Here is a 133721-nt window from a genome sequence, read left to right as displayed (position 1 = left end):
CTGTAATCCCAGCATTTTGGGAGGCCAAGGCAGGTGGATCATTTGAGGTCAGGAGCTTAAGAACAGCCTGGCCAACATGGTGAAACCTCCTCTCTACTAAAAATACAAAAATTAGCCAGGCATGGTGGTGCACATCTGTCATTCCAGCTACTCAGGAGGCTGAGGCATGAGAATTGCTTGAACCTGGGAGGCAGAGGTTGCCATCAGCTGAGATCATGCCACTGCACTTCAGCCTGGGCAACAGAGTGAGACTCCACCTCAAAAAAAAAAAAAAAAAAAAAAAAAAAAGAAAAAGAAAAGAAAAGAGAAAAAAAAAACATCAGATCTTGTGAGAGTTATTCGCTATCATGAGAATAGCATGGGAAAAACCTGCTCTCATGATTCAATTACCTCCCATTGGGTCCCTCCCATGACACGTGGGAACCGTATCACTGGCCAAAGCATTCAATTGCCAGTTCAGGATTTGCTATACTCCCTTATCCTGCCATAGCAACTAATGATGTTGCAGATGGTACCACCTCTGTTAGCCACAATATCTGAAGGGACTTTGTGGAGTAGAGCTCTCCCCAGCCAACTTTAGACACTTCACATGAAAAAAAATTTTATTAAGCCACTAAGATTTTAGAATCCTTTGTTACACAGCATAACTTAACCTATCCTGACTAACACATCCCCTAGGATGGATGTAAGCTCCAAGAGGTCAGGGACTCAGCCTAGATCCTTGGTGCCTGGTGCAAGGTGGATAAGTGATATGGTTTGGTTTTGTGTCCCCGCCCAAATCTCATCTCGAATTGTAATCCCCCCCGGGTCAAGGGAGGGACGCAGTGGAAGGTAATTGGATTATGGGGGTGGTTTCTCCCATGCAGTGAGGGAGTTCTCATGAGATCTGATGCTTTAAAAGTAGCTGGCAGTTCCCCCATCGCTGTCTCTCTGCTGCCACCTTGTGAAGGTGCCTGCTTCCCTTTCGCCTTGCACCATGACTGGAAGTTTCCTGAGGCCTCCCCAGCCATGCAGAACTGTGAGTCAATTAATCCTCTTTTCCTTATAAATTAACCAGTCTCCAGTAGTTCTGGCTGGGTGCTGTGGCTCACATCTGTATTCCCAGCACTTTGGGAGGCCGAGGTGGGCAGATCATTTGAGGTCAGGAGTTCAAGACCAGCCTGTCCAACATGGTGAAACCCCATCTCTACTAAAAATACAAAAATTAGCTGGGCGTGGTGACTCATGCCTGTAATCCCACCTACTTGGGAGGCTGAGGCAAGAGAATTGCTTGAATCTGGGAGGCAAAGGCTGTAGTGAACCAAGATTGCATCAGGACACTCCAGCCTGGGGGCTAGAGAGTGAGACTCTGTCTCAAAAAAAAAAAGGAAAGTCTCAGCAACTTGCCTGGGGTCATGTGGCTCACACAGTGCCTAGCACAATTCTGGTACAACTAATATTTTCCCATCGGTCAATGCTGTGGAAGACATGGTTGGCTACACCAGGTCAGCATTCTTTTCTACAGCTCTCCTGCATACAAAACCCTGACTTTGTTTGGGTCTTCAGCAGCTTTTCTGCTAAGAAAAAGCTGACCTTACCCAATCCTAGGGAACAAATTCTAAGTGGTTTAAGCCAACAATGTAAACTTCATTTATTTTCAGGAATTGGTTTAGACCTGGGCATGGGCCCCAATCCTGGCCAATAGAACTTTAGGGCAGAGCTGATGTGAGGATTTTGGAAATGGTTTTAACTCTGTGATATAAAGGATAATACCAGAGGAAAAATTCCTTGTAATAGACATTAGCCATGGAAATCATTACTGCCATTTGCCAAAAGATTCCTGGAAAGAGTAGAGTTCCATTTCTTTTTCTTTTTTTCTTTTTTTCTTTTTTTTTTTTTTGAGACGGAGTCTCTCTCTGTCCCCCAGGCTGCTGGAGTGCAGTGGTGCGATCTCGGCTCACTGCAAGCTCCGCCCCGCGGGTTCGCGCCATTCTGCTGCCTCAGCCTCCTGAGTAGCTGGGACTACAGGCGCACGCGGCCACGCCCGGCTAATTTTTTTGTATCTTTAGTAGAGATGGGGTTTCACTGTGTTAGCCAGGATGGTTTCGATATCCTGACCTCGTGATCCGCGCACCTCGGCCTCCCAAAGTGCTGGGATTGCAGGTGTGAGCCACCGCGCCTGGCTAGAGTTCCATTTCTTTTGGTGGATTGGTGGTGCCATGTAGCTGTTTCTGGCCAATGGTTTGTGAGCAAGTGACATGACACGTGTTACTTAAGGGCAAAGCATTTAATGTAGACCCGAAATCTTACAGAGCGCTCTTTCTTCCTCCTTGGAAGAAACTGAAAATGTTTGAGATGGCAGTTGCTCCATCACCCTGGATTTCTGAGTGATTCCAATACTGATGCACAATGAGTAAGAAGTAAACCTTTCTTGTTTTATGTCATTGAGATTTGGGGCGAGTTTTTGTTTGTTTGTTTGTTTGTTTGTTTGGTTTGAGATGGAGTCTCGCTCTGTCACCCAGGCTGGAGTGCAGTGGCACCATTTCAGCTCACTGCAACCTCTGCCTCCCGGGTTCAAGCGATCTTCCTGCCTCAGCCTCCCAAGCAGCTGGGACTTCAGGTGTGTGCCACCACACCTGGCTAATTTTTGTATTTTTAGTAGAGACAGGGTTTTGTCATTTTTTGTATTTTTAGTAGAGATAGGGTTGGCCACGTTGGTCTCAAACTCCTGACCTCAGGTGATCTGCCCTCCTCAGCCTCCCAAAGTGCTGGGATTACAGGCGTGAGCCACCACACCTGACCAGAAGTTTATTACAGTAGCAAATAACTTATCTAGATTGATACCAAAGTAGTATCAGGAGTAAGGTGCTGAGGTAATTAAAAAGAAAAAGACAGCATTGGCTTAGATACATTTGAGACAAAGACACTTATTTGAAACCTGAAGGATGGAAACTGTCGCCTGAGATACTCTGGAAGGCAGATAATGTATTTAATGGACTTGTAGCTTTCAAGGAAGCAGCTGGAATATAAGATATTAGCAGTAGATGTTGGCCAAAGTTAGCTAAAAATTGAGAAGGCCTTTGAGAGACAAAGTCCAATTAGAACTCAGCTTTTGACAGGGATAAAATCAAGAGTATATGCCTAGGTAAATAATTATTACCCATTGTTTAAAGAATCTCTGAGTGAATTAAGATACTACCAGAAAACACTTTTGGTGGACAAATTCCTCAGTGAAAGAGAGATAAGGGATATAGCTCTCCAAGGATGCTTGATAGAGTTTCAGATCCCTGAAAAGAGAGAGAGAGGATAAGAACATCTTTTTTTTTTTTAGACAGAGTCTTGCCCCGTCGCCCAGGCTGGAGTGCAGTGGTGTGATCTTGGCTCACTGCAACCTCCATCTCCTGGGTTCAAGCAATTCTCCTGCTTCAGCCTGCTATGTAGCTGGGATTACAGGAGCCTACCACCACGCCTGGATAATTTTGGTATTTTTTAGGAGAGACAGGCGTTCACAATGTTTCCCAGGCTGGTCTCGAACTCCTGGCTTCAAGCAATCCTCCCACCTTGGCCTCCCAAAGTGCTGAGATTACAGGCGTGAGCCACCGTGCCCAGCTCGAGAACATCTTGAACAGAACTACGACTGTGTGTGTGTTTGTTTGTTTACATATTTACTTGACTGGAGGCTTATAAGAACTGTAGGTCCCAAACTTTGGGAGATAGAAAGCAGGCTGAGTAAACTGCTGATGTCTCGAGGAGGGCACATCTTCAGATGTAGCCAAGGAGAATATGAGAAAAGGAGATATTTCCCTGGAGAGTGAGACATGAGCCACAGAGAACAATCATTTGGGAATCCCCCTACCCTCCCCACACACACCAAGGAGCTGCTTCGGTGCTAGTTAAGGAATCTTTCCCATCTATAAGATAGGGGGTTCTTGTAATGTTTTCCCACTGGATTTCAGAAGTGGTACAGAGCAGTGATTTTTGTGTGTCTTCCCTTTCTCTCTCTCTCTCTCTCTCTCTTTCTTCTTTCTCTCTCTCTTTTTTTTTTTTTTGAGACAGAGTCTTGCCCCGTCGCCCAGGCTGGAGTGCAATGGTGTGATCTTAGCTCACTGCAACCTCTGCCTCCTGGGTTCAAGAGATTCCCCTGCCTCAGCCTCTCAGGCATCTGGGACTGTAGGCATGCACCACCACACCTGGCTAATTTTTGTATTTTTAATAGAGAAAGGGTTAGACGGGGTTTCACCAGGTTGGTCAGGCTGGTCTTGAACTCCTGGCCTCAGGTGATCCACCCGCCTCGGCCTCCCAAAGTGCTGGGATTGCAGGTGTGAACCACTGGGCCCTGCCTCTTCTTCCACTTTCTAATGGTCATAAAGTCATTTTGTCCCATTCCGTCATTATATATTGGGTATGTGGAGGGCCAATAATTTGCCTTTGTAGTTTGTTTGTTTTGATTTAAACTCACACATTTTGTTTCCTGCCTTGCTCATGTGGACATTTGACCTTCGACCCTACAACCTATGACAAGCCATTTGATGACACAAACTGAACTGTACTCCTGGAAGCACAGTGGATCAAGGTTCATTCCGTTGCCTAGGCTGATCCTCGAGTTTTGTGAGTGACTTCACAATGGCCAGGAAGTTCCTAGCCTCCTTCTACAGCCTTGGTTCACCATGCTGGACACCCTCTGGCTGTTTAGCCTTTCTTGCCCTGCTCTGTGGGCCTAGATGTTAATCAGCTGTGCCTACAAGAACCTCTGCCAGCGAGCCCTACTCTCAGGCAGTGATGCTGTCCCGAAATGTGACCATCCCATGGCACTCTGGTACTTCTCTTCCATTCTTGGGGAAGATCCTTCTCTGCTTAATTCAATGCCTGACATAAGGAAATTGCCTGGGGGTAGCCTTCAGCTGACCAACCCTCAGCCCTCCCAGCCCGGCCTCTATCGCTGCCGGGGCAGTGATGATACCCTCATAGTACAATATGAGATCGACTTCCAGGATGTCACCAACCTTCATGTTACGCACAGGAGCCTGGACCAAAATTCCCTGCAGAATGAGACCCTGATCCTGGATGGCAAGGTACTCATCTTTACCAACTGGGACTGTAACTGCTGCGGGGAACTGGGTAAGCGCAAAAGACTGGGGTACTGCTACATTGAGGAGCCCCTGGAAAAACCCATACCCTGCCGGCTGTATCTGAGAGACGAGAAGGTGCAATTCAGCCACATGCAGCCTGAACTGCAGGTGGAAGCCTGCCACGTACCCTGCAACCCAGTCGAGGAAATTCATCTTTGACATTTACCAGCCCGGCAAGTGGACGAACAACAGGTGACTCACCTTGTCCCTTGGCCTCCATCTACAGGTGACAGGACCAGAGCCGTAGCCCTGCCCTTGACCCTCACCCAGGCTTTGTTTTCTGTGCTCACCTGGGCTTGGGGGTTACCTTCCAACGGAAAACCAAACTTTCTCCCAGCCCATAAGCCTTCATGGTGGTTCTGCTCAGGAAAAGGTCTCTTCACTGGCTTGCTGAGATGTGCATTCAGGAAGAATTCCCTGGTGTTTCCTCTGAGTGTGCCCTGGGCAGATGTGCTGTGTTGGGGACACAGCAATGACCTAGTTCTTGTCTGCACAGGCTTCTGATATTCAGGGGGAGGCCAAATGTAGAATCTAGAGACCAAACTACTCAGGCCCATGGGCTCATACCAATGTAGACATTGATGTTTCTGTCTCCTGATCAGACCCCGGTGGATACAGTTTGTCTATCCATCCTTGCCCCAATGCCACAGTGTCTTTGGTTTTCTTTTTTTTTTCTTTTATTTATTTGTTTATTTATTTTTGAGAAGGAGTCTCCCTCTGTTGCCCAGGCTGAAGTGCAATGGCGCAATCTCAGCTTACTGCAACCTCCATCTCCCAAATTCAAGCGGTTCTCCTGCCTTAGCCTCCCAAGTAGCTGGGATTGCAGGCACCTGCCACCACATCTGGCTAATTTTTATATTTTTAGTAGAGAAGGGGTCTCACTATGTTGGCCAGGCTGGTTTCAAACCCCCGACGTCAAGTGATCTGCCCTCCTTGGCCTCCCAAAGTGCTGAGATTACAAGCACAAGCCACTGCACCCGGCGCATAGTGTCTTTTTATACCTTTCAATAAGTCATGATATGTAGTAGTGCTTCCCAACTTTGTTCTTCAAGATTATCTTGGTTATTCTTGGCCCATTATATACAAATTTTGGAATCAGTTTGTAGTTTCCACCCCAAAACTTATTTTTTTTTTTAAATTGGGACTTTGTTGAATCTAAAGATAAATTTGGGGAAATCAATATATATTCAATATTTAGTCTTCTAATCCATGAAATGTGGCTCTGTCGCCCGGGCTGGAGTGCAGTGGCCGGATCTCAGCTCACTGCAAGCTCCGCCTCCTGAGTTTACGCCATTCTCCTGCCTCAGCCTCCCAAGTAGCTGGGACTCCAGGCGCCCGCCACCTCGCCCGGCTAGTTTTTTGTATTTTTTAGTAGAGGTGGGGTTTCACCGTGTTAGCCAGGATGGTCTCGATCTCCTGACCTCGTGATCTGCCTGTCTCGGCCTCCCAATATTTAGTCTTTCTTTAATTTCTCCCAATAATGTCAAGTTATTAATGTAGAGGACTCATGTATCTTTTATTATATTTATTCCTAGGTATTTAATTTTTTCATACTATCATATACTGATCTTTTAAATTTCATCTTTTAATTCTTTGTTGCTGGTAAATAAATCATATTTAATGTATGACCTCGTATCTAATTTTTCGCTTGTATCTTACCTCCAGTAAAATGCTGAATGGAAAATTTGATAGCAGAAATACTTGTGTCATTCTCAGTATTTTACTATGAAGTATAATTTAGCCTGAGGTGTTTTTGTTTGTTGGTTTGCTTTTTGTTTTTTTCAGACAGGGTCTCACTCTGTTGCCCAGGCTGGAGTGCAATGGCATAATCTCAGCTCACTGCAACCTTCGCCTCCTGGGTTCAAATGATTCTCCTGCCTCAGCCTCCCAAGTAACTGGGACTACAGGCACCAGCCATCACACCCGGCTAATTTTTGTATTTTTAGCAGAGATGTGGTTTCACCATGTTACCCTAACTGGTCTCAAACTCCTGACCTCAGGTGATCCACCCGCCTCGGCCTCCCAAAGTGCTGGGATGACAGGTGTGAGCTACCGCGCCCAGCCTGCCCTAGGTTTTTAGTAGAAACATTTTATCCTCTTAGAAAATTTCTTTTCCTAGTTTGCCAAAAGTTTTGAGCCATAAATGAATGTTGAGTTTTATCAGATGCTTTTTCTGTATCTACTGAGATAATAACATGGTTTTTCTCCCTTATTCTGTTAATGTGGTGAATTACATTCATTGATGTTCAAATATAAACCCAAATTTGCCTTCCTGAAATAACCCAGTTTGGTCTTTATATTTATCCTTATGTAAAGAAAATCACTGGAATCAATTTGCTAATATTTTCTTTGGGATATTGTGTCTATGTTTACAAAAGAGATCGACCTGAGATTTTTCTTTGTTGTAATGTCCTTATAAAGTTTTGGTACATGGTGATGCAAGTCTTATAGAAGTGTTCCATCTTTTTCTATTTTGGGAAAAGTTTGGAAGACAATTTAATTTATTTATTTTATTTATTTATTTATTTATTTTTTTGAGGCAGGGTCTCTGTCACCCAGGCTGGAGTGCAATCTGCACTCACTGCAACCTCTGCCTCCTGGGTTCAAGCTGTTCTCCTGCCTCGGCCACCCGAGTAGCTGGGATTACAGGTGCCCACCACCATGCCCGGCTAATTTTTTTGTATTTTTAGTAGAGATGGGGCTTCACCATGTTGGCCAGGCTGGTCTTGAATTCCTGACCTCAAGTGATCCTCTTATCTTGGCCACCAAAGTGCTGGCAAGTGCTGGCATTACAGGTGTGAGCCACTGCCTGAGAAGGGGTTTAGAAAATGGAATGCAAGGAAAGGGAGCAACTGAGAAAAATATTTGTTGAAGATGTATTGAGTCATGCAGATGGCTGAGGGAAGAGATGGGGACCAGCATGTGCAGCGGTTCTGGGGCAAGAGCCCCTCTCCCTGCCTGACAGATTCAGGGAACAGTGAGAGGCCAGCATGGTTGGAGGGTAGGGAGTAGGGGGAGAGGTGCAGGAGGTCAGAACAGTAACCAGAGAGAATTTTTTTTAATTTTTAAAAAATTTTTTTGAGACGGAGTTTCACTCTTGACACTCAGGCCGGAGTGACTTGTCACTCAGGTGCAATCTTGGCTCGCTGCACCTCTGTCTCCCAGGTTCAAGCGACTCTCCTGCCTCAGCCTCCCGAGTAACTGGGATTACAGGTGCCTGTCACCATGCCCAGCTATTTAGTAAAGACGGGGTTTCACCATGTTGTCCAGGCTGGTCTTGAACTCCTGACCTCAGATGATCCGCCTACCTCAGCCTCCCAAAGTGCTGGGATTACAGGCGTGAGCCACCGCGCCCAGCCCCAGAGAGGATTTGTTTACTGCTTTATCCCCAGTGCTAAGAAGTGTGCCCAGAACATAGTAAGAGTTCAGGAAATATGTGTTGAGTGTTTACATGTGACACGTTCATGCTCTTGTTCCATCCCTGGGCATGTAGTCTCACCCCTGGGAAAGGAAGGGGGGCAGGTAGTAGAGAAAATTCTGAATAGACAAATTAAGTTTGCTCCTTTCCCAGCAAAACGGAGGGCTTGGAATAGAAATTAAATATGGTTGGCGGGGCACAGTGGCTCACGCCTGTAATCCCAGCACTTTGGGGGGCCAAGGTGGGAGGATGGCTTGAGGCCAGGAGTTCGAGACCAGCCTGGGCAACATAACAAGACCCTGTCTCTACAGAAAAAATTTTAAACTAGCCGGGCATGGTTAGCATGCACCTGTAGTCTCAGCTACTCAGGAGGCTGAGGTGAGAGGATTGCTTGATTATAGGAGTGTAAGGCTGTAGTGAGCTGTGATTGCAGCACTGCCTTCCAGCCTGGGTAAAAGAGCGAGTCCTTGTCTAAAAAAAAAAAATAGTGTTGTCAGCTTGTCACAAAACAAAAGGGGATGGTGACCTCACACACCCATGTGGTGGCCGCAAACGCAGTTCATCCCACTGCCCAGGGCTGAGGCCAGAGTTCATGGGTGACCTCACAATGTTCAGGGTGGCACCAGCCCACTGCCCCAGCCCCAGTCCACCATGCCACCCATGCTGTGGCTGCTGCTCAACTTTGCTGCCCCGGGGCTAGGGTTCTACTTTTCCATCAGCTGCCCCAGTGGTAAGCAGTGCCAACAGGCCCTACTCTCCGGCAATGACATTCTCCTGTATTGCAACTCCTCGGGGGCACACTGGTACTACTTATTCACACAAGGCAAGAAGGGCAGGCTCGCCAGCCTCACCAATATTTCCAATATGGAAATAATGCCCGAGGGCAGCCTTCTCATTAAAGACCCATCGCCCTCCCAGACGGGCCTCTACCACTGCTGGAATAAGAATGGCCGCCAAGTGGTGCAGTATGAAATTGACTTCCAGGACGTCTCCACTCTGCATGTAACACACAAGGACCTGGGTCAGAGGCCCCTGCAGAACGAGACCCTGCATCTGGGCAGCAAAGAGCTCATTTTTACCCGGTGGGAGCCCTGGCAGGACTGCAACCGCTGTAAGGAGCCGGGCGAGCGTAAACGCCTGGGGTACTGCTACATTCAGGAGCCTCTGGAGGAAGCCATGCCCTGCTGGCTCTATCTGGGAGAGGTGCTGGTGTGGTCTAGCCGCTTGCGGCCTGAGCTGCAGGTGGAAGCCTGCCACGTCCAGTGCACCAATAACACACAGTTAAGGGTGGATTACGTCATTTTTGACAACTTCAGGCTCGATGAGGAGACGGAATTTGTGTGGCTCGACTGTCCCTTAGGATCCATGTACAGGTGATGGAATCCCTGCCTCTGGCCCCTAGCCAGGTTCTTCTGGTCGGGGGATCCTGGTGGTAATATGTGCAGAGGGACGAGGGGGCGTTCTATGCAGGTCAGCCCCATAGTGGTCATCAGGACAGTGCCAGGCCCTGGTGTTAAACAGTCCAACGGGGACACAGCCCAGGGCGGTGCAAGTTGGAATGGGAAAAGCACAGGCAGACAGATGGGGCTGTGACGGGGGAAGCCCAGGAAGCTTAGGGACTCCAACAGGACCCTGCCTCATCTGGGAAGATCATTGAGACCCTGGAGGAGAGGCTAGTCCCCCCAGAGCTTCCCATCAGGGCCTGCCTCCCAGAATTCACACTCATCTTGCTTCCTGCCAGGAGTCCCTGGAAAATACCCCTTCCCCTCCTCTCCCCCAATCCACCTGCCCCTTAATAAGAAATGCAGGCTGGGCGCAGTGGCTCATGCCTGTAATCCCAGCACTTTGGGAGGCCGAGGTGGGTGGATCACCTGAGATCAGGAGTTCGAGACCAGCCTGTCCAACATGGTGAAACCCCGTCTCTACTAGAAATACAAAAATTAGCCAGGTATGGTGGCACATGCCTGTAATCCCAGCTACTTGGGAGGCTGAGGCAGGAGAATCACTTGAACCCGGAGGTTGCAGTGAGCCGAGATCACTCCACTGCACTCCAGCCTGGGCAACAGTGGGAGACAACTCTGACTCAAAAAACAAATGCAAAAAACAAAAACAACCCAGAAATTCATTGTCTCACCCTTCTGGAGGCTGTAAGTCTGAAACCAAGGTATCAGTAGAACCACACTCCCTCTCAGTCCCTCTGAGCTGGGCAGAATCCTCCCTTTTTCTAGCTTCTGGATGCAGTCAGAGATCCCGGTCTTCTCTGGCTTGTGGCTGCTTCTCTCCAATGCCCTCCTCCATCATCACTTGGCATTCTTCCTGGGTGCCTGTGTCCCTGTTTCTCTTCTCCTTTTCTTAAAAGGACACCACTCAGATTGGATTGAGGGCCCACCCTATTCCAATATGTTCTCATCTCAACTGATTATATCTGCAATGATCCAATTTCTAAATAAGGTTACATTCTGAGGTTCTGGGAAGGACATGCGTTTTGGGGGGCCACTGTCCAACTCAGTGCAGAGGTCTTGCCAGCCCCCGGCCACACGGGGTCATTGTGATGTGTTAAGGGTACTAAAGACTGTAGAGTGCCTGCCACAGCATCCAATAAGAAGTTCCACAATGTACCTAGCTGGGAACGCAAGCTTTTATGATATTGTCTGTGGAGTATCCTCTCTGTTCTTCCACCACGCTGGGTATGTCAGTGCCTGATTCATTCTCCACTAAACACGTGTTCACTGCACATTTATATGCCAAGCTCCATTCTAGGGACCTGTGAAACAGTGAAGAACACAACCAACAGAGATTCCTGCCCTTGTGGCACATAAATACATAGTTTTATTATTGTTGTTGTTTTTATTATTATTAGGGTCTTGCTCTGTCACCCTTGCTGGAGTGCAGTGGCGAGATCACGGCTCACTGCAGCCTCAATTCCCCGGGCTCAGGTGATTCTCCCATCTCAGCCTCCACAGTAGCTGGGACTACAGGCATGCACCACTATACTAGGCTAAGTTTTTAAGTTTTGTAGAGATGAGGTCTCACTCTGTTGCCCAGGCTGGGCCCAAACTCCTGGATTCAAGTGATCCTCCCACCTCAGCCTCCCAAAGGGAGGGATTACAAACCTGAGCCACTGTGCCCAACCTATTGTATTTTGGATGGTGACGGAGCAGGGAAGGATGCTGGGAATAGGGGAAGTTAAAAGTGTAAAGTGGTGGGGTCAGGGAAGTTTCCTCTGAGAAGCTGCCATTTCAGCCCAGACTGAAAGGAGGTGAGGGAACCCTGAGGACAGAGGGAACAACCAGGGCGGAGGCTGTGCCCAGCATGTCAGAGGAACATCTGGGAGAGCAGCATGGCTGAGCAGAGTGAGTGAAGGGGAGGGTGAAGATAAGACCAGACAGGCAAGGGCAGGTGGACAAATCATTAGAGTGCCCTTGCTAACTCCTCCAAATAACCTTATGAGGTGCAATCATTACTCTCCATTTTTTTGGTTTGTTGTTTTCTTTTTTGGGACAGGGTCTTGCTCTGTCACCCAGGCTGGAGTGCAGTGCTGTGACTGGCTCACTGCAACCTCAACCTCCTGGGCTCAAGTGATCCTCCCACCTCAGCCTCCTGAGCAGCTGGGACCACAGGCGCATGCCACCGTGTCCAGCTAATTTTTTAAATTTTTGCAGACATGGGTTCTTGCTTTGTTGTCCAGATTGGTCCTGAACTCCTGGGCTCAAGCCATCCTTCTTGCCTTTGCCTCCGAAGGTGCTGGGATTACAGGTGTGAGCCACCAAGCCCAGTCTAGACTCTTATTTTTAGATGAGGAAATGGAAGTTCAAAGAGCTTTAGGCATTTGCCCAGGTTCCCAGCCAGTAAGGGGTGCGGCCAGTAAAGGGTGGGGCCAGTAAGGGGTGCGGCCAGTAAGGGGTGGAGCCCTGGGAGCCCCCACCCCACTGTCGATGGCTGCACAGTGCTCCGTGGGGAGTGGCAAGGAGGGGGCTTTTTTTGTTGTTCCTCAGGGAGAAGGGGACCGCTGTCTCCACCTCCCTTCAGACGTCGGTCCCTCCTTTCTCCCTGGGCCCTGCACCTGACCTTTTCCTCCTCGCAGGTCCGTCGACTGGCATGCCAACGACACCCCCCTGACGTGGGAGAGCCGGCTCTCCGGCCGGGACTTCACCACCTTCCTGGACCCCTCCACCGGCGGCAGGCAGCTGCGGGTCTTCCAGCCGGCCATCTACAAGTGCTTTGTGCAGCAGGAGCTAGTGGCCCAGTTCAACCCCGCCGCCAGTCCGGAGACGCTGGAGGCTCAGTGGAGAGAGAACGATGCCCAGTGGCAGGAGGCAAGGAATGCCCTGCAGGGCAGAGCGGACTCCGTGCTCAAGGGACTGAAGCTGGTGCTGCTCGTCGGCACCGTCCTCGCCCTGCTGGGGGCGCTGCTCAAGTTCATGCGCCCTTCCCCGGGCAAGAGAAGCAAACAGGTGCTGGTGGTGAAATAAAGCGAACCCCCGATGCACAAGTGGACCTGGCCTCCGGTTCCCTCTTAGCCACAGCCTCCCCTTCGTCGCTCCCACCCGCGTGCCCACCCACACGCTGCTCTGAGATGCATGAACCAGGACAGACCTGCCGCCATAGCCCAGGGTGACTGAGCTCTTCCCTGGGTCAGGTCCTGCTCTGTTAACTCATTAGTAATTTCCATTCCACAGATGAGGAAACTGAGGCTGGGGATTCTAGTTCAAACCAGGTTGCCTGGCCCAAGCCCTGTGTTCTTCAGAAGGAGGGAAAGATGCAACGAGGCCATTCCTTGGGTGTCTCCCCAAGGGTGGTAACTCATAGCCTCCTCACTCACCCCATTCCCCCAACAAGATGGGGAATATGAGCAGGGCATCCCGAGGCTCCCCAGATCTCACTGGGCCCTGCTGTCTTTCCCTGCCCATCCCTTGCCCACCCTCCCTACTGTGCCCAGGCCTTCAGGCCCAGCCACCACTCCCCAGGTCAGAGGCAGTGCCAGATACGCACCACTTTTCCAGGCTCTTGCAGTGGAGCGAAGCCCCTGAGGCCCTTGGAAGGGGAGACAGGCCCTTCTGCTGGTACAAGGCGCCAGGTCTGGCTCAGCTGACCTGCAGGAATCACCAGGCCTGGCTGTTCCCAGAAATCACACACTGTTCAGCAGAGTGCAGGAGTGAACAATAATTCATGCCATTAAAATTCATTGCCCTGATAGTGCAGTGAAGCCATGACTGGACAGAGATGAAACTCTCCCAGAACAGAACCTCTGCCCCCAGGACGGGGCCAGGCTCACCCCTCGTGTACCAGACACTGTTGCCAAAACACTTAAGGCTTCATGTGGTGCCCAGATGTTCAAAGATTCCTGCAGAATGAGGGAGCGTTCCCTGAGAACTAAAGAGGCTTCCCTGGGAACCAGAGGTAGACAATAATAATGATAATCATAGCAAACATTTGGGGACTTCCTGGTGTGGTCAAAACTCAAACCCTTCATAAGTGCTATGTCCCCACAATCACCCAAGAGGCTGGTGTTACTGTTAACCTTGTCTTGCAGCTGAGAACATCAAGACTCAGAAGCTTCAAGCAACCTGCCTGAGGTCACACACTGAGCTTGGGAAGGGGCCAGTGGTTGGAAAGTGAAAGGAGACCTGAAGTGCCCACCGCAGCTCCCAGGGAGCCCCCCAGTGCCTGCACCCATAGAAGCCCCCATTGCGTGGGAGCTGGAGGTGGGACAGAGAGAGCCAAGCACGGTTTCCACACTCAAGGGTTTGTTCTGCACAGCACTGAAGTCTCACAACCCATAGCAGAAGCTGTCAGTGCCCCAGTGCTCCAAGGCTGTCAGGGCAGCCCCTAAGGTGACCCCAGTGACTTCCCACCTCCTGGTGTCCATGCCTTGTATGATCCCCTCCCCTCCAGTGTGGACCAGACCTGTGACCTTGCACCTAACCAATAGCACACAGTAAAGGTGTTGAGCTGTCACTCCCTAGCTTGCCTTATGTTATCTATGACTCTGTGTTAGCAGATCAGAGGGAGGGAGGCTTGTTGGCTTGATGAAGCAAGCAGCCACATTGAGGAAGTCCACATGGTAGGGAGCTGTGGATGGCCTCTAGGAGATGCAAGTGGCCTCTAGGACCTGAGGGAGGTTCCCAGTTGATAGCAAGCAAAAGGCCAGGACTTTCAGTTACACAGCCAGAGGGAAACGAACTCTGCCAATAACCCAGGTGAACTCAGAAGTAGATTCATCCCCAGTCGAGTCTCCAGATGAAAGTGCAGCCCAATCCGTGTCTGACAGCAGCCTTCTGAGACCTCAGATGGAGGGCTCAGCTAAGCTGTGCCTGGACTCCTGATCCATAGAAACTGTGAGATCATAGACATGTGTTGTTTTAAGTCACTGAATTTCTGATGATCTATTTTGCAGCAACAGACAACAAATACACTCACCCATAGCCCTGGACAGTCCTGGAAGTCCCCTGCAGCTTTAGCAGTCATGGGCATGGTTCCAGTGGGTGCCAGGGGCTTCCTAACTCATTCCAGAAGCCTACTGAGCCACTCATGGAGCAGGCTGGAAGCAGGGCAGTTGACACCCCAGGAACAGTCCTTAACATTGAGGGACCGGAATGGGAGCACCCAGCTTCCTCACCCCTCTAAGGCACACTCCCCAGGGGTAACATTCACAGGTGCTGGGGATTAGAGTGACATCTTTGGGAGGCATTATTCAGCCTACCCCAAGCAGTTGCAGGCACAGGCTCTGGGGGTGAGTGTCTACTTGGTGGATGGAGCTGATTAGGACAGGAAGGCAACTGTGGAGAGGAAATCAAGGAGGTCACCAGAGCTCAGAGTGTGTGGGACCTGTAGGCCAGGGTAGTAGCTGTGGGCTTTATTTGAGATGAAATAGGAGCCATGTGAGGGATTTGAGCAGTGAAGAGACGTGACCTGATGTCCACTTAAAATGATGATTCTCCTGAGGTCAGGAGTTCGAGACCAGCCTGGCCAACATGGTGAAAACCCATCTCTATGAAAAATACAAAAATTAGGCAGGCGTGGTGGCGGGGTTGTAATTCCAGCTACTTGGGAGGCTGAGGCATTAGAATTGCTCGAACCCGTAGGCAGAGGTTGCAGTGAGCCAAGATTGCGCCACTGTACTCTAGCCTGGCTGACAAAGAGAGACTTCATCTCAAAATAATAATAATAATAATAAGTGATTCTGACAAGGTGGAGTTCCTTACAGGTAAGGGTGGGTTGCCCCCCAGGTTGGAGCAGGGAGTAGCAGCCACTTTGCATGTGGCCAGCTGTACAATGAGAAACTTTCCTCACCAAGCAGGAGACATGGTCAGGCCCAGCCTTGCCACCCTCCCCTGAACCACAGAGTACAGCGCAAGACAAAACATGCCCCAGATTCCATTTTTAACCATTCTATTCTTCCCTATTCCTTTTCTTACTGTAATTTTTTAACTTCTTAAGCCTATGTTTTTGGGAGGAAAATAATTGCTTATAAATGCAATTCCAGTACTTAGCCTTGCTATATGACTCTTCTACTCTGCCAGAGAAAGAAAAGGAGAAAATATTCCCTTTTTTCTAAAGCTGCAGAAATGTAGACAAAGCTGCCACTAGCCTATATGTCACCTTAGAACAAATTGTATAAAGGCCTGGTGAGTAGAGCATGGAATGGGTTCCCCTCATCCCTTGGCTGGACACGTTGGACGGTGCTTGACCTGTACAACTCCACATGACAACCCTGAATACAGATGTTTTCTGCGTCATAAAATTGTCTTGGCAGGCCAGGCACAGTGGCTCACGTCTGTAATTCCAGCACTTTGAGAGGCCGAGGTGGGCAGATCACGAGGTCAGGAGTTTGAGACCAGCCTGGCCAGCATGGTGAAACCCACCTCTACTAAAAATACAAGAATTATCCAAGTGTGGTGGCATGTGCCTGTAATCCCTGCTACTGGGGAGGCTGAGGCAGGAGAATCGCTTGAACCCAGGAGGCAGAGGTTGCAGTGAGCCAAGATCGTACCACTGCTTTCCAGCCTGGGCAACACAGCAAGTCTCTCTCTCTCAAAAAAAAAGTCCTGGCAAATCCTACTGCTATGGAAGGAGTCTCATTTATTATTCTGTATTAGTCAGTATAGGATAGGCTCTGTTGCAGCAATAAATAGACTCCAGAATAAAACACAGAGGTTTATTTCTTGCTTACACTGATACCAAGCAAAAGGGGCTTGCTGCCAGATACACAACAAGCCAATACTATGGCAGTAGGTTTTTGAGAAAATAAAAGCTTTGTATTGCAGGTTAACTTCCAAGGAGACAGGAGTCCCACTGAAATCTGTCTCCCTATGCTGGCTTTAAGGCAGTAATTTTACCAGGAAAGGTTCAGGGGGTGGATTCTGGGATTAGCTGGTGATTGGTGGAAGCAAAGCGGAGGTCTGGAAAGTCCTCTGGCATGCACAGTTCTCTCTCATGCCTCCTTAGGGGGTCCCATGTGAAAACTTGAGGGGTTAGTATGAAACTTTGGGTTGTGACTTCAGCAAGCTGGTTCTGCACAGACTCCACTTAGCCATATTGTTTCTGATTCATTTCAGCCAGTTCTTTTATCTCATAAGTGGAGGGAGTGGTTCACATTTCCACAAGTTGTTTCTTACCTGCCATCCTGCAAACTCAAGAATTTCTGTTAGTTACTGATTTCTTTAACTCTTTGGGGCATGGCTTCAACATCGTAGTCTCAGCTCAGGTGGCTTTCTTTCATGTGATTCAGATAATTCAGGAATGCAGGCTGCCATCTGAAGTACTGGCTTCCAAGGTCACCACACAATGGACAGAGAGAACATGGAACTGAGTATGAAGGGTAGAGCTGGGCCTAGAAGTGTCATCTGTTTTGTCCACTGGCCAGAAGATTTCATTGGCCAGAATGCAGTCACATGACCCCCTCCTCAACTGCAAAGCAAATTGGGAAACATGGCTGCCTGTGTGTCCAGGAAGAGGAGGTAAATTGTTGGCTATCTGGCCAACTAATGCCCAGACAGGGATTCAGAAAGTGTGGCCATGTCCTGTGAAAGCAATTCTAACCAAAAAACAAAGAACCTGTAATTTTGATCCCTTGTACAAATAATTTGTTGACCTGAGAGTAATATGGACTTCTCTGAATTTCTAAAACTTGTATATACTTATCAGTTTCTTGTTCAGACATAAGATCATTGGCATCTATTAATACCTCTTTACAGGCAGGGCGCAGTGGCTCATGCCTGTAATCTCAGCACTTTGGGAGACTGAGGCGGGTGGATCACCTGAGGTCAGGAGTTGGAGACCAGCCTGGCCAGCACTGTGAAATCCTGTCTCTACTAAAAATACAAAAAATTAGCCAGGCATGGTTGTGGGTGCCTGTAACCCCAGCTACTTGGGAGGCTGAAGCAGGAGAATTGCTTGGACCCGGGAGGTGGAGGTTGCAGTGAGCCGAGATCACGTCATTGCACTCCAGACTGGCCGACAGAGTGAGACTCTGTCTCAAAAAGAAAACCTCTGTACTGCACAATGGACTGCTGCTCGATTTTCCTTTTTCCTTGCACCACACGTGCCCCAATGTCTCCTTCCAGCTCCAATCAAACTGGTTGAATAAGCTGTTTCTACTCATTACTCTCCTCACTACATGCTGCGCCCTCCAACCTAGAAAACTTTTATTTTCCCCTTCTCTTAGTGAACTGCTCTTATACTTCAAGCATCATTGCCTCATGGAAGTCTTCCCATCACACATGTGCTTTCAGAATGGTCATTAGTGCTGTTCCCTGAATCCCCCCGGCTCTCTCCCTTCCAAGCAGGATGCCACTTCTGGTCCATCCAACAGGATGCCACTTCTGGTCCTCCTTATGGTTGTGTGGGGCCTTGCAACTAGCTCTGGCCAATGAAATGTGGGCAGAAGTAATACAGTCACTTCTAGGCCAGAGCAGTTAATTGCCTGGGCAAAGGTACTCTAGGATTCTCTTTCACTCTGCACAGAGCCCACAATTCTTGAAGTGGAGGCCATTCTGCCAGCCTGGATTGAAAAGGAGAAGTGAAACTGACCTACAATAGAAGTGACAGATAAGAAGTAAACTTTTGTTATTATAAGGTGCTAAGACTTTGGGGATGTTTGTTACCACAGCATAATCCAGCCTATTCTGACTGATACATTCTCCTTCCAAAACACTTGTCACTTTTGCAATTTTTCACTTGTTTCTCTCACTCTTAAATTAGTATTTTTCTTTAAGCTACAAATTGAGAGCTCCATGAGGTCAGGAATTTGTGATTGTTGTTATCCATTGTATCCCCAGATTCTGAAAAAGCTAGAACAACGTAAAAGCTCAATAAATGTAAACTGAAGGGCCAGGTGTGGTGGCTCATGCCTGTAATCCCAGCTACTTGGTAGGCTGAGGCACAAGAATTGTTTGAAACTGGGAGGCAGAGGTTGCAGTAAGCTGAGATCGCGCCATTGCACTCCAGCCTGGGTGACAGAATGAGACTCTGTTTAAAAAATAAAAAATAAAAAAATACTAAACTAAAGGAAGAAATGATTGAGCAAGAATCCTGGGAGGTAGATACAATTATCCTTATTTTACAGGGATAAAATGGAAGATCGGAATGGTTGCATTGATTGCTCAATGTCACATCTCAGGTAAGTGGCAGAGATTGGATCATAACTCGGGTCTAACTGAATCCAGAGCTTGTTACAACAATGTGCTGCTACCTATTCTGATTAGGTAGGTCTCAGGTTACCAGGTCTTGGTACTTATTCCCAAGGGTTTTTCGTTCTGCCACCAAGGAATGTCTCTGTGTTGGTGATATTAAGGGCTAAGAGGCTGGGGACCTATGGGCCATTGGGAAGTTACACTAAAATGACCCACAGCTGGTGAGGCGCAGTGGCTCACACCTGTAATCCCAGCACTTTGGGAGGCCAAGGCGGGCAGATCATGAGGTCAGGAGATCGAGACCATCCTGGCTAACATGGTGAAACCCCGTCTCTACTAAAAATACAAAAAATTAGCTGGGTGTGGTGGTGGGCGCCTGTAGTCCCAGCTACTCAGGAGGCTGAGGCAGGAGAATGGCCAGAATCCAGGAGGTGGAGCTTGCAGTGAGCGGAGATTGCACCACTGTACTCCAGCCTGGGCAACAGAGCAAGACTCCATCTCAAAAAAATAATAATAATAAATAAAAAAATAAAATGACCCACAGTTGGCTGGACAAGGCAAAAATATTCATGGTGGGCAGGGTGTTAGTCAACTGTCTCTCTGCCTTTCATTTTACCTCTTTTTAAATTGAGTGCTCACTCTCTGCCAGTATTATGGACTGCATGTCCCCTCAGAAATTTGCATGTTGACATCTTAGCCCCCAATGGCATAGTGTTGTGGGGAGCCCTTGTGACGTCATTAGGTCATGAAGGTGGAGTCCTCATGATAGGATTAGTGTTCCTATAAGAGACACCAAAGAGCTTGCCTTTTCTCTCTCTGCTCTCTGCCATGTGAGGACACAGCAAGAAGATGGCCATCTGCAAACCAGGGAGCAGCCCTCATCAGACATCTCTTCACCTGGCACCTTGATCTTGGACTTCCCAGCCTCCAGAACTGTGAAAAATAAATGTTTATTGTTGAAGCCACCTAGGCTATGGTAATTTATTATAGCAGCCTGGACGGACTAAGACAGCCAGACTCTGTGCCAAGAGTTTTAGGGTCATGAGCTCATGACATCCTCATGACCATCCCAAATGGTTCCTGTTTTTCACAAGAGGAACTCTGGCCCAGAGATGTGAGCTCATTTGCCCACATTTACAAAGTGTATCGGTTAGTGTATCAGTTATGGCTGCAAAACAAAACATCCCCCAAGTCAGAGATTTAAATAATAAGCGCTCATTATTGCTTACAAGTCTACAAATCAGTTGGGCAGTTCTGGTTTCAGCTGTGATCATTCTTGCTTCTCTGATCAGCAGCAGTGAATTGGGGTTGGCTCTACTGATCTTGGCTGACTCGATCATTGGCACTCTGTAGGCTGGACCAGATGTCATCAGCTGGAGCAACTGGGTTCTCCTCCACCTGGTCTCTCATTCTCCAGCAGGCCAACCCAGGTGTGTCCACAAGGTGGTGGCAGGAGTCCAAGAAAGTGAATGGAAGTTGCAAGGCCATTGAAACCCAGCCTCCGAACTAGCACAGTATCACCAGGGACTGGGATGTAGAGGCCTCACCTTGTCATGTGACCCGGAGGTCAGGGTTTTGGAAGCCCCTTGGGCAAGGTTGAGTTAAACCAGACAAAGCAGTTCTCTACTGTTGCCTAAGAAATCATCTAAAATGGCTTAAAACAACATTGATGGATTTATCTGTCCATTCTGCAGGTTGATAACGTAGGCTGGGCTCACTCATGCATCTGTGGCCCGCACTGTATAGCTAAGTGGCTCTGCCTCAGGGGGCTGGATGACAGTTCACTGGGGAGCCTCCAGCCTCTCATCCTCCAGCAGGCTAGCCCCGTCATGTTGACAAGGTCATGGCAAGGTCAACTAAGAGAGTACATGGAAGCGGCAAGGTTTCTTGAAGTCTAAGCTTGAAACTAGCACAGCATTATTTTCACCATGTTTGATTGACCTAAACAAATTACAAGGTCAGCCCAGATTCAAGGGGTGGAGACATAGACTCTATCCCTTGATGGGAAGAGTGGCAAAGTCACCTTGTAAGAATGTACACAACGAGGCGTGAAGAAGTGTGTCCATTCTACAACATCCTACCACAAGCTGTGAGTAACACAGCTTGGATTATAACCCACGATATACGTGGCCTCCACATGGCCTACTCTCTTTAGCTGTATCACTTCTTTTTTTTTTTTGAGATGGAGTCTTGCTCTGTCACCCAGACTAAAGTACAATGGCATGATCTTGGCTCACTGCAACTTCTGCCTCCCGCGTTCAAGTGATTCTCCTGACTAAGCCTCCTGAGTAGCTGGGATTACGCATGCATGCCATCACGTCTGGCTAATTTTTATATTTTTTAAGTAGAGTTAGGGTTTCACCATGTTGGCCAGGCTGGTCTCGAACTCCTGACCTCAAGTGATCCACCCATCTCAGCCTCTCAAAGAGCTGGTATTACAGTCGTGAGCCACCACACCCACCTTCTGTTCCTCTCCTTAGCTTCCCTCAGCTTCTCACATAGCTTCCCTTTCTGTTATTTGAGCCCCCAAGAGCTTTCTGTATTAAAACACATTTGGCTGGAAGTAACAGACATCCGAGCAAAGCATTCTAAGCTGAGAAGGAATTTATTGGGTCTTGGAATTGACAGCCAATATACTGAGAGTCCAGGGTTTGAGTTTTGCTTCAGGCATGGTTAGATCCAGGTGCTCACACAATGTCCTCTAAAGTCATCTTCCTCCATCTCTCTACTTCACTTTTTTTCTGCATCACCTTAATCCTCAAGCAGATGCTTCCCATGAAGAGATGAGGTGTCCTTCAGCAGCTCTGGGATTCCATCATGGCAGCTTAGCAAACTTGATAGGCAGTGAGCACATCCCCTTGTAATAAGAACATCAATGGTAGCAACAACATTGGAGTATTTACTGTGTGCCAGGCTCTTGACTGAGGACTTGGCAGGTGTTTGCTTATTTTATCCTTATTACACCCTATAAGGTACAAATAATCCTCACTCTCATTTTACGGATGAAGGAACTGAGGCACAGACATTACAGGAAAGGGATCCAGATCCAGACACCAAGAGAGGGTTCTTAGATCTAGCACAAGAAAGAATTTCAGGGCAATTCCATAGAGTAAAGTGAAAGCAACTTTATGAAGAAAGTAAAGGGATAAAGAATGGCTACTTGGCCGGGCGCAGTGGCTCAAGCCTGTAATCCCAGCACTCTGGGAGGCCGAGACGGGTGGATCACGAGGTCAGGAGATCGAGACCATCCTGGCTAACACGGTGAAACCCCGTCTCTACTAAAAAAATACAAAAAAATTAGCCGGGCGAGATGGCGGGCGCCTGTAGTCCCAGCTACTCGGGAGGCTGAGGCAGGAGAATGGCGTAAACCCGGGAGGCGGAGCTTGCAGTGAGCCGAGATCGCGCCACTGCACTCCAGCCTGGGTGACAGAGCGAGACTCCATCTCAAAAAAAAAAAAAAAAAAAAGAATGGCTACTCAATAGACAAAGTGGCCCCGAGGGCTACTGGTTGCCTATTTTTATGGTTATTTCTTGATGTTACGCTAAAGAAGGGGTGGATTATTCATGTCTCTCCTTTTTAGACCATATCCGGTAACTTCCTGATGTTGCCATGGTATTTGTAAACTGTCTTGGCGCTGATGGGAGTGTAGCAGTGAGGACAAACAGAGGTCACTCTGGTTTTGGTGGGATTTGGCCAGCTTCTTTGCTGCAACCCGTTTTTTCAGCAAGGTCTTTATGACCTGTATCTTGTGCTGACCTCCTATGTCATCCTATGAGTTAGAATGCCTAACTGTCTGGGAATGCAGCCTCATTTTACCCAATCCCATTCAAGATGGAGTTATTCTGGTTCACATGCCTCTGACACAGAGAGATGATATCCAGGTTTAAGGTTACATTGGTTGCAAGTGGTGGAACTGGGTGTTGAACCCAACTGGGCTGGCTTTACAGTCCTTACTCTTAACTATCACTAGCAGAAAAATAATAATAGCAAACCGTTATTCAGAGCAGATAGTCTTTGCCTGGCGTTATTCTGAGTATCAGGAAATCATGATCATGATCAACATCCATTGAATCCTTCCAGCAGCTCTATGATGTAGGCCCTAGGAGGCATTATCTTCATTTCACAGAGGGGGAAATTGAGGTACTGAGAGCATAGACAAGCCTGAGGTCCCCTACGGAGCAGCTGGGACTTGAACCCAGACAGTGGGGGTCCAGAGTCCACATCTGCCTCCCCCAGGACCTCATCCCTGAGTTGGGGGTAAGGTCAGCCTCAGAGAACTTCATGAAGTAAGATGGAGGGGGGTGCCCAGGACAGCCCAGTGAGCTCACGAGCCATGTGTCCACCTTTCCCTCCTCTCCCCTCTTCCCATAGCCTGGTCCAGTCTTCCCAGAATTCACTTGTGAATAGACTGACCTAATGCAAGCTGGACCAGAGGGGTGAGTCCAGGCAAAGTCGGCAAAGAGGCCAGTGGCCCAGCCTGAGCCACAAGGCAGGGCTTGCCAGGGCCCAGAGTGGTTGGTGTGAACCTATGCCAAGAAGGGCATGGGGGTGGAAGGGAAGACCCCCTCATTCCCCAGAGCAGCTGGGGCTCGCTTCGAGTCCTGCCTCACGCACCTGCACGTGACCGTAACCTTGACACTCATCAGACCTCTGCAAAACAATCCTCATCCACTGCCCTGACAGGAAGCCTGGGCAAGATGCCAAGTTGTATTTAATGCGTTTATGAGAAACCAAGACGTGGCTATTTATAGCCCTTTGATTCATCTGCCAAGTGAGAACTGGGTACATGCAATGACATCTTACGAGTGGAAAGTAGGCAATGCTGTGCCCCTTACCACAGACAACAGGCACACCCTGCTGCGTGGGCTCAACAGGTTCTCACGTCAACCTGTGGGAAAGCCGCGGACAACGGTCCCCACTCTGAAGTGCAGAAGCTGAGGCTTGGGAAGGGACAGTCACTTGCTTCATGGACAGTGTGTGGTGGGGCTGGGGATGGAATCCAGGCAGACTCTTAACTCACCCCGCAAGCTGTCTCGGCTGCATGGTCCACACCCCACCATCAACTCCTTTAAAGACAAAACTCTTGGCTGGGAGTGGCGGCTCACACCTGTAATCCCAGCACTTTGGGAGGCCACGGCGAGTGGATCACGAGGTCAAGAGTTCATGACCAGCCTGAACAATATGTTGAAACCCCATCTCTACTAAAAATACAAAAATTAGCTGGGAGTGGTGGTGTGTGCCTGTATTCCCAGCTACTCAGGAGGCTGAGGCAGAAGAATCGTTTGAACCCAGGAGGCGGGGTTGCAGTGAGCCAAGATCGTGCCACTGCACTCCAGCCTGGGCAACAGAGCGAGACTCCGTCTCAAAAAATAAGTAAATAAATAAATAAAACAAAAAGCAAAAACAAAAACAAACACCAACTTTTCTGAATAGTTTGCGGAACTCTTTGGAAACATTCTGCCTGTTTCCTGCCTTCTTTTTTCAGCCCTATCTCTTCTTTCTGGCTCTCTTCCTTCCTCTTTGATATTAAAATACTTTTCTGTTTTTTTTTTTGAGATGAAGTCTTGCTCTGTTGCCCAGGTTGGAGTGCAGTGGTGCGACCTTGGCTTACTGCAACCTCCACCTCCCAGGTTCAAGTGATTTTCCTGCCTTAGCCTCCCCAGTAGCTGGGATTATAGGTGTGCATTACCACACCCAGCTAGTTTTTACTTTTTTGTTTTTTGAGACGGAGTCTCTCTCTGTCGCCCAGGCTGGAGTATGCTGCTGCGATCTCGGCTAGTGAGCTCCGCCTCCTGGGTTCACGCCATTCTCCTGCCTCAGCCTCCTGAGTAGCTGGGACTACAGGCGCCTGCCACCTTGCCCGGCTAATTTTTTTGTATTTTTTTTTTAGTAGAGACGGGGTTTCACCGTGTTAGCCAGGATAGTCTCAATCTCCTGACCTCGTGATCCGCCCGCCTCGGCCTCCCAAAGTGCTGGGATTACAGGCATGAGCCACCATGCCCGGCCTAGTTTTTATATTTTTAGTAGAGATGGAGATTTGCCATGCTAGCCAGGCTGGTCTTGAACTCCTGACCTCAAGTGATACACCACCTCAGCCTTCCAAAGTGTTGAGATTACAAGCGTGAGCCCCCATGCCCGGCCGACAATGCTTTATTTCTTGTCTCTCTTTTCTTCATTCTTTTCCCCCTTTCTTTCCTCTTTTTCCTTTATTTCTTTATCTCTTTTTTTCAAGGCAATAAACATATTAGCAATTGCTGATGTTAGAATGGGCTCACGAGTATCCCAAGTCTTCCTCGCCCAGCCTCTGTTGATTCTCCAGTACGTACCACGATTCCCCCCATTTCACAGACATGGTGGGAATGCCAGGGCGGCTCCTCCCAGCTGACTCCCCCATGCATGTGTGATTCGGTTTGCTCCTGTTGCTGACACCCGTGGTGTTGTGGCCACTGCAGCTAAAATCCAAAAGAGGGCACCAGAAATGCAGCAAGAAAGTGCCCACCCTTGAGGAAATCTGATGTTCAATTTGTCCTTACTCTGTGGTGATCTTTTGTGGTGGGAGGTTCCCAGAGGTGTCCCCATTGCCTTTCATGAGGTCTCCTCTCTGTGCCTAAGTTTCCGCATATGTAAAATGGGGTTAGCACTGGTACTCACCTCATTCTTACCGTTGGGAGGAATACACTGTAATATGGAGTGCTTAGAACAGGGCTTGGCAGCATGTGCGTCACGAATGTTTCCTGTTGTTGGTGGCGCTGTTGTTATTAGACCCTGGCTTTGGAAGCTGGGTCAGACACTAGCAAAACCCTCTGCCTGGGTGTGCCCACGGGGACTGTTCCGGGCCGCAAGCTTCCAAGCTGAAGCCTGCCCTGCAGGCAGGATGTCCGGCCTCCAACCGCAGTCTCCAAACCTTGATCGGTAACTCTGATTTTATTGCCTCTCTGCCCAGATATCATCAGTGGGGGCTTGGACGCTTACATGAACGCTTGGGGTCTCATAAGGGGCACCCTGTAGATTCCAAGATTCACAGCTTCTGGCCTCAGGTCCTGACTGCCCCCCACCCCCAGCCCCTGGCATGCTGGTGTTGCCACAGTGCCCAGTCACCTATCTCTGCTCCACAACCTCTTCCTTCCTCCAGAGGCAAGCAGTAGTCACATTTCTGCTGTCATGTGTCTCTCACAATTTCCACCTTCCCCCGCCCCTCCCCCCCCCGGAGACAGAGTCTTGTTCTGTTGCCCAGGCTGGAGTGCAGTGGTGCAACCATAGCTCACTGAAGCCTTGAACTCCTGGGCTCAGTCTTCCCACCTCAGCCTCCTGAGTAGCTAGGACTACAGGCATGCACCACCATGCCCTGCTAATTTTTAATTTTATTTATTTATTTATTTATTTATTTGAGACAGAGTTTCACTCTTGTCATCCAGGCTGGAGTGCACTGGCACTGTCTCAGCTCACTGCAGTCTCCACTTCCCATGGTTCAAGTGATTCTTCTGTCTCAGCTTCCTGAGTAGCTGGGATTACAGGCACCTGCCACCATGCCTGGCTAATTTTTGTATTTTTAATAGAGATGGGGTTTCACCATGTTGGCCAGGCTGGTCTCGAACTCCTGACCTCAGGTGATCCACCTGTCTCAGCCTCCCAAAGTTCTGGGATTACAGACATGAGCCATCGTGCCTGCCTAATTTTAAAATTTTTTTTTGTAGAGACAGGGTCTCACTATGTTGCCCAAGCTGGTCTCAAACTCCTAGCCTCAAGTGATCCTCCCACATTGGCCTCCCACATGGTGGGATTACAGGCGTGAACCACCGTGCCCAGCCGCCTCCACATGTCTTAAGGAGATGTTTATGCCACTGATTCGTGATTGTCAGCGTTACCACAGAGCCCTTCTCTGCTGACTTCCTGCCCTGGAAGGGGAGGAGTGGATTCAGACCACGCCCCTTCTGATGTAATGATGCCACACAACCTCCCTGGTCTCAGAGTCCACATCCATGAATGAGAATAACAGTACCTACCTCAGAAGGTTGTGGTGAGGAGTGAACAAATTCATTCACACGAAGCACTGAGAACAGGGCTTTGCCCACACTACAGGTAGTGTTTGCACTCTCACTGTCGTTCATAACTATGATCATCATCACTTTTATTTTATTTTAATTTATTTTTTGACATGGAGTCTCACTCTGTCACAGTGCAGTGGTATGATCTCAGATCACTGCAACCTCTGCCTCCCGGGTTCAAGTGATTCTTCTGAGTAGCTGGGATTACAAGCATGCGCCATCACACCTGGCTGATTTTTGTATTTTTGGTAGAGACGGTGTTTCACCATGTTGGCCAGGCTGGTCTCAAACTCCTGACCTCACGTGATCCACCTGCCTCGGCCTCCCAAAGTGCTGGGATTACAGGCGTGAGCCACCACGCCCGGCCCTATCATCTAGATTCTACAATTGTTAACATTTTTCTGTATTTACTTTATTACATATTTTTCAGTCCATTCCTCTATTTCTCAAGCCATCTGATTTTTTTTAAATGTGTTTTTAAAGAAGGTTAGAGTAAAGTATTTTAAAGCAGACATCAGTACTCTTTACCCTTAAACATTTCAGGATTCATATCACCAACTGGAGTTCAATGTTTGCAGTTATTTTTGAGGTTTTATAAATTTGCATGCAATGAAATGTACACATCTGAAACATCCATTTGCTGAATTTCTTAGTATTATCATTATTATTTAGAGATGCAGTCCCGCTCTGTACCCCAGACCGGAGTGCAGTGGTATGATCATAGCTTACTGCAGCCTCGACCTCCTGGGCTCAAGCAATCCTTCTGCCTCAGCCTCGAAAGTAGCTGGGACTACAGAAACATGCCACCACGCATGGCTCTTTTTTTTTTTTTTTTTTTCTCCACAGGGTGAGTTCTATGCCTGGGGAATTAAAACAATTTTTTAAAAAGAGATAAGGTCTCTCTATGTTGCCCAGACTGGTCTTGACCTCCTGGCCTCAAGTGATCCCCCTGCCTCGTCCTCCTCAGTAGCTGAGATTATAGGCATGAGCCACTGTTCCCACCTCCATTTGCTGAGTTTTGACCAATGAATGCACTTATGTAATAAGTATACACTCCTGCTTTAGACTGCAGCCCCTGTTAAGATGAAGAACATCTCTATGACCCCTGCAAAGTCCCCTTATGCCCCTTCCCAAATGATCCCCACCTCCACTCCACCCCCAAAGGCAATCACGGTTTTGATATTTTTATACCTTTACTTTAAATTTTCAGGGTGGATGACAGGTGTGTGATGGGAGGGACCTTAGTTAAATTTTGTGGTTGGTGGCTAGAATCGAAAAAAGAAAAAACAGGCCGGGCTCGGTGGCTCAAGCCTGTAATCCTAGCACTTTGGGAGGCCGAGACGGGCGGATCACGAGGTCAGGAGTTCGAGAGCATCCTGGCTAACACGGTGAAACCCCGTCTCTACTAAAAAATACAAAAAACTAGCTGGGCGAGGTGGCGGGCACCTGTAGTCCCAGCTACTTGGGAGGCTGAGGCAGGAGAATGGCGTGAACCCGGGAGGCGGAGCTTGCAGTGAGCTGAGATCCGGCCACTGCACTCCAGGCTGGGCGACAGAATGTGAGACTGTCTCAAAAAAAAAAAAAAAAAGAAAAGAAAAGAAAAAAGAAAAAACCTCATTGCAGCCGGGTGCGGTGGCTCATGCCTGTAATCCCAGCACCTTGGGAAGCCAAGCTGGGCAGATAGCTTGAGGTCAGGAGTTTGAGACTAGCCTGGCCAACACAGTGAAATCCCATCTCTACTAAAAATACAAAAGTTTAGCCCAGTGTGATAGTGGGTACCTGTAATCCCAACTACCTGGGAGGCTGAGGCAGGAGAATTGCTGGAACCAGGAGGTTGCAGTGAGCCAAGATGGCACCACTGCACTCCAGCTTGGGCAACAGAGCGAGACTCCAACTTAATAATAAAAAAAAAAAAAAAGAAAGCCTCGTTGCTCCCGCCTACGGAATATGGATACCTAATGAACATGAACACACACAGCAATGACCAGCTTGGAGGGAAGGAGGGACCCTCAGTGCTGAGAGTTGAGACAGTGTCCACTGAGGGCCCTGGTCCTAGCACTGAATGAGCCAGGCTGTTTCAATTCCTGGACAAGCACTGGTTCACCCATTGCATGTGGACCCCTTACCCTGGCTGCCTCATGTAGGATGCTGTTGGCTGCAAGTAAGAGAAGAACAAATTCCAAACATCTTAAAACAATAAGGACATGTATTATTTTACAGAACTGCTAGTCCCCCAAAGGCGGGGAGGTTCTCCAGGGGTCAATGCATCAGTCAAATGACGGCCTTATAGACTCAGGCTCCTCAGCATGTGGGTAACATTATCCCTCATGGTGGTAACGTGGCTGCCACAGCCCCAGCCATCATTTCCTATAGATGCAAAGCATCACAACCATATACTTCCTCTTGCTAAAATCCTACTGTACCCATTTCCTTTCTGTATTTTCAGTGTTTAGCTTCTCTGATTCTGCTCTTACTACTAACTCATGGGATTTCAACGCATGGGGATTATAGGCTCTCCGAAGTGCTAATGAAAGAAATTGCAGAAAGAAAAGAAGAAAAATGATGTCTTTCTCTGTGGCTTCAGAAAATCAGACATTCCTCAGCATCATAAAACTCTGTTTGCAAATATTCTTTGCAGGCCACAGGGACATCAGAGATCATCAGTATGTCTTGTCAAACGAAACTTTAACATTGCAGCATCTGTGATTCTGATTTATCGCCCTGGGACTAATACTTAAATTGCATGTAGATTCTGAAAAGGATAAATATTTGTGAATTTTCTGTTAAACCAGAGGAATATTTTTACCACCCCCTCTTCTTCAACGTGGATGTAGGGAGAACAAAAACATGTGATGCTGTTAGAACTCTGCTATAGACTAAGAGCTTGAGAGCCCAGTTTCAGCCAGCTAATGCCTCCTCACACTGCCACATTCTCTCTGCAAGGCAAAAAAATAGTTTATTTTCTTCGTTTTTTTTTTTTTTTTTGAGATGGAGTCTTGCTCTGTCGCCCAGGCTGGAGTGCAGTGGCCACATCTCAGCTCACTGCAAGCTCTGCCTCCCGGGTTTACACCATTCTCCTGCCTCAGCCTTCCGAGTAGCTGGGACTACAGGCGCCCGCCACCTCGCCCGGCTAGTTTTTTATATATATATTTTTTAATAGAGACGGGGTTTCACTGTGTTAGCCAGGATGGTCTCGATCTCCTGACCTTGTGATCCTCCCGTCTCGGCCTCCCAAAGTGCTGGGATTACAGGCTTGAGCCACCGCGCCTGGCCTATTTTTCTCACATTACTTTTTTTTTTTTCTTTTTTTGAGATAGGATCTCTCTCTGTCACACAGGCTGGAGTGCAGTTGTGTGATTATGACTCACTGCAGCCTTGATCTCCTGGGTTCAGGTGATTCTCCCTCCTCAACTTCCTGAGTAGCTGGGACTACGGGCACACACCACTATGCCTGGCTAATTTTGTGTATCTTTTAAAAAATTTTTTAGAGATGGGGTCTTGCTATGTTGCTCAGGATGGTCTTGAACTCCTGGGCTCAAGTGATCCTCCTTCCTTGGCCTCCCAAAATGCTGGAATTACAGGTGTGAGCCACCACACCCGGACTCCTACAGTACTTTTTTTTTTTCTTTTGAGATGAAGTCTCTGTCGCCCAGGCTGGAGTTTAGTGGTTCTACGTCCGCTCACTGCAACCTCCACCTCCCGGGTTAGAGTGGTTCTCCTGCCTGAGCTTCCTGAGTAGCTGGGACTACGGGTGCACACCACCAGGCCCAGCTAATTTTTGTATTTTTTTAAACAGAAACGGGGCTTCACCATGTTGTCCAGGCTGGTCTCGAACTCCTGACCTCAAGTGATCTGCCCACCTTTGCCTCCCAAAGTGCTGGGATTACAGGCATGAGCCACCATGCCTGGCCTTCTACAGTAGTTTTTAAGATGAAAAACATTTTACCTCAGACATCTTCCACTAGCCAGCCCCCAGCAGACTCCCCCTAAAAGTCAGTCACTGCTGTGACTTCTCCTTGGCCAGGAGTGTGTCCCAGCCTTTCCCAGAACCAATCACCAACAAGGAGACAGGAGAACTATGCCTGGCTTAGATCACTCAGAGGCTGAGGGTACTTTTTCTGAACACATGATCAGAGCTAATAAACAGGCTAATAAAATTAAGGCTCTGCTTACAAAGAAGGAAAGGAAAACGGGCTTGCTTATTAATAATGCAGATTCCCAATTCCTGCTGCTAGTTGCACGGCTGCTTCTGTAGACACTCTGCCTCCTTCTGGCCTGGCACTTTGATCTTGTTTTTATGCCTGAGGATGAACAAACCTCAAACACTCAGGCTTCTTAGAATAGGAGGTCCTAGAGGAGGAGTGGTTTCTGAGAGAAGGAAGCACCTGCCCACACCTCTTAAAACGAAAGTACCTAAGCTTGACTGCCTGCTTATCTTTGAGGTTTTATTATCAATCAGGCCTTCTGTCACAAGTGATTAAAACCCAAACTAGCTTGAGTACAAAGGGAATTTATTGGTTCTCAGAATGGAAAGTCTCAGATTTCAGGTACGGCTGGATCCAGGTGCCCCTACAACACACTTAGGATTATGCCTCTCTCCCTCTCACCTCTGCTGTCCTCAATACTGACTTCATTTTCATTCAGCGAAGATGACCTCCAGCAGTTCCAGGCTTGGAGCACAGCAGATAAGTAACCATGGCAGAAAAAGAAATGCCACTTTCCCAATAATTCCAGCAAAAGTCCTGCAGCTGTCTCTCATTGGCTTTACTTGGATGGCGTGTTCATTTTTGGATCTGGGGAATGTAGTTGGCTGTGTCCAAATTACATAGACTAAGAGCAGGAGAGGTTGGCTCCTAAACAAAATAAGAAGGGTAAACGAATGCCCATCAGGGTAATCTCTCTCTTGTATGTAGAGAGAGCCCCAGAGAGCATCAATCTGTCCTGTTTTACCACGAAAAGCAATTCAAAAGATAACAGGGTGATAGGGGCTCAATAAGCTGGGAGTGGTCAGGGAGAGGTCTTGGAAGAGACAGTGTTGAAAGCAAATCCTTGAAGGATAAGAAGTCAGTGTTTTAGGTGGCAGGACCTGTGAGGGCAAAACACCTGAGAAAAATCAATATTTGATGAATGAGTGGATGAATGAATGAATGAATGAGTGTATGATTAAATGAATGAGTGCATGAATGACTATGGACAGACACTGTATACAAAGAGCCCCATCTTCTTGCTCAGAAGGACCCACGAGCCCCTGTAGTAATGGGAGAACTGGATTTGGGCTGCAGACCTTGCAGGGAAAATGGAGAGGGAGAGAAGGAAGAGGAGAGAGGAGGAAAGGAGAAGGAGGGAAAGGGTCACTCGGACTCCCCAGGAGCCAGGAGGAAGGACCAGATGGACCCTACCTGGGAGACCACATCCGACGTTGCTCTCTTGAGGTTCCTGGGCTGCCTGGAAACCCTCCCCGCTCCACAGCCTCCACTCCCTGCCCCTTCCCTCCCCCGCCTCACTCTCACTTCCTCTTTTCTGTTCCTCATGAGTACCAAGCTAGCTCCCATCTCAGGCCTTTGTGCTTGCTGTTCCCTCTGCCTGGAACATCCTTCTCTAAGAACTTCTCAGCCCTCGGGTCTCAGCCAAGAGTCCCCTCCTCCAAGCAGCCCTCCCTGACCACCCCAACTGAATTACCCATCCCTCTACACCCACAGCCTCTTCCAAATCACATCACCCTGTGTACCTTCCTCTCTGAAAATGTCATATTTGTGAGTCTGTTGTGGTCACAGTTGTCACCCTGTTAGAGGCGTTTGAACTAGAGCAACTCCCTCTTGAATAGGGTCCGGGTGAAATGAGGCTGAGACGTACTGGGCTGATTCCCAGATGGTTAGGGCATTCTAAGTCACAGGATGAGATAGGAGGTCAGCACAAGATACAGGTCATAAAGACCTTGCTGATAAAACAGGCTGCAGTAAAGAAGCCAGCTAAAACCCATCAAAACCAAGATGGCCATGAGCATGACTTCTGGTCTTCCTCACTACTACACTCCCGCCAGTGCCATGACAGTTTACAAATGCCATGGCAACGTCAGGAAGTTACCCTATATGGCCTAAAAAGGGGAGAAATGAATAATCCACCCCTTGTTTAGCGTATCATCAAGAAATAACCATAAAAATGGGCAACCAGCAGTCCTCGGGGCTGCTCTGTCTATGGAGTAACCATTCTTTATTCCTTTACTTTCCTAATAAACTTGCTTTCACTTTATGAACTTGCCCTGAATTCTTTCTTGTGCGAGATCCAAGAACCCTGTCTTGCAGTCTTGATCGGGACTTCTTTCCAGTAATACTATTATTACTGACTTATTAATATTCTAGGGTTGTTGTGAAGTCTGGGTGGGAGTCAGGCACAGTGTTTACCTGTTTGGCCTTGCAGTGTCCAGCCATGATTGTGGCCTCCTGCCTCTGCGACCCTGTTCAAGTGACCTCCCTGCTCTGGGACTATCTGTCTCTCCGTAATATGGAGACCTCTATATTGCTCTTCTACACCTCATGTCTCTCTTTTACACACACACACACACACACACACACACACGTGTGTGTGTGCATGGCTGTGGTGCAGGTTTGATGACCTCATGCAGATGTCTAGAGCATGGTTCTAGGCAGAAAATGGAAAATTATTTATAATATAATTAGTTCAACCAGCTACAATATAGAGAGGGTTTTCCTGGCAGGCCATGTGGCTTCAACGATGGCCTGGGTCTGGCTTCGCCTTTAACCCTCTCCCCAGCCTTCCCTCAACTCTCAAGAGTCAGCTAGGGGCCATCGCTCTGCAGGCAGGGAGGCTGGACACCAGAAAGTGTCAGCCCCATGATGCTCCCTGCCCTGCCCATGCTGTCACCAGGTGGGACAGCTAGACTGAAAGGGCTTCCACAACTCTGGGCTGAGCACCAACAGCCAGGGGAGCTGGAGACTGAAGGGTAACATGTGCAGACTGGAATAGGAAGTTCCCTGGCCTCCAAGCCAGGCCTCACTGGGACTCTCCTGCCCTCAAATCTGGAAGCTCAGTGTCTTCACCCTTTAGGTCTCTGGGGGATAGGAGACAGAGACTTAGGAAAGTCCAGGGGAAAATAATTTCCAAGTAATAACACAGAAAACAAAACAAAGCTACTAAACCAAAGGATATTGCCGTCAACCACAGTGACTTTCACACTTTTTTTTTTTTAACTGTAAGAGAGTCATTTGACATCACAACCTAGAATATATACTTTGAACCAAAAATAAAATCCTAAGCCCCCCAACTAACTAAGTGGACCCCCTTGCGGGCCAAATGGACCCCAGAGACATCTGAAAACCTGAATTCTAGCCATGGTGAAATGGGAGGTGCATATGCCTCATTCTAGCCCCTCCCTTCTGGAGTTTAGGCACAACTGACCAACATTAACATTAAAATACAGATCACAGGACTGACAGAATAAACTCTTTATGGCAATCAGATCCCAAATTCCAAGCTGACCCTGGTCACAAGTTCTCTGAGCGCTGCCACTTAGAAGATTTCATCTGCATAACAAGGGCCTTGGCTTCTACAACCCCTTATGTTAGCTCAGGCATTCTTTTCTAAGGACTTCTTAAGTCTTCAGGCAAAGCTTAACTCTTCCAGCCAAATGGCAATCAGAAAGTCTTTGAATCCACCTATGACCTGTAAGCCCTGCTCCCCACCCTCTGACTCAAGATATCCCACCTCTTCAGGCCGAACTAATGTACACCTTCAATGTATTGATTTATGTCTTTGCCTGTCACTCCGGTCTCCCTAAAATGTATAAAACCAAACAGTAACCTGACTCCCTCGGGCACATGTTCTCAGGACCTCTTGAGACTGTACCCCAGGCCATGGCCACTCATACAGGCTCAGAATAAACCTCTTTAAGTATTTTACAAAGTTTGGCTTTTTTGTCAACAATACACACTCACAATAAGAGTTTACCAAAGTAACACTTACTTAAGGCTGGAGACAAACTCTGATACTCTGAAATTTCTTTTTTTCTTCTACTTAATTCCATTTCCAAAAAAAATTGCTGGTCAGGACCTTCTAAATTGATCTCATGAACCACTAACAAGTCACTACTCACAGCATGCAAAGCTCTAATTACACACTAGAAAGTATGTTTTTATACCAGGGAAAAATGGGAAAGTTTTACTCATAGAATATTCCTTTACATTACACTAAATGTATTTTACTTGATAGACAATGCTATACTTTTGCTTAAAGCTAATTTCTACTGCAGACAGATGGAGAGTATACCATGGATAGGCACAGGCAGAGGAGGTTCTGCTTTGTGGGCCTAACTTCATTCATTCATTCCACAAATCTGTACCAGGTGTTGGAGGGTCAGCAGCAGTGGCGTGCTGTATTAGTCTATTCTCACACTGCTAATAAAGACATACCTGAAGGCTGGGTGTGGTGGCTCATGCCTGTAATCCTTGGGGTGGCCGAGGCAAGTGGATTGTGAGGTCAGGAGATCGAGACCATCCTGGCTAACATGGTGAAACACCGTCTCCACTAAAAATAACAAAAAATTAGCCAGGCGTGGTGGCGGGCACCTGTAGTCCCAGCTACTCGGGAAGCTGAGGCAGGAGAATGGTGTGAACCCGGGAGGCAGAGCTTGCAGTGAGCTGAGATTGCACCACTGCACTCCAGCCTGGGCAACAGAGTAAGACTCTGTCTCAAAAAAAAAAAAGGAAAAAAAGAAAAAAAAAGACATACCTGAGACTGGGTAATTTATAAAGAAAAGAGGTTTAATTGACTCACAGTTCAGCATGGCTAGGAAGGCCTCAGGAAACTTACAATCATGGCGGAAGGGGAAGCAAACATGTTCTTCTTCACATGGTGGCAAGAGAGAGAAGTGCTGAGCCAAAGCGGGGAAAGCCTCTTATAAAACCATCAAATCTCATGAGAACACACTTGCTCTCATGAGAACAGCATGAGGGTAACCTCCTCCATGATTCAGTTAACTCCCACTGGGTTCCTCCCATGACACATGGGGATAATGGGAACTACAATTCAAGATGAGATTTAGGTGAGGACACAGCCAAACCGTATCATGTGCTGAAGCCAGTTTATCCCAACTCACAAGAGCCCTTTGTTAAGTTTTTCAGGAATTTTGGTTGAACTCGCATTGGTAGCTTGAAATTATGCGTGGTGGAAGATTTATACCATGGAATCAGCCACTCTATAAGTCAACATCCCCCCACCCCTGCAACAGTTGTTAAACCTTTATGAGCACACTGCTAGTCAGCAGTGACCAAGACCTGGTCCCTGCCCTGGCAGAGCCTGTTCTAGAAGGACGGGGGCACACTTTACTCAACCACAAAAACACATATAAACATGTGCCTTACATGTGCTATGTGCTATACACCTGCTACAAAGGAGAAGTATAGGAATTCATGAGAGCAGATAACAGAAGGGACTCAAACAAGGCTTCTCCAAGGAAACGAAGTTTCAGCAGAGGATGAGGGGATTTAACTAGACGAAGAATGCAGGGAACAGTATTTCAAGGAGATGGAATAGTGTGTGCAAAAGACCAGTGCTGAGAGAGGATGGTGAGTCTGCGCAGTGTAGCTGGAGTGGAGAGGAAAGAGGAGCAGAGTGAAAGAAGGAGATACCAGGCTGGAGATGGGAGCATCCTGGCCATGTGGGGTCTGAGGCAGCACGAGGCCTCTGGTTTTTATGCAAAGAGCAATTCTCACAAGGCTACTCCCGCGTTGCCATGCCCTCTTTCACACGTCTTCCTATCGGATTCTGCAAACTAAATGTATAGTGCAGATTGCACTCACTGCCCCCTTTACAGAAGCAGAGGAGAGGAGACATCTCCATCTCCTCCTGATATGACTTTTGCTAACCTGCATTTTAAAAGTCAGCCTCTGAAAGGTCAGATGTGAGCATGATAAGCAAAAAAAAAGAAAGAAAGAAAAATCTACAGCACTGAAAAGTTCTTCATTTCACTGGCAGCAAAATAAGAAGCATTTACTTTATGGTTTTTCTTTCAGCCTAAAGTGAGCTTTGAGGTGATGTCAAGAGGTAATTAAGGTGGAAGCTAATCAACCCACACCTGGAAGATACTTTGAGGGCAGCCAGGAAAGTCTCCAAGTAACAATCGAAGAAACCAGGGGTTGATAGTGAAAGGGCACAGCTGCTTCTAGCATCTGTTAGTCTCAGAGTGAGAGAAAAAGAGCTCCACTTACCTGTGACCACAGAGGGCAGAAGGAGACCTGTTAGGTGGCAATTATGTGGGGGCACATCTAGCCCAAAATAAAGAAGGTCTTTCCTGACCAACCAGAGGCAGGACCCCTCCCATTCAGCATTGCAAGAGGTTGTGCTTAGATAACCTGGATGGGTCCAAATTGGGGGATTTGACCTCTCCCGCTCCCATTCCCATGCCCGGGAAGTCATCTCAGCCACTATTGTCAGGAAGCGGTGGACATTACCTTCCTAACAATGCTTCTTGCTTGTTGTATAACCTTGGGGTGGTTGCCTAAGCTCTCTGATCCACATCTAAAACTGAGGGCAGCCGGGCGCGGTGGCTCACACCTGTGATCCCAGCACTTTGGGAGGCCAAGGCGGGTGAATCACTTGAGGTCAGGAGTTTGAGACTAGCCTGGCCAACATGGTGAAACCCCGTCTCTACTAAAAATACAAAATTAGCCAGGCGTGGTGGTGTGCGCCTGTAATCCCAGCTACTCAGGAGGCTGAGGCAGGAGAATCACTTGAACCCAAGAGGCAGAGGTTGCAATGAGCCAAGATCACACCACTGCAGTCCAGCCTGGGCAATAAGAGTGAGACTTCATCTCAAAAAATAAATAAATAAATAAACAAACGGGGGGCAATTTTAGTAGCCACCTCATAGGGTTGTTTTGAGGCTTATAAAGTATAATGCATGTAGTGTTTGAAGAGCAGCTGGTGCATAGTAAGTCCTAGACAAAGTTAGCTACCATCGGTAATAATATTTCCAGTCGCCCTGCTTTTCCCCCAAATCAAACACACCTGAGATGTGAGACGGGAGTTAACAAATTCTTTTACTGAAGGGTCAGTTTATTAGTTTTGACTCTGTTGCCAGTGCGAGAACCCCAATTTCAAATTGACTAATTAGAAAGACAACAATAACAATGACAAAGATGGAACTTAACAGTACACACAACTAAAAAGTCCAGATATATTTAGCTTCAGGTGCAGTTGTATCCAGGTGCTCAAAGGATGACATGAGGAGTGTCTCCCTGTCCCTTCTGCCAGTTCAATGTGCCTCTGTGTTGATCTCATTCTCAAAATGACTCCTCCCTTCTGGGGGAAACAGTGGTCACCAGCAGCTCCAGGTTCACATTCTACCATCTAAGCAACTCAGACAGAGGATGAGCAAAGGTCCTAGAGTTGGGTCTCGATCCAGTGTGACCACGAATCTATCCCAGAACCAAGGACAGTCGCCAGGGTTACATAGACTCCTATTTCTCAGGCCTGGGGCATATGTCCATTTCTAGAGTTTGGAGAGGGGAATCGCATCTTACTTAAATCACAGGGGCTAAACATGGGTAGAAGTGCGCCCTAAAGGAAAACAGGAGTACTGTGACCCAAAGAGGAGAAAATGGTAGTTAAGCAGGGTGCAGCAACATATGTTGCCTATAGTCATGCAGATCTCTTCTTGGAGGGCTCGAGGATGTGACTTTACCCACCTTTCTTGCCTCCCAGGCTTGGAAAAGGAGGTGTCTGAAGTGCAAGCTGCTCTCTCCTGCTCCCTTTTTCTCTTCTCAGTCTCCCTCTAACAGCCTTTTCTTTGCAGCCCTCCTGTCTGGGGTTCCTCTACTTTCCTGTGAAATTCCATCCTTGCATTTCTTTTTTTAATTGAGGCTTCAGTCAGATAATAATAGAAGCTCTCCTCCAGCCAGCTCTCCTATTCTTAATGGGTCACACACATGTTCCAGGCTCTGGTTATGAAGTGGCTGTAACTTGGTGCCTGGATCAGTCAGGATTCAACCACAGGTAGGGGGCTGAAGCATCACTAAGAAATACCTATAGACTGATTAGTTGCTACAAAAGGACTTGTTACCGGATTTGATCTTATGCAATTTAGGGAGCTGGTTAAATGGTCTCTGTCAGGTTGTTATCTTCGAGTCAGATGCTTGAACTGAACCCCATAGGTGCAGGAAGTCAGGAAGGGAAGATGGAGGTAAGGTTGAGGAGAGCAAAGAACAAGATAGAACCCACACGCATAAGCCGGAGTCCACGAGGACAAACCAAACCCCGTGTGAGTTCTTTTGTAAATTTTATTTATTTACTTTTTTATATTTTTGAGACAGGGTCTCAGTCTGTCGCCTACGCTGGAGTGCAGTGGCACGATCATAGCTCACTGTAGCCTTGACCTCCCGAGCTCAAGCAATCTTCCTGCCTCAGCCTCCCAAGCAGCTGGGATGCCAGGTGCGTAAAACCACACCTGGCTTAGTTTTCAAAATTGTTTGTAGAAATGGGGTCTTGCTGTGTTTCCCAGGCTGGTCTCAAATTCCTGGCTTCAAGTGATCCTCCCACCTTGGACTCCCAAAGCGCTGGGATTACAGGCGTGAGCCACTGTGCCCAGCCCCATGTCAGTTCTTGTTGCCTCCAACCTCGGTGGTGAGGGTATACTGCTGGAGCCAGGGTCTTTTATCATGGGGCCAGGTACACATATCTGGCCCCAAGAGTTGTGCTACTGAATGCCAAGCGTCTCACCTAGGTCTGATTACTCACTGCACAAGCCAATTACTGAGACAATATGTATTGTCAGGGAAGAAAGGCTTTTATTGCAGGTGATGTGAGCCAGGAGATGGGAGATAAGTCTCAAATCTACCCCTCTCTCTCAAACTAAATTTAGGGGTTTATATAGCAGGGAAGGAATGTAACTACATGTGAGAAAATAGGAATTAGGGAGGGGTGAGGAAGACAAGCTGATCAATAGGCAGCAGGTGGTCAGATAAGGAGTGTGGTGTCTCATCATTCTAGATGTGTTGATTTGGGAAGTTTTTTTTTTTTTTGAGGCGGAGTCTTGCTCTGTCGCCCAGGCTGGAGTGCAGTGGCCGGAACTAAGCTCACTGCAAGCTCCACCTCCCGGGTTCCCACCATTCTCCTGCCTCAGCCTCCCGAGTAGCTGGGACTACAGGCGTCCGCCACCTCGCCCGGCTAGTTTTTTGTATTTTTTAGTAGAGACGGGGTTTCACTGTGTTAGCCAGGATGGTCTCGATCTCCTGACCTCGTGATCCTCCCGTCTTGGCCTCCCAAAGTGCTGGGATTACAGGCTTGAGCCACCGTGCCTGGCCGATTTGGGAAGTTTTAGTTCCTTGATACTATCTGGGAGAACTGATAGTTGGTTTCCTGAGAAAGGAACTCAGATAAGACACATGTAAGTTTCTCAAGCTTTAAGACTGGGAGGGTCAATTTCTATGTTTATTCAACAACAACAAAAAACCCATAAACATCATTTCTATGGGGAAATTGGGCCAGTTTCAGATGGAGAAGTTGAAGGAGGATCCAAGGGAAGGTGGAGCATTGAAGAGCCAATGAAGTGAACTGGCAGATGAAAATATGCATGAGAGTCTAAATGGCTGCTACATTTCCTGGCCCCTAAATCTCCCACAAAGATTGCTCCTGTGGCTCAACCTAACTGGGAACATACCAAAAGGGGAATTCTGGGAAATGTAGTTCAGCCTAACCAAGTTGTATTGCTGAGTGCCAAGGGTCTGACCTAGGCCTGATTACTCACTGCACAAAAAGCCAGTCACTGAGACAATGAGTATTGCCAGGGAAGAAAGATTTTATTGCAGGTGATGTAAGCCAGGAGATGGGAGACAAGTCTCAAATCTACCTCTTCAACCAACTAAAGTTAGGCACATTGCAAAGCCACCACAATCTACCCTTTGTCACCTTGCAACCATATACATCTCCTTTAACCACACTTCATCTCCAAATAGAGAATAACAAAGTTATGCTGTTACCTAAATGTTTCCAGTTAAAACTTAAAACATGCCAACCTTTTCCCAAAAAGAGGATACAATAACCCTTTTTAGTCTTTGGATGATGTTCCTTCTTCTCCCAGCTGATTTACACCACTCCATTGACACCTTGTAGTTTAAATACCAAAATATAAAGTGAACTACTATTAACACACCTTATGTTAGACAATAAATAGAGAGAGGGGAAGAAGCTAAAAATATGTGGTTAATATATATACAAACATATCCATGTCAAATTAAGGAAGAAAGACTTATAGCAACTGTTATAAGTAGTAAAAAAAAAAAAAAGAAAGAAAGAAAGAAAGAAAAAGAAATCCAACTCTGTAAAATATTTAAAGAGGTTTCTTCTGAGCCAATATGAATGACTATGGCTAGGGTAACAGTCTCAGGAGGTCCTGAGAAAGTGCCTGAGGTGGTTGAGTTACAGTTTGGTTTTCTACATTTTAGGGAGACAGAAGTTACAGGCAAAGATATAAATCAATGCATGTAATATATACGTGTTCAATCTGGAAAGTTGGGAAACTGGATGTGGGGGGTGGGGCTTATAGGTCACAGGTGGATTAAAAATTTTTTGGCTTGACAATTGGTTGAAAGGGCTAAACTAAATACTTGAAGTCAGTAGCGAAAATATACTTGAGTTAAGATAAAGCTGGTTGTAGAAGTCAAGGTTTCTGTTATGTAGATGAAGTCTCATGGGTGGCAGCTCTCAGAGAGCATGTGATGCTGCACCAGGGTGGGTTGGAACTGGTATCTTGTTGCCACAGAGTCTGTTTTGCCAGCCAGTCTCATGATCTCTATTTTAATGTTAATGCTGGTCAACTGTGCCTAACTTCCAAAATGGAGGGTCTGAAATGAGGCACGTCTGACCTCCCTTCCTGTCATGGCCTGGAATTCAGTGTTTCAGGTTTCTCTGTGATCACCTCAGCCAAGAGTGGGTGTGTTCAGTTGTTTGGGGGGTTTAGGATTTTACTTTTGGTTTACACTACTACAGTTTTTTATTTCTGGACACATAATCATGGCTGGCATTTATAATTATGTTTACAGCTACCTTTCCCATTACCTATTCCATATTCACTTTGCCCTCAGCAACTACCTCATCTGGTTGGATCTTTGCCTGGTAGGATGACCTAAACCCTCACTTCTGAAGGACCTGAGCCATTAGCAGCCCTGTTTAAATTGAGTTGCTGTAGTTTTCCATTGACTTCAATCACAAGACTTGAGAGTACTAAGAGACACCCTAGACCATATTCTGTATTCCAGACATACTCTTTATACTCAATTTCCCTTTGATAGTCAGAATTAATTGCCTTGGCCAGTATAGTGACCTCCCCTGTGGCCTGTTGATTCAGTGGCATGAGGAGCCCAAAGTAACCAGGGAGCACTCTCAACTTCCAGTTCACTGGAATCAGTGTTGTGTCTGCTGGAGGAAGCATCACTCCCTTTGGAAACAGGACCTCTAGACCAGAAGAACCTAGAGCTGTGGGAGGTAGCAAAAATTTTGATAGTGGATCACTAGGGGAAATAATAAGAAAATCCAATTCTATTTTCATCCTTTTGTGTTGGAAACCCATGAATCCTGCCTGGGGAAAGACAGCACCATGTATTAGTCATTGATTTAGGGCATATACCACATCCTGGAGGACATTGCTCCAGTCCCACAGGTGTTGCTATATAGATTATGCTATGATCTGAATGTCTGTGTCCTCCCTGCCAAATTCATATGAAATTCTTTTTTTTTTTCTTTTTGAGAGGGAGTCTTGCTCTGTCACCCAGAGTGTGGTGGCATGATCTCAGCTCACTGCAACCTCTGCCTCCCGGGTTCAAGCGATCCTCCCACCTCAGCCTCCAGAGTAGCTGGGACTACAGATGCATACCACCACACCCAGCTAATTTTTGTATTTTAGTAGACACAGGGTTTCACCACGTTGGCCAGGTTGGTCTCGAACTCCTTACCTCAAGTGATCCACCTGCCTCGGCCTCCCAAAGTGCTGGCATTACAGGTGTGGGCCACCACACCCGGCCTCATATGTTGAAATTCTAACCCCTGAGGTGATAGTATTAGGAGGTAGAGCCTTTGGGAGGATGATTGGGTCATGAGGGAAGATCCCTCATGAATGAGATTAGTGTCCTTGTAAAGAAGATCCGAGAGATACTTTGCCCCTTCCACCATGTGAGACACAGTGAGAAGGGACTGTTTATGAACCAGAGAGTAAGCCCTCACCAGACACTGAATCTTCTGGTGCCTTGATCTTGGACTTAACAGTCTCCAGAACTGTAAGCAATAAATTTCCAGTGTTTAAGCCACCCAGTTTATGGTATTTTTGCTAGAGCAGCCTGAATAGACTGAGACAGATGACACTGAAACCAAATCTTCAAAAGTCCCTTTCAAGTTCCACTTCTGGGAAAGAAGTAGTAAACCCAGGCAAGATGGAGTAAACATGTGCTACACTTTCTTTTCCACTGAGCACAACTAGAAAATCCAGACAGAACACATGGCCCAGCTATTTGACAATTTTGGAAAGTCAATTATAACAGTTGCATTAGGAAAGGACACAGAAATTCAAAATACCACCAAATCAATGATGAGTTTACTATTTTATTTTCCTCCTTTATCCCCTGACCTGAATTCAATACAGTCCAAAACTTAGAAGTGAGCACTGTGGTGCAGACAGGGAGAATCCTAGGAGAGGACTGGCCAAAGGAGCAGGAAAGGGTACTCTTAAAGTTCAGAGAGAATTTATTTTCTCCCCCTTTTCTCTATTTTCTTGCAAGCAATCCCACTGCAGTAGGAGAGCAGCTGGCAGAAGCCTAAAATTCAGGAAAGGACTTTTCTCTCCATTCAGTGGACAGGATCAGACTCCATTGCTTTTTTTCTCCCTCTCTGTTCTCCAACCTCTTGATCCTAGACCTGGCACAATTATGAAATTGGGCAGTTTCTGTCTGGACGATCAAAAAGGGGAGCCCAGGGAATCAGAAAGTATCGGAAGATAGCAGACAGGGCTTGAGAAAGTCACCCCATAAAGTTATTTATGAACTCATGGACTCATCTGGCCCTGATTAGCATGTCACAGACTAGAAACTGAGCTAATGATTAGACTTCTGCCCAGGCCCCAGACTGACTACTGGATGACACATGTGGAAGATAGATCAGAATAGCATTGCAAATGCTTCAAAAACTGAACTGACATTGGAACCACAGGGCATAGAAGGCAAGTAGGAACTTAGCAGTCTGAATCTACCCAGGTTAATTGGCCATGAAAACAAAACCATCAATATTCCCAATAGGATTTAAACAAGACTCAGAATGTCATAATATAATGCTCAAAATGTGCAGGATGCAGTCCAAAATTACTTGGCATACAAAGGATACCAAAATTCTTAACTCTCATGGGAAAAGACAATCAATCCATGCTATTGCAATGACATAAACTTTGCAATTACATATACAAAAACTCTTAAACAAATATTAAAGATATCAGCAAGTAAATAAAACACGTGAAGGAGAAACAAATGGAAATTGTGTGACTGAAAAACACTATAACCAAAATAAAAAATTCATCGAATGGGCTCAATAACAAAATGGAGATGGGAGAAGAAAATCAGTCAACTTAAAGATACATCAATAAAAATAACCAAATCTGTATAGCAGAAAGAAAAAAGATGTAAAAAAAAAAAAAAAAAGAACAGAGCCTTAGGAACCTGTGGGACAATCACAAAGGTCTAACATTTGTGTCCCAGAGGCCAAGGGAAAGTGCGGTACTGAAAAATATTTTGAAGAAATAATGATGGAAAACATCTCAAGTTTAGCAAAAGCTATTATGACATAATAAGAAGTCAATTTTTTTTTGTTTTGTTTTTGAGAGAGTCTAACTCTGTTGCCCAGGTTAGAGTGCAGTGGTGCCACTGAAACCTCCGCCTCCCGGGTTCAAGCAATTCTCCTGTCTTAGCCTCCCGAATAGCTGGGATTACAGGCATGTACCACCACGCTCGGCTAATTTTTGTATTTCTAGTAGAGACGGGGTTTCACCATGTTGGCCACGCTGGTCTCCAACTCCTGACCTCAGGTGATCCACCTGCCTTGGTCTCCCAAAGTCTCCCAGGCATGAGCCACCGCACCTGGTCAATAAATAAATTTTGGTCTATGCCTTCCCCCACTTCCTGACACACTGCTCCTAAAACAACTGAAATATTTTTGTATGCTAATGAGATGATTGATTGTTGGGGGCTCCGGGACAGCTTCAGAATGAGGGTTCCTTGTCTAGAGAACCAAACATGTGATGAGTTGGCTGGAACTTCTAGCCACACCCCACCTCCATCTCTGGGGAGCAGGATGGGGAGTGAAGGTAGAGTTCATCACCAAAGGCCAGTGATGCAATCAATCACGCCTATGTAATGAAGCTTTCCACCAAAACCCAAACAGATGGGATTCTGAGAGCTTCTGGATTGCTGAACAAGTGGAAATGCTAGGAGGCAGGTAGAGCTGGACAGGATATGAAGCTCTGCACCCCTTCCCTCATACCTTGCCCTATGCATCTTCCATCTGGCTGTTCCTCATTTGCATTCTTTATAACAAATGAGTAAATATTGATACTGAGCAAGGTTCATTTTTCCTGCACTCAGTAAGCCAATCACTGTGGCGAAAGGTTTTGCAAAAAAGAAAGGGTTTGTTCATGAGACAGCCAAGTGAGGAGGTGGGTGAACGGGTCTCCAATCTGCCTCCCTAAAGATGGGATTTAGGAATATTTATGAGATAAAGAAGCAGAGTGGTCTGAGGTGTGGAGAAAGGTAATGTGGATAAGAAAAAATAAGGTAATTGGCAATCTTCATACACATAGTCAAGCCTCATGGCTCTTCATAGGAAGCACGTTTAGAAAATGGTGGCGTTAGTGTGATCTGTAGGAAGATCTTTATGGCCCTCTAATGTCAAAAGCTCACCTCTTGGACATTCACGCAGGCCCAGTTGAAGTGGTCTCAAGTGGCTTGAACTGGACAGGAGCTGACCCCAAATTCATGAAAAATAACTTTAAGCAACTGTTACCATGGTGACCTATGTGTCAGAGATGTTGTCTATAAGGAAGCTAGTAGATTGCTTAGCTACGTAACTTTTAGCTATATAGGTATTAAGATTAACTAGAAGTAAGGAATTAAAAGTAAGGCAGGTTAAGGTTAGTGGGCTTAATCAAGTTAATTCTTAGTTTCAGTATACGGAGTGGGTTCTGTGAGCCATTCTAGCAAATGGCTGAACCCAAGTAAACGATCTTGGGAACCTGTAATTTGTAGCCAAGTCAGACAAAAGTTGTGGATAACCTGGGAACCCATCACTTACGACTGACATCTGAAGTGGGATGCAGTCTTACGGGACTGAGCCCTTAACTTTTGGGATCTGACACTGTCTCTAGGTAAATAGTGTTAGAACTGAATTGAAATGTAGGACTCCCAACTGCCATAGGAGAATTGCTTGAATAAACAAAACCCACACTTCTGGCGTCAAAAGTGTTAAGTGCTGAGGGTGAGTATAGAAGAGGAAAAACAGTTTGTTTTCCCTATATACAGACTTAAACCTGCAGATTCAGGGAGATAAGTGAACCCCAAATAGGATAAACCCACATAAATCCATGCACAGACAAATCATAATTAAATTGCCAAAAATTAAATATGAAGAAAATATCTTGAAAGAAGCAAAAAAAAAAAAAAAAGAAAGAAAGAAAAAAAACTCAACAAGTCAATATATGTGAATAATTCAAATGATGGCATATTTCTCATCAGAAACCATGGAAACCAGAAGGAAACGGCCTAATGTTTTTAAAGTGCTGAAAGAAAATAAGTGTCAATCTGGAATATTCTATCTCCAGTGAAAATACCTTTCAGGAATAAGGGCGAAATAAAGACATTCTTAGATGAAGTAAAACTAAAAAAATTCATACTCAGCAGAAATGCTGTAAAAAACATTGCTAAAGGAATTGCTTCAGACAGAAGGAAAATGATACCAGAAGGAAACTTGAACCATCATGAATAAAGCAGGAACAACAGAAGTAATAACTACCTGGATAAATATAATAGGCTATCCTCCTCTTGAGTTCCCTAAAATCTATTTTGCACTTGGAAAAAAAAAACTATAACATTGGCCATGGAATTTTCATGAATGTGTACGTAATACACAACAAGTATAACATAAAAGAGGGAGAATTAAGGGACCTACTGGTGCTAAAGTTTTGAGTGATAAAATATTGTTTCTAAATACAGTGTAAAAAGTTCAGTATGCATTTTGTAATCCCTAGAGTTACCACCAAAAACATATACAGATATAGTAAAAATCGTAATTGAAAACTTAAAATGGAATACTAAACTATGTTCAAATAAGCAAAAAAAAAAAAAAAAAAAAAGTCATATGGCCAGGTACCATGGCTCAAGCCTGTAATACCAGCACTTTGGGAGGCCGATGCAGGCAGATCATGAGGTCAGGAGATCGAGACTATCCTGGCTAACACGGTGAAACCCTATCTCTACTAAAAATACAAAAAATTAGCCAGGCGTGGTGGTGGGCGCCTGTAGTCCCAGCTTCTCGGGAGGCTGAGGCAGGAGAATAGTGTGAATCCGGGAGGCGGAGCTTGCAGTTAGCCGAGATCGTGCCACTGCACTCCAGCCTGGGCGACTGAGCAAGACTCCGTCTCAAAAAAAAGAAAAAAAGAAAAAAAAAGGTCAGGAAAGGAAAAAGAGAGGAACAAAAACAAAATACGCTGGGCGCTGTGGCTCATGCCTGTAATCCTAGCACTTTGGGAGGCCAAGACACCTGGATCACGAAGTCAGGAGTTTGAGACCAGCCTGGCTAACAGGGTGAAACCCTGTCTCTACTAAAAATACAAACATTAGCTGGGCGTGGTGGTGGGTGTCTGTAATCCCATCTACTCAAGAGGCTGAGGCAGGAGAATTGCTTAAACCCGGGAGGTGGAGGTTGCAGTGAACTGAGATCATGCCACCGCACTCCAGCCTCAGCAACAGAGCAAGATTCCATCTCAGAAAAAAATAAAATAAATAAATAAATAAATGAAACAAACAGAAAACAAATGATAAAATGGTATACCCTATCCAAACATATCAATTATTACATTAAATGTAAATGGTCTAAATATACCAATTAAGAGAGATTATCAGGATAGATTTAAAAATTCACTTAACTATGTGCTCTCGGCCGGGCGCAGTGGCTCAAGCCTGTAATCCCCGCACTTTGGGAGGCCGAGACGGGCAGATCACGAGGTCAGGAGATCGAGATCATCCTGGCTAACACGGTGAAACCCCGTCTCTACTAAAAAATAAAAAAAAACTAGCCGGGCGTGGTGGCAGGCGCCTATAGTCCCAGCTACTTGGGAGGCTGAGGCAGGAGAATGGCATGAACTCGGGAGGCGGAGCTTGCAATGAGCTGAGACCCGGCCACTGCACTCCAGCCTGGGCGACAGAGCGAAACTCCGTCTCAAAAAAGAAAAAAATAAATAAAAGAAAAAAAACTATGTGCTCTCAACAAGAAACTCCTTAAATTTAAGGAAATTTGTAGGTTAAAAGTAAAAGAGTGAAAAAAGGTACACCTGTAAAATTAATCAAAGGAAAGCTGGAGTTGTTTTATTTATATCAGACAAATTAAAGTTCAGAAAAAAAAATTACCAGGAGTAGAGAGAAGCATTTCATATTAATAAAAGGGTCAATTATGATGTTTTAACCTAACAGAGCTTCAAAATACCCAAAGCCGTGACAAGCAGAGAGAGGGTCAATGAAGTTGTTAGATTAAATGTCGCATGCGTGAAACAGGCTGCAGGTCTTATTGGGCCTTTTTGGGGGCAATTACACCAATATTTAAAAACTAGTTTTCTTGAAGAATCTGATTTCATGCACAGTAATTGCACAGCACCATTCCCAAGAATGAAATATCCATATATGGTATTAAAAACCCATTTTATTTTATTTATTTATTTTGAGACGGAGTCTTGCTCTGCCGCCCAGGCTGGAGTGCAGTGGCCGGATCTCAGCTCACTGCAAGCTCCGCCTCCCGGGTTTACGCCATTCTCCTGCCTCAGCCTCCGGAGTAGCTGGGACTACAGGCGCCCGCCACCTCGCCCGGCTAGTTTTTTGTATTTTTAGTAGAGACGGGGTTTCACCGTGTTAGCCAGGATGGTCTCGATCTCCTGACCTCGTGATCCGGCCGTCTCGGCCTCCCAAAGTGCTGGGATTACAGGCTTGAGCCACCGCGCCTGGGCCAAAAACCCATTTTATTTTAATTTCCCAGAAAAAAAAATACACAAAGTGAAAACTGACAAAACGGGAAAGAGAATAAAGAATTATACAACTGTAGTTAGAGACCAACATTCCCCTCTCAGTAATAAATAGAATTAGTAGAGAGAAAATTAAAGATATAGAAGTTATATATCACAAACGTAGAACTTACCCATCAACCAAATGGTTTTGATCAACATTTATGGAACATCTCCTCCAAAAATAGCAGAATAAGCATTGTTTTTACGTGCACATGGAACACTCACTGTGACAAATGGTATTGTGAGTCATTAAACAGAAGTTAAGAAGTTGAAGAAATTTGAAATCATACAAAGTATATTATTTGACCATTTAGAATTTTTTTTTTTTTTTTTTTTGAGACATAGTCTCACTCTGTCACCCAGGCTGGAGTGCCATAGCACAATCATAGCTCACTGAAACCTCAAACTTCTGGGCTCACGTGAAATTTTTTTGTAGAGATGAGGTCTTTCTATGTTGCCCAGGTTGGTCTCGAACTCCTTGCCTCAAGTGATCCTCTGCTCTGGCATCCCAAAGTGCTGACATAACAGGCATGAGCCACCACACCTGGCCAGCATTAAACTAGAAATCAATAACAGGAAGATAACAGGACAATCTTTAATCATTTGAAAAACAGGACATTCCAAAGGGAATTAGGAAATATTTGTAGCTGAAAGAAAGTAAGAAACATATCAAAATTTGTGGAATTCTGTTAAGAAGTTCTTATATAAAAATGTATAGTCTTAAATGTTGATTATATTAGAAAAGAAGAAAGATCTCAAGTCAATAATCTAAGCTCTCACTCAAGGACACTAGAAAATGAAGAGCAAAATAAATCCAAAAGAAGAGCAAGGAAAAAAATAAGAATAAGTGCAAAAATCAATGAAAACAGAAAAGCAATAGAAGAAATCAATAAAACCAAAAGCTGTTTCTTTGAAAAGATCAGTAAAATTGATAAACCTCTAACAAGACTGAGGAGAGAAGGAGGGAGAGAAAGACATAGAGATAGATATAGAGATAGAGATAGAGAAGAGAGAGAAGGGAAGGATTATCAATATTAGAGTAGAAAGAGGATAGCTATCACCACAGACCCTATAATTATTAAAAAGCTTATAAAGAAATATCGGTAATAACTCTATACACGTAAATACTAAAACTTAGATGAAACGGACCAATTTCTCAAAAACTACCAACTACTACATTCAGCACTGTTGAAACAGACAATATGAATAGTCCAGTAACTATTAAATAAATTGCATGTATAGTTAATGCCAGTTTAAAAAATCTCCTGGCCCAGGTGGTTTCAATGGTTTTAAATAAATAATTTAAAGAAGAAATAGTAACAATTCTCCATAATTTCTTCCAGAAAATATAAAAGGAGAAATACTCTTCAACTCATGTTCTGAAGCCAGCATTACCCTGATGACAAACCAGATAAACAGTACAAAAAATAATAATAAACACAACTAAAATACTCCTCATTTTGCATCATGAATATAGATGCAAAAATACTCAATAGAATGTTAGCAAATTGAACTTGGCAATCTATAAAATGAGTAACAAACTATGACCCGCCAGGCCCGGTGGCTCATGCCTGTAATCCTAACACTTTGGGAGGTAGAGGCGGGTGGATCACCTGAGGTCGGGAGTTCAAGACCAGACTGACCAACATGGAGAAACCTCATCTCTACTAAAAATGCAAAATTAGCCAGGTGTGGTGGTGCACAGCCTGTAATCCCAGCTGCTTGGGAGGATGAGGCAGAAGAATCGCTCGAACCCGGGAGGCAGAGGTTGCAGTGAGCCAAGATTGTGCCATGGCACTCCAGCCCGGGCAACAAGAGTGAAACTCTGTCTCAAAATAATAATAATAATAATAATAATAATAATAAATGAATAAATAAAATAAATTATGACCAAATGGGATTTATACTAAGAATTCAATAATGGTCCAGTTTTTGAAAATCAATCACTGCTACCATATTAACCATCTAAAGAAGAAAAATCATGATTATATCAGTAGGTGCAGACAAAGTATTGAGAAAATAAAATACTCATACATGTTTTGTTTTGTTTTGTTTTGCAAAAAATAATCCTAGCAAACTAGGAATAGAAGAGAACTTCATCAACCTGATACAGTGATACAGTGCACCAAAAAGCCTATAGCTAATATCATACCAAATAGTGAAAAATGAATGCTTTCTTTCTTAAGATTGGGAGCAAGTCAAGCATGTTCACCATTTCTATTCAACATCATATTGGAAGTCCTAGCCAGTGTAATAAGTTAAGAAATGGAAGTAAGAGGCATATAGATTGAGAAGGGAAAAATAAAAGTGTCTCCATCCCCAGTTGAAATGATTGTCTATGTAGAAAATCTTAATAAATATAAAATCAATCAATAAATAAAACAAAAACCTCCTGGCACTAACAAATAAATTTTGTAGGAAACACAGACTAATATGGCAGATGTAAATCCAATTGTATAAATAACGTTAAATGTTGATGAAATAAACAATTCAATTAAAAGTCAAATAAAAGTCAAATATTTCAGACTAGATTGTTTTAAAAACTGAGATATAACTAAAAGCTGTCTATAGGAAAAACACGTAAGATTCAAAAATATAAAGCAAAGTGATGAAAAACAATATATCATGCAGTGACCACAAGAAAGCTGAAGTGGCAATACTAATGTCAGAAAAAATAAGCTTTGTAACCAAAAAGTTATTACAGATAAAGAGAAACATTGTATAATGATAAGGTGGTCAGTCCATCAGAGTACATAACAATATAAACATACATACCTCTAATAATAAAGCACCAAAATACATAAAACAAAAACTAATAAAAATGAATGGAGAAATGAACAAATCCACAATAATAGTTGGAGACTTCAGTATCTCACTTCCAATAATGGATAGAACAACTAGGCATAAAATCAACAAGAAAATGGGAAGATCTAAACCGTATAAATCAACCAGATATAACAGATAACTACAGAACACTTCTCCCAACAAAAGCAGAATATACATTCTTCTAGATTGCACAGAGAATTTTCTATAGAATAGACCCCACACTAGGCAACAAAACAAATCTGCATAAATTTAAAATAATCAAAATCATGTGGCCGGCACAGTGGCTCATGCCTGTAATCTTAGTACTTTGGGAGGCTGAGGTGAGCGGATTACCTGAGGTCAGGAGTTCACGACCAGCCTGGCCAACATGGTGAAACCCCATCTCTACTAAAAATACAAAACTTAGCCAGGTGGCGATCTGCAACCTCTGCCTCCTGGATTCAAGCGATTCTCCTGCCTCAGCCTCCCAAATAGCTGGGACGACAGCGCCCACCACCACTCTCAGCTAATTTTTGTTGTATTTTCATTAGAGATGGGGTTTCACTATGTTGGCCAGGCTGGTCTTGAGGCCAGGCTGGTCTTGAACTCCTGACTTAGTGATCCACCTGCCTTGGCCTAGCAAAGTGCTGGGATTACAGGCGTGAGTCACCACGCCGGCCCTAAATTCTTCTTTTTTTTTTGAGATGGAGTCTTGCTCTGTCGCCCAGGATGGAGTGCAGTGGTGTGATTTTGGCTCACTGCAACCTCTGCCTCCTGGGTTCAAGTGATTATCCTACCTCAGCCTCTAAAGTAGCTGGGATTACAGGTACCCACCACCATGCCCAGCTAATTTTTGTATTTTTTAGCAGAAATGGGGTTTCACCATGTTGGCCAGGCTGGTCTCGAACTCCTGACCTCAAGTGATCCACCTGCCTTGGCCTTTCAAAGTGTTGGGACTGGCGTGAGCCACCGCGCCCAGCTGACATAAATTATTAGAAGACATACACTACTGAAACTGATTCAAGAAAAATCAGACAATTTGAATAGACCTCTAATAAGTAAAGAGATTGAATTAATGACCAAGGAAACACACACACACACACACACACACCAAGAACCACATAGCTTCACTGGCAAATTTTTCTAAAAATTTAAAGAACTAATACCAATTCTTCTCAAACTCTTGCAAAAATTTAAAAAAGGAGACAACGCTTTCCAATGGATTATTTGGGACCAATATTACCCCAATACCAAAACCAGACAAAGACACGAGAAAACTACAGACTAGTATCTCTTATAAATATAAATGCAAAAACCCTTAATACAATACTAGCAAACTAAATCCAGAGACATATAAAAAGTGTCATACACCACGACCAAGTGGGACTTATTCCAGGAATGCAACAGTGGCTTAACAGCTGAAAATTAGTGTAATACACCATATCATTAGAATAAATTACAAAACCACATGATCATTTTAATAGACAAAGAAAAGTCTTAAACCAGATGGCTTCATGAGTTAGTTCAACAAAACTGGTTTTTTTTTCTTTTGAGACAGAGTCTCCCTCTGTTGCCCAGGCTGAAATGCAGCAGTGTGATCTCGGCTCACCACAACCTCTGCCTCCCAGGTTCAAGGGATTTTCTTGCCACAGCTTCTCAAGCAGTTGGGATTAGAGGTGCCTGCCAGCACGCCAGGTTAATTTTTGTATTTTTAGTAGAGATGGGGTTTCGCCATGTTGGCCAGGTCAAACTCCTGGCCTTAGATGATCTGCCCGCCTTGGCCTCCCAAAGTGCTGGGATTACAGGCGTGAGCCACCGTACCTCGTCAGTGCAACCACTATGGAAAACAGTCCAGTAATTCCTCAAACTGTTAAAAATGCAGTCACCATTTGACCCAGCAATTTTATTCCTAAGAGAAATGAAAACTTATGTCCACATAATAACACAGACATAAATGTTCATTTTAATATTATTCATAATAGCCAAAAGGTGAAAAAAACCGAAATATCTACTAAATGACGAATGCATAAACAACATGTGGTAAATCCACACAATGAAATATTATTCAACCATAGGAAGGAATGCAGTACTGATACATGCTACGACGTGGATGAACCTTGAAGACATTATGTTCAGTGAAAGAAGCCAATCAGAAGACACCACATATTATATGAATACATTTATATAAAATGTCCAAAACAGGAAAACATATAGTAACAGAGTAGACTAGCGGTTGCTTAGGGCTGAGACGTTTGGGGACAGGAGGATAACAGCTATGGAGCACTGGGTTTCTTTTTGGGGGTGATAAAAATATTTTTAAATTGATTGTGATGATGGCTGTACATATCTATGGATATACTAAAAACCATTGACTTGTACATGATTTTTTTTTTTTTTTTTTTTTTGAGACGGAGTCTCGCTCTGTCGCCCAGGCTGGAGTGCAGTGGCCGGATCTCAGCTCACTGCAAGCTCCGCCTCCCGGGTTTTACGCCATTCTCCTGCCTCAGCCTCCCGAGTAGCTGGGACTACAGGCGCCCGCCACCTCGCCCGGCTAGTTTTTTGTATTTTTTAGTAGAGACGGGGTTTCACCGTGTTAGCCAGGATGGTCTTGATCTCCTGACCTCGTGATCCGCCCTCCTCGGCCTCCCAAAGTGCTGGGATTACAGGCTTGAGCCACCGCGCCCGGCCTGTACGTGATTTTTAAAAATTTTTAATTGCTGTGGGTACATCATAGGTGTATATATTTGTGGAGAACATGAGATGTTTTGATACAGGCTTGCAATGTGAAATACCCAGATCAACTTGTACCCTTTAAATGTGTGAAATGTATGGCATGTGAATCGTATGGTATGTGAATTCTATTACAATAAAGCTGTTATCAAAAAATAAAAAATTAAAATAAGTAAAAAAAAGGTGCCCTTTCCATGATAGAAACAGTTCAATGTGGCTGGGCTCAGTGGCTCACGCCTGTAATCCCAGCACTTTGGGAGGCTGAGATGGGTGGATCACCTGAGGTCAGGCGTTTGAGACCAGCCTGGCCCACATGGTGAAACCCTGTCTTTACTAAAAATATGAAAATTAGCCGGGTATGGTGATGGATGCCTATAATCCCAGCTACTCGGGAGGCTGAGGCAGGAGAATCTCTCAAACCTGGGAGGTGGAGGTTGCAATGAGCCGAGATTGCGCCATTGCACTCAAGCCTAGGTGACAGGAGCAAGACTCCGTCTCAAAAAAGAAAAGAAAAAAGAGTTTAATGTAATTAATCAGCCATCAGCAGACTGGTTAATTGTCCTGAGGAATGGTGGAATAAATCATTGCTAATTATAGTCATCCTACAGTGCTAAGGAATGCTAGAAGTTATTTTTCCTATCTAGCTGTAATTATGTATCCATTTGCCAACATCTTCCTATCCCCTTCAACCCCATCCAGCCTCTAGTAATCATTATTACACTCTTTACTTCTGTGATATCAACTTTCTTAGCTTCTACATATGAATGAGAATATGTGGTATTTATCTTCCCATGCTTGGCTTAATTCACTTACCATAATGTCCTTCAGGCTTATTAATGCTGCCATGAATGACAAGATTTCATTATTTTTACGGTGGAAGAGTATTCCACTGTGTATCTATACTACATTTTCTTTATCCATTCATCTCTTGAAAAACACTTAGGTTGATTCCATATCTTGGCTATTGAGAATGGTGCTGCAAGTCTGCCAGACTCAGAACTTACCCACCTAGACAGACCAAGCAAGAATATAGTAGGCTCCCCCATCTATTTCATTTCGAGGCATGCCATGATAAACGAGTGAATGCCAAAGGTCTCTTTGAGTCAGATTATTCTTATTAGTATTTTGACTTCACTATCAACTATAGTAACCATGCTTACCTTATCTTCAGCATGTAAGTACAGATATCTCTTTGACATACTCATTTCCTGTCCTCTGAATATATACCCTAGAGTGTATTGCTGGACCATAGATAGAATAGTTCTATTTTTAGGTGTTTTTAAGGAGCCTCCTTACTGTTTTCCATAATGATTGTACTAATTTACATTGCCACCAACAGGGTATAAGAGTTCCTTTTCCTCTACATCCTTGCCAGCTTTTGTTATTTTTTCTCTTTGATAACAGCCATTCTAAGTGAAGTGAGATGATATCTTATTGTAGTATCAGTTTGCATTTGACAGATGATTAATGATGAGTATATTCATATATACTTGTTGGTCATTTGTATGTCTTCTTTTCAGAAATGCCTATTAGATAATTTGCTGATTTAAGACTCTTCCAGGATATCTTGTAAGGCTACTCTAGTGGTGATAAATTCCCTCAGTTTTTGCTTGTCTGGGAAAGACTTTATTACTCCTTCATTTCTAAAGGATACATTTGCTGTTACAATATTCTTGGCTGCTTTTTTTCTTTCATCACTTGGAGTATATCATCCCATTCGTCCTGTAATATAAGGTTTCTGCTGAGAAGTCTTCTATTGGTCGAATGGGAATTCCCTTATATGTGACTTGATACTTTTCTCTTGCTGTTTTTCAAATTCCCTCATGGTCTTTAGCGTTTGACAGTTTGACTAGAATGTGCCACAGAGAGGACCTTTTTGGGCTGAATCTATTTGAGGACTTTTGAGCATTCTGAATTTGAATGTCCATACCTTTCCCAAGACTTGGGCAGTTCTCAGCTATTACTTTATTACATAGGTTTTCTGTGTCTTTTCCCGCCTCTTTTTCCTTTTGGAACCCCCAAAATTTGAATATCTGTTTGCTTAACAATGTTCCATAGGTCTTGTAGGCCTCCTTCATTCTTCATTTCTTTTTCTTTATTTTTGTCTGATTGAGTTATTTCAATAGACCTGTCTTCAAGTTTAGAAATTATTTATTCTGCTTGACCTAGCCTGTTGTTGAAGCTCTCAATTATATTTTTAATTTCGTTTATTGGCCAGACTCCTTGGCTCACGCCTGTAATTCCAGCACTTTGGGAGGCCAAGGTGGGCAGATCATGAGGTCAGGAGTTCAAGACCACCCTTGCCAACATGGCGAAACCCCGTCTCTACCAAAAATACAAAAATTAGCTGGGCAGATCACCTGAAGTCAGGAGTTCGAGACCAGCCTGGCCAACATGGCGAAACCCCATCTCTACTAAAAATATAATTCCAGCTACTCAGGAGGCTGTGGCAGGAGAATTGCTTGAACCTGGGAGGCAGAGGTTGCAGTGAGCCAAGATCATGCCATTGCACTTCAGTCTGGGTGACAAGAGCAAGACTTTGTCTCAAAAAACAAAAAAATTCATTTGTTAATTATTCAGCCCCAAAATTTATTTGTGGTTCTTTTTTTATGATATCCATCTCTTTGATGAAAGTTTTCATTCAGATCATGAACTGTTTCCTGATTTTTTTTTTTTTTTTTGAGATGTCTCACTCTGTTGCCCAGGCTGGAGTATGGTGGCACAACCTTGGCTCACTGCAACCTCCGCCTCCAGGGTTCAAGCTATTCTTCTGCCTCAGTCTCCAGAGTAGCTGGGACTACAGGCATACACCACCATGCCTGGCTAATTTTTGTATTTTTAGTAGAGACGGGGTTTCGCCGTGTTGGCCAGGTTGCTCCCAAACTCCTGGCCTCAGGTGATCCACCCCCTTCAGCCTCCCAAAGTGCTGGGATTACGGGCGTGAGCCACCACGCCCAGCCTTGTTTTCCTGATTTTGTTGAATTGTCTATTTGTATTCTCTTGTATCCCATCAAATTTCCTTAAGATCATTTGAATTCTTTTTTGGGAATTGCACAGATGTTCTTTTCTTTGTAGTCTATTATTGGAGGATTACTGTGTTCCTTTAAAGGTGTCGTGTTTTCTTGCTTTTTCATGTTTCTTATGTTCCTATACATCTGGTGTAATAGTTACCTCTTCCAATTTTATGGAGTAGCTTTCATAAGTAAAGACTTTTTCCTGGCCGGGCGCGGTGGCTCAAGCCTGTAATCCCAGCACTTTGGGAGGCCGAGACGGGCAGATCAGAAGGTCAGGAGATCGAGACCATCCTGGCTAACCCGGTGAAACCCCGTCTCTACTAAAAAATATTTAAAAAAAAAAAAAAAAAACTAGCCGGGCGAGGTGGCGGGCACCTATAGTCCCAGCTACTCGGGAGGCTGAGGCAGGAGAATGGCGTGAACCCGAAAGGCGGAGCTTGCAGTGATCTGAGATCCGGCCACTGCGCTCCAGTTTGGGCGACAGAGCGAGACTCCGTCTCAAAAAAAAAAAAAAAAAAAAAAGACTTTTTCCTGTATATGTATCCTACGGTGTTGGTTGTGTAGGATGCTTTGGCTGTGGTTCTGGATGAACACAGTAGTATGATCTCCATGTGACTTCTTTGGCTGTAATTAATGTCAGCAGTGTCTATGAATACTTCGGTGGCCTAATATTCAGGTGTTTGAGGGGGCAGTGGTGTGGTTTTGCTGGAGGAAGGAGCTGGGTGAACCCTAGGGAAGTGTGCATTGGGTATGGTGGCTCTGCTAGTTGTGAGGCAGCATTGCCATCAGTGGTGGGCACCAGACAGACAAGTCCTTGGTCCCTGAGGGATCTGCACATTGGTTCCCCATGTTTTGGGGGCTGCTACCCTGCTATGATAGATTGCCTGTTCCCTGAGGTGTGGGGCCCTGTATGAGTTCAAATGCTGGGATCGTAGCTGTACTTCTGGATCTAACTGGTGTTGTGGCATGCACCCTTTTGTGTGGATATGGTGGAATAACAGAAGGACCCCAGGGATGTGGAGATGCAGGGGCTATTGATCCCCAGGGCAGGATGTGCTATAGCAGTAGGCTCTGTTCTCAAAATAGCCCTGTGTGGTAGCAGCCTGGGTCTTTGGGAGTGGGGCCTCAGTGTGAGTTCCTTCTGTGTAGCCATGTGGATTCTAGGCAGCTTCCTAGACTGGGCTTCAGGCCTGTGAGGACCATGAGGTCCTCCTATAGCTAGGATTGCAAGCAAAGACTGCAGGGCACCTCTCACTTACCTTTTACCTGAAATGGGGTGTCCTCTTGGCTCTTTACCAATACTGCTCAGGTGCTTTGCTTCCCTCTCTATGCTGCCATCACAATGTTGTGAGTTTTTGTCACTCCTTTGCTGAACTCCAGTGTTTTCTCTTAGACACTCTACACAGCTGAGTGTTGGGCACTTCTGGTCAGCCATCTTGATGACCTCCACTAGAGTTTCTAACCTACAAAGAAGAGCCACCACAGAGCTCTTCAAGGATGCTAGGCCTCTCCTTCATAACTTTAATTCTGATAGCTAGGGTGAAAGTCGAGTCCCCTTGGCACTCTCAACGTGTATAGATGAGCAAATCTTACATGATAAAGCCACTCCAACGTTCCAATCTCCCTGAGCCTTTGGCTGCCTTTCACTACAGCAGGAATCGCCAAATGGCAGTCCGAGGGCCAAATCTAATTCCTGGGCTGTTTTCGTGTGGCCCACAAAATAGAATTGGTTTTTACATTTTTTTAGTTGAAATAAAATCAAAAGAAAAATAATATTTATGACACACGAAAATGATACAAATTCAAATTTCAGTGTTTATAAATAAACTTATATTGGAGCACAGCCATGCTCATTTACTTACTAATTGTCCTTGATGGATTTATTGCTACAATGGGAGAGCTGAAGAGTGAAAAACTGAGACTGGCCTGTAAAACCTAAAACGTTTACTCTTTGGCCTTTTACAGAACAAAAATGTGCTGATTCATGCTCTTTAGTACACCAAGGAAATTCTGGCATTTTCAACCTATTATAGGCCCAGGTATGGGTCCATATATGAATCAACCAACCAAGCAAACTGTCAGAGCCATTCCTAGCCCCTCAAGCTCAAACATTACATCTCTGCTTAGTGGGCCAATGTGAATACATTTGGCTTGATCCAACTATATTGTCTTCCACCTTGATTCCACACCCTTAAGATCCATTTGTGCACATATTCCCCAGTTCTTTGTTGATATAAATTGGCAAACAGAAATTAGCAATTATTTAGGTGTGTATTGCACCCCCTCTTAGGTCACATTTTGTACTTCACCTTTCATGTTCTCTTGAGCCTTGAGTCTAGTCATAGGTCTTAGAAGTAAGAAGCGATAGGAATAGGTACTAAGGAGCATAGATGCCTTGCCTTATGGAAGGTCATTACGGTCTCTTCAGGGAAGAGGAGACTCACTTCCGCAGGCAGGAGTGAAAGGGCTGCCTCTGCGGACAAAGAGACTTGGCAGAATTTAAGGGTCTTAAAATCCTCAGCTTCACTGGAATCTGCTCATATGTCTCCATCCCAATTTTCAAGATCCCATTCCTCCCCAATCAAAGCCCTAACTTTAACAAAAAAGACCCTGTGAGGTTAGAAGTTCAACTTTTGTTGGATTAGACTTTAGCTTTGGTTTTCAGAAATCTCAGCCCTATAACTATGGGAAATACAAGTTTCTTTCAGGGCCACCACTCACAGAAGCTTTCAAGTCCCTTATACAGAACCAGAACTGGGAAGGTAAAGTTCTGAGTGCATCATTCCACCCCAGCTCCAAGTTTTCCAGCACAGTGAGAAGAAATGAGCCAACCCCATTACACTTCTTATTTTCACTAAACTGTTCTGTGGAAGCAAATAGTCAGCCAGAGCCTTTCCTTCTATAGAAACCTAATACAGGAAGCTACTGGTGATGATCTGAGTGATTGCCTTGCCACTCTATGCTATGACCTATAAGTGTATCCTTCATCACTGAAAACAGGGTCATTAATGGCTTTCAATATAATTAGAGAACCAATTCTAGAAAAACCAGATCTCACTGGCAAGATTCTGGGCTTCTGGAACCACTCTTAGTACTAAATTCTGTATCAGCAAAGCTGAACCTTTAATACATGTGTGCACGTACACACACACATAGACACACACACACAGTTTGCTACACGAATTTGACCTTCAACAATTGTAGTTGCTAGTGAAGCTCTCTTTGTAGGGCTGTTGTCTTTGTGCTTGATGCTGTAACTTGAAACCCACAAGTGCAGGAAGTCAGGAAAGGAAAATGGAGGTAAGGTTGGGGAGAGCATGGAGCAAGCTGGAACTCATAAGCACAAGCTAGAGTCCACAAGGATGGACTGAACCCCATGTTAATTCTTTTTCTTTTTCTTTTCTTTTTTTGGTTTTCCTTTTTTTTCTTTTCGAGACAGAGTTTCACTTGGTTGACCAGGCTGGAGAGCAGTGGTGTGATCTCTGTTCACTGCAACCTCTGCTTCCCAGGTTGAAGAGATTCTCTTGCCTCAGCCTCTCGAGTAGCTGGGATTGCAGGCATGCAACACCGCGCCTGGGTAATTTTTGTATTTTTAGTAGAGATGGGGTTTCACCGTGTTGACCAGGTTGGTCTTGAACTCCTGACCTCAAGTGATCTGCCTGCCTTGGCCTCCCAGAGTGCTGGCATTACAGGCATGAGCTACCGTGCCTGGCCCCGTGTTAATTCTTCTTGTCTATGACCTTGGTAGTGTGGGTGTCTTGCTGGAGTCACGGTCCTTCATCATGGAGCTAAGCACACATGCCTGGCCCAACAACTAGGGAAGCTGAAGGAGGATCCAGGGGAAGGGGGAACAGTTGCAGCCCTGGTTGCTGTCTGATAAGTGACAACTGGTACAAGTGCAAAATGTCCACAGCTTCACCTCTACCCAGCAAATCCCTAACAAGAATGTCCCTTGTGGTTCACCCTAACCATAAAATACGCGCATCTAGGGAAAAGGATTCTGGGAAGTGTAGTTTAACCTGGCCAAGGTTACACATTACAAAGCCACCTCAGGCTATGTTTCAAACCTTGTTTAACCTCCCACCATCAGCAGCTCGAGTCCTTGACTCAATAACTTCTTGAGAAGCCAACAGACTTTACCAAAGCAATCGTTGGAGGTCATTCTCAACACCCCCAAGAAAAGCACAATCTAGTGTCAGATGAGAAAAGGCAGATTCCTTCCAGTTAATGTGATCTGGCCTCAATTCTTTCAAAACAAGAACTTTGACAGAACTGTACTCAGGAGGCTAGCTGAATTACAACATCCACTCCATTAGCTCCTGGCAGGAGATCTCCCCTGATGTAAGAGTGGAGGAGGAGGAAGCTTCACCTCAGACCATGATGCCACAGAAAAAGATGTCTTGTGCCAGAAAGGGATTGGGCAGCAGATGAAAAGCTCTTTGAGAGCATTGGAGGCGCTGTTGAAGTGATGTCTGGAGGTCTCTATCAAGTCTGAGAATCAGTGCTGCTGTCCTCTGGAAGTTTCAACAACCACCAGTCTTTTTTTTTTTTTTTTTTGAGATGAAGTCTCACTCTTGTCACCCAGGCTGGAGTGCAGTGGTGCAATTTTGGCTCACTGCAACCTCCACCTCCTGGGTTAAGTGATTCTGTTGTCTCAGCCTCCCGAGTAGATGGGATTACAGCCATGTGTCACCATGCCTGGCTAATTTTTGTATTTTTAGTAGAGACAGGATCTCACCCTGTTGTCCAGGCTGGTTTCGAACTCCTGACCTCAGGTGATCCACCTGCCCAGGCCTCCCAAAATGCTGGGGTTATAGGCGTGAACCACCATGCCTGGCCAACCCCCAGTCTTAATATTTATCTTTTCCTTTTACGTTGGAATAAAAATGGCTTGAGGCTCCACCTCCTGACTTGGTGGCAGCTCCCCATCCTTCTCAGTATCCTAATCAACAAATTCCTGGTGTCAGTTATTTTCCTTGATGGTATTTGGGGTGTCATGGACAGCTAAAAGACTACATTTCTGTGTCCTTTGCAGTTAGAGGTAGCAATCCGAAGGAAGCAGAAGTCTCTGGGAGGGAATCTTGGGAAGTCTCTTTAAAAGGAGCTGAATCACCTAGTGGTGCCTTTCCTCTCCCATACTTTTTCCCCCTCTTGATTTTTCTCCTGGAATGTGGCATGATTGCTGAGGCTTCTGCAGCTATTTTGTTATCTTGAGGCTTCAGGCCACATGCTTAGGGTGGCAGAGCAGCAAGTCTGGTCCCTTATGATATTAGGGATCCACTTTCCCAGACTTGCACTATGTACTTCAGAGTTCTGCTTTGTGGGAGAGGAATAAATTACCTCTTTAAGTCACTGTTGTTTCTGACTGTCTCCTGAAGCTGAATACAGTTTCTGCCTCTAGAACTCTTGCTATGTGAGATAGTAAACGTCCTTTGTAGTAAACAATATTACTGCCCATCAATACCCAGTTCCTTCTGAGGTGGTTTGGCTGTGCCCCCACCCAAATCTCATCTTGAATTTTCACATGTTGTGGGAGGGGCCCAGTGGAAGGTGGTTGAATCATAAAGGCAGGTCTTTCTCTTGCTGGTTTTGTGATGGTGAATGAGTCTCATGAGGTCTGAGAATTTTAAAAATGGGAGTTTCCCTGCACAAGCTCTCTCCTCTTGTCTGCCGCCATGTGAGACGTGCCTTTCACCTTCTGTCATGACTGAGGCCTCCCCAGTCATGTGGAACCGTAAATCCAATAAAGTTCTTTCTTTTGTAAATTGCCCAATCTCGGGTATGTCTTTACCAGCAACGTGAAAACGGATTAATATACCTTCCTACAAGAAGATTGCAATTTCCTGCCATGTTGAACTCAAATGTGTCCATGTGATTTGCTTTCACTAATGACAATGTGAGAAGAAATGAGGTGTGTCCCCTCCTGACAGAGGCTATAAGAGCCAGTGTGTGTCTCACCTTGTTCCTTGTTCTGCCTTCTGCCTGCCATGATAACTAGAAACATTTCTTTTCTTTTCTTTTCTTTTCTTTTAGACAGGGTCTCACTCTGGAGTGCAGTGGCGTGATCTCAGCTCACTGCACCCTCCATCTCTTGGGCTCAAGTGATCCTCCCACCTCACCTCCCAAGTAGCTGGGACCACAGGTACAAGCCACCATGCCCAGCTTATTTTTATTTATTTATTTTTTGAGACGGATTGTCACTCTGTCGCCTAGGCTGGAGTGCAGTGGCTCGATCTTGGCTCACTGCAACCTCTGCCTCTCAGGTTCAAGTGATTCTCCTGCCTCAGTCTCCTGAGTAGCTGGGATTACAGGCATGCACCACCACACCTGGCTAATCTTTCTATTTTTAGTAGAGATGGGGTTTTGCCATGTTGGCTAGGCTGGTCTCAAACTACTGACCTCAGGTAATCCACCTGCCTCGGCCTCCCAAAGTGCTGGGATTACAGGTGTAAGCCACGGCACTTGGCCTAATTTTTGTATTTTTTGTAGAGACAAAGTTTCACCATATTGGCCAGGCTAGTCTCGAACTCCTGAGCTCAAGCAATCCGCCTGCCTCAGCCTCCCAAAGTGCTGGGATTGCAGGTGTGAGCCACCGCGCCCAGCCCAGGCTTCCCCATCATCTTGAGTCCCATCCTAGCTCCTAGCTGAACCGTGAGGGACATGTAGTGAGAGCGAGAAACAAACCTTTGTTGTAAGCCACGAGATTTTGAGATTATTTGTGACTGTCAATTTTAAGTGAAATTGGTCTGGCTTGGTATAAGGAATTAGAGGCTGACAAGCTCTTTGGAAAGGCTAGTGGAGTGGACTCTAAGCGAAGACTGCAAATGATTCCACAACATGAGCAGACTGACTCACCCAAGGAGCTTCTCTCTCCACCCCAATCAGGAGCCCCCATTGTGCACGTCAGCTTCAGCATCTGGCTGCTCTGTCTGAGATCCAGGGATCAGAAAATCATCACTACCCAGGACAGATCTGCCTTTTTGTTTTCAAAATTCTTGTTTTGGATTGAGTTATAACTTACTGCGTTAGTTCATTTTGCATTGCCATAAAAGAACACTTGAGAGAGTAATTTATAAGGAAAAGAGATTTCTTTGGCTCATGGTTCTTCAGGCTATACAAGCACAGCACTAGCATCTGCTTGGCTTTTGGTGAAGAGGCCTCAGGAATCTTTTACTCATAGCGGGAAGTGAAGGGATAGCAGGCGTGTCCCATGGCAAGAGAGTGAGCAAGAGAGAGACGGGAGGAGGTGCCAGGCTCTTTAAACAACCAGCTGTCACGTGAGCTAACAGGGCAAGAGCTCAACACACAACCATGGGGAGGGCACCAAGCCATTCATGAGGGATCCACCCCCATGACCCAATCACCTCCCACCACGCCCCCCTCCAACATTGGGGATCACATTTCAACATGAGATTTGGAGCGGACACACATCCAAATATCACTTACACATAGTAAAGTGTACAAATCTTTTTTCTTCATTTTTTTTTTTTTCCTTTGAGACAGGGTCTTGCTCCATCACCCAGGCTGGAGTCCAGTGGCGTGATCTCGGCTCACTGCAAACTCCGCCTCCCATGTTCAGGCAATTCTCCTGCTTCAGCCTCCTGAGGAGCTGGGATTACAGGCATGCACCACCATGCCCGGCTAATTTTTATATTTTTAGTAGAGATGGAGTTTCATCATGTTGGCCAGGCTGGTCTTAAACTCCAGGCCTCAAGTGATCCACCTGCCTTGGCCTCCCAAAGTGTTGGGATTACAGGCGTGAGCCACTGCGCAAAGCCCTCAGAACTTAATTGTACAATTTGATCATCTGATCAATATATGGACATGTAATCTGTACCACTGTCATCAGGGCACAGAACATTTCAATCCTTCCAGAAAGTTCTTTCATGCCCCCTTTCAGTATCTCCCCACCTCCTGCTGACATAGTAGAGGCCACTACTATTCTGACTTTTATCGCTGTTAACCAGTTTTGCATATTTCAGAACTTCATATAAATGGAATTATATAGTCTGTGTTCTTTCCTATGTGGCTTCTTTCACTCAGGACAATGGTTTTGAGATTCATTCATGTGTTGTGTAGCTCAGTCTTTCTTCCTTCCACAGTTTGTAATCCGCTCACTTGTGCTGATGGACGTTGGGATTGTTTCTAGTCTTTTTGCTGTTACAGATATTGCTGTAAACATTTGCATGTGAGTCTTTGTGTGAACATACGGATTGATTTCTCTTGGATAAATACTTAAGAGTTGAATTGCTGGGTCACAGGTTAAGTGCACATTTACCTTTTTAAGAAACTGCCAGTTCTCTTTTCTTTCTTTCTTTTTTTTTTTTTCAAGACTGAGTCTCATTCTGTCACCCAGGCTGGAGTACAGTGGTGTGATCTCGGCTCACTGCAACCTCTGCCTCCTGGGTTCAAGTGATACTCCTGCCTCAGCCTCCCAGGTAGCTGGGATTACAGGCACCCGCCACCACACTCAGCTAATTTTTGTATTTTTAGTAGAGACGGGGCTTCACCATGTTGGCCAGGCTGGTCTCGAACTCCTGAGCTCCGATGATCTTCCAGCCTCAGCCTCCCAAAGTGCTGGGATTACAGGTGCGAGCCACCACACCCGGCCTAGAAACTGTCAGTTTTCTAAAGTGATTGTACCCCTTTCTGGTCTAGCTACAAATGGAAATTCCACTTTCTCCACATCCTCTTCCCACTTAGAAGTGTCTGTCTTTTCAATTTTAGTCATCCTAGTGGGTGTGTGGTGGTCTCATTGTGATTTTCATTTATTTTTACTGATGACTGTTGATATTGAACATCTTTTCATGTGCTTATTAGCCATGTAGATCTTTCTTTCTTTCCTTCTTTCTTTCTTTCTCTTTCTTTCTTTCTTTCTCTTTCTTTCTTTCTTTCTTCTTTCTCTTCTTTCTTTTCTTTCTTTCTTCCTCTCTTTCTCTCTTTCTCTTTCTTTCTTTTTCTTTCTCTCTCTCTCTCTTTCTTTCAAAATGGAGTCTCTCTGTTGCCCAGGCTGGAGTGTAGTGGCACAATCTCAGCTCACTGAAACCTCCGCCTCCCAGACTCAAGCGATTCTCCTGCCTCAGCCTCCTGAGTACCTGGGACTACAGGTGCCCACCACCACGCCTGGCTAATTTTTGTATTTTAATAGAGATGGAGTTTTGCCATGTTGGCCTGGCTGGTCTCGAACTCCTGACCTCAGGTGATCTGCCTGCCTCAGCCTCCCAAAGTGCTGGGATTACAGGCATGAGCCGCTGCCCCCAGCCTTGAATATCTCTTAATCCATCAAATGAGATGAGGGAGAGTCTCTATAGTAAGGAATTAATTTTACCCCAAAGAAAGGGCTGACTTTTGGCCTTGCTGTTGGAAGATAATCTCTAAGCCCCTGGAATATTCTGCCTGATAAGAGTGTCTCTATTTACGTAAGGACCTAGGGACACACCAGATCATTTCTAACAGTGTGATTTCCGGTGGGGGCTGTGGGCCACACAGTATCAGCTCCACCCCTGGAGGGGCTGGAAACTAATGTCGGTCACACATGTGGTCAATTACGTCTATGTGACTGAACCCCAGTAAAAACCCTGGACGCCAAGGCTCCAGTGGGTTTTCCTGATTGGCAACACTCCGCGTGTGCTGTCCCACATGGGTACCCACAGAAGACAATGCTGGGAGGAGACAGCTGGCAGCTTTGCACTTGGGACATTCCTGGATGCTTCCTCACGTGTCTCTGTCCTCGGCTGGCTTTGTCTGTTTCCTTTCACTATAATAACCCATAACGGTGAGTCTGAGAGCATTCAGTGAGCTCCGTGAGTCCCTGTAGTGAATTGTCAAACCCTTGGGAACCCTCAAACCTGCAGCTGGTGTCAGAAGTGAGAGTTCTCCTGGGCCTCCCCAACCCTGCAGTTTCTTTGGGCAGCAGTGTGAGGATCACCTTCCTGATATTTGAGGGTCTCCCTCCAACACCACAGACCCAGGCCTCTGGTTCAGAGCCCTCTGCGAGAAACTCTAGACCCAGCTAGAATGCAACATAACATCTTCATTTCTTTTCACTGAATGTATTTATTTATTTATTTGACAGAGTCTCACTCCGTCACCCAGGCTGGAGTGCAGTGACACGATCTCAGCTAACTGCAGCCTCTGCCTCCTGGGTTCAAGCAATTTTTGTGCTTCAGCCTCCTGGGTAGCTGGGACTACAGGCACGCGCCACCACACCCAGCTAATTTTTGTATTTTTATATAGTAGAGATGGGGTTTCACCATGTTGGCCAGGTTGGTCTCGAACTCCTGACTTCAGGTGATCTGCCTGTCTCGGCCTCCCAAAGTGCTGAGATTACAGGTGTGAGCCCCTGCGCCTGGCCTTGGATTTATCTTTATAGTTATCTTCTATCTATAGTAAGCAGTACTGACTTTCCATATATGATTGCAAGTTTTAAAATCAATATGTTTAAGCTAAAAAGGGAGTTGATCTTTCAAAAGAGAGAATAATAGTACAGATGAGATGAAAATATGTCAGAAGTTGGGAGTATGTGATGTTGAAGTTTGAGAACTATTGTCCTAGAAACATCTTGCACACACCAGCACCACCCCACCAGCAGGCAAACATAGCTGTCAGCATTTCCTGTTCTAAGCAGAAATTTATCTTCCCTACCACAACCTATGTCCCCCACTCCCCAGTGCTTCTCAACGTTTTCAAAAAGTGACCTGCAGTATGAAATGCATTTCATAGCACACTATCATGTATACTGTTAGATTGAGCCATATGACATTGCTAGTTTTATAGGTCAAACACATTTGAATATTGCCATTTTCAAATGATTCAATTTAATAGACATACTCAGGCTAGGCAAGGTGGCTTATGCCTGTAATCCCAGCAATTTGGGAGGCCGAGGTGGGCAGATCACCTGAAGTCAGGAGTTCAAGACCAGCATGGCCAGCATGGCGAAACCCCATCTCTACTAAACATACAAAAATTAGCCAGGCGTGATGGTGGGCATCTGTGATCTCAGCTGCTTGGGAGGTTGAGGCAGGAGAATCGCTTGAACCTGGGAAGCGGAGGTTCCAGTGAGCTGAGATCGCTCCACTGAGCTCCAGCTTAAGAGAGTGAGACTCCATCTCAAAAAAAACAACAAAAAAAGACATAATCCATTATATACCTAAATGTATACTCATATCTAGATGACATCCCCTCCTGATCAGTTAGACATCTGTTCTGCTTTAGGTGGTAGGTGCAAATAATGAAATAATTTTAGTATCCCCCTGTATGTGCATAATATACATTTTATAACATATATATATAATGTATATAACATGCTATATATTATATATACAGTCTTACATTTGAGATTAGTGATGCAGTAATAACATTTATAGTGATGTATTAATAACTATATGTTATAATTATAATTGTCATATTCTATACATTATATATTATATTACATACGATGTTTATGACATGCTATGTATACTATATATATACAATCTTACACTTGTTATTAGTGAGGTACTAATGTCTTTTTAAAATTATTCTTTCTTTCTCTCTTTTTTCTTATGCTACTCAGAGCCCACTAAACTGATTTAGTAACCCATGAATGGGTTGTGACCTGAAGTTTGGGAAACGCGGTTATGCAAGCCCTGTGACCACAACCTTGTCTCTTGACTCTGGCATGACCCTTAAGCCTGGGTAGAGCTCTGGCCTAAGTCCTGCACTTCAGGGGCCCTGCTGTGGCCTAATCTGGTGGAGCCAAAGGCCTTTAGGAAGTGCCCACCAGCATCTATGCTCTTCTTGACCAAGATCTAGATCCCTAGGACCCCTGAATTCCTCTCTCAAATTGCTCAGAGCCCATGCCGGGGACTGCAAGGCCTTCTTGGTGGACACATTCCTAAGCCAAGAAGTGGCCAGATGGTGGCCATATGTGTAGTGGGGGCTGTGGATGGAACTTGGAGGTGCAGGCTGTGGCATCCACACTCATGTGTGCAAGGCCCCTCCCAGTGTGGGAAGGGACTAGAAGTAGGAAGGAGAGGGGACCCCTGTGATCTGGGACCTCCAAACCCTTAAAAATGTTAGGGGTGAGCTGACACTGGGTATCTGCTCCCCTGGTGGGGACCATACCAGTGTTCTCAAACTGCCTGCAGGCAGAAGCCAGCCTTGGCTCTCTCTCTGACCAGAGTCACCCAGCACACAGTCACCTACACGCACCTACCACCATCCTGTCTGCTACACACTAGACTGGCTTCCTTCACTTTATTCCCTGCCTTGGCTTTTTTTATTTTTCTTTTTTAGAAACAGGATCTCACTCTGTCACCCAGGCTGGAATACAGTGGCGCAATCACAGCTCACTAAAATCTCGACCTCCTGGGCTCAAGCAGTTCTCCTGCCTTAGCCTCCTGAGTAGCTGGGACTCTAGGCATGCACCACCAATTTTTTTTTTTTTTTTGTAGTGACAAGGTCTCACTATGTTGCCCAGACTGGTCTTGAACTACTGGCCTCAAGTGATCCTCCCGCCTCAGCCTCCCAAAGGGCTGGGGTTATAGGTGTGGGCCACCACGTCCAGCCTTTGCTTTATTCCTTGAGGGCCCCGAGGCAGCCCCTGCCTCCTCTTTCCACTCCCCTGTCCCAAATGATCAGAGATCCTGGGGAAAGGACCACAGTGCTTTACTTTTTGTCTGAACAGAGGAGATAACTTGAGGGACAGTCCCCAAAGCGCCAGGCAGCCTTCAGGGGCGGGTAGGGTTGGGGGAGGTAGGAGACTCGGACCGGCAGCCCTGGCTCCAGCTTCATCGTCTGTGCCTTCCCTCTCTGGCCAGGCTCTTCGAGGGGATGCAGGAGGCCGGGCACGGTGAGCTGGCAGGGGGCTTGGTCTTGGGGTGCTCAGCGGGTTGTCCGTTCCTGTTTCTGATGGACTCACCTGCAATAATTCCGGCATAACCCGGACAGCTGTCTGCATTTGCCACCTGTGGGTGAAAGAAATGGTTCAGTCATGAGCTAGAGCGATATTGATTCTTATTGTGTATTCTGGGGCTGGGGAACCAGGTTGATCAGCCCTGCCCCTCCGGAAGCTCAAAGGCAGCTCCATAAATAAATGATGGAGAAATGCACCGAGAAGCCCTGCGAGAGGCGCTTCCCACACAGGCTCACAGATGAGCCGTTTGGAAACTCCCATTATTTTGTATGCCACTTATTCATTCATTCAGGCACTAAGAACACAGTTGAGGACAAAGAAAAAAATCCCTGCCCTGGCAGAGTTGTCTTTCTATGGGGAAAGACCAACAAGGAGAAAAATAACAAAGTCAAATGTATGAAGGCACTACGTGGGATGGTGTTAAGTCCTATGATGGGAAATAAGGCCAGGAAGGAGTCATGGAGGCCCAGGAGCTGGGCTCATTCTCACAGGATGGCTACTGGGGCTTCAATGAGGAGGCGACTTTTTTTTTTTTTTTTTTTTTTTGAGACAGAGTCTTGCTGTGTCGCCCAGGCTGGAATGCAGTGGTGCAATCTCGGCTCACTGCAACCTCCACCTCCTGGGTTCAAGTGATTCTCCTGCCTCAGCCTCCCGAGTAGCTGGGATGACAGGCACATGCCACCACGCCCAGCTAATTTTTGTATTTTTAGTAGAGACAGGGTTTCACCATGTTGGCCAAGCTGGTCTTGAACTCCTGGCCTCAAGGGATCCACCTGCCTTGGCCTCCCAAAGTGCTGGGATTACATATGTGAACCACTGCGGCCCGCCAAGGAGGTGACATTTGAGCAAAGGTCTGAAGGAGGTAAGGGAGACACCTGGAGGAAAGGTGTTACAGGCAGAGGGAACAGCAGTGCAAAGGCCTTGAGGTAGGAGGACACAGATGGGCTCCAGAGACTCATCTGTGGCTGGTCCAGAGTGAGGGAGGGGGGACCTTAGAAGCCAAGGGTACTTGAGAAAACACCTGCCACCCTTGCCTCCTCCAGCCCCTCAGCTCTCTGGCCTCGTCTTCTTCTACTCTCCCGCAGCCTATCCTGTCCTGGCTACTTTGCTTCCTCTGCTGCTATAGCAATGGGCGCAGCTCATTCCTGCCTCCAGGGCTTGGCACTTGCTGCCCTCTCTACCTGGTGATTCATCTTCTCATCATCAGGTGTCAGTTCCAATTTTACCACTCCAGGGAGGGCTTTTCTCCCCACCCCTCTCTTCCCTGTCACTCTGCTTTATTTGGCAAGTATCTTTCTCTGTATCCACTCATTCATGCATTTATTTGCTTATCATCTTCTCCTGACCAGATGTGAGTTCCTGAGGACAGGGACCAGGGCTGCTTGTCACCACCATGCCCCCAGCATCACCCAGCATAGGTTTGGCACAGACGAGGTGCCCACAAGTATTTGCTGTTGGAAAAGTACATGGCCCCAGAGCTAACGTTCAGGCTCTGCTCTCACACAAACCTGGGTCCAATCCTTCACTGATTCTTTTTTTTTTTTTTTTTTTTTTTAAATTATTTGTGTAGAGACAGGATCTTGCCATTTTGCCCAGGCTGGTCTTGAACCCCTGGGCTCAAGCCATCCTCCCACCTTGGCCTCCCAAAGTACTGGGATTACAAGAGTGAGCCACTGTGACCCGCCAGCAAATGAATTCACTGACTCTTATGTGCTGCGTGACCTTAGGCAAACTCCTTAACTCTCTGAGCCTTAACTTCACCACTGGGGTGAGAATAGGGCCTGGTGCAAAGTCAGGATCAACACACACATGTTGCATGAACGAGGCAAGAGTGCTTGACTCTCAGGGTGTTACAGGCAGTGGGGATTCCACATATATCAGGAATCATGTTTTATGATTGTTAGAATTCTGCCTCTCCCCTTAAGGCAAAAAAAGATGTGACTACGCTCATTTTCTTAATAAGGAAGTTGGACAAGAGAGGTAATGAAACTTGGCATTGGTTATACAGATTAACTGACAGCTTGTGTTTTATTTCACCCACAGCATTTTGAAAACCTTTTTTAAAAATTAGTTTCTCGGCCGGCCGCGGTGGCTCAAGCCTGTAATCCCAGCACTTTGGGAGGCCGAGGCGGGCGGATCCCAAGGTCAGGAGATCGAGACCATCCTGGCTAACACGGTGAAACCCCGTCTCTACTAAAAAGTACAAAAAACTAGCCGGGCGAGGTGGCGGGCGCCTGTAGTCCCAGCTACTACTCGGGAGGCTGAGGCAGGAGAATGGCGTGAACCCGGGAGGCGGAGCTTGCAGTGAGCTGAGATCCGGCCACTGCACTCCAGCCTGGGCGACAGAGCGAGACTCCGTCTCAAAAAAAAAAAAAAAAAAATTAGTTTCTCTGCTTGTTATTCTGCCTTTCCCCACACCTTCCTGTCCCTGCGTTGGGCCCTGGGCCCCTTGCCCTCTAGTTAATCATTGGCAGGAGACAGTGGGGTGGGAGGACAGGGAGGTTTAGGTATCTGATCCTTACCACCCCTGCTCCCTCCTGGTTTGGTCACAAGTGAGGCAGTGGCTGGAACCCTCTTTCTGAGGCCACAGCTCCTGCCAGCAGCCCCACCCCCAGTTCCATCTCTCACCAGGCAGCCTGCAAAGCCAGTATCTCCTCTCGTCCCTCAGGCTGGGGGATAACAGGTCTCCATCCTTGCTAGTCCTAGGGCACTGCACCATCTCATTACCCTGACTGTACCTTGGAGATACCACTCTATTAAACGTTCTCCAGTTAACCCTTTGCAGGTCCTTCTGCCACCTGCCATGAATCTGATCAACACAGCTGTCAACATTTGAGTACCAAAAGATTTTACAGAAGCATTAAGCTCTTAAAAGAGTAGTTACTCTGGCTGCTCCAAGCCTCTATTCTTGCTGGATTGAGTGGGTGAGGTTGTTCCATGAGGCATTTAATCCTCAGGTGTCTCCTCCCAACACAGCCTTGTTTAACCCTTGTTCCCTGCCGGGCCTGGGTGCAGTGAGCTTGTGACTGCTGGGGTGGTATGCTGACTGCCAAAGGGCCCTTAGTCTCTACCCCTCCCTGTCAGTATCCATGTCCTTTGCCATGTGACTTTGCCTGTCTTCCCATCAAGAGGTGGAGTCTATTTCCTTGAGTGAAGCCCAGCCTTTCGACTTGCTTTGACCTATGGAATGAGGCAGAAGTGATAATGGCCAGTTCTGAGCCTACATGCATTCACTCTCCCTTAGACCCCTGCCACCACCATGCGAACAAGCCCAGGCTAGCTTAGTGAAGGATAAGATGATGAGGCAAGTAGCTAAGGTGCCCCAGAAACAGAGTTTCCTGCTGACCCACAACTGAACTCAGATGCGAGAGTAAATCCAGTTGAGACCAGAAGAATCATCCAGCTGAGCCCAGCCTACATTTTCAAACTGTGGTCTTGAGAGCTCAATAAATGGTCATTATTTTAAACCACTGAATTCTGTGGTGGTTTGTATGGATATGCAGCTAATAGATACCTCATTTAAAACAAAATTGCCCAGGGACCTTTAAGAACCCAGCCCCCAGTCATAAGCCCCCTCCTGGTCTTGGTGCCCTTCCCACCCAACTCCAGTTCTCACTGGTGAGGATGATGATGCCTGTGATGAACAGCACAGCTGCGACCAACAGCCCCCGTTTCCGGAGGGTGTGTTCATCTGCAGAGAGAAAAATGAGGGGTAGAGTCAGAGGGGCCTTCACCTTTCCTTCCCCCACATCTTCCTGTGGATAACTTACCATAGAAGAAGGGGTCATCCTCATGAAAACCTGGAGAGGTAGACAAAGAGCAAGTCAGGGTTCAGCAAAGGTTTGTGAAGTGAATATGTGAATGGCAAAGTCAGGAAAGGGGGACACCTGGGTACCCTTAGAACAAAAACCAAAATCCTCACCATGGCACACAATCTGGTTCCCATTATTCCTCTAATCTCATTTCCTCCCCATTCCCCTCACTCCCTGCACTCCAGTCCTACCAGCCTCCCTGCTGTTGAACATGCAGGTACCTTCTCACCTCAGGGCCTTTGCACTGGCTGTTTCCTCTGTCTGGAATACACTTTCCCTAGACATCCACATGACTCCCTCCTTCACTCCCTTCCCAGTGGGGCCCTCCCTGGTTTTGTATGTGAGATACAGGTTGACTATCCCTAATCCCCAAAACCAAAATCCAAAATCCAAAATGTTCCCAAATCTGACACTTTTTGATGTCACATCAGAGGTGTTTGAAGCAAAGCAACTCCATCTCGAATAGGGTAAAATAAGGCTGAGATCTACTGGGTTGTATTCCCCAGAGGTTAGACATTGGTAGTCATAGGATGAGACAGGAGGTTGGCACAAGGTACAGGTCATAAAGGCCTTGCTGATAAAACAGGTTGCAGTGAAGAAGCCAGTTAAAATCCACCAAAACCAAGATGGCAATGAGAGTGACCTCTGGTCATCCTCACAGTTCATTATACGTTAGTTATAATATATTGGCATGCTAAAAGACACTCAAATACCAGCACCATGACAGTTTACAAATGCCATGCAATGTCAGGAAGTTACCCTATACAGTATAAAAAGGGGAGGAACCCTCAGTTCCAGGAATTGCCCACCCCTTTCCCAGAAAACTCATGAATCTATCCCTTATTTAGCATATAATCAAGAAAGAACCATAAAAATAGGCTGCTCTGTCTATGGAGTAGCCATTCTTTATTCCTTTACTTTCTTAATAAACTCTATGGACTCACTCTGAATTCTTTTTTGGTGCAAGATCCAAGAGCCCTCTCTTGGGGTCTGGATTGGGACCCCTTTCTGGTAATAGTCTGACATGGCACCGAAAGGAAGTGCCCATTGGAACATTTTGGACTTCAGATTTTTGGGTCAGGAATGCTGAACTGGTAAGTATAATGCAAATATTCTAAAACCCGAAATCTGAAAGACTCCTGGTCCAAAGCATTTTGGATAAGGAATATTCAACCTGTACTCCCCAGTCACTCTCTAACCCTACTTTATTTTTCTTGATAGCAAGTTAAAATCAACTGATACATACTTATTATGATTATTTCTTGTTGTGTTTCTCTTACCACTAGAATAGTAGTTCCACGAGGGCAGAGATTTTGTCTGGCTTGTTCACCGCTCTATCTCTGTCCCCTAGAACCTAGCCTAGCACACAACAGGTACTCAGTGAATATCTGTTGAATGAATGGATGAACGGGCTCTCTATGTGACCCATGGGCATATCATTTCCATTCATTCACTGGGGAGTTGACTGGGCAGGAAGTGGAGGATAAGACCACCAGGGAAAGAATCAAATTGCCCCTAGAAACAGAGCTCCCTGCTGACCCACAACTGACCTCAGAGACTTGAGTAAGTCCAGCTGAAACCAGAAGAACCAGCCAGCTGAGCACACCCTAGATTTCCAAATTGCAGAAATGAGAGTTAAATAAATGGTTATCATTTTAAGCCACTGAGTTTTTAGGTGGTTTGTATGCAGCAATAATTTATGCATTCATTTATGTATTCAGACATTTATCATGTGCCCACCCTCTGCCAGGCTTGAAGTCATTTACTCTCCCATCACGTGTTGACTGAGAACTATTCTGTGCTGGGCTGTATTCCAGGTGCTGGAAATACACAGTGAACAGAAAATAGCCTGCTTCCAGTCTGGGGAGGCAATTACTGACCAGATGGCTTGAGGGTCTGGGGGTCTCTCTGGACGTCTGTGCTTGGGGATGGTCTCTCAGAGGGTGTCGTGGTGTCTTCAGTGGGATGAGCTGAGAGAGTGGCCAGATCAGTGGAGGGCAGGAGTGAGCCATGGAGGCAGAAACAAGGGATATTACTGAGAGTCTGCATCTGGAAGAAATCCCTCTCCCACATCTACACAGCTGGTGTGCAGGGTCAGGCATCCCCCCTACTCCGTATCAGAGGCAATAAGTAATGGTAGGCATTAAAATGCTGAAATAAGCATGTACCCCCTAGTTATGACTATCTGATCTGCCTCAATCCCTGAGGGACTCCAGACACCTCTCCTAAGACCTTCTGGCCCACACTATAATCCAGGAGATAAAGGAACTAAAAGGCAACACTTGCCAGGGACTCTGACCCAGCTACATAGTCTAGAAACACTTTTAAAACATTCTGAATATTGTCCAGGTGCAGCAGCTCACGCCTGTAACCCCAGCGCTTTGGGAGACTGAGGCGGGCAGATCACCTGAAGCCAGGAGTTCAAGACCAGCCTGGCCAAAACGGTAAAACCCCGTATCTACTAAAAATACAAAAATTAGCCGGGACTGGTGGCACGAACCTGTAATCCCAGTTACTCGGGAGGCTGGCAGGAGAATTGCCTGAACGCGGGAGGGGGAATTTGCAGTGAGCCGAGATTTCACCACTGCACTCCAGTCTGGGCAACAGAGCAAGACTCCATCTCAAAAACAACAACAACAACAACAACAAAACTATTCTGAATATCATTTCTGCCCCCAGGATGGAAAATACCAAAGGATTCTTCTCTTGAAAAAAAAATAAAAAAGGGCTGGGTGTGGTGGCTCACGCCTGTAATCCCAGCACTTTGGGAGGTTGAGGCAGGGGGATCATGAGGTCAGGAGATCGAGACCATCCTGGCTAACATGGTGAAATCCCGTCTCTGCTAAAAATACAAAAAAAGTTAGCCGGGTGTGGTGGCAGGCACCTGTAGTCCCACCTACTCGGGAGGCTGAGGCAGGAGAATCACTTGAACCAGGGAGGAGGAGCTTGCAGTGAGCTGAGATTGTGCCACTGCACTTCAGCCTGGGTGAAAGTGCAAGACTCTGCCTCAAAAAAAAAAAAAAAACAGTACCTCCAAAGAAAAGGCCTCCCCCAGCACTGAGAAGTGCCACCACACCACATCTGAGGCCTCAACAAGAAGCCAGCAGGCAGAGAAGCTCCCTCATGAAACCCAAGTTCCCTGGAACTATCTCGGTGCCCCACACCCTAAATAGGAACTGGCAGCCAAGGATTACAAGATATTCAGGGAATGCATTGCCCAGAGGAAGGCATAAGCCAGATCAATGGCAGAGACCACAGGAATGCAAAGGACAGCCATACTGGTGTGCAGTGCTTATGCACCCTGGAGCAAGACAGTCTAGACTCAAATTCTGGTTCTGCCACTCTTGGCTGTATTGCCTAAGGCAAGCTGAGTAACCTTTCTGGGCCTCAGTTCCCTTTCCTGTAAAATGGGAGTAATGACAGTTCCCACCACACAGGATGATCACAAGCATTGAATGACTGAATATACAAAAGTTTAGCACAGTGCCCAGCATGAATAAGCTCTCAGCAAAAGTCAGCCCTTGCTGTTAATGTTTGCTCAGCACTCCTTCCTCCTTCTGGAATAGCTCCCCCTTTCTTTTTTTTATTTTTTTATTTTTTATTTTTTTTTTGAGACGGAGTCTCACTCTGTCACCCAGGCTGGAGTGCAGTGGCCAGATCTCAGCTCACTGCAAGCTCCACCTCCCGGGTTCACGCCATTCTCCTGCCTCAGCCTCCCGAGTAGCTGGGACTACAGGCGCCGCCACCTCGCCCGGCTAGTTTTTTGTATTTTTAGTAGAGACGGGGTTTCACCGTGTTAGCCAGGATGGTCTCGATCTCCTGACCTCGTGATCCGGCCGTCTCGGCCTCCCAAAGTGCTGGGATTACAGGCTTGAGCCACCGCGCCCGGCCAGCTCCCCCTTTCTTTGTGGGAGGACATTGCCCTCCCTTCCCCAGTTATAACCCAGGCTACAAAAGGAAGCATGTGACCTTCCTGGAGACCTTTGAAATCCCAAGTAGGGATACTGAGTGACAGCTAGGTACTGTAGACTGAATTCTATCTGCCCCACCGAATTCCGTATGTGATGGTATTTGGAGCGAGGGCTTTTGGGAGGTAATTAGGGTTAGATAGGATCATGAGGGTGGGGCCCTCATGATGGGATTAGTGCCCTTATAAGAAGACACCAGAGAGCTTGCTCTCAAGCTCACAAGCCCACCCACACATGGAGAAGACATGGTGAAGACAGAGCAAGAGAATGGTTGTCTGTGACCCAAGGGGAGCCGTCGCCAGAAACCAACACTGCTGGCACCTCGATCATGGACTTCCCATCTCTAGAACTGGGAGAAATGAATTCCTATTGTTTAAGTCATCCAGTCTGTGGTATTTTGTTACGGTAACCTGAGCAGATTAAAACCCTAGGTGAAGCCTGGAAGCTTTGAGCTAGGAGGCTCAAATAGGAAGGAGCCATTTCCTTCCTAGGTGGAAGAGAAGCAAAGATAGAGGAGGAAGAGAGGCCTGGGGGCTTTCATGCCCAGCCTCTAAGCAACCCAGAGGCTCAGCAGTGACAGTCATTTATCCTTGATGAATTTCTGTCACATATATCAAGGAACATGGACCAATACATAGAGCAACTCAGGTCAGCAAAGACTCAGTAAATTAATGCAGAGATGTGAGAATGCTTTATCAATTGATAAGTGTGGACACAGCTGCTATCCCCCACCCCCTACAGGTGCACTTTTGTACAAAACAGAAAAGCTCCCTTCTGTAAGGCACTTTATTTCCATCTGTTGTAGGATTGTTTTAATAGATTCTGTAAGAATGAGATGCTTTACTGCTATCACTAGAAAACTGGAACAGTTATAAAGACCGACAAAGGGAATGGCATAGCCTGAGAGGTGGTATGTGGTCTTGTTTAGTGCCCAGTCTGCACAGCTGTACCTGTCTCTCAGCCTGGGAGTGGCCTACATCACAATACTTTCCAGTTGGGGGGCTGCCCCTCAAATAAGGATAATCACACAGGCATTAGAGGCGATCTGTTGCCTTATCTCAGCTCAGTCTCCTTTCCTACACCTTCTGGTAATACTAACTCACTTGTCCAGAGGGAAACCCCCTCTTCCCTGACTGTTGGTCTGTGTGGTTCAGGCATGGCTGGCTGAGCCTCTTCTCTAGCCCCAGGGTGAGGCACAAGACTCAAGCCTGACCAATGAGAATAGCTCATTTCTCAGGCTCTCATTGGTTCAGACATGAGCATGTGACTCCAGCTGGACCAATGAGAATCAATTCTAGGCCCCAGGCTAGAAATAATGGGAAAGATTTTGTTCTCCAGCCACCAGGTATGTGACCTAAAGTTAGAACTACGGGACCATCTCTGCCATCCAGAGGGGAGAAGTTAGTCGAGAATGAAGACAACAGAACCAAGAGAGGGAACAAAGCATTCATGACAGTGCTTATGCGCCTTGATCCAACTATGCCTGAAGTTGGATTCTTCTGGACTTTCCAGAACTTATATAGCCAATCAGTCTTGTATGTGTGTGTGTGTGTGTGTGTGGTGTGTGTGTGTGTCTGTGTATGTGTGTGTTTAAGGTGAATTTTCTATATTTTGCAACTGAAAAGCTCCTGTTCTAACATTAAGGAGATGTACAAAAAAGAAATATCCACAGGCACATTTTATAGCACCAGCCTCCGAGGGGAACTGACGGCAAGAAAGTTCTACCAGTTAGGGAAACACTGCATACTGCATGCTGCCCCTTGGGGATCCTTTGCTGCAAATTAGCTTAATCAAGGCCCTCAGAAGTCCTGCCATAAAGAAACATGGTTAACTTTAACTCAGGGTTCCCCAAATAACTTTGACCACAAACCGAAAACATTTTTTTTAAATGTGTTAACAATTCCCCAAACAGGGGCACCGAGAAACGTACTGAGGGAAATGTTGACCTAGATAGAGAATTAAATAAAAATCATAGGCTGCTGCTCTCAGTCCCATGCTATACCTGTTTTGGTGCTCTTGTGTGTCTCTGGATCTGTCCCTAGAGGCCCATCCATTCCTGTTGGTTGCTGGGTCTGGGTCTGGGTCTGGGTCTGGGGTTGTGGTGTTTCTATTCAGGTCAGAAGAGCAAGGAGGGAAGGATAAGAAAGAGTGAATTGGGGTCAGGCGCGGTGGCTCATGTCTGTATTCCCAGCACTTTGGGAGGCCGAGGCGGGCAGATTACCTGAGGTCGGGAGTTCAAGACCAGCCTGACCAACATGGAGAAACCCTGTCTCTACTAAAAATACAAAATTAGCTGGGCATGGTGGCTCATGCCTGTAATCACAGCTGCTCGGGAGGCTGAGGGAGGGGAATCGCTTGAACCTGGGAGGCGGAGGTTGCGGTGAGCCGAGATTGCACCACTGCACTCCAGCCTGGGCAACAAGAGCAAAACTCCATCTCAGAAAAAAACTAAGAGGCTGGCAAAACCCGAAGATGTCAATATACCAGGTGTCACTGTAGGGATGGGAAGGGGGCACTCTCCTGCACACTGCTGGTGGGTGAGGAAGTGGGCACAGCCACTTGGGAGGGCGACTTTTATTTTTACTTTTATTTATTTATTTATCTTTGAGACAGGGTCTCACTCCAGCCTGAGCTGGAGCGCAGTGGTGCAATCATAGCTCACCGCAGCCTCGAACTCCTGGGCTCAAGTGATTCTCCCGCCTTAGCCTCCCAGGTAGCTGGGACTACAGGCACATGCCACCATGCCCAGCTAATCATTTTGTACTTTTTGTAGAGAATAGGTTTTGCTTTGTTGCCCAGGCTGGTCTCCAATTCCTGGGCTCAAGCGATCCACCTGTCTCAGCCTCCAAAAGTGCTGGGATGTCAGGCATGAGCCACCGTGCCTGGGCGGCAGGAGGGCAAATTTTAAAACATTAAGCATTCATGTTCTTTGCCCTGTACTGTTTTTGGATAAAAGCACAGGCTCTGGTGCCAGTTTCCTGGACTTTGATTCCTGCTGCGTCCCTGACTTGCTGCGAGACCTTGAACCAGTTACTCAGCGCCTCTGTTTCTTTGTCTGTAAAATGGGGACAATGGTAATTTCTGCCTCTTAGGGTTTGCGTGAAGGTTGAATGAGTTAACATACGCAAAATATTTAGAACTATGACCAGCACATAGTCAGTACATATTCCAAGTGCGTTTGCTCAAGGAGTAAGGGACAAGGTTGCTCTGTGGCACTGTGTGTAGACAGAAAAAGCTGGAAACGGCCAACACGTGCATCAAGAAGTGTGTGACTCCATAAGCTGTGACATAGGCACCTTGTGGAACACCAGGCAGCAGAGAAAACAAAATGAGTCTTTATGCAGTGATGTGAGAACTTCCAAACATGCGACTGCATGAAGAAGCAAAGCAAGTTGCAGAACAATCATCCGATCTCCTTAAGCTCACACAAACACAGCACACAGTCAGTGCATTTTCTCCAGGTGATAAACATGGGATATGGTATCACTGGGGACCTACCCCGGTGCTAACAGTGGGGACCTCTCGGAGACAGAGGGAGAGAACAAGCATTGGGGGGGGGAGGTGGCAAAGGGGTTTAGTTTTGCCTACAATCATTTTATTCTTTCCAGGTAGAATGTGTTTACGTACTACTGTGTCTTTACACATCGATTGAAAAAATTGGGGAGCACTTTTTTTTTTTTTTGAGACAGGGTCTTGCTCTGTTGCCCAGGCTGGAGTGCAATGGCGAGATCTCGGCTCACTGCAACCTCTGCCTCCGCGCTCAAGTGATTCTCCCACCTCAGCCTTTTGAGTAGCTGGGACTACAGGAGTACACCAATGCACTTGGCAAATTTTTGCATTTTTCTGTAAAGATGGAGTCTCACTGTGTTGCCCAGGCTGGTCTAGAACTCCTGAGCTCAAGTGACCCATCCACCTTGGCCTCTCAAAGTACTGGGATTAGAGGCATGATCCACTGTGCCTGGCCGGGAGCACTTTTTGAATTATACTCCAAGAAAACATCCAAAAATTGTTCAAAAAATTCAAAAAAGGGCTCAGAGAAAAAAGAGATGAAAGGAAGAAACAAATGGGACTGGCACACAGAGATTTTCTGGGGGTGTTTGCAAAGTTCTGTTCTTTGACCTGGTTGGTAGTTACATAGGGATTCCATTTAGAGTAAGTCATTACATTGTAAATTTATGGGTTTTGTATTTTTCTATATGCATGCTAATTTCACAATTTCAAAAGTGTTGTGGTTTTCTTTTTCTAAAGAATTGAATGGAGTTGGCTGGCTGCCCCACCCAAAGTAAACCAGGGCATTCAGAGCTGGGAGAAGGGACTGAAATGGGCAACCAAAGACCTAGAGTGTCAGAGAAGAGGGGAAACTGTTTGCCCTGGTCCTGTCCCCACCCGCTGCCCCTGTGCTACTCACCATCAGCAGACCTGGTTGGGGTTGGAGGGGTGGGCTGGAGTTCTGTGTAGACTGCGTCTGGAGTCCAGAAACGAGGGGTCAGGGAGAGAACCGGAGAGAGAAAAAGAAGTGGACAAGATCTATGGATGGAGATGCCAGAGATTCCCATAGCAACTCCATTTTAATGTAATAGAAATGGCTTAATTAATCCAGCCATTTGCTAACTGCTGAAATGTGCTACCAATATGTCCTCTTCTTTGGGACCTTACGTCCCACAGATGCCACACTACAGCTCCTTCTTCGAGATGCTGGCTGCAAATTAGGTTTCTGAAGACTCTGAGAAGTGCTGCCTAAAAAAACGTGTTTAACTCAGCTTCCCAAATGCCCTTGCTCTGATAAAAAGCCCCAGAACTTCCTTTAGGGACCATCCTTCCCTGACTCTTGGTCCCCTTTATTCAGCAGGTCTGACACCAGCCCTAGTGGAGGTTGGACATGGAACCCAGGCCTGGCCAATCAGCTTCCTATGCCTGTGGCCACAGTGGCCAGCTCAGGGATGTGACCTGAGCCTGGCCAAAGATAACTCGGTTCTGGGACATTTGCTGGACTAAGGAAGGGAAATTCTCTTGCTGGGATTCTCAGCAGACAGGATGAGAGCCCCAGGCTTCAAGGGATCATCTTGGCCCCATGAGAGGAGACTCTTCCTGGAAATGAAGACAACACAGAGAAAACAGAACCAAGAGGTAGAGAGAGGCTCCTGATAGCATCGTTTGAGCACCTAGATCAAGCCATGCCTGAAGGTCTGTACCTGGACTTTTTCGTTACATAAATCCATAAATTCCCTTGTTGGGTCCCAATTGGGGATTTTTGTTGCTGTTGTTATTTGCAATGACAGGATCTTGATAGACATGTCCCTCTTTCCTCACCTGGGGCTGGTGTAGGGACCTGAATGTCTATGAGAGTTGGGTCTGCTGAAGAAATGGATGTGGTATACTTCGACGTCTGTCCTAGGGAATCAAAGATGAGAAGTCAGGAGGGAGCCTGGTCCCCCTCCTCTTACCACCCCCGCCCTCCACTCCCTGGTGAAACCTTAGGGGTCCTGTCTGCTGGTGGAATCACTCAGCTTTGACAGTAGCAATCCATAATTCTGAAAGTGTTTTCAGCTATGCCAATGCCTGGGAACCCTTCTTCTAGGCCCCCTCCCCGCCCATCCCTGTGGGGTGGGAGAGTCAGTTTAGTCTAGTGAGCCCAGGTGCTAGGGTCAGCCCAGACCCTGGTTTCAAATCCTGCCCCCAACAACTTTCTTGCTGTGTGACCTGGAACAAGTAAAGTCTTTTCTCTGAGCCTCAGTTGCTCCATCTGCAAAGCGGGGATAATAATTGAATCTACTGCACAGGGCTACAGATAGGGCGAAATGACACAGAGCAGGCGAAGGGTCTCCCACACTGTTTACCATGTAGTCAGTGCTGGATAACTCCACTGCCCCCACCCTGGCCCTGCCTCCGTACCCTCCAGCCTGGACATCCCAGCAGCCTCCTCCCTGGGCTCCCTGCTCCTGTCCCTGCCCCCACAGTCTGTTCCCACCTGCAGCCGGACGGAGCCTGGGACCACCTGAGTCAGGTCAGGGCCTGCCTGGCTCAGAGCCCTGCCCTGGCTGCACTTCACTCTACATAAAAGCAAAGCCCTCATGTGGCCCATAAGTCCTCCTCCATCTGGTCCCATCACTTCTCTGTCCTCTCTTCATCCCACTCTGCCCCTTCTCATCCCAATCCAGCCACCCCACCTGCCTGTTATTCTTTAAACACACCAGACAACACTCAGCCTCCAGACACCTGCAAGGCTCATTCCCTCATTTCTTCCAAATGTTTGTTGGTCCCAATGTCACCTCCTCAGTGAGGCCCTCCCTGACCACCCAGTTTAAACAATCCTCATTACCTGTACTTTTCTGCAAGCACATAACACCTCCTAGCACATGATATAACTTACTAATTTGTCTCTCCCCACTAGAGTGTGACCTCTTGTTTTATTCACTGCTGTTTCCCCAGTGCACAGAATATCTAGCACATAGTAGGTGCTCAATAAATATTTGTCAAATGACTGAATGAGTATATGAAAATCATTTTATGAAGGAGAAGTGAGGGTGCTTTCAGTGGGGCGTGCACTCTGGGTTCTGGGAGCAGGCAGGACAGTTGTTTTCCCAGCTCCCCCACACACTATCCTCTGACACAGGGCACTTCCCTTCGCTGAGTCTCAGTTTCCTCATCAGTAAAATGGGCAAGACAACAGGTGTGACTGACTGTCAGAGGCAAAGCCTAACTGAGCTAACACACACCACACACCACACCTGCCATGCAGAAAGGATGCTCAATGACCCCCCGCGGTTCCTGTCTTTCAGGAGACACTTTCCAGGCAAGGCTGAGATGTCACCAGCTCGTTGGACCAACCCCAGCTCAACAGCTTTGCCTAACTGTGTAATGCCCCAGGACCCAGTGATCCTCTTTTTTGGGAGCCGAGGTTTCCTGGCTGCTGAGTAGAAAACTGACACCAATCTCCCCGCCAAATCAAACTCAGTGAGTTCTTCTTGGAGGTGAAATTGGAGGATGCTCAGCGGGACAGGCCCTGGCCAGACTCACTGGAAGCAGCCACCCGGGTTTGAGGTGTCCAAAGAGGGTGTAACGTCGCCCCGCCATAGGGATCCCCACTTCCTGGTGCCGGCTCAGCGGGAGGGTGACAGGGCGGGACAGAACGTTCACACGCGCCAGCCACCCACCCTGCAGCACATGTAGGGCTGGCCTGGCTGGGGCCTCTGGGGCAGAGTGGAGGCCAGAGACGGGTCTTACCTCTGGTGGGGAGAATCAGGCCAACGAGGGCGAGAAGACACAGGCGACCAAAGGGCGACATCTGTGGGACCAGGCGATGGTGGGGTCAGCCACGATGTCAGCGAGGCCGGCCTCTGGCAGTCCCCGGGGATCCTGCAGCCCCTTCCCTGCCCTGAGCAAACACCTCTGGCTTCCAGGACCCCCTGCCAGGGCAGACGGCTGGCCTCAGGGGAAAGGGGAGGGTCTTAGGTGGGGATATCAAACAGTCACCCTGCTTCCTTCCCCTGCAGGTCCCCAGAGAAAACAAGAAGCAACAGATAAATGGATCTCCCAGCAGCTGCAAGGGCCGGCAGGCACTCCTGAAGCAGAGAAGCACCTCCCTGCGCCTTCCGCCAGGCGCCTATCCCTCACTGGGACTGACGCAAGGAGGGGACTGGGGCAGAGGAGTAGACAGGAGGCCTCTTCCCTCCCCCAGGGGCCCAGAGCCCAGGAGTCGGCAAGGAGGGGAAGGAGGAAGAGTGAGTAACGCCTCCTGCGCTCAGAGGAAAAAGTGAGTTGGTGTCAGGGGCTGCCTTGCAGGGATGGCGCGCTAGGGAGATCTGAGAGGCACTGGTCCGAGGGGGGTGGCAGACAGCTGGGAAGACTGAGGCAGGCCGGCAGGAGCGAGGCAGAGCGGCCCACTGTACCCCAGGAGAGGAGGCAGAGAGATGTGGGCGTGGATGGGGGACAGAGAGGGGCGGAAGGGGTCAAACCCCTACCCACCTGAGCCCGGCCCGTGGGCAGAGGGGCGGCGGATGGAGGTGGCGCGCGAGAGGCACTTACGTTGGAGCTGGGGGTCCTGAGCCGGCAGCCTAGTGGGGAGAGGGACGCGGCGGTGGCTGCTGCGTCCAGGCGGAGGGTGTGGCCAGGGGAGCGCGAGCGGGCGGGGACCCAGACGGGCTCAGTCATTTCCTCTTGGGTTCCTGGCTTCAGAGCCCGGGGTGGGAGCAGGAGGGGGAGCCGCTGAGGGCAACGGGGGGCAGGGGTGAGGGCACAGTGGTGGGGGAGTGTGGGGACGGGGATGGGGCCGTCAGGTCTAGGGTGAGTGGACGCCTCTGAGAAAGCAGGGGGAGAAGGGGAGGGGTCTATTCTGGGGTCCCTGGAGGAAGGGAAAGGACAAATCCGAAGGTGTTGAGGAAGAAGGAATTGGAGGGGGGCAACTCGGGGCACTGGGAGAGGAGAAGGAAGAGGGGGCAACCCCGGGCACGCAGGGGAGAGCTACCCCAGGTTCAGTTCTGCACCCCTACCCACACCGTGCCCCACAGATGAGAACACACAGACAGAACAGGAGAAAAAACCAAATGCACATTTATTAAGCTCAAGACATGGACACTGAGGGGCCAGGGGGACGGATCTTCGGGGCTGAGACAAGGAGGTGCAGAGGGACCGTACACGGGGATGCTGGCGGGACTGGGCCGGGAAGGACTCCCGGCTCCCAGGAGCTGGAGGCCTGAGGCCCCGGGTCTGGGGTGCAGACGGGCTCTTTGGGGGATCATCATTGCCAAGGCCTGGGGAGGGACAGCAGGGTGCAGCGGCTCCAGCCTTGGGGTGGGTGGGGCGGCTCATTCCGGGGAGCGCTCCCGGCGCGCGGCTGGGTCCCCACCGCCTCCACCCGGTCCTCAGGCTCCCGCGCTCAGACAGGGTCGGCAGCGGAGGTTCCTCGGGCAGGTGTTACACGCCGCCGCCACCAGGGGCTGGGGAGAGACGGGGGTGCGTGAGCCACCAGAGAGGTGGAAACTGTCTCCCTCCCCACAGCTTGTTGGCTCTCCATTCCCCGGCACCATGGAAGCCAGACCCCAGGGACTGTCACCCCTGAGCTAACACTGAGGAGCTGTCTTGCTTCCCACACTCTAATGTCTGGTTCCCTTGGGGACACCTCTGGCTGCTGTCATGGAGAGAAACACCTGCCACCGGGCTGGCGGCCCCAGACCCAACCTGGGCTTTTGGGGCTGTCCCCCTGCCAGAAAGGGAGTCCGCATCCCCCTTCCCATCCGCAATCTCCTCCTACACCCTCACTCCTTTCCTACACTCCCTGTCCTGAACATTTGGCTACAACCGGAATTCCCCCATTCCCTACCGGCTCCAGACCATCATTCACCTAGGAGAGGCCAGAAACCTGTGCAAAGTCTTCGTCTGTGCCCCAGGTGACAAGGCCAAACCCCATGCTGCCCTACGAATCCATAAGTGCCCTGTTCATGTTTTAAAACTCATTAAATAAACATGAAACAGGTCGAGCGTGGTGGCTCATGCCTGTAATCCAAGCACTTTTGAGGTCAGGAGTTTGAGACCAGCCTGGCCAACACGGTGAGCCCTCATCTCTGCTAAAAATATAAAAATTTGCCGGGTGTGGTGGTGTGTGCCTGTCGTCCCAGCTACTTGGGAGGCTGAGGCAGGAGAATCTCTTGAACCTGGGACGCAGAGGTTGCAGTGTCGTAGTAAGCTGAGATTGTGCCACTGCACCCCAGCCTGGGCAATGGAGGACAGGGCAAGACTCTGTCTCAAAAAAAAAAAAAAAAGAAAAAAGGAACCTGAAACAAATTCCACACCAAATACCCCTCAACCATGAATAACCCGTGTGTCCCTCCTGCTTTTTTGTTGTTGTTGTTGTTGTTGTTATAAGAACTTTATAGGAGACACAGAAATTCTCATTTCTGGTTTTTTACAAGTCTCCGGAAAGGCTGCATTTCCACTAAAAACAGGTCAAGATATTTTTACATAATTAAAATTAACAGCCCCAAGGAGTCAGAATCTTTCATCGACATGCTTGCTTGCCTTGCATCCCTGTCGTTCTCCCTTTACACCTTCCAGGCTTACACCCATTCTCCCTCCTCCACCCTGCAGGCCGTCCTCCTCCCATCCTCCTCCCCTTCCTTCCTGGGCTCCTCCTTCCCACATTCTCCCCGAACACCTCCATCCTCTCCACTCTACCCCCTCCTGTGCTTCCCAGCTTTCTTCTCCATCCTCACACTCCCTGCATCCCATATGTTCTTTTCCAATGTGAATTCTAAAATCTGCATTCTATTCATCTCTCTTTTTGTTATTTTGATGCAACTATTCAGAAACCTTCCCTCTCTCCCCCTGTCCCTTTTCCTTGGCTATTTCATCCTGGATCTGCCCGGCTGAACGATCAAGTCTGGAAAGCCTCTCTTCGTCTTCCTCAGTGCTCCCTGTCTCTCCCTTCTGACTGACAGAGCTCCTCCCACATGGGGCCCTTCTCTTCATAGGCCTGTAGTTTCCTCTCCTGGGAAATCAGCATGTCCTGGCTTTTATAGGCTTGAGCATTTGTTTCTGGGAATCTCCGTGGACTCTGGGACATGTCACATCTCACTGCCTCCTCACGGTTTAGCTTCATCTTTCTTTTCCCTCCCTCCCTTCCTCCCTCCTTTCCTTCCTTCCTCCCTTCCTCCCTCCTTTCCTTCCTCCCTCCCTCCCTTCTTTCCTTCCTTCCTTTCTCTTTTTTTATTTTCTTTCTTTTTTTTTTTTTTTTGACAGAGTCTCACTCTGTCACCCAGGCTGGAATGGAGTGGTACGATCTCAACTCACTGAAACCTCTGCCTCCCAGGTTCAGGTGATTCTCCTGCCTCAGTCTCCTGAGTAGCTGGGATTACAGGTGCGCACCACCATGCCCAGCTAATTTTTGTATTTTTAGTAGAGACGGGGTTTCACCATGCTGGCCAGGCTGGTCTCAATCTCCTGACCTCAGGTGATCTGCCCACCTCGGCCTCCCAAAGTACTGGAATTACAGGCGTAAGCCACTGCACCCAGCCAGGTTTAGTATCTTTCATCTGGGGCATTTCCTCAGCTTCCTAGGGAATTGTCCTGTGATATCTGCGGGCAGCCCCACTGCCCAGTCCATCCACAAGACTTCCCAAAACCCTCCCAGAACCACAGTTTCTCACCCTCACCTGAAGAGGGAAGCTCGGACTTACAGGATTTGCAGGTTGGGCTGTGGAGGCAGAAATGAGAGAGAAAAGTAGAAAGAGGTTCAGTAACCATAGGCTTTGCAGAACACACATGGCAGGCCCAGCGGATCCTGCCTGTCTGCTAGGGAGGTACCCCGAGGCCCCCTCCCACTCTCTGCCCACTGCTGCCAGACCTCTCAGACCTGGAGTCTGCCTTCCTGCACTTCACCTTCTTGCCTGTTGGGAGAGAGAGAGACGGAACAAGAAGACAGGACATAGGGTGTAGGATATGCATGAAAGCCAGCAAAGGAACCGGAGGCCCAGGCAGCCCAGGGACGGGTCACACTTACTGATGACGATGAGGATACCCAGCAGGAACAAGATGGTTGCCAGAGTCATGCCCACAGTCTGCACCGTGTTGTAGTCTGGGGAAGATAACGGGGGACATCGAGGCAGGGACAGCACCTGGGCTCCACCTGGAGCCCCAGTCCTGGCTCTGTGTTGCCCAGCCACGGGCCCAGAATCGCCCAGGGAGGCTGCGGGCCATGCTGGACTCTCCTTCAGGGGGTTGATGTGAGGATGTAGGGTGTGGGCTTGGGCACCATTAGCTCCCCTTGCCCTCTGTATCCTCTACTTTCCTCCCCTGCTCTCTCCCGCTGCACTTTCCACCCTGGATATATACATAATACTCTCCCTCTACCATCTCCTCCCTGGCCCTGGTTCTGTCCACTATTGTCACCCATCTGGCCTCTGCAGCAGCCTTCTCTAGGGTCTTGCTGGCCTGCCTGCACTCCCACCTCTGATAGCCACAAGGACCCATCAACATTTGAGTCAGATCTGGGTTCTCCTCCGCTCGGAGCCCTCCTCATCCCATTGCCCTCAAGGTAGAAACCAGAGTCCTCACGATGGCTCTCAAAGTCCCATATGATCCAGTCCCTTTCCTTCTTGGACCTCACCCCACCTCACCCTCCCCATCAATCCTACTCTAGCCACAATGGCCTCCCCGCTGTTCCTGGGGTATATCCGGCCTGATCCTATCCCGGGGCTATCCTATCCTATCCTATGACTGGCTGTTCCTGCAGCCTGAAAGCTCTTCCCCCAAATATCCACATGGCTCCTTCCCTCACCAATGTCTGGGCTTTATCTCACTGTGAGAAAAACCTCTGGCTGTCCTATTCAGAATTTTCCATCCTCTCCTCCACACTTTCCAATCTCATTCCCTTCTCTACTTCATAGGAATTATTCTTACCTAATATTCTTGCCTAATAATATTCTTGTCTTTTTTTTTAAGAGACGTGGTGTCACTCTGTCACCCAGGCTGGGGTGCAGTGGTGCAATTATGGCTCACTGCAGCCTCCACTTCTTGGGCTCCAAGAGATCCTCCCTGCTCAGCCTCCCAAGTAGCCGAGACTACAGGCACACACCACCACGCCCAGCTAATTTTTAAATTGTTTTTTGTAGAGCTGAGCACAGTGGCTCATGCCTGTAATCCCAGCATTTTGGGAGGCCAAGGCAAGCAGATCACTTGAGGTCAGGAGTCCAAGACCAGCCTAGCCAACACGGTGAAATCCTGTCACTACTAAAAATATGAAAATTAGCCAGGTGTGGTGGTGTGGGCCTGTAGTTCCACCTACTCGGGAGGCTGAGGCAGGAGAATCACTTGAACCTGGAAGGCGGGGGTTGCAGTGAGCCGAGATTGCGCTATTGCACTCCAGCCTGAGCCACAGAGTGAGACTCTTATCTCAAAAAAAAAAAAAAAAATCACAATCATAGTTCAGTGCAGCTTCAAACTCCTGGACTTGAGCGATCCTCCTGCCTCGGCCTCCCAAAGCACTAGGATTACAGTCATGAGCCACCATACGTGGCCAATAACATTCTTGTCTAATATATAATTTTCATATTTTGTTTTCTTGAGTATCTGTCTCTTTTCCATTGAGTGGAAGGTCAGGAGGAGGGCAGGAATTCTTGCATTCTTGAATTCTTGTCTGTGTGGTTCATTGCAGTGTCTCCAGCTGCTTGGAACATTGCCAGGCATAGAGCCTGTGCCCGCTAAGTATTTGTTGAGATATGAATTTAGGGAGCACTCACTCTGTACCAGTAGTGGTCCAGGCCTCTACCCTCAAGGAGATGACTTTCATATTCTGATAAAGCATTAAAGAAACAACTCCTCCAAAACAAGTCATGCGACTCCAGCTGGGCCTGGTGTGGCTCTTCCTTGCCAGGGAGTCAGGAGGGCCTATCCCAGCAGAGGAGTCTATGTTTGATCTGAGGCCTGAATAAGGAGGAGCCTTAGCCAGCCGTGTACAAAGCTAGAGGAGAAGCATTCCTGCAGAATCATGCAAAGGCCCTGAGATGGGAGATAAATTGACACCTAGGGGAAAAGTATGAATGAGCAAAGGGGTGAGGTGGAGGCAACAGGAGGGTGTTCAGAGGGGAAACTGGAGCCAGATCTACCAGGCCTGGGGTAACTTTTTTGAGCTTCAATGCCATGGAGGAGATTTAATGGCACCGGCCAGTTATCTTTCCCACAGTCCTCGTAGGTGGGAACTATTACTGTCCCTTGTTTACAGAAGGGCCCAGAGGGGCAAAGTCGCTTGCCCAAGGCCATACAGCTAGTGAGTGGATAAGGCAGGATTCAAATCCAGGCAGCCTGGCCTCAGAGTCATTGCTTCTAAGATTTTCCTTCATCTGCTTCTCTGACGACACAAAGGCACCAGCCCAGATCCGGGTGAGACCTGAAGGGGGCTCAGAGAGAGTGTGAGGCACCCCCACTCCCCCATCTGGTTCTGCCCTCCACGAACCCAGCTGATGTGAACCACACCCATATATATGATCCTGTGGCCAGTGGCCCAGCACCACATATCGTGTAGCCATAGCTGAAGCCATGTCCGGAGCGATCTGGGAACACCTGCAGCCACTCCCCAGTCCAGCCCCATCCCCAAATCCAGCACTCACCGTAGTAAAATGGGTCAGGTTCCTCAGGAGCTGAGGGGAAGAAGCAGAGAAAAAGAGAAAGAAAAAAAAAAAACTCAACAGTGGATTTCTTAATATTTTTCAGGATCCAGATAGAGGGCCCAATAATTTCTTTGTGGAAGTCAGATAGAGACCCCTTCGTTTGGATGATGTGGCTTTATGGCAGGCCGCAAGGCTGGAAGAGCATAGCCCAAGCTGGATTCCAGCCCCTACTCACTCCATCAGTCAGCACCATCCTCTATGCAGTGTACAATCTACCCAAACTACATGGCAGTCCTGGTTCCAGACCCCTGTGGAGGTCTGATGCAAGCTATGGACTCATTCCCTGAAAAACACAGACGCACTCCCTCTTGCACGTGATGTCACAAGGTTAAACAGACCCCATTTCCACTGGTGGTCCAATGAATGTCTCAGCTTCCCCTAAACACTCCCTAAAACTTCTCAGTCACCTGAGGGCTTCCACAGGCACCTGCTGCTACTGCTGTCATCCACTCACTCCTGACACTCCATCCAGTACAGATAAGCTGTGCTAATTCATACTCCTCTCCTCTCCTCTCCCCTCCCCTCCCCCCCCTCCCCTCTCCTCCCCTCTCCTCTCCTCTCCTCTCCTCTCCCTCTCCTCCGCTCCCCTCCCTTCCCCTCCCCTCTCTTTTCCTTTCCTTCTTTCAGACAGGGTCTTGCTCTGTCACCCAGGTTGGAGTGCCCTGACAAGATCTCAGCTCACTGCAAACTCCACCTCCTAGGTTCAAGCAATTCTCCTGCCTCAGCCCCCCAAGTGCTGGGATTATAGGTGTGCACTACCACTTCTGGCTAATTTTTGTATTTTTAGTAGAGACAGGATTTCACTGTGTTGGCTGGTCTGGTCTCAAACTCCTGACCTTCAGTGATCCGCCTGCCTCAGCCTCCCATAGTGCTGGGATTACAGATGTGAGCCACCGCATCCAGCCCATTATTACTTATTTCTAAGACAACATCAAGTTTAAGATTCAAAATTGAGTTTGTAATGGTTTTCCCTTTGTGTGTGTGTGTGTATGTGTAAATATGTTTGAAACTCTACCGTGTGAAATGTCCCCATCCATTAGAAGACACATAATGATTTCAGAAATGTTCACATGTGGATAAAATGTGTGTGTGCCTCTGGACTCACTTTTCTCCACTTCCTGCCTTCCTGGTCCTAATCACGTTCCCCTGCAGGAGAGCTCAGAACATCCTTCCCATTCAACAAGTTCATCCCGATGGCTCTCGAATGCCTCTGACAGTTCTTATCATATTTGGCCTTTCCTAGAGCAGAATTTGGCAGCAGACTGTCTGCCACATGGGGAGAGGGTGAGGGGTGCCAGGGTGATGCCTGATGTCATGGGTGTTCTTCTTCCCCCTTCCAGGCTCAGAGAAGGATGGCTCCCTGGAGGTTGGGTAGGGCCATATGACTAATTCTGGCCAAGGAACTGTGAGTAGAAGTGCATTGTCACTTCCAGGCTGGGGCATTTAAACATTCAGGAACATTCAGGCCTCCAGGCCAAAGCTCTGTTTCACTTCTAGCCTGGTGGTCTGAATGTTCAAGATGCTGACTGTTCTAGTTTTCTTTGATGACTGGTCAACCTGTGATGCACATATAGCCTAAGTGAGAAGTGAACCTGGTTGTCATAAACCCCTGAGACTTTTGGTACTATTTGTTACTGCAGCATACTCTAGCTGAAACTGACTGACAGAGGTGGCCCCAAAGCAACACCTGTTTGTTACCGCAGCATACTCTAGCCGAAACTGACTGATAGAGGTGGCCCCAAAGAAAGACCATGATTCGGCCGGGCGCGGTGGCTCAAGCCTGTAATCCCAGCACTTTGGGAGGCCGAGATGGGCGGATCACGAGGTCAGGAGATCAAGACCATCCTGGCTAACATGGTGAAACCCCGTCTCTACTAAAAAAAATACAAAAAACTAGCCGGGCGAGGTGGCGGGCACCTGTAGTCCCAGTTACTCGGGAGGCTGAGGCAGGAGAATGGCGTAAACCCGGGAGGCCGGGCTTGCAGTGAGCCAAGATTGCGCCACTGCACTCCAGCCTGGGTGACAGAGCGAGACTCTGTCTCAAAAAAAAAAAAAAAAAGAAAGATCATGATTCACACAATGTGTAAGTTTACCCTTCCCAGGTCTCTGTCCAGTCTTCAAAGAGGATGTCTTAGGTTGGTGCTGAGGTATCTTTAACACCTTCCAACCCTTGTTAATCTCCCCCTTTACCTAAGAGAAAACAGGCCTTGGGCTCCGAATCTTCAGCAGGCAATAAAATCTAGGCAGAATTTTGTGGCATTATTTGGTTTTCTCCTTTACTTATTGATGTAACCAGCAAGGGGTAGTTCTGACTCCATTCCAGCCTCCCTGCTAAGCATCTGACGGATATCAGTGCATTTACTCTTAATCTTCATAGCAACTCTTTCATATGGGTGCTATCTTCATCCCCATTTCCTGCCAGGGGGACACCAGACCCAGAAAAGCGAAATCACCTGCTTCAGATTGCTCTTACGCTGCCTTCAATTTAAGGCAAAAAAAAGATGAATTTTCCAACTGGGCATGGTGATTCATGCCTGTAATCCCAGCACTTTGGGAGGCCAAGGTGGGCGGATCACGAGGTCAGGAGTTCAAGACCTGCCTGGCCAATATGGCGAAACCCTGTCTGTACTAACAATACAAAAATTAGCTGGGTGTGGTGGTGCACCCCTGTAGTCCCAGCTACTTGGGAGGCTGAGGCAGAAGAATCACTTGAACCCGGGAGGCAGAGGTTGCAGTGAGCCAAGATTGTGCCACTGCACTCCAGCCTGGATGACAGAGCGAGACTCCATCTCAAAAAAAAAAAAGAAGAAGAAAATGATGAATTTTCCAGTTGTGGTGGTGCTGTAAAATAAAGCTCATTGTTTTTAAAAAGCTAATCCTGGGTTGGGCATGGTGGCCCATGCCTGTAATCCTAAGCACTTTGGGTGGCCAAGGCAGGTGAATTGCTTGAGCCCAGGAGTTTGAGACCAGCCTGGGAAACATGGCAAAACCTGTCTCTACAAAAAATACAAAAATTAGCTGGGTGTAGCGGGGAGTGCCTTGTAGTCCCAGCTACTCGGGAGGTTGATGTGGGAGGATAGATTGAGCCCAGGACTTTGAGGCTGCAGTGAGCTGTGATCGCACCATTGCACTCCAGCCTGGGTGACAGAGTGAGACCCTGTCTCAAAAAATAAAAGTAAAAAAGCTAATCATTTGAAGGGAAAAAAATTCAATAAATAGCAGTGTGAGGAATATTTGAATAAAGTGAAAATTGTGACGGTAATACTCAAAAGCGCCAAGATGGTGAAACACTGCTTCAGGGTCCCTTGTGCTCTGTGTAAGTTTCCCCACCAGAGAGTGAGTAAATTTGTTTGACTCATGGCTGCTGTTCATCCTGACATTTACGAAAGGCTCTCCAAGTTTTCTGGGATGAATGAATAGAAGGAATGATTATGAGGCGGTCCTAGGCTGCAGGAGGCTGCAAAAGGTGGATTGTCTCACTAGTCTGTTTTCCACACACCTGCCCTTCCCCAAAGTTATCAGGAGCCCACTGGGTGAGCACCTGTCCCAGAATCTAGTGTTCCATGCAGGAGATCCTCCTCTGGTCCCTGCTGCCCCAGCAACTTGGGTCCCCAGGCGTGGCTGGGCTAAGGGTGGGGCCAGGAGTCAGGCAAAGGAATGTGCACTACTCCTGGCCAGCTGCCAAGGAGATATCAGGAAGGAGGTGGTTGCTATGGTAACTGGGGCATCTCGTGAGGTGAAGAGAGGTGATAGGTCCCGGCATCCCAGGTTGAGTGGGGTCCCTTGTGAGGTCCTGTGTAAGATGCAGGTTTCAATCTTGACCCTCTCCCCTCCTTTTGCACCTCCTACTGTTGCCCCTGCAGGACTGGCTTCTGGCCAAGCTGGGGGTCCATTTCAGGGACAGGGACCCGGACCCAGCTGTGCTCATGCATCCCTCTTCTGTTCACCCCTAATTCTCCCCCCCGTTCTCTGGCAGGGTGGAGGGAGACAATCTCCCCTCTTCCCCCCTCGCTCCCCAACAATTCATTAATTAGTTTCCTTAAGCAGTTTGCAATGCACAACATGCTTTTCTTCCCCCGGGATTTCCCGAGACCTGCGGTCCCCTCTCATGCTGTGACTGGGAAAGGGGGAGGCAGAGGAGGTGGGGTTGAGGAGTCTGTCCTCCCACCTCTGCCCGTCTGCTGCCATCGATCCTGTTAACCACCACCTCTGCAAAAAGAAGCCCTGGGCTCCCGCCAGGCCTGCTGCCTCAGCCCTGCCCCCTCTCTCTAGGGTGGTTTCCAGCCTCTGCAGCCCCCCCACCCCCCGCCCTGCTTCGGATTCTGCAGATATGGCTCAGTGCAGCAGCCCCCGCCTTCTGGGAAGCACGGAAGGGAGGGAGTCATCCAAGTGGAACTGGGGTTCCCTTCACGGCCAGTGGCTTCTCAACACCCCTGGCCCATCCCCTGCCCTCAGTGCTGGAGACCCTAGCTGGGCACCCGCTCCCTCTCGAAGCAGTCTGTGCCTTGCTCCTCTGCAGAAGCAGGCTTAGCAATGGGGGCTATTAGGGGGCGACGGTGGAAGTGGGTGTTCAACTGGGTGCATAACTGGGTTAACGGGTGTGGAATGGAAATCAGTGTGCGGCTGGATGGGGGCAGTAGGGGCAGCTAGGTGCATACCCGGGTACACCTCTGGGATTGGAAAACACCCCTGCTGTGGGCTGGGAAGGAGGGTCCCATTACCCCATTCCCACCCATGGGGGTTCACTGCAGTGGTTTGGGCCCCACCCCACACTGCTTCCTTCTCTTTCTATTCCCCTCTCTCCCCATGGGTCCGTCTCTCTCCCTCCGTCTCTCTGCTTCTCTCTCCCTCCGTCTCTCTGCTTCTCTCTCCATAGCGGTCTCAATCTCGCTATCTCCCAGCTCTCATTTTTTTTTCTCTCTCTCTCTGCATCTCTGTCTACCGTTCTCTGCCTCTCGCCTCCACTGGGAATCTCTCTGAGTCTATCTATTTGTCTTCCTGGGTCTTTGTATCTGTGACTCTGGATCTCCTGCCTCTCGGTCTCTGTCTCTTCCAGGTTCTCCCTGTCCATCTCTTGCTATACCCCTTCTCGCTGTCTCTTCCTTCAGCTCTCACTCCTTTCCTCTGAACCTGGCTGTCAAGGGTTTCAGGAAACACACACCCTAGGAGACAGCACTGGAAAGAAGAGGGACATGAACCTCCTCCCCTTCCCTTGCCCACCCCAGGGACCCTGAAATCTTCCAGAACGTCTCTGGCCGCAGACCCACCCGCTCCCACCCTGCAAGCTCATCTCTTCCCGTCTGCTACCACCACGGTGCAGGACCAGACACCCGGTTGCCATAGCGACCTGTCCGAGCATCCCTTCTCCCGGGACTGCCACTCTCCAACCGCAGGTCTGGCACAGGACGCCCGCCGGGGAGGGGGTGTCCCAGAGACCCGGAGGGGCGATCAGGGGGGCTGCATTACAGGGGCCTCCACCCACAGGAGGAGCAGACCTCCCTCCCCCCACTCCCTTGCCTTACCATTGCTGAAATCTCCCGACACCCTCTCTCCTAGGCTCTCAGATCCCGGAGCCCCCCTGCAACCCCCTCCCCAGACGACGCTCACCCTTTGTGGGGGTCTGGGTCGGGGTCGCCATGCTGGGCCGGAGCAGGGGGCTGCTGGATGCTTTGGCGGCGAAGGCGCGCTGCAGCAGCTGGAAGCAGGACGGACCGATATGGGGGGGAGCTGGGGGGAGCCCTGGCGTGGGGGGGCCTGCAGCCAATGGGGGCCCGGGGAGCCCGCCCCCGTGCAGGCCACCCCCGCCCCCGCCCCCGCCGTCCCCGCCCCTTCCTCTAGGGTGGGGCGCCCCCTGCTGGGGTCCAGGGGCGCTGGGCTTTCGCGCTGAGGGACCGAGACCGACAAAGTGCTGTCGAAAGGAACGCACGTTTTATTGCAAGTCTGGGGGGCAGGGGGAGTCTGTGGGGGCAGGGCTGGGGAAGGGGCGGCGGAGGGGGCGGTGGGCGCGCAGGTGGAGCGTGGGAGACGTCAGGTGCCAGGGGAGTCCTGTGGGGTGAAAAAGGTGAGTGAAAGGTGAGGGGGGAAGTCCAGCACCACCCCTCGCCGCCCTCCAACCCTGGCACTTGGCCCCCTCCCTCTCCCGCCTTTCCTTCCTCCCTCCTTCCCTCCCACCGCCGTGTCAGAGCTGCAGCACCTGGCCGGATTCCATCGCGCCAGGTGTTTCTACCGCCTGCGGGTGGACAGACCTGGGGGGGAACACGGAGGTCGGGGGTCATCAGGAGAGGCATCCCCAGCTCCTGGGCAGGCGGGGCAACTCCCCGCCCTCCGTCCGCTTTCAGATCCAGCCCCTCCCTCTACGCAGCCAGGGAGGGCCAGGAAAAGGGGTCCTTGGAACCAGCCCTCTCCCCAAAATACCCGCAGTCTCCCCAGACTCACGGCGGATGGAGCTGCGGAAAGTTCCCTCCTCTTCATCGGGTTCCCCAGTCCTGGGAGGACAGAGGCAGAAGGATTTCGGGATGGAAAGGGGGAGAGGCTGCCCTTCTAGGAACCCCCAGTACAAGCCTCCTTTCCCAGACCGGTGTAACAAGGCCCAGATATGGACGAAGAACAGGCTCGGGGTCCGCCAGAAATAAGAAGCACCCAGGAGCAGCTTAAGTGCTTGGCAGGGGGCTTCCAAGCCGGTTAACAGTGAGTACCTCCGCGGATTTGGGGGCAGGGATGTGAAGTTGGTAGGGGAGGGACAGTCAAGGGGACTTGGCAGACTGTCGTGAGATGGCCTGGGTTGGAAACCCGGAATCCCCCATCTTCCACTTGAGTGATCTTGAACAAAGTGACTTTACCTCCCTGTGCCTCAGTTTCCTCATCTGTAAAATAACAGCACCTCCCTCCCAGAGGAAGTGAAACCGTATCTGACACGTGGTACACACCCAATAAATATTAGCTACTGCTTATGATAATATCTATAATTGTTCTAACATATTCACACATTGTCCATGCTTTAACATTTTATTTGAAGAGGAATCATAGAGCTAGGAACAGGACTCTAAGCTAAACTGGGCCGCGTGTGAGATGATCTCATTTCACCGCCGCTCCTTCTTTCCTGCACTTTGTGTTATCACGCTTTGTGATTTTTCTATCTGTGGGGCTGTTGGAACCCACGGCCACCGCCTCCACTAGGCTGGGAGCTCGGCCAGGAAGGGCGGGAGGTTTTTTCCTCGCTTGGTCCCAGGGCCTGGCTTGGGCCATGGTACATAGTAGGTGCTTAATACATAGTCGCTGATGGGGATCGGGCTGCGGGTCAGGCGAACTCCCCGCCTCACCTGCGGCGCCCTCCAGAGCAGGAGCGGGCGAAGGAAGGCGGGGAGGGGCGTCTTACCTCTGCTGCTGGTTGAACTTGCATCGGCATCTTCTGCCTGTGGGCATGGAGAAGCAGGAGAGGCTGAGGCTCCCTCCCGGCGGACGCCAAGCGGCGCTGTAGCTCCACCTCGCCCTCGCGAGGGGCGGGACTTGGGGGACGGGGCGGGGCTAGAGGCCGGGGAGCCAAGGCAGGGTAGGCGGGGCAAGGCCTGGGAGGGGTTGGAGCGGGGCGAGGCGGGGCCAGGGCGAAGGGGGCTAGGGGGCGGGCCGGGGAGCTGGGGGGGAGAGGCGGGGCCAGGGAGAGGCGGGGCCAGGGAGAGGCGGGGCCAGGGAGAGGCGGGGTAGAGGGCGGGGGCTAGGGGCACTCACTGAGCACAATGAGGATGCCCAGGATGAAGAGGATCCCGGCGATGATGAGGCCTCCGATCCGCAGGGACTGGTAGTCTGTGAGCAGCAGAGCAGTGAAGGTGAGGGCAGGGAGGAGAGGAGGGAGAATAGGAGAGGGGGAAATTGGGGAGGAGGAAACAGGGAGAAAGGACCAGCAGAGAGAAGCGGGGAAATAAGATCAATTAAGGGGGAGCAGATATGGGAGGAGGAAAGTGGGGGACCAGGGAGAGGAGAGAGGTGTATAGGAAAGGGAGGGAGGGGGCAGGGAGGAGGGGGACAAGGGGAGAGAAGATGGGAAAAAGCAGAGGATGGGCCACGAGATGCTGAGAGAGACCCAGGCAAGAGAAAGAGAACCAGAGAGGTATCACATAGACAGTGACACAGAGAGACACAGACAGGGAAAGACGCAGACAGGTGGAATCAGAAAGGAAGGACAAAATAGAGGGAAGGAGAATGACAGAGATTTCATACTGGGACTCTGGGGGAGGGTGAATCAAAGGAACAGCAAAGCCAGGATCTCCCCCAAAACTCTCAGAATTAGACCCCCCACTCACCATAAGTGAACGGGTCTTGCTCCTTTGGACTTTCTGGAAAGAGAGAAATCAGGGGTTGAATGCTTCCTGGGGTCCTGGACAGGGAGGGGCATAAGGAGACCACTGGGGGCTCTGCCTTGCTGGGCTGAGAGTCTGAGGGTGCCTAGGCAGGCTGCCCACCCTCTCTGGGTCCCAGCTGCCCCCTCTGCACTGTCCCAGATGGGGCAGGGAGCACCTAACTGGGTGCTGATCTGGGGCTTCCTCTCCCTTCCCCCAAATGCCAGCCTGTGACTGGACCCCACGTGGAGACCCCCAAACTTCTTGGTACCCCAGCCGACTCAGTCTAGGTTGCGGTCTCCAACTTGGTTCTTGATTGGGGTTTCAGTCCCCGCCGCCACCCCGGGGCTGAGGTGGGTAGCGGGCAGCCTCCCCTGCACTCACCTGCCTTGGCCATGGTGAGGAGACTCACACAGAAAACCAAGATGTGGCCAAGAGACGCCATTGTCCTGGGGGGGACACAACAGGTTAGGCAAGTGTGTGCCCTTGCTCTCCCACATAGGGCTTGAACCCAAGGGATTAAGTCAGAGACAGTCTGGGGACTGAATCACCGAAGCATTCATCCTCTAGCTTGGTGGCTCCGAGAAACAGGGGTATCCCCAGCTTCGTGGGGACACAGTGTCACCAAAACAACCTCCACAATGGGTTCACACAACAACACAATGTAGCAGGGACAGGGGTGAGACACACAGTCCCTGGAGGCCTCCCTCGGGCCTCCACCTCCCACAGCAGGCCCCCGATTCCCAGACCTACCCTGGCAGGGCAGAGGAGGCGCTGCCTCACACCAACACGGAGCAGGAGACAGCGGGGCACACCCAAGTCCCACCTGCCTACACGCCCGGCCTCACTGTGCCCCGCGAAATCCCAGCTCCCTGCCCTCTCCGCCTGCCCGCTCCCAGCCTGACCCCGGGTATAAATATCTCCCACTTCACCCTGGAGGAATTCGGCTCCCTCAGGCCACCATGGCAACAGCCTGCCTTCCCCCACTCAGGGGGTCACGCACAGCCCTGTCCGGGTGAGGCCCAGCTGCCACATCGCCACAGGCTGCCCCTGTGGGAAAGGCCACCCTGTCTCCTCCCTGGGCAGCAACGAGGAAAGGAAAAGACAGCCCTTCTGCCCGCCTCTGGGTGACATCTTTCACAATCGGATGTCAGGCAAGTGACATGAGGCCCAGGCCAGTGGGCCTGAGAGACGGAAGACACTGCTGGGGCAGGGATGCGTGCGCGCGCTCACAGACATACACACACACACACACACACACACACTGGGGCCGGAGTGGACATGAACAACAACCTCTCCCCAAACTTCTGGTTGGAGCAGGACGTGGGGTGTAAACGCCGTCAGGCATCCAGCACTCCTCCTCTGGGCCTCCGGTGCCCCCACACAGTGACGCAACCAGCCCTACACATGTGTGTGTCCGAATTCCACACCCTGCCAGGGTGCACACGCACCAGCAGGGCAGGGAGGAGTCGCCCACATCCCACCCTGCAGAACCCACTGCCCCAACCACACTCCCTCCCTCTTGGGTTGGCCTGCCTGGGAAGCCTCGGGCTGGCCACTCCTGCTCCCAAAATAGGCAGCCCAGCCAGACCAGGGGTGAGGCCTGGAGGGAAGGAGTTGGGGACGCTCACCCCAATCGGGCTGTCCCCTGCTGAAAGAAGGCCCCCAAACGTCCTGCTGTGCCCCGGGGGCTGAGCACTTTGGACCCCCTAGCCCAGAGCTGGACGCGCCGCCCCCAACAGGCTCCCCTCCCAGCCCCACCCCACCCTTGCCCTCCCCAACCAGCAGCTGTAACTGGAGCTGGGGCTGGAGGGGGGCCAGGGGGCGGCCCCCAGCCCAGACCGCCCTGGCCCGCTAGGTTAACTCTCTCAGTTCAGATGGAGGAGCAGCAAGCAGCCAGCAGGCAGGCTGGAGAGGCCAGGAGGACTGTGGAGGACAGGGTTGTGAACACACACACACACACACACACACACACACACGCCTCCAAGAGCTTCTGGGCTGAGGCGGCTGCCCTCTGGGAATTGGGCCCAGCCAGGGCCTAAGGTCACCCAGCCTGACTGCCCAAGAGACCACTGACCCCCGATCCCAGTGCTCCATGGGGTCCTTAACAGGGCCGTTTTAGGGGACGGGAGGGAGATGTGTGTGTGTGTGTGCGCGCGCACGCACGTGCATGCAGTATCTGTTGCAGTGAGATCCCCAGAAATGCTACACACACATATACACACACACATGCACACACACACACACGGGGGATCCCAAAGACCCAGATATACAGGTACAAAACCAGACAAAACCACGTATGTATGTACATCCATAGAGGCAGACACACAGAATGACACACTGATAGAGAAACCCAAAGACCTGGACACACAGCCAGCACCTCTTATACCAGTCACAAAATACCAAAACAAGCACATTTATGTCTACACAGACCCACGCACACTCGTGTAGATGGATGACCCCACAGAGACACAGTCAAAAACATAGCCACACCACCATCCACACTCACAAACTGGCCACAAAAAACGCATGTTTCTGTGAAGACCCACCCACAAATGGCCATACAGAAACATACAAGTATATGCACACCGCACATAAATGCATTCAAAGATGCATGGCCGGGTACGGTGGCTCACACCTGTACTCCCAGCACCTTGGGAGGCCAAGGTGGGAGGATCACTTGAGGCCCGGAGTTCAACACTAGCCTGGCCAACCTGGTGAAACCTCATCTCTACTAAAAAAATTAAAATTAGCCGGGCATGGTGGCACATGCCTGTAATCATGGCTACTCTGGAGGCTGAGGCAGGAGAGTCACTTGAGCCCGGGAGGGGGAGGTTGCAGTGAGCTGAGATCACTCTAGCCTGGGTGACAGCGCGAGACTCTGTCTCAAAAACAAAAACAAAACAAAACAAAACCAAAGGTACAGACATGCTGCCAGCACTCCTACAGAGTCCCAAAGATAGGAAGGCCAACAAGCTTGTGTACACACAGACAGATTTCCATGGGCACAGATACACAAGCAGATACACCACTGAGGACCACCCGCCACGCTCACACATACCCACAAAAGCAGAAACACGCACACTGGTTCATACCCTATGCTTGGGCAAACAGGCACATGGCTGGCCACGGTGACAGACGCGCAGGTTGACACACTTGCATGTTCACACATTCCAAAACCACAGATCTGTATTTAACCCCACGCTTTCCTTCCCCTGAGCTCTTGTCGGGGACAACACACCTGGCGTCCCCATGGGCAGGCCAGGTTTACAGGTCCTGGTGACGGGGAAACCTGGAATCAGGCCTGGGTACTGCACTCCTGGTTGTGTGAACTTGAGCAGCTCTGTGCCTCATTTTCACATGCTCTGAAATGGAAAAATCACGAAGATCACATGTATAATCCTGGACAGTGCTCAGAGGTCTCTGAACTTGACATTGTCTTATCATTAACTTCATTTTTTGTTTGTTTGTTTGAGACCTGGTCTTGCTCTGTCAACCAGGCTGAAGTGCAATGGTACGATCATAGCTCACTGTAGCCTCAAACTCGTGGGCTCAAGTTATTCTCCCACATCAGCTTCCTGAGTAGCTGGGACTACAGGCGTGCAACACCATGCCTGGCTAATTTTTTTATTTTTTGTACAGTCGGGGTTTCACTATGTTGCCCACTACATTGTCTTGAACCCCTGGCCTCAAGCGATCCTCCCACTTCAGCCTGCCAAAGTGTGGGATTACAGACATGAGCCACTGTGCCTGGCCCCTTATTATTGTCCTTGTCATCCTCCTCCTTGTGAACTGGACTGCTGGGCTGGGCACTCTATGAGAGTGAGTTCCGATCCCTCTGTGTCCCTGGCACTCAGCTCTCCAACTTCACTTTCAGGGACTTTGTTTATCATACCCGATAGTCCGTAGAGGAAACAAAGAGCTGAAGGGCATGGCTCAAACCACAAGCTGCTGGGGTCTACTCCGCTAGGAACTGGATCCGGAGCCCACCCCCAAGCCTGCCGACCACTGAGGGATGCCCACCTTGTGCTGAACCCCAAAAGGATGAGTTGCCTCCATCACCTGAGTCCTCTCCACAACTGGGAAGTGGGTGCCACGATTGTCCCCATTTTACAGATGGGAAAACTGAGGCCACACAGGACTGGGCCTGCAACCCAGATCTGCATGGCCTCCAAGCTGTTAAGCCCCCTTATCCTCCAACGAGGCTTCTGGGTGTGGGCGTCAGTGTGAGAGCCTGCATGCATTCCTCAATCACAGGGTGAGTCTCGCCCTCAGGTGATGAGGTGGTACAACCTACGGGTTAGGTTTAAAGCTGACCAGAGCCAGGAAACTAATCACATAACTTCCCTGTGCCTTAGTTTCCCCATCTGTAAAGCAGGGATAGCAGTACTGCCCATCTCACAGGGTGGCTGTGAAGGCTGAGTGAGTATAAACATTGCTACTATTTCACGTTAGCTAACAAGTGTCACTTACTTATTTTTCTGATTTAGTGGACAGAATCTATCCAAATGACTGAAAGCTTAGTCCAGATTAAAACAACCAATTATCCATCTATTCATGACCTCTCATCTCCAAAGAAAGAATGCAAAATAACCTGGAGCGGCCCTGGAGCTGGATGCCTGGGTTTGAATCCTGGCTGTGCCCTCAGCTGGGTAACGTAGAGTTCAGGTCCCCTGACCTCTGTCTCCACTTCCTCCAGCTGTAAAGTGGTGGTGATAACAGCACCAACCTCAGAGGGCTTTGGCAAGATCAGAATGAGTTAATAGATGAGCTTTTAGGACAAGGCCAGCTCAGAGTAGACGCTGAAGAAGGGGTGGCATCATCATCATCTTCTTCACCATCATCATCATCTTCATCATCATTGTCATCATCATCATTATGTCCTCGGGTTGGTGCCACCCCCCCAGTGGGTGCTGGGCATTCGAGGGTTAATTTCAGAGTAGGGGAGGGAGGCTGTGGGCTCGGGGGAGGGAGGCTGTGGGCTCGGCGCAGGGCAGAGGTCCTGCCGAGTGTGACCACCAGAGGGAGCAGCTGGACCTGAACTGGCCCCACTGACAGCGCCCAACACACCCTCCTGGAGCCAGGGGAGGGGGCTGGCGGAGAGTGGCCAGGAAGGGATGTCCCCAGCCCCCAGGGGCCTCTCCTCCCACCCCGCTCCAGTCTGCAGAGCCATCCGGTCCCCACCCTGGTGACATCGTCCTCCTGCTCCCTCAATAGGGTTGAGTGGGGAATCTGGGGAGGGGGCTGGCGTGAGTGGTGGGACGGCTCCAGCCCTGGTGGCCCCTCCCCCTCCTGTGGGGCTGCCCAGTCCCTTCCCCAAGGCCGACCTTCTCATGGCCTCTGACCCCCTCCTCCTTCCCACCCTACTCTGCCGGGTGCACCCGGTGTCCAGCGAACCCCTTTCCCAAACCTTCAGGGAGAAGGGACGTGGGAGGAGGCAAAGAAATTACAGGCAGGGAGCTGGAAGGGGGGGAAGGAGACAAGAAATCAAGACACCAGGCAGCAGGACACACACACACACTCACATACGCTCACACACATAGAGGCCAACAGACAGACAGCTACCTAAAGCCTGAAAGACTGACAGCAACACAGAAAAAGAGAAACACACAGAAAGAGAGACAAAGACAGAAATAGAAACGGACTAACGCGCAGAGTCAGAAATACAGAGACAGAAAGACAGGGAGAAAGAGAAACAGAAAATTAGACACCAGAAAGATACGAACAGGGAGGAAGGGCCGACTGAAGGAAAGACGGAGAAGAGGAGAGAGAAGCCAGGGCCAAGGGTGCCAGCAGGCGGATGGAGGGCGGCCTGGTGGAGGAGGAGACATAGTGGCCGGGGCTGAGCTGGGTGGGCCGGGAGAAGCGGGTGCCTCAGTGCGGGGGTGGGGGCATGGGAGGGGCAGGCATTCTGCTGCTGCTGCTGGCCGGGGCGGGGGTGGTGGTGGCCTGGAGGCCCCCAAAGGGAAAGTGTCCCTTGCGCTGTTCCTGCTCCAAAGACAGCGCCCTGTGTGAGGGATCCCCGGACCTGCCCGTCAGCTTCTCTCCAAACCTGCTGTCACTGTGAGTGTCCAGCCCTCTGCACACCCAAAGGTGGGGATGGAAGTCCTGGGACCCCAGAGGTTGGGATGTGGTGCCGAGTCCCCAGGGAAACAGGGGCCCATCAGGATCTCAGGAGATGGGCAGCAAAGACTGTTGGGATGCCATGAAGAGGGGTGCTGGCGTCTGGGAGGGAGCAGAGGGAAACCTCAGAGGGCAGAAACAGCATTTGGGGCCCAGGAGGAGGGTTGAGTGCTGTCAGGGTCCTTGTCAAGCCAGGAGGGCAAATGCCTGCCTCTGGCATGGAGGGGAGACACACCCAGGGTCAGGGTGGCACGCTGGGGTCTCCTGGATGGCAGAAGGCTCTGGTTTGGGACTGGAGCATTGCTGTGGTGTCCCCCTCACCTACCACTGCCCACATCCCCAGCTCATTCGTCAGGACTGGAGTCACCCAGCTGAAAGCCGGCAGCTTCCTGAGAATCCCGTCTCTGCACCTGCTGTGAGTGGGGCCTGGCTGGGCCGACAACCAGCGCAAGGTAGTGGGCGGTCATGCACATATGTGGGAATGCATGCTCACACAGATGTTAGGTGGGTGTTCATGCACATGTGTGGGGGGTGTGCACACGTGCGTGCAAAAGCATTTGTGTCCATGCACATACTCACACCTGCGTGCCCATGCCTGTGTGGGCTGAGGGTGGAGGCCAGGGTTAAAATGTCAGATGGAGCCCGCAACTCCAGGAAAATTTTTTTCTTGCCCCCTTGCCAGCCTCTTCACCTCCAACTCTTTCTCCGTGATTGAGGACGATGCGTTTGCGGGCCTGTCCCACCTGCAGTACCTGTGAGTGAGGCCAGGGGATGGAGGCAGGTGGGCCTGGGAGAAGGAAGGACCCTTCTGTGGCTCCCAGAGTAGGGGGAGATGGGAGCTGTGGCCCTGAGGAGAAGGTGTTTGGACATCATGGTGGGATGATGTTGATAAAAATGGTGAACCCAGTGGTGATGATGATTTGGGTGATACTGACAAAGTTCTCAGGGCTGGTGTTAATGTTGCTTATCAGTGTTGATTATCACCTCATTTCTCTGCTTCAAGATCTACAAAGAGCCCAGATAACCAGAGCCTGGTTCTGGTTCTACCTGACTCATGGGAGCCCAGGGAGGGTGTAAAGAAGTCAGAGACAAGACACTTTTCAAATGACCAGGAAATAACTCTGAATTAGGTAGTGGTAGTGATACTGTGGGATTGGGTAGTGGTGGTGATGGTGGCGGCGGTGGCAGTGACAGCATGACAGTGCTGGCGTTTATGTTGGTCATGGCGTTGATGATAATGGCAGTGGTGATGACCCTGTTGCTGCTGTTGACATGGGGTTGGTGGCATTATTGATGATGATGGAGTGGGGATGATGTTGGTAAAAATGGTAGCTCCAGTGGTGATGATGCTCTGGATGAAATTGATGATGAAGTTCTTGGGGCTTGTGTCTGTGATCATTATCAATGTTGTGGAGTGGACCATTACAGTATTGGTGTTGATGCTGGTGATGGCTGTGGGTAGGATGTTGGGGTTGGTATGAATGGCAATGTTGTTGGTACTGGGTTGCTGATGATGGTGAAGGTGTTAGTATTTACGGAAATGCTGGCAGTGGTAGTACTGGTGGTGGGCGAATGTGTGCGTCTTGGGTATAAGGGAGAGGTTGTTGATGTTGGCAGTGTTGGTGGTGCTCATGCTGATGTGTGTGATAGTACACATTGGAGATGAGGGTGGCAGTCTTTTTGGTGTTGATCATGAATGTTGTGTTGTTGGTGATAATTACCGGTGTTGTTGGTCTGGAGTTCGGTAATGATTATATTGGTGTTGGTGTTGACGGGAGTGGGTGGTGACGTTGTTATTGGTGACAATGATGCTAGTGTTGGTGATGATAGTGGCAAGGTATAACGTTGGGGATAACAGCAGTTATTGGTCCTGGGTTTGATAATGGTAACACAGACATGGGTGTTGGGGATGCTGGCATTGGGTTGGTCATTACGGATGATGCTGGAGGTAATGTGGTGGTGTGGGTGCTAGCACTGGTGGTGGTGATGGTGGTGGCAGGGTATGGTGTTGGGGATAATGGCAGTTATTGGTCCTGGGATTGATGACAGTGATAAAGACATGGGTGTTGGGGATGCTGGCATTGGGTTGGTCATTACGGATGATGCTGGAGGTAATGTGGTGGTGTGGGTGCTAGCACTGGTGGTGGTGATGGTGGTGGCAGGGTATGGTGTTGGGGATAATGGCAGTTATTGGTCCTGGGATTGATGACGGTGATAAAGACATGGGTGCTGGGGATGGTGGCATTGCTGTTGATCATTCCTAATGGTGCTGGGGGTATTGGTGGTGATTTGGGTGTTAGCACTGGTGATGGTGATTGTGCTGGTGGCGGCAGGGCAATGTTCACAGTGAAACTGGCATTGACTATGGGGCCAGTTTCATGGCTTCTAGAATTGACGGCTGAGACTTTGGCAAGGAGAGGTTTTTGAGAGGCTTTCCTTGGGATTGTCCATGGTATTGGAAGAGAATTCAGCACCTTCCAGTGGGCCTATGACTTTCAAATGGGGTGGGTTCCCTGAAGCTCAGTGGGCCTCCCCCTGACCCCAGCTTCCCTCCACAGCTTCATCGAGGACAATGAGATTGGCTCCATCTCTAAGAATGCCCTCAGAGGACTTCGCTCGCTTACACACCTGTGCGTGCCTCCACTGCCCCAGCCCTCCATGAAAGGCACCCACACGCCACCCCCCAGGGGACACAGGGCATCCTCGTGGCTGCTGACGGTGCCTTCTCTTCCTCCACCAGAAGCCTGGCCAATAACCATCTGGAGGCCCTCCCCAGGTTCCTGTTCCGAGGCCTGGAGACCCTTACTCACGTGTGAGGCTCATGGGGGCTGGGAATGTGGGGGTTGGGGAATGTTTGTGTCATGGGGGGCATCCATGCCCACTTCTGGTTGGCGTGCATGCATTTGGCTGCAGTTGTTCTTATGTATCTTTCTTACCACTATGGAGCCCCATCTCTGGGGACACTTGCCTGGGGTCAGGCAGGAGCATGGCCCCCAGGGTGTGGAAGCGGGGTCGCAGCCCCTCCCCGGCCTCTTGCCCCAGGGACCTCCGTGGGAACCCGTTCCAGTGTGACTGCCGCGTCCTCTGGCTCCTGCAGTGGATGCCCACCGTGAACGCCAGCGTGGGGACCGGCGCCTGTGCGGGCCCCGCCGCCCTGAGCCATATGCAGCTCCGCCACCTCGACCCCGAGACCTTCAAGTGCAGAGCCATAGGTGGGGGGCTTTCCCGATGGGGTGGGAGGTGGGGGATCTAGGGGAATGGCCGCCAGGGCCAAGGGGCTCGCCTCACTCCCTGCCGTGCCTTTTCCCGGCGTGGGAAGACCCTGAGCAAGCAGCCCTGCCTTCCTGAGCCCCAGTTTCTCATCTGTAAAGTGGGGGTAATAAACAGTGATATAGGAGTGCCGTGGGAATTCAATGATACATCTTCACATGTTCAGCATTTGGCACCAGGCCTGGGACAGGAGGTCCTTATAAACGTTCACCCTTGTTAACCTAAAAGCAACCAATTTAAAAAGTCTTCGTTAAGTGCCAAGTATCGCGCTAAGAACTGCAGATGCAATGTCACCTCGTTTACGTTGACTCGCCTTTTCTATAAATAGATTTTGTTGCCTTTTGAGATACTGGGTGGTGCAGAGAGCACAGAATGGTGAGGCCAGCCCTGGGTCTCGCCCTCAAAGAGTTCAATGTCCAGAGGAATGCAGGCCCATACAGGACAGCCCAGGAACTATCTGGGCAGGATGGGGAGGCCCAGCCAGAGGGGTCAGGGCAGGGATGGGGGAAACTGTGGGAGCTGAGGGAGTCCAGAATCAGGGCCAGGGCCACACAGATCTAGGGGGACAGGAAGGGCTTCCTGAAGGAGTTTAAGCCTGAAGGGTCTTTACACAGATGCTTTTCTTTTCTACGAGTTGGGGTCTCATTCTCTCACCCAGGCTGGAGTGCAATGGTGCCATCATAGCTCACTGCAGCCTCAAACTCCTGGGCTCAAGTGATCCTCCTGCCTCAGCCTGCCAAATAGCTGGGACTACAGGCATATGCTACTGTGCCTGGCTCATTTTGTTTAAAAAACTTTTTTGTAGAGATAGGGTCATGCTACGTTGCCCAGGCTGGTCTTGAACTTCTGGCTTCAAGTGATCTTCCCACCTCAGCCTCCCAAAGTGCTAGGATTACAAGCATGTGCCACCGCACCCAGCCACAGATGCTATGAATACAATAACAACAACAATAATTATTATTATCCATAACAATATGAAGGGGGCCTGCCCCTCCACACCTGTGGGTATTTCTCACAAGGTGGAAACCAGAGACTAAGAAAAGAAATAAGACACAGAGACGAAGTATAGAGGAAGAAAAGTGGGCCCAGGGGACTGGCGCTGAGCAAGTGAGGACCTGCACTGGCACTGGTCCCTGAGTTCCCTCCGTATTTATTGATCACTATCTCTACTATCTCAGTGAGGGGGATGTGGCAGGACTAAGGGTAATGGTGCAGAGAGGGTCAGCAGGAAAACATGTGAGCAAAGGACTCTGTGTCATAAATAAGTTTAAGGAAAGGTGCTGTGCTTGGATGTGCACGTAGGCCAGATTTATTTTTAACTTTACACAAACATCTCAGTGCAGTAAAGAGTAGCAGAGCAGTATTGCCGCCAGCATGTCTCACCTCCAGCCATAAGGTGGTTTTCTCCTATCTCAGTAAATAGAATGTACGATCGGGTTTTACACCGGGACATTCCATTCCCAGGGACGAGCAGGAGACAGATGCCTTCGTCTTATCTCAGCTGCAAAGAGTCCTTCCTCTTTCACTGATCCCCCTCAGCACAGACCCTTTACGGGTGTCGGGCTGGGGGATGGTCAGGTCTTTCCCTTCCCACGAAGCCATATCTTAGGCTGTCTCAGTGCGAGGAAACCCTGGACAATACCCAGGCTTTCTTGGGCAGAGGTCCATGCGGCCTTCTGCAGTGCATTGTGTCCCTGGGTAATGGAGAACGGAGAATGGTGATGACTTCTACCAAGTGTACTGCCTGCAAACACATTTTTAACAAAGCACATCTTGCATAGCCCTAAATTCATTAAACCTTGAGTCGATACAGCACATGTTTCTGTGAGCACAGGGTTGGGGCTAAGTTTACAGACTAACAGCATCTCAAAGCAGAATTTTTCTTAGTACAAATCAAAATGGAGTTTCATATGTCTTCCTTTTTCTACACAGACACAGTAACAGTCTGATCTCTCTTCCTTTCCCCCACAACAACATACATGTATGATTATTATCAACATATAATTATTATGATTCTTAGTGTAAGAAAGGCATGTTTTTGGTCCATGGGACACATAGAAGAAGAGGATTTAACTTAGGGAGTCCCTCTTCACTCAAGTTATCCAACAAACATTCACTGAAGTCCACTCAGTGTCCAGCCCTGTGAGAGGTGATGGTCACTGTGGTTGGGGCCTCAGTCCTGGCCTTATGGGACTTACAGTCCTGGGAATTTGGGGAGACAGACATTTAACAAACACTGCACAAATAAATGTGTGCTATACATTGTCATAACTACAGGGAGTGATGACAGAATGAGGATTCCTTTGGGAGTCAGAGAAGGCTTCTCTCAAGTGGGGACGTTAGGTCTGGATGTGGCTAAGTGAGGAACAGAGGGAAGTGCTCTTCAGAGAGAGGGAACAGCCTGGCCAGTGGCCCTGAGGCAGCATAGAGTGTGCCCTCTTTGAAGATCAAAAGAAGGCAGGTGTGGCTCGGGGTAGTGAGTGGAGGGACAACTATGGATTTTGGAAGCCACAGAGAGGAGAGTAGACTTTATTCTGGGCCATGGGAAGAATGGAAAGTTTTTTTGTGTTTGTTTGTTTATTTGAAACAGGGTCTCACTCTGTCACCCAGGATGGAGTGCAGTGGTACAATCATGGCTCACTGAGGCCTCGACCTCCCCAGGCTCGGGTAATCCTCCTGCCTCAGCTTCCTTGGTGGCTGGGGCTACAGGTGTGCCACCACCATGCCCTGCTAATTTTTTGTATTTTTTTGCAGAGATGGCATTTTCACCATGTTGTCCAGGCTGCTCTTGAACTCCTGGGCTCTACTGATCCATCCGCCTTGGCTTCCCAAAGTGTGGGGATTACAGGTGTGAGCCACCACTCTCTGCTGAGAGTTTTGAGCAAGAGGTGATTTGATAGCCATTTAAAAAAGATTTGTCCGGGCCGGGTGCAGTGGCTCATGCCTGTAATCCCAGCACTTTGGGAGGCTGAGGTGGGTGGATCACGAGGTCAGGCGTTTGAGACCAGCCTGACCAACATGGTGAAACCCCGTCTCTACTAAAAATGTAAAAACTAGCCGGGCGTGGTGGCAGTCACCTGTAATCCCAGCTACTCAGGAGGTTGAGGCAGGAGAATTGCATGAACCTGGGAGGCGGAGGTTGCAGTGAGCTGAGATCGCACCACTGCACTCCAGCCTGGGCAACAGAGCGAGACTTCATCTCAAAAAAAAAAAAATTCGCCCTTTAGGTGGGCATTGTATGTAGTTTGGTTCATTACTTCAATACTGGCACCTGGAAACAGGGCCTGGCACACAAAGTGAAATATTACAGCCTGGAGTCAACTGCCCAGCTCCCCCACTAATAGGCAGAGCAGCCTTGGTGCCCCAGTGACCGTGAAAGGCAACCCGTTGTCACAAACTCTCAAAATACCATGAATTAAGGACAGAGGGATCTGGAGTGAGCTGTCCAGGTGCGTGGGGCCACCCCTGGGCATCGCCCTTGCTTTCATGCTGGAAACCAGGTTGTGGCACACCCACGTGGTAGGAAAGGAGACCAAGTCGGGACAAGCTCTTTCCAGGTGTGGTGGCTCATTACACTCATCACATCTGCCCTTGTTCCATTGGTCACTCGGTCTCAAAAGAGCCACATCTAACTTTCAGGGAGGGCGGTGAATGGGGGTCCCGGGATAATGCAGACCCTAGCTGGGCGGCCTAGTGACCAGTTCCAATCCTCTCTCCTGGAAAGTGGGAAGGATGGGCTTTGTTGGATAACTGGCTGCCTGTGCCACTTAGCCTTCGTTTTCTCATCTGCGAAGGGGAGATCATAACAGAATGTACCTCATAGGGATGTTGTGAAGTTAAATGAAGTAATCGAGATGCTTTTTCTAAGGGATTATTTGGTGATGCCACACAGCTTAGAAAATAAGGCTTACGGGCCAGGCACAATGGCTCACGCCTGTAATCCCAGCACTTCAGGAGGCGGAGGTGGGCGGATCATGAGGTCAGGAGTTTGAGACAAAACTGGCCAACATGGTGAAACCCCGTCTGTACTAATAATACAAAAATTAGCTGGGCATGGTGGCGGGTGCCTGTAATTCCAGCTATTCGGGAGGCTGAAGAAGTAGAATTGTTTGAACCCAGGAGGTGGATGTGGCTCATGTCTGTAATCCCATCAGTTTGGGAGGTCAAGGCAGGAGGATCTCTTGAACCCAGGAATTCCAGACCAGCCTGGGCAACATAGCAAGACGCCATCTCTGCAAAAAAATAAAAAATTAGCCAGGCGTGGTAGCACACACCTGTAGTCTCAGCAGCTCAAGAGGCTGAGGCAGGAGGATCACTTGAGTCTGGAAGGTGGAGGCTGCACTGAGCTATGATTGTGCCACTGCACTCCAGCCTGGGAGACACAGTGGGACTCTATCTCAAAACAAAACAAAATCCACCCCCCCCCACAAACCAAACAAACATCTACAGATCAAGATTCCAGTTCTATGTCCCTATGAGGGGAGTACATGAATGGCCCCCATTTCAGAGGACCTCAGCAAACTGAGGCTCAGCAATGAGGACCCTGGATGTCCTGAGGCCTGCCTGACTCTGTCCTCCATCCGCAGAGCTGTCCTGGTTCCAGACGGTGGGGGAGTCGGCCCTGAGCGTAGAGCCCTTCTCCTACCAAGGGGAGCCTCACATTATGCTGGCACAGCCCTTCGCCGGCCGCTGCCTGATCCTCTCCTGGGACTACAGCCTGCAGCGCTTTCGGCCCGAGGAAGAGCTGCCCGGTGAGCCCCCTCCCCGTCCTTCTGCCTGTCTCCAGCAGCCTGCCTGGCGGGCCTGACCTGCCTCCCCACCTCCCCACAGCGCCCTCCGTGGTGTCCTGCAAGCCACTGGTGCTGGGCCCGAGCCTCTTCGTGCTGGCTGCGCGCCTATGGGGGGGCTCACAGCTGTGGGCCCGGCCCAGTCCCGGCCTGCGCTTGGCCCCAACGCAGACCCTGGCCCCGCGGCGGCTGCTGCGGCCCAATGACGCCGAGCTCCTGTGGCTGGAAGGGCAGCCCTGCTTCGTGGTGGCCGACGCCTCCAAGGCAGGCAGCACCACGCTGCTGTGCCGCGACGGGCCCGGCTTTTACCCGCACCAGAGTCTGCACGCCTGGCACAGGGACACGGACGCTGAGGCCCTGGAACTGGACGGCCGGCCCCATCTGCTGCTGGCCTCGGCTTCCCAGCGGCCCGTGCTCTTCCACTGGACCGGTGGCCGTTTCGAGAGACGCACAGACATCCCTGAGGCCGAGGATGTCTATGCCACACGCCACTTCCAGGCTGGTGGGGACGTGTTCCTGTGCCTCACACGCTACATTGGGGACTCCATGGTGAGGCTGGGCCTGGGGGCGGGGGATGCACAGCCAGGCCTGACGCTATAGCTGACTCTTATTGAGGGCTGGCTTTTCAGCACCGACCCAATCTTGCATACTAAGCCTCTAAACTCTGACCTAGCCTCACATGCTGACCTTTGAACCAGGACCCCATCCCACATCGATGCCAAGACTCTGACCCCCTCAAGGCTGACTGACCCTAAACCACTCCCCAGTCCCCAACACTGACGCTGGCCCCAACATCCTGATTCTACCCCCAGATGCTGGATCTGTGACTCAGATGCATTCCAGACTTCACCAGAGCCACACCTGTCCCCACCCTGACACTGAGCCCCCAAGGCTGATGCTGGAGTTAAGCCCTGCCCACTCTGTTTCTGGAGTGAGGTGCAGGCAGGGGAGGGTTCTGGGCCTGGAAGGGCCCTGATCTGACTTAGGTGTTCACAAGGTCTCTGGGTGGGGAAGAGACTGGGGGAGCAGGGAGAGGAGCCTAGAGACCAGGGAAGAGGTTACCAGGATGGTCCAGTCCGGAGGGGATGGAGTTCAGCCAAAGGTGGTGGGAGAAATGTACAACTACAGAAGGTGAAACTGACAGAGTCCATGGCTGAGTGCTTCTCTGTGGGGTGTGAGGGCAAGAGAAGGGCTCAGAACAACTCCGTGTGTGTGGCCGAACAGCTGAGTGGTGACCTTTAGGAAGATAAGAAAGCTATGGGAGTTTCGGGACCGACAAGCTTCAGCTTCCAAGCTGTTCCAGGGCCCCCAGAGACACCCGGGACCCCAGGCCCTCACTGGCCACACCCCCACAGGTCATGCGCTGGGACGGCTCCATGTTTCGCCTGCTGCAGCAACTTCCCTCGCGCGGTGCCCACGTCTTCCAGCCACTGCTCATCGCCAGGGACCAGCTGGCCATCCTGGGCAGTGACTTTGCCTTCAGTCAGGTCCTCCGTCTTGAACCTGACAAGGGGCTCCTGGAGCCACTGCAGGAGCTGGGGCCCCCAGCCCTGGTGGCCCCCCGTGCCTTCGCCCACATCACTATGGCCGGCAGACGCTTCCTCTTTGCTGCTTGCTTTAAGGGCCCCACACAGATCTACCAGCATCACGAGATTGACCTCAGTGCCTGACACCACCAATGGGACTCTGGGCATGGCTGGGGCCCTGGGACAGCCCCTTGTCTGGCTCCTGGCCCCACTTGGGGTGATGGCCGCCTGTGAGCTGCTGACCATGGGCCACATTCATCAGCCACATGTCTAGGCCTTAAGCCCACTTCTTAAAGGATCTGCATCCATGGGGTGACAGAGGGTCCCAGCCTATTGGACCTCCCGAGCTGCCCTTCAGGTCTAAAGCAACATCTGGACATCTCGGCTGGGGCAGATTCCCCATCAAAGGCAACCTGGGGGTGCAGGCTGGTGCACTGCATGGAGTCGAGGTGGAGATCACCTGCAGAGCTCCATGAGTTACGGAAGCCCCCTCTCAACCCGCTCCCACCCCCGCTGGTCCCTCTGAAAGCACTGAGGGGTCGATGGCATTCCTTTCCCATTCTAAACTCCATGCAGCCAATCGCTTTCCTGGAAAAGCACCAACCTCAAAGCCAACTCAGCCCTGGGCGGGTTCCCCTTTGCTGCTTGTGCGCATGCGTGCGGCCGCCCGGCGTGCTGTCCCTCTTGCGCCTCTTGCGCGTGCGCGGGGCACAGGGAGGGACAGCGGGAGGTGTCGCGGGGAGCCCGGTGCCCTCCTGGCTGGGCGACGGAGGCAAGGACAAGAAGAGTCCGAGCTCAATAAATGCGCTGTGCACCCTGCCCGCCCAGTGTTGTGGATGCTTGGGAGAGGATGTCCTGTGAACGGCACAGGGTGGGGATGGTGTCCCTGGAGCAGTGCTAAGAGCGGCCCAGGTCCCAGGGAGGCGTTTCCGCAGCTCATGGTCTCTGAGTGTGGGTTGGTGGTTATCGAGGGACTCAGCGGATGTTTGAGGGATAAAACGGCATGATGAGGGGACAAGTCACGAGTTTATTGTGGGTCTCTATTTGGGTTCATGTTTCAGGACATTGAGGGAGATATTTTTGGGTGTTTTGAGTTTTAGGCATTTTGTGGGGTAGTTCACGGGAACATTTTGGATGCCTTATTAAGTATTGGGGAGGCTCAAGAGAGTTTGAGGCTTGTTGGAAATTCTCACACTATGTGGTCACTGTATGTCATTAAGGGTAGCATAGGGAATTATTTAACGGGCTTGCAGGGACATTTGGGTATTTGGAAAGATCTTGGAATAAACTGAGGTCTGGGGGTGAATGAAAGGGTCACAGGAGTCTCACTGTTATAAACTGTCTGAACCCTTCCATCATGGTAGGACGATCCTATATTCCAGTTTTCCTGGAATGGTCCAGGGTCCACTGGAATGTTCCAGTGTTCCATCTAGTTAGAGCTCTCTCATTCCTTTGGCTACTAGTAAATCCCAAATTGCATATAAGGTTCCCATGGCTGAGGAGGCAGAGGGCGGGCCTGTGCCATGCCCCAAACCACAAGGGAACAGGCCTGTGGGCTTTTTCCAACAAGCAGGCTCAGTGCCAGCCTCTGTGTCAGCCTCCAGGGCATGCCGACCTTCTCATGGTGCCCCAAGCCCCACCCCAGTGTACACATAGGAAGTCTCCAGGCTGCTTGGGCAGAGGCACAATCATTTTAGATTAAAAAAAAAAGAAATTGAACAAAGACCCTCCTGCGGGAGGTGAGATGAGGCCCTGCAGTGCAAGGGAGTCCCAGCAGACGCGGGAGAATTCCATCCTGGAGTTCAAGTTTCTGTGCAGAGACAGGACCTGGGGACAGAGAACAGTCCTCCACCCAATTTCAGCTGGTTCGTCTTCATCAGTTATGGGCTGAGCCTGGGGGAGGTGACGGGATCCGTTTGTGAGGGTGGATTGAGTTTTCTTTCCAGTGTGCGCGCACACACACACACCACTTCCGTGTTCCCCTCAGCCCCATGCTGCCCCATCTTTACCTGGGGTGATGAGAGGTGGAGTCTCCCCTGGATGGTGACTAAGGAGACAAAAGTGGTGAGATCCGTGTCCACCCCCATTTGCCCTCTCCCTCCGGGTAGAGGGTTCTTAGCCTGCCCAGACATGTCTTCCTGGCTGTTTTCCACTTGGGGGGTTGTGCAATCCCAGGGGCCAAAGCATTTCAGGATTTGGGGCCCTCTGGGGATTACCAGCTAGAAACAATGAACCTGGAAATTTTAGCGGCAGGAACTCTGCAGGGCAGAGCCCGGAGGCCTCTCCTGCTGGGAGAGTTAGCCCTTTCACCCTGAAAAGCATCCAGCCAGCCTGAGGCGGGCATGCCGGAACAGTATCTTACCTGGGCTTCTGGCCGAACTTACATTTGCATTTTGCACCTGTTGGGGAGAGCTGAGTGGTCAGGGGAGGGGAGCCCCAACCCCGGCCCGCCTGCTCCCCCCAACTCCTTCACTCACTGATGACAATGATGATGCCCATGGCGCACAGAACCCCAGCGCAGATGAGCCCGCCAACCTGGAGGCTGTGCCAGTCTAGGAGGAAAGTGGAGGGGACCTCAGTGCCAGGCTATGTCCTCTCCATCCGTCCCCCCATCCTCTTGACAAATACATATGGAGCATCTAGGATGCGCAGGGTGCTGGGGACACCGCCGTAAGAAAACAGACAAAATCCCAAGTGCTCACATTCTAGTTCACACACCAGCAAACAAGATCTGTCATGCAGGATCAGGCAGAGATAAGTGGTCTGAAGAAAAATAAGCAGGGTGGGAGATGGAAAGTCAGAGGGCAGGCTGGGCATAGTGGCTGACACCTATTAGGTTGGTGCAAAAGTAATTGCATTTTTGGCTAGGCACAGTGGCTCACGCCTAATATCCCAGAACTTTGGGAGGCCGAGATGGGCAGATCACCTGGGATCAGGAGTTCCAGACCAGCCTGGCCAACATGGTGAAACCCGGTCTCCACTAAAAATACAAAAATGAGCCAGGCGTGGTGGCAGGCGCCCGTAATCTCAGTTACTCGGCAGGCTGAGGCAGAAGAATCATGAACCCGGGAGGCGGAGGTTGCAGTGAGCCAAGACTGCCAAGATTGCGCCATTGCACTCCAGCCAGTCACACTCTGGGTGAAAGAGCAAAATTCTGCCTCAAAAAAAAAAAAAAAATGCATTTTGCCATTAAAAGCGGTTGCAAAAACCACAGTTACTTTTGAACCAACCTAATATAATCCCAGAGCTTTGGGACTTCAGGAGTTTAGGAGTTCTAGACCAGCCTGTGCAACATAGTGAGACCCCATCTCTACAAAGTATACACAAATTAGCCAAGTATGGTGGCACATGCCTGCAGTCCCAGCTATTCAGGAGGCTGAGGCAGGAGGATCGCTTGAGCCCAGGAATTTGAGGCTGCAGTGAGCTATGATTACGCCACAGCACTCCAGCGTGGGTAACAGTGTGAGACCTATCTCTAAAAAAAAAGTCAGAGGGCAGCTCTTTTAGAGGGAGTTGTCAGGGAAGGTCTCTTAGGGGGCTGCATTTGAGCAGAGGGAAGGGAGGGAGCCATGTGGTTCTATGGAAGGAAGCGTTCCAGGCAGAGGAACCAGCAAGTGCAGAGGTCTGAGGCTGGCAGTATGCCTGCGGTGTCTGAGAGGCTTGGAGCAGAAGGAGTGAGCAGTGTGAAGGAGGTGAGGGCAGAGCGGGGAGTAGGGAGCAGGTCATCGGAACCTGGAGGCCAGATGAGGGTTTTGACCGAACAGCTCACCACCTCCAGGAAGTTTTCTCAAGTCAACACTTCTCCTAGCAGTTGATTTGAACCAAACAATGGCTTCCTGCAAACTGTCCTCACCTCCTGCGTGTGTCTAACTATCTTGCTGGAATAGAACCTTCCCAAAGGCCAGGTTGCTGCCTCTAGTTCCTTTAATCCGCTGTGTGGACTCTTCAGTGCTCCCATCTTAGTGCCTTCCTATCTTTGTCCTGTGACGCTCACATCAGACCCTCACCCAATCCTGTGTGGGAACCCTTGGCCCCAAGCAGTATGCGGGGTTGTGGGGACGGGAATGGGGGCACAGGCTCTCACCATAGTAGAAAGGACTGTTTTTATCTGCAAGGAAAGAAAAAACATCATGAATCCAGGACTATAGCCAGGATGCAGGCCCCGCTCCCACCCAGGGGAGAATTTGGGGGTGGGACAGGTAAGAGTCCAGTCTGACTCACCTTCTGGGTCGTTGGCGTCCAGGACAGGCAAGCCTGGCGGGAGAAGAGGGGAAGAAGGGGAGATGGCGATGCTGGCCTCAGCCAAGCCCTTGGGCAGGGCCTGTGGAGTTTCAGGGGCCTTGGGAAAGGGTCCCCTGAGGGACAGGGGTCCTGTCACTGAGCAGCCACCTCATCCCCTCGTATCCCATCATGGAAATGTGAACTCGCCCACTCAGCCCCACACCTCCAAGTCACGCCAGCATTCTGCCACCTGAAATTGGTTCTAATCTAGGAGGGTTTTGGCCACTGTTTGGTCTCGTGTTTCAGACACGTGGTTAATCCATGCCTTCTGCAGCAGCAGGGGACTTTCCTGGTCAAGATGACAGATGGTTTCAGTTCCCAGATTCCTGTTTCCCCAAGTCCAATCATGTTCAAAGCCCATCCTCCCGCTTCCACCATGTCCACACCCACGTGGTCTGGTGTTTGCACATCATTGAAAATGACTCACTATTATACACTGAAATAGACTTTATTGAAAATGTAATTTTAGATCACTACCCTGCAGGGAATACTAGTCTTGCCCTATGTAATGGATAAAAAGTGTGCCTATAATCCCAGAGCTTTGGGAGGCAGACATGGAAGGATTCCTTGAGCCTGGGAGGTCAAGGCTGCAGTGAAAAAGTGAAAAGGGGCCTAGGCACAGTGACTTAGGCCTGTAATCCCAACACTTTGGGAGGCCGAGGCAGGAGGGTCACTTGAAGTCAGGAGTTCGAGACCAGCCTGGCTAATATGGTGAAACCTTGTCTCTTCTAAAAATATAAAAGTTAACCAGGCATGGTGGCACATGCCTGTAATCCCAACTCCTTGGGAGGCTGAGGCAGGAGAATCACTTGAACCCGGGAGGTGGAGGTTGCAGTAAGCTGAGTTCATGCCACTGCACTCCAGCCTGGGCAACAGAGCGAGACTCTGTCTCAAAAAAAAAAGAAAAAAGAAAGAAAGAAAAAAGGGGAAAAGTGTTTGGAAGTTAAAGATGCACTTGCACCGAGCCGAGCCTTCTACTTGAAGTTTTTAGAAAATTTACAAGAGAACTGGCGGGGCAGTTATCTTTTTTCAGTGCTTTGAAGGTGTAATTTCATTGTATTCTAGCTTCTGTTATTTATGTTTTTTTTTCCCGTTATTTAATTTATGTTTAATAGCCAGTGCAGTGTGGCTCGTGCCTGTAATCCCAGCACTTTGGAAGGCTGAGGTGGGAGGATCAAACTCAGCCAGGAGTTTGAGATCAGCTTGGGCAATACAGTGAGACCTTGTCTCTGCAAAGTGTTTAAAAATGAGCTGGGCTTGGTGGTGTGTGCCTAGAGTTCTAGCTGTGTAAGGCTAAGAGAGTAGAATTGCTTGACCCCAGGAGTTTAAGGCTGTAGTGAACTGTGATTGCACCATTGCACTCCAGCCTGAGTGACAGAGACTCCCTTTCAAAAAAAAAAAAGAAAGAAAGAGCGAGAGAATGGGGAAGATGGTGACTTTCCAGCTGTGCGAGCCAGCTCTTCTTGTGTATCCCTGGCAATCACTAGTTTGACTTTACTTACCCTCAAGGAGATGCTGTTCTAACATTTACCACCTTCCCTGGGGCGGTAGAAAAGCACAGGAGATAGACAGAGGCTTGGCAGCCTCCCATCCAGGGGATCCAGAGAAAAAGGCAGTTGGGGGATTGGTACTCACCTGCCAGGAACACAAGCAGGCCCAGGGTCACCTTCTGCATGTCAGAGCACTGGCCTAGAGGGGTGGCAGGAGGTCCGGCCTTAGCAGAGCCACCGGGAGGCTGGCCCTGTGCCTATGGCTCCCCAACCCTCCTCCCTGCAGGGTGCGCAGTTCACCCAGGGCAGGAGGGCTGGCATCTCGCTGGGCTGAGAGATAAGCCGCGGCCGCGCCGTGGAGTGGGGACTGGGTGAAACTCGGGCCTGACGCGGGAGGAGCCATAATAACTCACTGGACATGGACTTCAGGCTTTCTGTGAATCGCCCCGCAACCAAATGAGGGCACCACTGCCCGCTGTTGTCCTCATTGGACAGATGGGGAAACTGAGGCTCTGGGAGGCGAAACTAGGTGCCCTAGCCAGGAAGCAGGATTTAAGCCAGGCCTGGCTCCTCAGCAGCTGCTCCTAACTAAGGACTGTCAGGGCCTTGGGGTGTTTGGGGAAGCCAGGTGTTGGGAGCCAGGTGGCAGGAGGCCCGCTTCCCGGGAGTGTCTCCATAGACGGCTCAGAGCCTGCCTGGCCCTGCCAGGACATCGCAGACTTCAGGCTGCGGACTGAGCAGGTTCTTCAAGCTGCTCAGGGCGGGGTGTGTGGAGCAATTGACTTGAGGCTGGGACTGGGGGTAGAGGAGGACAAACTCAGTCTGGCTGCAGCCCTAGCTCCATCTCTGTTCCCCAGAACCTCCTGCCACTCATCCCTCACCCATGCCCTTCCCGGTCCCAGCCCTGGCTCTGCCTAGCCTGAGTCCCCAGCCCAGCCCCTGACCCTACCCCTAGGCCCCGCAGAGCACTTTCTTTCCCAGGTAGACCTGCTCAGCATAAGGAACTTGTTCCTCTCTCCTTCCTGACCTGGCATCAGTCCTGCCCTCCCAGCCTGCAAGGCTGCACCAAGCCCGAGCCTCCAAGCATGCCCTCCCCTGCCCTGTTCCTGCCCAAATGCTGAGTGCATAGTTATCATAATTGTTTTTATTTTTTCTCTTTTTTTTGAGGCAGAGTTTCACTCTGTCACCCAGGCTAGAGTGCAATGGCACAATCTCAGTTCACTGCAACTTCTGCCTCCTGGGTTCAAATGATTGTCCTGCCTCAGCCTCCCGAGTAGCTGAGACTACAGATGTGTGCCACCATGCTCAGCTAATTTTTGTATTTTTGGTAGAGACAGGATTTCATCATGTTGGCCAGGTTGGTCTCGAAGTCCTGACCTCAGGTGATCCACCCACCCGGGCCTCCCTAAGTGCTGGGATTACAGGTGTGAGCCACCGCACCTGGTCTAGTTATAATTTTGATAGCGAGAGCTGGTACTTCCTCCACCTTGCCCTGGGGTGCACGCTGACCTTGGTGTGTTCTCACTCACTTAACCCCCCAGCAATTTCATGGACAGCAAAAATGCTGAGAGAGGGTGGTGCCCACAACCAACGGTGCGGGTGGTCCCTGCAGGTTGGCACAGACTCCTCCCTCTGCCTACGCACCCCAGGGCCTGGGAATCCTCTCAGCTTCCCAGTTAATTCCACATGCTGAACTCACAATTTCAGTTTGAGCATCCATTTATTTTCCTTTTTTTTTTTTTTTTTTTGTGGGAAGAAAGCCTGAGACTTTGGGGAGGATTACTGAGACCCAGGAAGTGTTTAGGATCCCCAAAAGTGTTGAGGGTGGGGGAGCTGGTGTGGGTGGGTGGGCAGGATGGCATGGTGGGTAGGGGCACAGGTTGTAGGTGGACTGCCTGTGGTCTGAAGGTGTCACCCATAACCATATGAGTACCGGTAATAACAGCAGATGCTTATTGAGTGTCTACCCCACGGGGTCATTTTCTTAGCTTCCCACTTATTCGCTCAATCTCTGCAGCTTAATGTAGGGGGCACTATTATTAGCACACATTGCAGTTATAATCCTGTAACCCCTGCAAATTCATCTTAAAGCCCTATGCTCTGTCGCTGTGGCTGTTGAGTCTCACCTCTTAAGCCTCTTTCCAGGGGCTCCTCCAAGCCACCTCTGGCCTGCAAGGCCTCACTATTCCCCCTTCCCATGATGTCATCCAGCCAAGACTAACAGATAGTATTCGCCTTGCCCCAGCCCCAGCTTCTGCAAAACAATGTCCAGCCCCACGTTTCTGGAGGCTGCAGGGAGCCGGGAGCTGGGTCTGCCCTCACATTCCCCATTCAGCCTGTTGCTGAAGAGGCCCTGGACTGCTCCCAAACCAATGTGGTTGGTGGGCAGGTAAGAGAGGAAGGCGGCCCTGCAGCTGACGCTCTGTCTACCTGCCCTGATCCTTCCTGGCCACCAGGTCCCAAGACCGCCCTGAGGACTGTTTGCCTCAGCTGCCCTCTGCTATCCCCTCTATTCCTCCATACCGTAGGAGAAATGTCTCATATTCAGGGGCGGGCAGAAAGATCCTGCCCCCTCTGTGCTCCTGAAATCTCCCAAGGAACTCCACATTTACAACCTTCCCCCAACAGCTCTGTCCTCTTTTCCTGGAGGTCTCCAGAAGCCACATTCCTCAGTGCCTGGACACCCCGAGTGCACCTAGCACTCCTCATCCACATAGATGTCTGCAGTCCATCTACGCACTCCTGGTCCACTTAGATACCCCTACCTACCCAGGCATCCCCCTCTCTTCCACCCAGATATCCCCAACCCAGATACCCCTAATCCATGCAGACATCAGTCTTCCCAGACACCCCAACCACACTTACCGGTCCTGCCCTCACCCCAGCCAGCTCAGCCAGTCCCTGAGAGGAGAATGGTGGGGAAAGGGACATTAGGGGAAGGGACTTTCTCCTATCTCCTGGCTCCAGAAAAACATTTCAAAAGATTTTAGGCTCTTTAATAGCAGAGCTTCTATGTGGCAGGGTCAGTGGGCAGGTAGATACTCCCTCATTTAGGGGCAGAGCCAAGGAGGGCTTGGAGCAAGGGGGCCCCAACTGCTCACCTGTGTGGTTCACCAGGCTGAGCAGAGGTTCCGGGAGAAATCAGGGCTGCGAGGTGGAGTCCTGCCTTTATCCGAAGCTGCCACGCCCTAAGCAAACCTGGGCAGGTAGAAAACAAGTCAGATGCCCTAAGGCCCAGGGGCTCCGTTCCTGCTCTTAAAGAGACAGCTTCACCCCCTCCCCAGCCATGGGCAGCACGTTGCTCCCTGGGGTCACCAGGGCCACAGCAGCCTCAGGTGAGATGGAGAATTGGATGGGCTGGAACTCGGTCCCTGGAATTAAGGGAGGAGCTCTCTCCAATCTTCTGTGCCCAGGAGAGGACCCTGAATGGGGAAGGTTCTGGGGTCTTTAAACGGCAGAGCCTGCAGGGCCATGCAGGGAAGTGATGTGTTGGTGTTCCGACCTGACTTCTTTCCCTTAGGTGATGTGTTTTTCCTGGTGGAAGGATTGCTGGCAATTGTGGGGGACTTAAAGTCCCCTTCCAGGCCACAGCTTGCTGCAGGTACAATTTCAGGGTTATCAGAAGACGCTGGCATGACCAAAGTCAGGAGATGGGGCAGGGGTAGATATGAGGGAGTGGCTGGAACAGCAGGGAGGGGTCAGGGTGGGGACTCTGGGACCTTAGTCCTGGTCATAACCTGCTCCCTGCCCTGGGGAGAATGAGAACTGGCTCCCAGCCACCAGGCTGGAGTTTCCTAGGCAAGCTCTTTCCATGGGTGCTAGGAGCCAGATGCCCGGGTCTACAGAGTGGGCGCTGGTGGGGGCGGCTGCCTCCTAGTCCAGATAAGGCCCCCTGCATTGTACAAGGCTCCCTCCCCTTTTCCTCCCCCATCTCCTGCTCCTCCTCCTCCAGGCATTCCTTCCGGATGGGGTCTGTGCAGGCTCCCCCATGTTCCCAGTTGGGGGTGCCCCCTCCCCTCAATTCCGCCTTCTTAGACAGAGGGACTTTTGTCTGGGGGCTGGATGGAGAACAAGGATCCTTTGAGCGGTTGGCGGAGGATTGGGGTCACGGGGAGGGGTAGGGCCAGGAAAGGGGTAGCTCTGCCCTGGACACCAGCTGGACTCCAGGCGACCCCAACACCATCGTGGGGGCAGGGAGGAGGGCTGCAGGGCCAGGCCAGGGAGAAGCAGCTGCTGGGAGTGTGGAGCACAAGACAGGAAAAGGGGGTTTAGGTCAAGGCTCTGCAGGAAACTGGCCTGCTGGGGGCAGAGAGAAGGACCCCCCACTTGTCATCGCTGAGGGATGGGGGCGGGGAATGCTCGCCCAGCGCTACACCCTTTCTCTATGTGGTTCCCTGGGGCAAGTTGTCAAACCCAGGCCCTAGACAAGGACAAGGCTCCCTGCTACCCCTGTTAAGGCGGGGCCAGTTCCCATAAGAAAGCGGGGCGGGGAGGGTGCGGGGTGGGGGGGTGTTCGGGGTAGGGCTCCAAGTAAGAGGCCTAGGAGGAGATAGAAACAGCAAGGGGAGGCCCGGAGGCTAACTCAGTCTAGCTAAGGGGGTCTTTGTGTCTGTGTAGATAGCATCTCTTCAAGCTTGGTTGTGTCTGGGACGACCCCTTGGTGGTCTTGGGAGTGGAATGGTGTCTCCCTCTGCTGGGAAGCCTGGGAACTGCAGGCATCAGAGAGCAAGTGAGGGTGTGTGCAGGGTGGCTGGGAAGGGCGGGGGATGCTCTGCCCTTCACCGGAACGGGCTGAACTGGAAAACTGTTGCCTAAAAATCCTGGAGGAACACCCCTGCCGGTGGATAGATACAGAGGTATTTCCCAGACAGCTTGCTAAGCGGAAAAAAAACAAGGTGTAGGAAAACCGTGGAGCGTACTACCATTTGTGAGCGGTAAAATAATGCATATGCATACACTTGTAATGAATAAAATATTTTTGGAGATTGGCATCCATGGGTGCTTCTGTAGAGGGAAACTGGGAGGCTGGAGGATGGGGTGGAAGTGAGACGCACTCATCATCACGTGCCCTGTTATATTTTTTGAATTTTGCATCCTGAAAATATACTACCTTAAAGAGGTTTAATATAGGCCGGGCGCGGTGGCTCAAGCCTGTAATTCCAGCACTTTGGGAGGCCGAGACGGGCTGATCACGAGGTCAGGAGATCGAGACCGTCCTGGCTAACACGGTGAAACCCCGTCTCTACTAAAAAAATACAAAAAACTAGCCGGGCGAGGTGGTGGGCGCCTGTAGTCCCAGCTACTCGGGAGGCTGAGGCAGGAGAATGGCGTAAACCCGGGAGGCGGAGCTTGCAGTGAGCTGAGATCCGGCCACTGCACTCCAGCCTGGGCGACAGAGTGAGACTCCGCCTCAAAAAAAAAAAAAAAAGAGGTTTAATTTGAAAACTTTGATTCAGATTTTTTAAAAAAAATTTGTAGGTCAAACAAACCACATCTATGGACTGGTTTCAACCTGGGGGACCAGCAATTAGAGCCTTCTGGCAACCTCTGAAGGTTCCGTAGTTTTAAACACCATGATCTTACATTCTGATGTACAGATGTTTACGGTTGTTACCCAACCCAGGTCAACCATAAATTCCTCCTAGGCTGGACGTGAACATGCTGCATCCAAGTGTGTGTTGGGCTGGGGCTTAGGGTTTATGGTCAGGAGGACTATGAGACCCCAGTGTGATGAGCACACTGAGACCCTTAGGAAGGGCTGTGGGGAGCAGAGCTTGTGCAGTCACTTGCACCCTATCTGGGATCAAGTCTCCTTTGGAGTGAGTCTTAGGGGCCAATTTGACTTCAGTGATGTTTTAAATGCACATAGGTAATATGTTTTATTAATATATTGTATATAATACAGACAATAAACGTATTTGAAAAAGTCTCTCTCATTTTGCTTTTGGAATCATTTGGGCCCAAAGAACCTGTTGAGGCTGTGAGTGGCTGTGATTTCTCCGTATCCTGGGAATTCTTACAAAATGAAAAAAAACCCAAACCTACAGATCGTTTCTGAACACCACAGGTTTTCAGGAACGCTGAATTAAAGCACAGAATCAAAGCCAGAGCATGTTATACCATCCCTGCTTCAAACTTTTATTGATTTTGTTTCAATAATTTCATTGCTCTTTATTTAAGGCTGGGAGTGTTTCTGCAGGCTCCTGGCCCTAGAGAGGGCAGCCTGGAGGCACCCCCAGCCATGAGAGGGGTGCTGGTTGGGTGGGGTCCTGCCTTTGCAGGTAGAGCCTGAGTGGTCAGGCTGACTGGCTGGGAGGTGTGGTCACAGTGGTATGCCAAGTTCCCGCTTCCTGGGCAAGATAGGGTCAGAGAGGCCTGTGGACAGGGCGATGTGGCTTCCTGAGGCTTTGTGGAACAGCGTTGTGGTCTCAGCATCTGTGGGAGAAGAGAGGGTGCTGGCAGGTAGCCTTGTCCCGCCACCATGGAGATGGTGTGGCTGTGGACATATCGCTGTCCGCCTGGCTTCCAGGAGCCACGTGAGGTGACATAGTGGCCAAGAGTCCACAGGCTCCCTGACATCTGCCTCTGTGCTGCTCTGACCTCATCACTCATCAACAGAAGCTGGAAATGGAGATTTTTATGATGAAATCTCCTATTTTTTTTTTTTTTTTTTGAGATGGAATTTTGCTCGTGTCGCCCGGGCTGGAGTGCAGTGGCACCATCTCAGCTCACTGCAACCTCCGCCTTCTGGATTCAAGTAATTCTTGTGCCTCAGCCTCCCGAGTAGGTGGGATTACAGGTGTGTGCCACCACACCCGGCTAATTTTTGTATTTTAATAGAGATGGGGTTTCACCATGTTGGCCAGGCTGGTCTCCAACTCCTGACCTCAAGTGATCCGCCTGCCTCAGCCTCCCAAAGTGCTGAGATTACAGACGTGAGCCACCACGCCTGGCCCCTGATTATTTTTTTCTTTTAAGAGGTGAGTTCTTGCTCTGTTGCCCAAGCTGGAATATAGTGGTGCAATTATGGCTCACTGCAGCCTCCAACTCCTGGGCTTAAATGATCCTCCCACCTCAACCTCCCCTGCAGCTGGGACTACAAATGCACATCACCACACATGGCTAATTTTTAAATTTTTTTTAGAGACAGGGGTCTCACTGTGTTGCCCAGCCTGGTCTTGAACTCCTGATCTCAAGTGATCCTCCCACCTTGGCTTCCCAAAGTGCAGGGCTTACAGGTACAAGCCACTGCACCCGGCCCTGATTTTTAAATGTTGGTAACTTCGTTTTCTTAACACTTTGTAGACAGAATGAAAAATATCCAGTGGTTGGATAAGGCCCTGGGGCCACCAGTTGGAGTCCCCCATCTTAGGGACTAGGCAAACTCAGGAGGTTCAGGGCCCCCGCCCAACCCCTGTTGTCACTCACTCTGCTCCGGCCACCTGGGCCTCCTTGCCGTTCCTGGATCACTCCAGGCGTGTTTCTGGCCAAGAGCCCTTGCAATGACTAATCCCTTGCCTGGCTCTTTTCTGCCACATCTGGACAGCTCAAAGACATGACGCTCAAGTGGCCTTCCCCGACCACCATCGCACCTACCCCCTGACCTCTCTATGACCTTGTGACTTAACTCTCTTCAAAGCATATTCTAGGAAACTTCTGTTTGCTTTTTTTTTTTTTTTTTTTGGTGGTGCTGTCTGCCTCCCCTGCCAGCACATCAGCTCCTCTCACAGAGTTTCATCTGAATTATAGAACAGGGCCTGGTGCATAGTGGGTGCTCACGAAGTATCTGTTAATTACCAGGCTGGGCACAGTGGCTCACGCCTGTAATCCCAGCACTTTGGGGGGCCGAGGCTGGAGGATCCTTTGAGTCCAGGAGTTCAAGACCAGCCTGGGCAACATAGAGAGAGCTTGTCTCTAAAAAAATAAAAATAAAAGTACATTTAAAATAATTATAAAAGAAAGGCTTTCTCCCCCACCACCCCCTATCCATGGAGGCCTTGCAGGAGCTGAGGTGGGGGTGGTGATGTGGGCAGGGGGTGTGGAGGAATGAATTTCTTGGCCAGCTTCCCCATCATGTGGGGAGTAGGGGCAGGGTGGGGGGGTGGGGGAGCTTGGGCAAATGGCTGGGGTTCCTGGGTATGGGCAGGAACTACAGGGAAGCAGGAGAGGGCAGGGAACACATTTGGTGCTAGAGATCTGGGACACAGACTTCTGGTTCAAGTGGGAGCCCTGCAGCTCCCTCCCAGCCTGACTCAGTCCCTAACAGAAGGATTGTAAACTGGTGGCCCCAGGGTAGAACGCAAGTATTGTACCTTTCCTTTAGTTTACAAAGCGCTGCAAACATTAATAATTGTTAACATTTAAACAGCAGGACATTTCAACCTAACAAGCTGTGTTTCCAGCATCTCTGGAAAGGTCTGGACTAAAAGGACCCCCATTCCCACCTGGAAGCCATTCCTGAGGTGGCAGATCTGTCTCCCTGGGGTGACCCAGGCCCTAGCTCTGCCTGGTTTGAGAGAAAGGGAGGGAGGGAGGGAGGGAGGGAGAGGGGGGCTTGCGGTTGCTCCGGCCCAGACCTGCTCCGGTCACCTCCCATCTCAGACCTGCCTTCCACCTACAAGGCCATGATTACAGCACAGACCTGACAGATGCAACTTCTGGGGTGCCTCGGGGCGTGGTTTACGCAGCAAAGGCCCCAGGACTGTCCTCCCCAGACCAGGAAGAGAGGGCGCATCCGCCTGAAGGATTCAGGAAGAGCTTTGTCCTGTTTTGTGATCTCCCTCCAGAAAAAGGCTAAATGTTTATTTATTGGTCTTTTATTTATTGATCTTTATTTATTGGTCAACAGAGAAGACTGAGTCTTTTGAAAACGCCTGGACAAGTAAATAGGGCAGGAAAAGATTTCTGAGACACAGAAACTCAGAAAAAAATTACATGGATATAATTACATGGAGATAAAGAGAATCAGGCAAAATATTAAGAATTGAGGAAGCTAATGTGAAGGGTATTTGAGTGGATTGTACGGGTTACATGACTTTTCTATAGTTGAAAATCTCCAAAGTTGGTGGAAAAATCAATTAAAAAATATATTTTTACAAGACAGTGTCTCACTCTGTCACCCAAGCCGGAGTGCAGTGGTGAGATCTTGGCTCGGTGTGCAACCTCCTCCTCCCCGGTTCAAGTAATTCTCCTGTCTCAGCCTCCAAATAGCTGGGATTACCGGCACCCGCCACCACACCCGGCTAATTTTTTGTAATTTTTAATAGAGATGGGGTTTCACCATGTTGGCCAGGCTAGTCTTGAACTCCTGACCTCAAGTGATCCGCCCACCTGGGCCTCCCAAAGTGCTGGGATTACAAGCATGAGCCATCGCGCCCAGCCCTTAAAACTATAATATTAAAGTTAACAAAAAGAAATAAAGCACAAGGTAAAAAACAACACCGAAAAAGTGGAAGGAAATGTAAATTTAGAACCGCGTAAACTAACAGTTAAGGAAACAGAATTTAAATGAACTTAAGAAACTATATCTTTATGTATATTACTACAGATTATATATTAAATATTTTATCTCTATATTTTTCCTTTTACTGTCTATATATTTTCTACATATTTTTCCTTTGCCTGTGTTTTTGTTGGTCCTCCCACAACGTCTTCCTTCTCCTTCCTCCTGGATCAGTTCACCATCCACAGCCCCGTGGGGCCCAGCTCTGCCCCTTCCTGGCTATGGGTGACTTAACCCCTCCTGGCCACCCAGCCCTGGCCCCCTCACCCCCCGCACAGTGGGAGCCCCAAGGCTCTGAGGCTGGTGCTGGGGCCGGCAGGCTCCCTCCTGGCTGCAGAGGCAGGACCATGAGTCTGCAGTTCTAAGAGCCTGGCTGGCACCCTCGGCTGCGGGGAGGCACTGACCCAGCAGCCTGCTGGCAGCCGGGGCCCGTCTCCACATCCCCTTCCCCCTGCACCCTGGTGTCCAAGAAGGCAGTGCCGCACTCAGCCTGCGCCAGTGCCACACCCCTGCTCGGGCCTGAGTCATTTACCTACAATTGCTGACTGTCTCTATTCTCAACCAACAATCCTAGCGCTTGTGGCTGCAGGACTTAACTGCCTGCGGGGAGTTCTTCTTCCACTTGGGGAAACTGCGACACCTGGGCTTAGCTGCTTAGCGGAAAGTCACCCAGTTAGTTAAGGGGCAGTCAGGATTCCAACCCACGTCTGGCTGCACACACACCCTGTGTGACTGCGGGGAGAGCAGGGAGCGCTAAAAAACAACAGGGGTGTCCGGGCGTGGTGGCTCACGCCTGTAGGTCCCAGCACTTTGGGAGGCTGAGGCGGGCAGATCACAAGGTCAGGAGTTCCAGACCAGCCAGAAAAACATGGTGAAACCCCGTCTCTACTAAAAATATAAAAATTAGCCAGGCATGGTGGTGGACACCAGTAATCTCAGCTACTCTGGAGGCTGAGGTAGGAGAATCGCTTGAACCTGGGAGGCGGAGCTTGCAGTGAGCTGAGATCTTGCCACCTCACTCCAGCCTGGGCTGCGACAGAGCAAGACTCCATCTCAAAAAAACCAAAAATCAAACAAAACAACAACAACAACAAAACCCAGGGACCCATGTAAACCTGAGGGCCCCAGAAACAGCAGGATTTGAAGAGGGGATAAGACCCCACAGAATATTTCCAGAACCATCCACTTCTCCCCTCCCACCGCCCTTACCCTGGCCCAGCTTTTGTCCCCTCCAGCTTGGACATCCCAGAGCCTCCTCCCTGGCCTCCCTGCTCTGGTTCCTGCCCCGCCGCAGTCTCTTCCCACCTGCAGCCAGAGCAGCCTGGGACCACTTGAGTCACGTCAGGACCCACCTGGCTCAGAGCCCTGTCCTGGGCGCACCTCGCTCCACGCAAAAGCAAAGTCCTCACTAGCCCCATAAGTCCCCCTCCATCTGGTCCCTGTCACCTCTCTGACCTCATCATCTCTTCTCCCCAGCCCCTCACTCAGCTCCAGCCACACCAGCCTCC

At 49.2% G+C, this 133721-nt stretch overlaps 6 protein-coding genes across 20 annotated transcripts; 2 read left to right on the top strand and 4 right to left on the bottom strand.

Moving 5' to 3' along the window:
• Positions 1-9026: 9026 nt before the first annotated feature.
• On the top strand, positions 9027-13023 carry FAM187B (family with sequence similarity 187 member B). The gene is made up of 2 exons (XM_033225713.1): positions 9027-9899; positions 12611-13023. The coding sequence occupies exons 1-2, from the start codon at positions 9178-9180 to the stop codon at positions 12996-12998; spliced, it is 1110 nt and encodes a 369-aa protein (XP_033081604.1). The 5' UTR covers positions 9027-9177; the 3' UTR covers positions 12999-13023.
• Positions 13024-70698: 57675 nt separating this feature from the next.
• On the bottom strand, positions 70699-86916 carry FXYD5 (FXYD domain containing ion transport regulator 5). Of its 7 annotated transcripts, none has more exons than XM_033225700.1 (9): positions 86768-86914; positions 85967-86027; positions 84053-84133; positions 83151-83207; positions 80745-80849; positions 76655-76744; positions 74733-74762; positions 74579-74653; positions 70699-71014 (listed from the first exon to the last, which is right to left on the bottom strand). In XM_033225700.1, the coding sequence occupies exons 1-9, from the start codon at positions 86891-86893 to the stop codon at positions 70965-70967; spliced, it is 675 nt and encodes a 224-aa protein (XP_033081591.1). In that variant the 5' UTR covers positions 86894-86914; the 3' UTR covers positions 70699-70964. The 7 variants fall into 7 exon arrangements, with proteins under 7 accessions (XP_033081591.1, XP_033081589.1, XP_033081594.1 ...); XM_033225698.1 differs by having other exon boundaries at positions 86708-86847; XM_033225703.1 differs by lacking the exon at positions 80745-80849 and having other exon boundaries at positions 86768-86916.
• A 358-nt stretch (positions 86917-87274) lies between these two features.
• FXYD7 (FXYD domain containing ion transport regulator 7) lies at positions 87275-98796 on the bottom strand. 2 transcript variants are annotated; one of them, XM_033225711.1, is made up of 6 exons: positions 98509-98796; positions 92842-92871; positions 90237-90311; positions 90081-90123; positions 89890-89930; positions 87275-87678 (listed from the first exon to the last, which is right to left on the bottom strand). In XM_033225711.1, exons 1-6 carry the CDS (start codon positions 98537-98539, stop codon positions 87656-87658), a joined length of 243 nt encoding a protein of 80 aa, XP_033081602.1. In that variant the 5' UTR covers positions 98540-98796; the 3' UTR covers positions 87275-87655. The 2 variants fall into 2 exon arrangements, with proteins under 2 accessions (XP_033081602.1, XP_033081603.1); XM_033225712.1 differs by having other exon boundaries at positions 90090-90123; positions 98509-98618.
• A 14-nt stretch (positions 98797-98810) lies between these two features.
• FXYD1 (FXYD domain containing ion transport regulator 1) lies at positions 98811-102997 on the bottom strand. Of its 6 annotated transcripts, none has more exons than XM_033225705.1 (8): positions 102866-102997; positions 101619-101683; positions 101199-101231; positions 100627-100701; positions 100277-100406; positions 99337-99386; positions 99095-99146; positions 98811-98946 (listed from the first exon to the last, which is right to left on the bottom strand). In XM_033225705.1, the coding sequence occupies exons 2-7, from the start codon at positions 101677-101679 to the stop codon at positions 99124-99126; spliced, it is 372 nt and encodes a 123-aa protein (XP_033081596.1). In that variant the 5' UTR covers positions 101680-101683; positions 102866-102997; the 3' UTR covers positions 98811-98946; positions 99095-99123. The 6 variants fall into 6 exon arrangements, with proteins under 6 accessions (XP_033081596.1, XP_033081599.1, XP_033081597.1 ...); XM_033225708.1 differs by having other exon boundaries at positions 100277-100313; XM_033225706.1 differs by lacking the exon at positions 102866-102997 and adding an exon at positions 102167-102752.
• A 2916-nt stretch (positions 102998-105913) lies between these two features.
• LGI4 (leucine rich repeat LGI family member 4) lies at positions 105914-117759 on the top strand. Of its 3 annotated transcripts, none has more exons than XM_033225696.1 (9): positions 105914-106452; positions 107234-107297; positions 107701-108111; positions 109916-109987; positions 110098-110169; positions 110304-110569; positions 115214-115378; positions 115458-115963; positions 116770-117759. In XM_033225696.1, exons 3-9 carry the CDS (start codon positions 107993-107995, stop codon positions 117082-117084), a joined length of 1515 nt encoding a protein of 504 aa, XP_033081587.1. In that variant the 5' UTR covers positions 105914-106452; positions 107234-107297; positions 107701-107992; the 3' UTR covers positions 117085-117759. The 3 variants fall into 3 exon arrangements, with proteins under 3 accessions (XP_033081587.1, XP_033081586.1, XP_033081585.1); XM_033225695.1 differs by lacking the exon at positions 105914-106452 and having other exon boundaries at positions 106462-107297; positions 107701-107772; positions 108040-108111; positions 110400-110569; XM_033225694.1 differs by lacking the exon at positions 105914-106452 and having other exon boundaries at positions 106462-107297; positions 107701-107772; positions 108040-108111.
• Positions 117760-118609: 850 nt separating this feature from the next.
• Positions 118610-126470, bottom strand: FXYD3 (FXYD domain containing ion transport regulator 3). Its single transcript, XM_033225710.1, has 9 exons — positions 126214-126470; positions 125813-125909; positions 122857-122910; positions 121162-121194; positions 121025-121048; positions 119418-119492; positions 119303-119339; positions 118950-118987; positions 118610-118833 (listed from the first exon to the last, which is right to left on the bottom strand). The coding sequence occupies exons 3-9, from the start codon at positions 122894-122896 to the stop codon at positions 118817-118819; spliced, it is 264 nt and encodes an 87-aa protein (XP_033081601.1). The 5' UTR covers positions 122897-122910; positions 125813-125909; positions 126214-126470; the 3' UTR covers positions 118610-118816.
• Between the last annotated feature and the right edge of the window lie 7251 nt (positions 126471-133721).

Source organism: Trachypithecus francoisi, unplaced genomic scaffold (genome assembly GCF_009764315.1).
Source record: "Trachypithecus francoisi isolate TF-2019V2 unplaced genomic scaffold, Tfra_2.0 Lachesis_group12, whole genome shotgun sequence".
Lineage (NCBI taxonomy): Eukaryota > Metazoa > Chordata > Mammalia > Primates > Cercopithecidae > Trachypithecus > Trachypithecus francoisi.
The sequence above is the reverse complement of the archived record's forward strand: the minus strand, read 5'-3'. Positions and strand labels throughout refer to the sequence as shown.

Coding starts and splice junctions, on each gene's coding strand:
- FAM187B (XM_033225713.1), top strand. CDS start 9,178: ATGCCACCCATGCTGTGGCTGCTGCTCAACTTTGCTGCCCCGGGGCTA. Junction 9,900..12,610: donor CCCTTAGGATCCATGTACAG/GTGATGGAATCC, acceptor TCCTCCTCGCAG/GTCCGTCGACTGGCATGCCA.
- FXYD5 (XM_033225699.1), bottom strand. CDS start 86,893: ATGACTGAGCCCGTCTGGGTCCCCGCCCGCTCGCGCTCCCCTGGCCAC. Junction 84,134..85,966: donor CCTGATTCTCCCCACCAGAG/GTAAGACCCGTC, acceptor TTGATTCCCTAG/GACAGACGTCGAAGTATACC. Junction 76,745..80,744: donor ACACAAGAGCACCAAAACAG/GTATAGCATGGG, acceptor CCACTCTCTCAG/CTCATCCCACTGAAGACACC.
- FXYD7 (XM_033225711.1), bottom strand. CDS start 98,539: ATGGCGACCCCGACCCAGACCCCCACAAAGG. Junction 92,872..98,508: donor GACCCAGACCCCCACAAAGG/GTGAGCGTCGTC, acceptor TCTTCCCCTCAG/CTCCTGAGGAACCTGACCCA. Junction 87,679..89,889: donor GTCCGAGCTTCCCTCTTCAG/GTGAGGGTGAGA, acceptor GTCTCTCCCCAG/CCCCTGGTGGCGGCGGCGTG.
- FXYD1 (XM_033225705.1), bottom strand. CDS start 101,679: ATGGCGTCTCTTGGCCACATCTTGGTTTTCTGTGTGAGTCTCCTCACC. Junction 100,407..100,626: donor GGGCATCCTCATTGTGCTCA/GTGAGTGCCCCT, acceptor CCGTCCCCCAAG/TCCCGCCCCTCGCGAGGGCG. Junction 99,387..100,276: donor AAGTTCAACCAGCAGCAGAG/GTAAGACGCCCC, acceptor CTGTCCTCCCAG/GACTGGGGAACCCGATGAAG.
- LGI4 (XM_033225694.1), top strand. CDS start 107,128: ATGGGAGGGGCAGGCATTCTGCTGCTGCTGCTGGCCGGGGCGGGGGTG. Junction 107,773..108,039: donor ATCCCGTCTCTGCACCTGCT/GTGAGTGGGGCC, acceptor CCCCCTTGCCAG/CCTCTTCACCTCCAACTCTT. Junction 110,570..115,213: donor CTTCAAGTGCAGAGCCATAG/GTGGGGGGCTTT, acceptor CTCCATCCGCAG/AGCTGTCCTGGTTCCAGACG.
- FXYD3 (XM_033225710.1), bottom strand. CDS start 122,896: ATGCAGAAGGTGACCCTGGGCCTGCTTGTGTTCCTGGCAG. Junction 121,195..122,856: donor CCTGCTTGTGTTCCTGGCAG/GTGAGTACCAAT, acceptor TTCTCCCGCCAG/GCTTGCCTGTCCTGGACGCC. Junction 118,988..119,302: donor AAGTTCGGCCAGAAGCCCAG/GTAAGATACTGT, acceptor TTGTCTCCTTAG/TCACCATCCAGGGGAGACTC.